We start from the raw sequence: 144,179 nt of genomic DNA on the forward strand, positions 1-144,179 counted from the left end.
AAGTGTGTGAATTTGATCAACATTTATGGTCTTAAATTCTGAAGCTAATTCAGTGTCACTCGTCTGTGCAACATCTAAAAGTTTTCTCCAGCTCTAAATGTGTTAAAGGGATAGATAACAGGCACTTAATAATAATAATATTAATAATAATATTAATAAATAATAATAATTATAATAAAGTAAAAATTCATTTGGATAGCCCAATGTTAATGCTGAACAATCAAGTCCCCTGTTTACTGCGTCTCTATTGATTACAGGTTTGCTGCCATCTCAGGCTTGTTACAGCTTCAGTATGTCAGTCAGCTCCACATCAGCTTAAACAAATCCATTAGGAGGTATTGATAGCATGCAGATGTTAAAATGTTAATGCTATGGATGCAACATATTTGCAAAAGTGTAAAGTCTGCCATGTTAACTCAAGCATGCTAAGAAGCTTAAAATTCATTAACTAGGCCTTATAAACTGGTCTGCACTGGTCACAATAAAGTACATTTAACTAGTACCCACATGCCCCCTCTCCTTGTTGCCGCTTACCTCAGGCCAGTGACGCCATCCAATGCAAATTGGAAACAATATCACGGCAGAGGTAACTGCTCGTTTACTGAGTGCAACTTTACAGATGTTGACCTGACAAAGAATATAGAATGTTCAAAGTAATGCACTGTGATATTAATTGACAACACAGAGCTGAGCCTGAAGTCCTTAGTTGCCTCAGTCGTCCTGAACCGGCCACCACATAGAGTATGCATTTACACATACATTAGAAATTGGTTAAATATTTTGCAGACTACTGAAACCCCTGAAATGAATTAGATTTGTACTGATACATTATCGTTACTTAAGTAAGTGACTCATTTGTTATTTATAAAGCACCTCTCAAGAGTTGAAAGCACTTCAAGAAAAGACTTACAATGGTAAAATAAAACATAAGGATAATCTTCGGCACATAGGGCCAGACATGATTTAGTTACATCATGACATGAGAAAACACATCTAGAGACGCTATTGAAGTTGTGATTGTGGATGCAGTCAAATCTGCCACTGACAAAGCTACATCCATAAGAATCAGAAACAGGTTTTGTTCAAGGGCCACTGCAATTTCATTTCCTCAACTTTAACCATTTTTTTCCAAGATGTATTGGGTTGGTTTGAGGGATTTCAAACCTGGTTACCTAGTTTAAGTCAAAACCCACCATGATAATTCCCAGATATATTACAAGCCTCTGCTTACAGCTGACCCCACAAGACTAGTCACATAACAATGTAAAACAACAATAATTACAAAAGAGGACAAAATAAACAAAACATGCCAAGGCAAATAACTATACCAACATCGAGAGACACACATAAAAAAAAAAAAAATAATTGTAAAAGTATGAGTTGGATGTGGATGTTTTTCTAAAAGCTTGCAAGTAGTCTGGCAGCTTTCACATTGGGAGGAAAGTTTTTTTTTTTTTGGAGTTTTGGAGGTATGGTACTAAATAAGATGTCTCCTCTTTTTTTAAGTTCAAACCCATTTATGGCTAGAAGAGCTAGGTTGTATGACATGAGTGGCCTTGCCTTTGTTGTTAACAAACGTGCAGGTAATGGAGTGGACCTCCAAAAGATCATAAGCAATGTTCCAGCATCGGATTACACAAATAAAGTGTGACCAACAATACATAGGTAGTGTTTCATAGTTCAGTTTGATGATTGAGAGTAATAAGACAGCTGCAGCCCTGTTGATGTTTCCAGCAACATGCAAAACAAGGTTCAATTTCATATCATGGAGAGAAAAACAGAAATCTTTACACATGGCCATAAAAAGCTTACAGATTAAACACTGCCAAAAAGGTATTTTAAGCTTTAATATAACCATTTCTTTTTTTCTTTTTTTTTTATGTGGCACAACAGAGAAATTCAATGGCTTTACAACACGATTCTTATCCAACATAATATGCCTTCTCTTGTCATCTCGCTTTTTGCTGTGCTCTTATCTAAAAACTGAGAGAATTAAATCAAAACATACAAATGGAACATGTTTTTTTATGTACGTACTTTAGTGAATGAATGGACTTTATGTCTTACTGTATGTCTACCTCAGGGAAGTGTATGGCTTTAAGTTGTCTTGCAAATGTGCCTGAATGATGAATGCTTTCATTTTGCTCTTGGTGCTGAAAAGCTCCACAAATCAGCAGTCACAACATGTACATTTTGCAAAGCTGTACAAAATAGCATTGATTGTTAAATCTTCAGACCACAATATTGCACTCACGCACCAGGAGGTACTGCCTTGTGAAAAACACAGCTTGAATTTCAAACACGGGAAGAAGCGCTCCAAATGCAAGATTTTGCTTAGACTGGAGTCAATCTCAAATGACACATTCAATTAACGAACAGCAATAAGCATCAAGCCAAAAAAAGGTTTACGCACATTTGCACACGCGCACACATACATTCACCCACATATATATGTATATATAAACAGCTGGCTTTTGTTATTTGACATGACTATCCATTACTGCCCTGCTGTGTGCCTTATGTGTCAGAACAATGACAGAGTGCCTCATAACTCACAAAGAGCAATGCAGATTCACTGTGGGTTTGAAATGTAATAAAGAGTCTATAAGTAATGTGTTGACTACTTACTCACTAGGGCTATTTAATCCTTACAATGTATAAACATTTTTTATATTAAACTGTCCATTATGTCTGAAATATTTTGCACATTAGCTGAAATAAAAGGATATCTGGTTTGCCCTTGTGTTATAACAGTATTCCTTTAAAAATGTTTTTCTCAGTAAAGAATGGCAGTTTCAGATATAACCTTTGATCCCTTAGAGTAAAATCAAGGCCTCTTTTTCACCATAAGTAGATTTCATTTTTTTCCTTCTCTCTCTTTAAAGTTCTTTTAGGGAATGACAGACATGCTGGGACAAATATGATACAGTCTTTATATTGGTTCCATTAATCTTCTTTATCTTTATCTGAAATGCTTTTCATCACTGCCTTTTTCCATTATCTCTTTAAGAATTATGCTTAAAAAGTTAATATTACATCAAAAGGCAGAAAAGGTCCAAAAATGAAAAAGAGAAAACTAAATTGAGATTAATATCCCCTCGTAGTTCATTTGTTGGGTGTTTCTGTTTCTGTTGCTTTTCTCGTGTTAATGTTTGTTCAACAGAGTTTAGCAGTCAGGTGATCTGATTGTTTTAGTATCTCTGTGCTGTACATGTCCAAGGCATGATTCACTCGAATCATCTCGCTGTTGTTGAGCTTGAGCCTATGCTTTAGCATACAAGAGAAGAGGTCCAGCTGGGGTTTGCCAGGTGCAGATGGAGGGGCAAGGCGGTTAATCCGATCCCTAATGTCCAGTAACAGGAGCATAACTGACGAAGATGAGTAGAACTGAGTTCCTTGTGTGTACGACTGGTTAACCTGCTGCACAGCACTACGGAGCAGGTCGGCATTGAAGCGCAGACTGTAGCCGAACACTTGGATGTCAGATATTTTTATGTAGATCTGCCGTTTGTTAGGGTCTCCGAGATCAACTGGACCCTGTCCTGTGTCATTGCGTAGACCAGTTGGAATCTTAGCGCGGCTACGCAGATAGATGTGCACCGTTTCAAAGAAGGTCTTCCACCGGTTGCCAAGCAGGAGAGTCCAGTTGAAGCACTGGGAATTCTGCAGTCGTACTTTTTCCCAGCGTGGGTAACCATGTTCCCCAAAGGGCATGCTCCAGCCTTCTGAATGGCTACCACTGAATGGGTTGACATAAACAAAAAACATGGGGTCAATGCTGCTATTTCGCATCTGGCAGATCTTCATTGATAGACCGATTATCATGTGAAGGTAGTCCATCCGGTTTTTGTTACTCTTGAGAGTCAGGGACATGCGCTTGCGCCATCGAGGGTCAAAGAAGGTTTCTAGTCGGATCTCATTACTGATGAATGTAGTGTGAATGTACAGTCGGGAATCCATTTTCTGTAACAGGTATTTGAGCTCCAGGTCCTGAAAGTCCAGATCAGTTTCAAAGCTGATGAACTGCTCGCTACGTTCTGAGTCTACATTCTGGGGCTCGCAGCGGCCACGGTACAACTTGTAGCCTTTGTTGCAGGAACCACATTGTGAGATGTTGGCCAGGCTGCACATGGCACAGCTGTTGTTGCCACCTATGACACATGGGATGGGTCGCTGGCATAAGGTGACACCTGTGTGGCACACGCATGTCCTTTGGCTCTCCAGGAACGTCCCCCAGAACCCGTTCTCATTGCAGTAGAGGAAGGACTGAACCCTGTTGAGCCACTGCATCACAGATCTAAAGAGAAAGGAGGAAAGGAAAAGAAAAATTAGGAGAAAATTATTAACAGTGGTCAGATGAAAAGTTCAAAGTTGTATCACCTCAGCACTATTTGTTAGCCCATTAGCTACAAATTATGAAATACATTACAATACAATACTTCTGACACCTTTTCCATAGGATATCATGGTGTTTTTTTGCATTTGTTTGATTTCTAAAGACCTTTCATTTTTCTCTCCTCTCCTCTCCTCTCCAATCAAATTGCAAAGACTTGAAACTTCATTTGACAATTATCGCTGTGGGCATCATGTTTGGTTTTAATTGTCTGTAATTATATTGGAAATGCATGGTAATGCACTTGAACACTATTAATAAAACCCATCATTAAGTTAACTGATGTGCATTACTGTATCTAGAGAAAGCTTCACTGTCTTAGCCAGTTTATTTAAACATACTGAAATGAAGGGATACCAATGGCTAGTGGGTGGACTTTGAAGAATAAAAAATATACGAGAGGCTTTATTAAATGGTTGGCAACAATGTAAACCATCTAGTCAAGATAGTCAGTGAATGGGATGATATCTTCCCTTCAAGTGGGAGGAGTGGCATTATTTCCCTCTGGTGGAAGGCATTACTTGCTATTCTCATCTTGTCTCTACTTTTCCCCTCAGACATCTTTCCCTGTCATCTTGACAGCACTGGAACTTCTTTTCTGACCGTAGGAGGTGAATTCTGAATCCTGATTTCTTCAGAGAGGAGGCTGGTCAAGGTTAACTTGACATGTTAATGAAGCTAAGGCTTAACTATGATGGATGACATTGCATTCTCAGCAGGCCAAATGGCCCCAAGCTATAACCAAAATGAGCTTAGGATCACCTATAGAGGACAATAGGAGCATTGTTTGATTCCCATAACTTTGACTCTAAATTGGGGATAGGATAAAGATTAAAGTGTGCTATCATTTTCATGATCCTCTATTCCTACACATGCATGTAAGGAAATGTAAACATGCAAACAATACACAAAACACCATTACAAAACCAAAATAAAACCAATAAAATCAAGTCATTCAGTGGTCATAAAATGGCTGGTAATCAATTCAGTACAATCTGTAAGTGGTTGTGCTCTGTATTATTACTGCTTTTAAAGAAAAATAAATTTCAATATTGTCTTCCAGCTGTTCATATACTCAAAAAATACATTCTGTGAGGCAACATGTATTAAATTGTGTTCTCTTTGAGAAGCTAGGCCAATCAATACTGAAAATGATCAACAGGAGAAAAAGCTTTAAAAGAGTTTGAAATGTATAATAACAAATCGTCAGCGTACAATCTGACTTTGTGTCTCTATCAGGAGGGACATGATGCTAAATCACAAGTTGCTCAATGGAAAGCATTAATGGGAGAAAGCAAAGGGAATAACCCTTACTGAGAAAAAAGCAAGGTAAATTGAAGAACGGATGTATTAAGCTAATGAAGAAAGCGGACAGAGGGCATTTGAGAGCACATATATCAATCTTATATATCAATGTCTTCATGAAGCTTTTCAGATTCAAAGAGATAACCCAAAGACACACGATGCAGGTGGCTTAAGTCAGTATCTTGTTATCAGCCTCCAATAAGTGTGTGTCTTAAGGATTTTTAATATAGAGCAGACCCTTACATGATAAGTAATATGACTAGAACACAAGCAATGTCATTAATTTAGTCTTGCAAGTCTCTTACACTTATACAGTTTATATAGTCCAGGTACTCTTTTTAATGTTCGGAACATCCTAAGAAGTCCTCAAAAAGGGGAAACAAACTCCCTAGAAATGATGAATCCTTGACGGTTTCTGAAGGATATAACTTCATATAGAGGGAATTAAAGGTTTGGTTTTTTTTCTCCAAGAGATTAAGTGTTATCTGAATGAAACCATTGCCCCAACTTAGTATGGTAGAATCTTGCCAAATGTATTCCTTTTGAAATTTATGTTTTGCATGAGTCACAAGGTTAGTTTTCTCTGTGGGTAAAAGTAGATTGCATTCAGGCTGGAGAGTATGTCTTCTCTTTGTATTAAAATTGCTAAAGGAGAAACTGAATAGTCCTCAACTAAATATAATACAATGTCCATGATTTTTTTTCTTTTTCTTTGTGCAGTTTAAGCAAGTGTTGTGTATGATAATATGTTTCTGAATACATACTTTGATAGTCCTTAGAGATTTGTGTGGTGAATATAAGTTTTAATCTGCTCAGAAAGTCACTCCCTTATTGTATATGTAGTTTTTTTGTTTGGCATGATATTTGATTGCAACATGACATGACAGCATGGGTCTGAAAGCTCTTGTGTCACGCCAAACTTGTGAGAGTTGGTGAGCCTAAAACATGAGCTATCCTCAGTTTTCTTTTATTCTTTGGCAATTCCTGGCATTTTTTCATGTATTTTCTTTGTATTCTCGCCATTAATCCATGCAGCGTTTCCAATAGTGCACCCTATCTGATCATGTCACTCACTGGTTTCCCTATTTGTTTGTGCCATTGTCGACTTGGTGTGCCAAGTGTGCCTTGTGTGGAGCAACTATTTATTGAGCTTGTATGCTTATGTGCAGTAGTGAGCTGCTTTTGCCTCTTTCCCTGGAGATGAGATGTCTTAATCTCCTGGTGCAGGCACTGTATTTGTGATTTTTTTTTTTTTTTTATCACTTTCCATTGCCTCACTGTAGTATTCCAGTTTGGCCTGGAGTGTCTTTAGAGAGATGAGTGTATCATGTTAGTTCCCTCCAGCTTGTGTTTGCCGTCCATTTCAATATGAATACAAAAGGAGCTACTAAGCAGTGATGTGCCAGTATACTTGTTTTACTATACTGTAGTGAATGCTTATGCAGTGTGCATTTTTATAGGTAATTTGATTTTGATTGAAGAGATGACATTTGAATATTATTTGTACATTATGTAATTGTCAAATATTAAGAGTACGTTAACATGGATACACTAGACATATAATATTCCCAGGTAATATTGTTAAAAAATAGAAATTCTCATTGAAATTGGCATACAAACCAGATTGGTTTCACAGGTGCCTCAAATATAAAACTATTTCCATTATTGGCTAGTCATTATTGCATTAGACACAGACCCAGTCATAATGATCCCTCCATTGAATTTATTTGCAATAACTGTTAAAATATCCAGCATGAAATACAGAAATAAAATATGGTCTATCATATTACTGCCTCCCTCAATAAGCTATTTGAGTGCATCATGCAGCTATTTTTGCCTTATTTGTTTTCATCTAAAGCAATAGCTTGGCTTGGATTTGCGATTTAAAATGAAATGAAAATACATTGGAATGGATGCTGTTTCCATGAATTTCGAGTACACTTTGTGTTTGTAATGGGCCATCAAACAGCCCTGGTATTTAGATGACATACGTCATTGCAACCTCCTTTGTTAAAGCAAGGAAAAGAAAATAGAGAAAGAAAACATCATGGCAAGATAATGCAATCTGCTTATAATCAAAGAAAACAGAAAAAGAAAATCCCACAGATGAGGCATGCAAAAAAGGTAAAAGTGGGAATTTTATTAACAACATTGTTTTTGCGTTACCTCCTATTAAGTTATATGTTCCCTAGCACTGATTTGTGTTATTTCACAATACAGTTATCATTCCCGACTGATCTATAGAGAAAGTTTGAGATGTATTAGAATATAGTATTATGTGTTGTGAAGTGTGATTGCAGCTGCGGTAGCCATGGATATGCTTTGGTTGTTATGACAGTATATTATCGGTGTAACACCAATGCAGGAGTTGTATGTGTGCAGTGATTTGTAATGGTTTTGCCAGCTGAGCTTTGAAGCTACTGAAATCCAGAACTCCTGTGGTGTATGACACATTTGTCAAATCTGATATAAGCACAGTGGGTGTGGTAACACCGTGTGGCTTAACAACGCTTTCTTGGCCACTGTTAATAGGAGCAGTAAAGAGTGGTCATATGACATAGCACCATAGAAACAACCACAAATGCAGCAGTAATTTGAACATGACTATATAATATCAACAGCTACAAATTCATCTACCACAGCTGCAACTCTATGCTGTCAGAGCTTGGTCTTTTAAAAAAGGAATAAAAGCAATCATTTCAAGTTTCACATCAAATCTCCTTTCTGTAGTATCTGCAAAGTGCTCCTAAACTGGCATTGTAATATACCTGGACCAAGACACTAACTGTTCGTATGGATCAGGGAGAATGAAAAAAAAAGTGAGGGAATGCAAATAACCTTTCATGGGCTTGAGAGAGAGAGAGAGAGAGAGAGAGAGAGAGAGAGAGAGAGAGAGAGAGAGAGAGAGAGAGAGAGAGAGAGAGAGAGAGAGAGACAGAGAGAGAGAGAGAGACAGAGAGACAGAGAGACAGAGAGAGAGAGAGAGACATTTGACAGGATATGCAATACAAAACTAAATGTAAAAAATTGGTAAGACTATGTTTAAGCAAAAAACTTAAAAAGCTAAAGTTATGTCAAAATAGCTAATACATTTAGGCCAAAGTAATTCATCCCATCAAGGGTACATTCATATTTGTAAATATGTTTGATTTGACATGAATAATTAAAGCACATGCATAGCCTGGATGCAAATGATTTGGCTGGGATTGAAGCTACTTCATATCTGTCACTATTAATCATTTATACCAAAGACAAACTGCTATGTTCATTCTACTTGAAGCAAGCAGCTATACTCATTACAGGAAATGCAATAGCAAATCCAATATAGTTCAGCTATAAAGTTTCCACTCAGTTATTGCAGAGTGTTCATAGCAGTAATTTACGATGCTTGTTATGAATGGATGCCTTGCAGTGAGGTAAAACTAGAAAAATTATAAGGTGGTGATATGCAATTGTAATTATGGCCAGGTAACAATGCAACAATGAGTCTTTCATTAGTTGATGTAAATATGTTTATTGACTGATCTTTTGCAATATGCAATGGTAAAGGAGCAACATGATAAAACTTGAAATCTTTTTTGGAAAGATTTAACGTGATACTATAAAGTTTACATCATAATAATTGCAATTAGTAATAAGTAACTCCCCCTTCATCTACTTTGCATCTATAATTTAATTAAACTAAAAGTGCACAAAATATGAATACTTAAAGGCTGCATGTAAGAATTATGAAATAAAGTGAAACCAAAGAGGAGCTGGTTTATTAACAATGCATCACTCTACTGTAGCGTCAACACATTATCGGAGAATGCATTCTATACTCATCAGTACCTCTATTTTTTTACTTAATATCCATTTACTCGTATTCACATTAATGCCTCAACTAATTGTGTGCATGATAAATAATCTTAATTTCACTGCTAGTAGGTTACCCAAGTAAAATACATTAAACAATGAAAAAAGATTGTCAAGATTGTCTCTATGACTGAAGTATGCTTCTTACAGAAGCTTGGTTGCCTCGAAAACAAAGCATTACAAAAGCATTTCATATTTTTCAAGTACATTGCAAAAGACTCTGTGAGTCACCCACAGCGCCGCAGATTTTAAATATGTAGTTAACATTGTCAAAAATAATTACTTTAAGGGACCATATGTAGTTTCATCCTCAAAATATTTTAAAATGTAGGCCTGTGAATATTCTCATTTACCCAGGTCATCGTTATCCCCAAAGAAATCTAAGTCAAAAGCAGCTGGACTTATTTGTCTAGGGAGACATTTCATCTCGCATCCAAGAGGCTTCCTCAGTTCATTTACACATCTGACCAGGCTGGGACTGGTCTGTTTTACAATGTATACACTAAAACAAAAAGTAATCCCTCTAACCCACTAGAAGTGTGAGGTGGTGTCTGTATCTGCATGATGAACATGGTTCTTACAGTGCCTGTCCAAGTTTACATGGAGTAGCAGGTGGTTGACAGCATCAGCCTCCCCATTGAAGGCCTGATGAATGAACTGGAGGGGATCTAAACGGTCTCTCACAAAGGATCTGGCCTGCTGTCATTTAGAACCCTGGTGTGCCCATTCTTGGCCACTGGGGCCAGGCAGGATGTTTTTCATATCATCATCAGCACCCTCTGCAGCTTCACTGACAGGTTGAGGATGTGCTGGAAGGCCTCCCTGAGGTGGTTGGCACACACCTTGAAAACACTTAGGCTGATGGTTTATGGGCCTTCAGCTTTACTTCAATTCCCTCATCCTCTGATCAGCTGTTACAGGTGGCCTAGAGGAGAGGTAAGAGTTGGAATCCCTGTTGGTGATGGGGACATTATTTTATTGAAACAGGGACCAAGGAAGAATCTTAATGTGGCTATTCTGAGTGTACACATGCATAGGGTGAATGTACAGATGTGTGATAAAAACAAAGCCTTTTAACATAGTATGTGTTATAATACAGTTAAACATTAACTAGAATTACTGCCTTGCAGGTGTACGTCTCCACCAACCAGTCCAGCTGCAGTTTACATCCATGCCTGTCCAGACATACATATTATATTTAGTGAAGACTAAAGAAAATTAATAAAATTCATGAATTGTATTTTTTGTCACCAATTCAGTATCTGACCAAATGTCTCAACTTCTGTTCCTGAGTTATGGCATTGAATAATGGCCGCAAAAGCGTTTTGTAGTTTATTATGATGTAACAGTGAAGCTAACCTTTGACCTTTTGGATATAAAATGTCATCACTTCATCATTTTATCCTATATGATGTCCACTTAGAGTGTTGTCATAACATAAGAATTCTTGGGTTATGGCCAAACACACATTTTGTAAGGTTGCAGTGACCTCAACTTTTGACCAAGAAAATCTAGTCAGTTCATCCTTAAGATCAACTAGACATTGATGCCACGGTTGAAGAAATTCCCCCTGAAGTTTTCTGAGATATCGTGTACACTAGAATCGGACGAATGGACGGACGGACAACCCGGAAACATAATGCATCAGGAGGTGTAATCAAACAATTGTTAGTTTTAATTAGACATTAACATAAGACAAAAAAGAAAGTTGACAAGACTTTAGGTGAAATAAAACAAGAAGATTTTCTGTACCGTTTGAATTAATATGAAAACATAACAGTATAGCATAACTCCTGTGTCAGCTATAGACAACTTGGGATCCACTCACGCATGTAAGCAGAGTACACACATACGAAAAACAAATAAGTCCTCAATCTGATGCAAAGCTGCCTCACACAAGCAAGCAAATAAACAAGCTGCTCTCATTTCCAGTGCCACCAGGCACCCTTGATGCATACTCCACGGAAGAGGAAGCGCATACTGCGGCTCTTTGATAACACTTCAGAACACACCTTTGTCAACTCTCATGCACTACTCTATGTAGGTGTGCTTTTTTTCTGCCAGCGACAGTTGACAGCTGCTCATTTTCAGACCACTTAAATGAATATTTTACAGATTTGATTCCATTTTACGGGGGCATCCCCCACACAGAATGGTTTTAGGGTTGTTCCATGAGGCACCCAGGAACTTTGCATATTTTGCACAGTGTTTTGCTACAGCTGATGGGGAAATTCCTGGCATTTCAGGCACCATGGCACATCCTCAGCTAGGCTCTTAAGCTGCCACTGCAGTAGGTGGTGACAGATGTGTGCAATGACCTATCAAGAAAACTCCCACAGCTACATTTTCTTTTCAAACTGCACTGTGAAATACAAGAGTGAGCAAGAGTGCTTTGGGCATGTGCAAGCCTCAGCACTAAGTTGGCTTGATGGGCAGAAAATACAGAGCCATAAGTTGAAATGTATAATGGATGACATCCTTACTGTGCATGCTTCACGAAGCAACAATCAAAATAAAACCTCTGCATCATCTCAGTGGAGACATTTCCCTGAAAGACGTCACTCCTCTGTGGGATACATTTTCACATCCGCATTTCTTGCACTTGGAAAAGCAAATATCCCAAAATATCAACGCCTAAAACCGCATCTTCGCTTAATGTTGCTGAATATAACAACATCTAATTTCCATCAGGATGTGGAGGTCATATTTCTACCCACCTCTCCCTAGGCATCTGATGGTTGGGGTTGTGGTGACAACGGATGCTGAGGCCAAAGAGCTTGCGGGCGGTGCGCTGGATCTTGAGACGCTGGATCTCCAGGGAACTCTGAAGGAGCCTGTAGCGGGCCTGAAGGTCCCAGTCGCTTCCCCACAGGAGATGCACACTGCTGATGGGCAGGAAGTGAGTGGAGGGCAGCCTTTTCAGGAAAGACTTGAACTCGTCTGGATGACAGTGAGGGATGGAGTGAGAGAACAGATTGCAAAACAGAGATAAGGAGTGGGGAGAGAATGTGGTGGTGTGACAGAAAAGTGAAAAAAGAGGAATTCATTTTTCTGATTTGAATGCGTGGAGAGATCTAAATTAGAAGGAAGGGTGATATAATGACATAGTTGCTTTTGAGAATGTAATCAATTAATTTCACTTAAATATTTATTCTCAAACTTTAAAGCAAGTAAGTTAGATAGATTATATGCAAGTAAGTTAACATAGCAATTCTAAAAGTTTCTGGCAATTGTTTAACTTGTTGAAATAAAATATTATGTACACAAACAATGTTATCTGTGAACCAACCAGTGGGTTCTCAGAGAAATCATAAGAGTGTAAACAACATTGGTGAGTGGGTTGCTTTACAAAACGCTTATTTGACGCTAATCCATCTAAGCAACCTGGGGAGAATTACAAACAAAGCATGTATGTTATTACTCTGCTGACTGAATATTAATTAACATCATATCCAATTGTATATCCGGAAGAAGAAAAGAAAAGATAGAATTAAAAAAAAAAATCTGATTTGATAACTCCTCTTTTAAGCTGGAACTGAATAAACTGTTACGATAAACTAAAAAGTGGCAGGTGTCGTCACTAGTTTCCAATACTTTTTGCATAAGGCTTTCAGAGTTTTCAGTTTATAGGGTAAGGACATAAAACTGATGTCATGAGCAAAATGTGATAATCTCATAATTGACCAATTCATTCAACATACATGCATTAAAAAAAAAATCTGTGGTACAATGTGAAAGGATCCTTTAGAAGTGACTTTTAACATTTTAAAGAAACATAGGTAAACGTGTCAGGCACAATTTTCAAATGTGGCATTGATCATAGAGCTCTCAGAATTCTGACCAGTCTTTCTACCGTGTGGTACGACGTTTGTTTTGGATTGCTTCTGTCTGAACATTTACAGAGGATTGAAACCCTCGTCGATATAAACAACTTTTTACTATGTGCTGCCACATACTTACTGAAGAGCACTGCCCCAACAAATTTGCTCTCTCCACTATTGATTATTGCTTTTATGTTCCTCTTGCTGCTTATGATAATTTTTGCTTGTCTCCTCCCGTGTGCCCAGCTCTCTGACCTACCAGCTTCAATCTTTATCAACAATGGACAGGATAATGTTACTAAGACTCCAGCAGCAAATACTCAAGGTCAGGAAAGCTTTTATTTTGTGTGCTAATTAAGAAAATGTTGAGTGAAATGACTCACAGTGGCTCAATTTTATCTCCAAAGATAAATTTAAGCACATCATAAATAATAGAGTGGACAATTTAGTGCCTGAAATGTCTCCTGAGCAATGTCAGCAGTCCAGTTTAACACTAACATAAAGATATCTGCCTCTACTCAGGGTTCACATTTCTTCTTTATACTATCATAGTTTAGATGCTGCAACACATTTAATGCACTTAATGTATGAACCCCAGGGCTAAAGAATATTTGCCATGGAGAAAAAGTTAAGATACTGAACACAGAACTTCTCCTCGCTCAAGACCTGCTCAATAAGCCAGTACCCTCCTACAGACCTCTTCAAGACAGCATTTTAGCAGTTTAACAGCATTAACCACAAAGTTGAAAGCTCTATTTCCGACTCAGCCGAGAAATGTCAGAACTTCTTCCACTCTCCTCCCAGGCATGTCAGAGCGCCCCTCTTTCTTTTCTTCAAAGAAGCCAGATTCTTTCTTCTCCGCTGTTTTGAAATTGCCATATCCCCCCACCCAGTTTTTAGCGATGTCACCTTCCTTGCACTTTTCGGTTGTCTCCAGCATCCAATATTCAAAATGTTCTGATTCCCTCAAAAAAATAGTCCACTATCATGTCAAGTCCTTTCACATAGGCTCCAAAGCCATCAAGGATATCTTCCTTGATACAGCTTCCAAAGAGTCCACATAGTCCATTGAATGACCCTTATCTCAAGTCACCCAGTAACTTATCTAGAGATTACAGCTCTCAAAATGAAAACCGACTCTACCTCTTATGCCATTACATCTCAGTTTGTTGGGCCCCAGACATATAATCAGAAACATTTCATGTTACCGATCCAATGTTATCATACTTAGTGTTTTTAGAATTTAATGTTTCCTTTAGGATTTTTTCAGCAGTGAGGGAAAGGGTTAAAAGAAGAAAAATAATTCCTTTCTTAGTCCCGCAACAGGGGAAATTCAATTTTTTATTTTAGTAAGGGTTAACAGAAAGTCAGCTGATCCCAGACCACCCTGACTCCCCGCCTGATCAGCAAACTTTCTGTTGCTGCGTCTCCACAGGTCAGACCCAGCAGCTGCTAGGGTTTGCGCTGGCAGAATATGAGTTGTTACTGCTGTTAACTGAATGTCCTGTCACTTTTCCAGTAGCTCATACTCAAAGTGGAGAGTGAGCAGTGGCGATATTTGTTTGAGTTCAACGGTGTGGAGCTTCGCAGAGTCAGGCAACTGTGACTTCATGACATCTCCGAAAATTCTGAAGCAGCGTTGGTGTGCCGCTGCAACATCCATATAACAAAATGAGTAAAAATGTATTTCGAAACTTGTATTACATCTATGTGTACATGCAGGCCATCTAGCTGATGTGATCATTTTTTGGACGATGCACAAGTGCGGCAATGTTGGCAGGGGATAATGCATTATCTATGGGAGCGGTGGATTGTGGTATCAGTCATCTTCAATAAAATCACATCTTTTCCTTCCATTTAAAAGGCAACTGACAGGGCCAAACGCATTTCTCCCAAGAGGAAACATAAGTCACTGTAGAGGAGGTACTGTACATTAGTGCTACGAGCAGATTAAAACCGTCTTGACAGAATGTATATAATTTGCTTACCATTGTACTTTGGCAATAGTGGATAGTTAGAGTCACTTTGATTTTATCACTTGATTTTACTAGATTGACTGTAATGTAACTATGTCACTGGATGTTGAACAGCATGGCTACCATTTAGTTTAAGCAAACACAAATGTCTCATCCAATCTTTCATAAAAAAGAATGCTCAGTTTACTGTTATTGGATTAGTTGTTCCTTGTTGTCGTGGCCGCTTACAGTAAATTATGCAGTCTCTCTATATAATCCTTTTTTGGTCAAATGCTTCACACAGGCCCTTTGACCCTGAGAAAACTATTGATTCCTCTATTTCTTACTATAGTGAGTGTGTGAATTGTATTTTTTTGGCCCAATTAAACATTTAGATAAATCAATTTTTTGGGGCCTTTTTGCACATACTGTATTTTCCACCACCTCTTCACAGATGTACTGCACTCAGTGACCTTCACAACTCACATAAACTTTCTTCTATGGTATATAAATATATTTATATACTGCTGGCAGGTTTTATTGGAACATTTTTATATCATATCAATAATAGATAAACATGGTGACTTGCAATGTAACAACTGGGAACTAGCTGTGCTCTTTTTCTTCACTGTGTCCAATATTTTACTGTCCGCCTCTGGGTCTGCATTTACATTAAATGACAACGGAGACATTTGTATGGAAGAAAATATTACTTGCAATGACATTCAAGAATTTGATAATCCCAAGTTAAATATCAGATAATAAATGAACAAAATTGGTTATTTGTAAGTACATTACAAATATGGCCCATACTAATGTTTTCTGATCTATTGCCCATATGTAAAATGCTTGTTTGCGTGATAAGGAAAGACAATGGATAAAGGAAATCATTTTACCACTGGTTGGAGACAGGAAAGGAACACAGTTCTTAGGTGTCAGAATGAAAAAAATGCATGGTCTGTCCATACATGAACCTTAACCTTTTGTAGCACTATGAAACTTTTACCCCTCTTGCGGTGAACATGACTTAATTATGTAGGTTTGGCATTGAGATGCCAAACCTACATAATTACACATTATGAAATGTGTTTTTAAATGGTCTTCGAGCAGAAATAATATTTTGAGATTACCTTAAATTGTCTGAGCACTGCATCTGTGCCCATTAATAACATGCATTTCAGAATTATGATAGCTAATACTGTCAGGATTTCTTCCCTTGGAAAATAGTAATAGTAATAGTCTAATATGCACTACAAATTATACTGTCATGGTAAATAACATTTGGAGGAATTTCCATCTTACCAGAGTTCTCAAAGTCTTTGTAAGATGATGCCCAGGACTCAGACATCCCTAACAGGGTGTTCTCCATGATCTGGATGTCGGTGATGGGACAGTTGCATTGGGGATACTCTTCTGCGCACTGACAGATGCACTGGTTGTTACTGCACACATACTCCCCCTCTCCATTGCACATGATGTAGCTCAGGGCTGACTGGACAAATTTCTCCTGCAGGTATTCTGGGAAAATCACCTGAAGACCTGAAACAGAGATAAATGGGAGGCTTTAGCGAAACTATTATCTATATATCATCTAATATGACATAAAGTGCAACTCAAGGAAAAAACAAACACATTCCAACCCTTGTTCAATTTTCTTCGTGTTGGAAATTGTTAAAGCATTTGGACAAAAGAGAAATCTGAAATATGCTTTTTAAATTATGAAAGTGCACAGTAATAAACTCTTTTTTTTGAAAGAAGAAGCTCAAAACTGGATTAGCAATTGATGCTCATTTTACATCAGAACTGTACTGAAGTCCTGACAGCTCATTTGCATGCATGCATTTCACTGTGGACAGTGTTTTGATACTTTCACACTATTTATGTAGTACCTCAGCCTGCTTTATAATAGAAAAAAAAAACATGGAAAAATCCATTTTTACAATATGTGACCTTTACATGTACTGTACATATATTCAGAGTAAGAACTGAAATGGAAAAATAAGAGTCAGTACTGCTGTCAACGTGTGATACCCATACTGTTGGGTGAGAAAAAAGTTACCAGAATGGTTAAGGCTGTGGTGAAATGGCTGACAGCCCTTCGAGGATTGCTTCATTATAAGCACACTCATTTTTCTGAAGAATGTGCTTCAAAGCTTGACTACTGTACAGTATGTTCAACTTGAGCTATCTGTTGTGTGGTGGGTCACTCATGATGTGACAATGTATTACAGTGATGGATGCCTACTCACTTGTGCTTTGCTGGTTTATTTAGCGCAGAATCAGCCTCCCTTCATAAGCATTTTCTATTATATGCTTTACTGTGCACAGTATTTGATTGTACTTTACATACCAAACAACCTTGCAGCATTCTGCTAAATATACATTAATGGCAATAGCCAAATTTGAAATTTAGAGGCCAATTTGGGGCTGAAGCAGGAAGCACCTCTTCATTTTTACCACTGACAAGGTATTTATAATTTTTAGAATCTGAGCCAATTCATATCTCACCCTGGGGATCTCATAGAGTTGAAGCTTCAATAGCTAACAGTAAAGCCTTTCTCTTCAGTCCAGGCCAGGGGGAAATAAATCCCTAGCTCTACAAGGCGCTGGATCGGAAAAGAACTAAATAGATTTTCCCCCTTCTTGTATGAAACAGCATCTTGGTGAGGCAATATTTCCTTAATAGGTTTTACTTGAGCACAAACAGTGCTTCAGCAGAAAATATGCAACCAGGAACCAGAACATAACATGTTATCAAATGATGAATGATTGTATTCTTCTTTTACCGCTCACATATTATTTTCACCTTTGGCTGAAAATAGGAATCCATTTGTGCAAAATCAACGTAATGTAGCTGAAATGAAAGGGAGGGTAAGCCTCTAATTTCATACTGTACACATTAATCATTTTCCAGACATTAGTTGAGTTGAATGGTATCTCTTATAATGCATATGCATGTGGCAACTAATGCTCCTTATTTTCACCCACAACATATGCAAAACTGAAAACTGTGGGTGATTTAGAAGTACATGAAGGTCTTAATACGTTCCAAGATTTGGCTCTGAAACATACTACGTCAACATGCTGATCTTAGGTAACACATGCAGCGATGACTGTTGACACAGCATCAATTTACCTCTGCGTTTATCCACCAATATTACACTTTCAATTCCTATTCTACTCAAAAACTGGGCAAAATCTCCCCTGGGGAAAACACCCCTACAAAATAAACTCAAAACAAGTAGATCCAAGTGATATTTTATTCCCCAAGCCATCGGCCTGTATAACATGCATCTTAATACACATGTTTCTTAGCTGGTCACTTCTACGCTTTTATTCAATTCAAATTTTACTGTTTTACTGTTGACTGTTTTATTGATTGAATTCCTTTTTCTGTCTCAGTATGATTAGATCTGGTTCATTATAATTATGCTGCTGTCTTATTGTGTTTGTTTTTTTACTGTGGATTGGTGTCTGGAGCGATGGGCCAAATTAATTTCCCTGTCGGGGATAATAAAGTTGAATCTGAATCTCTTTATCATAGACCGTATAACATATGAATGCAGTCTCTGTAATGTCATCCAGAGGTTTTTGGAAGAGCCAAAATGAAGGTCAAAGTGGTAGGCGCCCGGTTGCTGCAGCCGTCGCCAATTTGGCAGTGCCTGCCACCGCCTAACTCTCAGCTAATCAAAAAATTGGGAAAAGTGATGGAGCTTGGATGGAGCTGAGGCAGGCCAAAAGAAGCCTACTGTATATGCTAGCCACCTGTGACAGCACCCATATGTCACTCAAAGTGCCCTAACTTAATAATGCAGAACTTCAAGATGGTTGTGTTATATAAAAACTCACCTCTGCACAGTCAACCATAGAGACTAAAAATGTTGTTTTGTACCATGCTTTAAAAATGTCTGCAGTACAGTTGGGCAGTTTAACATGGGGGTCGATGGGGATTGACTCGCCTTTGGAGCCAGTGGCCATTTGAGGAACTGCAGTTTTTGTCACTTCCATGTTGCATTCATTTATCAGCCTGGGAGATTGCTGCTTCCTTTTTATACTAAACCTTTCCTGTGTACCTCTTTTTGGCTATCAGTAGGTTCCATTCTGCTCTACACCTCATCAGCGCTGAAGGGAACAGAAGGAGGGAGGGATGGAGGGAGCAAAAGGGATGGATGGATCATGTCTGACCACAATAGAGTTTGGTTGCACAGGGCTTTTTCTCCATCAGGCCTGTCTGCGGCCCCTGGATCCAATATTCATTTAGCTTGATGTATTCCTGGGCTTGAAACTTTAATGTGATTTGTGGGAGAATCCAGATGGCAAGTTCACGGATCAACGCTGCTTACTGACAGTGCTGGTGCCAGCGGCCGGGTGCACAATAACACCGAGTGCCTCAGCCCTCCCTCTTCCCTCGTCTGTCTAACCATACCTCATATCCCCAACCCTACCATCAATGCGCGTGCACACACACACACGTTTTTTCCTCTTGATATCATTGTGTTGGTACCGGGAGATTGCAGAGAGAATCGTTCGGTTTGCTGACATTCAGCTCAGCACTATCAGTCTTACGATCTATTGTTTTCCCTTCTCTTTTCCTCTCAGTGTTTCTGTCCCTTTTCTTCCCAAGCTTCTCTCTCTACCTCGTACTCCATCTCTGTACACCTCTCTTCTGTCTTACTTCATTACACTCACTCCTACTCCCGCCACACTCATGCACATGCCCCTTGACTCGTGCCCCCATCATCCTTTGGCTCTCATTCACTTCATCAATCACACTCCTCATTCCAGTTTCTTCACCTCTTCTGCTCTCCTCTACGTTCTCCCACCAAGCATGTACTCAAGTATTGGAAATTTGATGTCTTGTCCACCCACTCCAGTGTAGAGATGATGTCATGCAATAAAAGTAAATCAATCAACATTTGTTAGTGTAGTGGGGAATGAGTAAGGGAATCGGAGCCCTTGGGCCAAAAATGAAATGAGAAACTAATCAGAGTAAAAACATTTATCTTTGTGACTTTCCTGGCTTCACTGTGTTAGTGCATTAACGTGTGAACACAGTGAGAATTATTGGTCTATAAAGCGACAGTTTATATGGCTCTGATGCAGGTATTTGTTGAGGAAAACACTAGATATTAGAGCAGGGAGTTGCACTTCCCACCATTAAAGAGCTGCTGACGAAATGAATAGGTGCAAATTTGGAATTCCCATGCAGCCATTTGATAACTTCCAACTTCATGCTCTGTCAGTGCACATAATTCCTTGCAACCCCTATGCCTGGCTTGCTCTAAATAAATAGCACCTCAAAATGTCAGTTAATCTCACTGCATACATCAGAGGCTGATAAATTTCCTTCACATACTTTGGAAGATATAGGCCCTCAAACATTCCATGAATGCTAAAAAACAGAGACTGCAACTGTGACTTTGCCGTTTCATTATGTCTCTTTCTAGAGTGCTCTATTTTTACATGGTGATAGATGGGGAGTGTAGGCCACAACTGAGGCTTGTAACTGCCTTGGCAAGCAGTTGCCTGCTTATAGCAATGCCACGCTCCGCCTCATAAGTTACAGTTTCATTAAAGATTAATTGACCATTGTGTGGCTGCAATTTCGCAAAATAATCATTACTTAATCCACCAGTGCAATAAACTGCATTACTTGAATGGGGGCATTAAATTACCATTGGAGGTTATTGTTGCAGCCATGATACAAAACCAAAGACCTCTGAACTGGACGATTGCCTGTTTCTCTTCAGTTCTAGGCAGCCCAGTCCCCCCTGCTGATCCCTAGATACTAAAAACAGACAGGGTGTATAGCTTTAAGATTTGCTGCGTTGGCCCATTTCACACAAGAGCCCCTTTTTCACAGCTATGAGGTAAAGGTGCAGCTAAAGTAGCTATTTATCCACTTTTCATTTCTTTACATAAAGCGCTTAAGGTCTCTGACAGCGTGTGTGTTGGGCCTGACAGAGGATAACATGTTCCACTGCAGCTATTCTCAGCTCTCAGAATATGTTAGCATTTTTTAAAGATTTGAATGAGGTGTACTTAGCATTCAAAACGGATAATGTGGTGCTCTGTCTGTGCTGAGTAGATTATCGTAGATTATCATAAGTGTTCCCAGCACACTTGAAGGCAGCTGTTGACTTAAAAAAAATGTTGTACAATCTTAAGTGTTTGTGTGTGGGAATGGTTGTTTGGGAAATTTTAATCAATATTTCCATCTCAAAAATGTCCAAAGTGCACCAAAAATAAAGTACTTTAAAATAACAAAACTGTGGATAAACCCATTTCCTAGAACATATTAACATACAACAGCAAACATATGCAGGTGATACAGACAGCTATATCTGTGTGGAACAGAAAGACTTGTCACACACAATACCTCTCTATAGCGTTGGCTTTGAAGAAACCCACATATTCATAATGTTAACACAAAAGCCAGGCAAGAAAGCAGGTGCAGTAATCACTGTAAAAGCATAAATTACATATGAAAATGGTCTAGGCTTTCAGAGCGTGCTGCTCCTGCCTCCTGAAAAGAGGGAATTGCTAAAATTGCATGTTCAAGGAATTGCTGGATTGAGGAGGGCAGGCAGTCTGGAAGGGTATGAGCTCTCCATGGTGCTGAGTTATTGCCAGTTTTGTTGCACACTGGGCATAGACACACAAAACACACACAAGTTGAGTCAGAGTAAAAGTAAGTTAGTGATTACTTTTCTTCTCCTTTTCCTGTGTGAAAGATCACAGAGGTCAATTTTGTAACTTCCCATCTGCTTAGCTTGTTGAATTGCTATCCAGAGCACCGCTCATCCAAACAACCTCACACTTGTCACCGCACTTCCTTGGATCCTGAGGAGTACACCTACATGACGCCCAACATGCTGTTCTGCAGTGTAACAGTTAATAGGGTTCCCCTCTCAATAAACTATACAGTGTGTATGCGTCCACAGTAGCAATTCTGCCTATGAGTGGTCGCCCCGCTTCACATGATTGCTTGATGGGCTCGTCACTAGCAGTTATCAGTTTCTCCTCAATGAGCGATGACAAACTGAGAAAACAGACTACACCTTCCTACAGCCACGATGGATGCACCTGATTGGAAGGATGCTTCACTCGTTGGCAAACAGCTGGTTTGGAAACTTTCTCTGATTTTTCTCTTTCTCTGGTTATATTATGAAAATAGTTCACCAATATGATTTTCTGAAGACATTTTATTTGTGAACTAAGCCATGCAGTTTTTGAATCTGTCATCATCATCATCATCATCATCATCATCATCATCATAATAATAATAATAATAATAATGATAATACATTTTATTGATGGGCACCTTTCATGTCACCTTCCATGTACAAAAAAGGAAGAAAGAATATTTTAAATAAATGTTTTAGATCTACAATGGTTAGTTTTAAAGATTTTGGGGCATTTCCAGACGCCTCTAGTTGTAGTGGGCGTCCGTGATTTGCATAAAGTAGCCTGGGAACGATCCATTATGCAAATGAGCAGCGGGCAACTCAATGCCCCGTGACCTGGAATTCGCTGCCACACTACCAGAATGCATTGCAAGGCAGCTCACAAAGACAATGAATGGGAAGAGGGGAAATGACGGACCCTGTGGATATGTACCATAACACATTACTAATATATATATACTGTAGATCTCAAGAGCTCCCACTTGACATTGCACTTCCTTGAGACCTCAGCAATACACCCACCAAATGTGAAGTCAATAAGATGTATGGTTGTCAAGTAAATCGAAAGAAGGACAGGAAGACAGACAGACAGACAGATTCCTTTCATTTTAGTTAGATAACGCCTGGGGGGGGGGGGGGGGGGGGTTGTCTATGTAAGATGAATGTAGGGATTTTATGTTGAATTAGGGAAATACACACTAAGGATCAACTGTGTTTCAAAATATGTGATGTGGTTGGTGTTGGCTGCTTGTGTACTTCAGTCGCACTGTTCAAGCTGTTCCATCATGTGCTTCCATGTGTCCCCACACAGCGGTATCAGTAGGGCCTTGGCTGGTGAGATATCGTACTTTGTGTCACACTTTCATGTGCATGCACACACACAGAAAGACATACACGTACGAGCGGATGAACACACCCTGTGCAGGCTCTCGCAGAAATCGCATGTTTTACAAGAACCCTGGAGAGGGGGAGGAGAAACGTATGACAAGCTCTGACATTTCCATTTCAGCTGTAAAAGATACAGCTGCCCTCAAAGTGTCAAGATGTGCTGTATGCATGTCTCAGATCAAAAGCCCAGATTTATCACAGAAATTACATCAAACATCCTTAAATACAGAACAAATGTTAATCTATTTGTATTGGGAAGCACATATTTGCTGTATACTGATGAAAAAAACTTCAGATTCATAAATTAACTGTTGTATGGCACAGTAACCCAAAATTGAAAGTACACAAGCTAGATATTTTGTTGGTTTCTTATTTTATTTACATATTCAACCTTTTCGAAAGCATGGTTATTTTATTATATCATAATTTATCCTGATCTTGCACAGTTGTGAAGCTATTGCGGTGACAAGCTTTCTACAGTCGTGTCCTGACTCATATCTGTGTCTTTTACCTTTGACATGTCTGTAGTGTACAGTATGCATTTTTGTAGTGTCATTGTATGTTTCCGATCTACTTGAAAATTCAAAATAAAAAAAAATGTAAAAACTGTCCACAGACACACAGACATATAAACATCTGGAAAAGCACTCCTCAGAACTGCCTCTTTGGTAGTTTCTGTTATAGCAGGTTTCTCCAGGAACACATTTTGCAATGATGACACACACACACCGCACACACACACCGCACACACACACACACACACACACACACACACACACACACACACACACACACACACACACACACACACACACACACACACACACACACACACACACACACACACACACACACACACACACACACACACACACACACACGGGCACACACGGTGAAAACAATACCACTGCTTCACATTAATTCAGTGCATCTTCTAAAAGCTAAATATAAATAAAATTGTACCCAAAAGACATTTGATTTCACCTGTCAGCCCTCTGTTGTATGTCACTCTTCTACTCTGGACTGCAGTCGCAAAAAAATATCGGGTTTTCACAGACTGACACTGCAGGGTGCGCACGAGAGGCATAACATCTCCTTAAAAGTGAAGCCAAAACATTTTGCCCCCTGCTGGTATTCTGTTATTTGGAAGTGCTTGATTTGATATGCAGTAGAAGTTTCTATGAGTGGAGCTCGCATTTTAAATGTCAATATTGCGGTCGATCATGTTCATTTAATTGTGGGAAGCCAAAATCGCGAGCATGATTAAAATTCATTTAATTGTGCAGCCCATAACATAATGTGTTTGTCAAAACAGTTCAATACTGCAAGGGCTTTTCTAAATACAAAAGAAGAATAACGTAGAGACACCCCCGATCAATTGATGAAACACAGTCTGTCAGAGAGAGAAAAAAGACTGAGTGGAAAATCATGGCACTTGCTGAAATGGCAGCCCGCAGCTTGCGAGACTGAGTGGGGCGAAAAGGAGATTTATGGTCATGCTGGCCCAAATGGAAACTCACTCTTGATTGACCATTTCCAATTGAAAGCTGACCTCCAGGTCAACGCGGAGAGATTTCATCAGGTACTGGGTTTTCAAAATGTTAGAAAGAAGTGAGAAATGAGTGCTGCCATCCATCTTGATGGAAATGATCCCGTGTTATCAGTTCTCTGGGCAGAAGGACGTATGTTTTCATAAAAGAAACGGTTGCCTGGGTCCAAGAGGCGGGTCAATACCTTCCACCACTTCTGTGACATTAAATATAGTGCAAGTTAACCAATGATTTCTTAGTCAAAATAACTTGGAATAATCTTTTTAACTGTTGATAATATACAATACCTTTGGGGCTTTTGCCGTGGGTCCATGCTTTTATAAAGCAGAAGATAAACAATTAAAGACCTGGCTGTGTTTCATCTCTATGTATACAGAAATATAAGGAACAGAGAGCACAACTGAGTGAAAGGGAAGATGATGAAATGCATCTGTGCTCGTCCAAAATTTGCTATCCATGTTTTGCATTAAAGCATTTTCTTCAGTAAATGATTCTCTGGTAACCAAGAACAATTATATACTTTAGTCTCCAGATCAATGTTTCAACAAGTGAGTCATCAAAAACAACAACTTAATTGATTTGTATTTTTGTTTGTCTTCCCTATAGTGTTTGCTGTGTTTTCACTTCAAAAGAGGGACAGGCATCGAGCGACAGAGCAATGAGTATCTAATTCATCACTCTCTGCACGACTTGCCTACAGGGCCAGTTTAATTTATTTTCACTTCACCACTTTGAAAACTGTTGGCTCAGGCTATTCTAACATATTCATAAATCTTCCAAGATAGGCTCATGGCTCTTCCAAGATAGACTGTTGAGGAAACTGGGAAAAGAGAAAAGAGAGAGCAAAGCAAGCATGTGCTGGGGATTGAAAGAAGCAAATTAGTTTGCTTTTGTTTTGGTGCTAATTTATGACAGCCATATTGGAGGTGATTGGGTCCTTCCAAGCTAATGGCTTGTGCGGGTTCAGGGTCTTTTATCTTTCTTTGGCCAAGTTAATATATGAAACCAATTGGCTATTTTCAATCCCTCGTACATGTTTTCTTCATTTGTGTTGGCTATCAAATGCACAAATAATATTCCAATCTTCTGCCTAATATACTAAACGCCCCTCCTGTCTTGCTATTTAAAAAATACCACTAATTTAAATGAGATAATCAATGATAACTACTAACAGATGGAAGGAATAAGGGTATTAAGAGCAAATAAAATTAAGCTGCTTTGACTGAAACATACAGTATAATAAGAGTTTAAATAATCAATGAAAATCCTGACCATTTAACTTCCACATACTACTTCCCTCCTTCGCTTAATTTCCCCCCCTCAATGAGCTATTTTTACTTGTAGGTCCCAGTAGAGGCAAAAAGTGAGATTCCAGCCAAAACCAATATCATCGGGTTTCTAAGCTTTAGCCTGGAGAGAGGACAAACAAACAACGAATAAATTAATGTGGGAGAACAAAAGTGTTTTAAATCCCAATTGTAGCAGATTGAACTTAAGAGAGTAAACAAAAACGAGATAATTAAAAAATAAAAAAAAAGGGTGTTTCAGTAAATAAGAAAACCCATTACGGATTGAAGAGTGGGCTCACATTGAAGGTTTTTACCACATATGCATAATATGTCTTTGGCCCAGTTGATCATTTGTAAAACAAAATAGGTTGATTACATAATGTTAAGAGACATGGTAAATTGTCTGTATTGATATAGCGCCTCTCATTCACACACACACACACATACACTAATGGTGGTCGAGATGCCGTGCAAGGGGCTGGCCTGTCCGATGACTGGAGGAGCCAAGATCGAACCGCCAACCTTGTGATAAAGGATGACCCGCTCTACCTCCTGAGCCACTGCCACCCACAGACTGTATTAAATATGGGCATAGTCTCTGTAACGTAACCCATAGGTCACTGAAGAGCCAAACTATAGCTTAATGTAGGCGGCTCTGGCAGGAGCCATCTTGGCAGTGACTGATGTTACCTTTTCCCAGCTAATCCGAGCAGCTGGTAGCCACCTGTGTTGACACCCACCTGTCAGCATCCAGGCCCCTAATTATGCACAACTTTAAACCTTAATATAATTTAAATGGGTGAGTTATTTATGAATTCACCCCTGTACAGTTATCATGTACATGTTAACCGCTGTAACGTTAGTTATTTTGACATAGGGACTAATGGAGATTGACTTGATTTTAGTGCCAGCCTCAAAAGGCCATTTGAGGAACTGTAAGGCACAATTATATTGTGTGACAGGAAGACTGGGCCAGGATCGATGAATTGCTCTTGCATATCTTCAAAAAGTCTCTGCTAATAACATATCAATATTTTGATGCCAATAAAGACGTGCATGTAGTATGCACTCTGGCAAGAAACAGGCCAAAATGTAAAAGTGAAACCTTCACATGCATATTAAGTTAAAGGAATGCAAAGTTCCATGTTTGTTAGATCAAAGCTTTGCAAAGTCATGCATGAAATCTAATGTGAAAAACAGTTCCAGTGCCATCTATAATTCCGATGATTGTCAGGGAAAAAAGGCAAAAAATGGGGGAGGAAGCACAAGGTGTCGGTTAATTTGCCAAACATTTTACAAAGCGGAACTATGGGAGTGAAGAGGACTGAGTTTAAGCTTTAATAGGTAGCTCCCTTGATGTGAGATTCTACTACAGCATTCTAATCTAAATCTAAGTGAAAGCAGAGGAAATATCCAGGGATTGTCATATGCGCATTGTGTTATCTATGGCTAACAGCCCCAACAGCTCACAAAGGGTAGACCACAGGGGTGAGCAGAAGAGAGAGAAAACATTTCCTTATGGAAATTCTGTTATTATGGAGAGACAGTCTAATGTGTCTCCAGGAGCAATTTGACCATAAGCAAACTCAATACTTACTAATTCAAATTCAAACCAGAGTTCTGTCTCACACCAAAGTGAATCTCTCAAACAGCAGTAAAAGTGTTTGGTTACAGGTTTGTAATAATTTTCTTGTATACATTTTCTAACAAAGTTTTGCTGTTACACTTGTGCCTCAAGGTAGATAAAGTGCTGAGGCCTGGAGCGGAAACAAAAATAAAGTGGGAAAGAAAAAGGCATGATTAAAAGTTTAATTAGAAGAATGAAATGGAGTGGGTTTTCTATTACTACATCCTTGTTGTAACTCACATGGTGCTGCATACTAATTTGATCCCCTTATTTAATTCATAAGCAATTAAAATAGCTGGAATAGATTATTATTATTTTATAATTATAATTATAAGTATATACTACATTTCCAAAAGGTGGGTGTTCGTCATTTGAACCATTTGCCTGTTTAGCATAGAGTGAGTGATTTCAGTCCAGTGAAGACAATGGACCCCCACAAAAAAGGTCAGAAATGCCAAGTTGGATGAGTATATATACAGTATAAAGCAATGTGGTGATTATGTGTCCAAAACAACATTTTTAGAAACTCGTAAATTGAGATTAGAAAATATTACCATTTTGAAAAAGCCGGCAAAATGTATTGGACACACACACACACACACACACACAGACACACACACACACACACACACACACACACACACACACACACACACACACACACACACACACACACACACACACACACACACACACACACACACACACACACACACACACACACACACACACACACACGCAGGCACACACAAACACAGTTAAGAAACTCGATGTATAAAGGGTAATCAAAATTAACTTAAACATAGAGAACACAGAGAGGGCATTAATCCAATGGCAGCACACACAAATCCCAGTTTTAAAGGCAACTGTGTGTTGTTTTCACATTGTTAACTTTATTAGTTTTTATCAGTTAGTTTATTATTCTTTAGACTTTATTCCTATGGTCATGTTGATTACTATGTGAGCTCACTGTTTTTAAGCATCGGTCCTATATACTCAGAAGATGTATATGTTTGAAAAAAATGTATGTTTGCAGTAGTACAAAATATAAAATCAGAGTTAAAAGTGTGCAGCTCTCTCCTTCCTGTGATGTCTACCTGTGAACCAATACCACTAAGAACAGGTGTGTGTTTTCCTTTAGTTCTTTATTGATTTGATATTGAACGCATCACTCATTCTAAATAATACGGTGGTTGAGCACTGTGGAGCAACACGAGTTCAGTTGTTGTTTATTTGAACCTTTGAGACAAATCATACCCGAATGGACAGCGTAAACGGACAAATAAAACACCACAGAGAAGAATCTGCAGTAGCTACATATCCCAGGTGTTTTATATGTCTATCAAGGTATATAAACACATTGGGGTAAATTATTCTTTTTAGACAACAGTTTTTTTTTCAACTAAAATGTTGCATGATGTGCATTTTTGCAATTAGATAGTGCTGCCAGTGATCCGTGATCTTCTACACTGGCCAGACGTGACTCCTCCCCAGAGTTTAAATGCCAAAGACAGCATTTTAGCTAATTGTCTGGTAAAAGGTCAATATGCATTTGAAAATGAGACACATGGTGGGTGTTCATTAGATGTGCTGGGAGCTAGCGCTTATAAGAGCAGTCCTGGGCCCATCCAATGTCTTCCTCCTCAAGGGATAATGTGTGAAGTCCATTTCTGGCGTCTTGTCAAAGATGAAGACAATGCTGTCAAAGCTGTTATTTTTTGGGCATTGAATGTAAAGACCAGTCAAGGGATACGCTGCTTTTGGAACCACTTTGAGTTTCACAAGTTCTTCTTAATGGCTCAACCATTAACTTTCTAATTTTTACATAGCCAATTTTTCTGAGTGCACCCAGATAAAGGAGAAAACACTTTAACACACGCTTCAAAAATCATGCTTTATACCTTTTCGTCTGTGGAGCTTTTTTCTAATCCCACTAATCACAATTACCGCAGATATAACTCCAAATACTCTTGCAATCACAGAGAAGATGGCAGTATCCACCTAATAATGCACTTAAGTCACCTGAGGCACTGCAACAACCACGTAGTGCCGCCCAGTTCTCTGTCCCAACTTGTCAAATACACCAGTTTAGTCAGTAGCTCTCAGTTCTGAATAAAATGCACAAGGCACCCTTTAATGACTGTATAACACAGCAAGTGTACAAACTGCTGGACCGCAGCACAATGAGGTGACATTGTATAAAGAATGACAAAGTCTGCATAGGAAGGATGTCGGGGTGGATGGATAGATGGGTAAAACAAATACGGGACTTTTACTAAATCTAAGTCTAAGTAAAACAAATACAGGACTTTTACCCAGGAGATCACTGTTTGTGTTCCGTGTGAAACCAAAAGTTAACTTTGACTTATTTTAAATTCACGTCCATAACATACTAAACTATCATCCCGTAACTTCATAGTTCTCAACTTCTCATAGTTATTTTAACCCAAACCACTATCTTTCTCAAACCTAACAGTACCCTGCACGTTGAAAATGAAAGGGGTAGTCGGATCTATGTACGGCCCTGACCAAGAGGCCGTATGTGACAGGTTGGGAGTAAGAATATGCTGCAAGTTCAACACCACACACACAGTACACCCTCCAATATTTTATGACCGAGAGCTTTCAACTGCATGTTGTTTTGAAATTCAAAATGTTGTTAGATGCTGGCAGTACTGATAAACATATCAAAGTAAAGACAATCTCTGTGTCTCTCTCATCTGCTTGTGTTTGTTGACACACGGGAAAAATGGCCTTTGGATATAACCATAATATTAATATTAGTGCATATCTTTCAAAAAGAGAGAAATCTAGAGATCTAGAGAAATATATGATGGCTTCGTATTGTACTTCCTAGTAGAAGAAACAGCTGAGGCCAGCTGAATTGCCTAGGAACAACAGAGAAAATCAGCAATTACCCTACTAACATGGGATTCAATGCAGTCTAGAGCCTGTGACCCAAGTAAATGAAAACATTTAACCTATGCCAATTTTATACGTACAGGAGGATACATTCTTTATAAATGCCCATGGTTGCCTGTATCTGAGAGGAATATATGGTTCACAGAAGGATAAAACAAGACTAATTCTTACACTTACACAAGTGTTCATGACAGAAGGGAAACTGTAGGGTTTATTAAATGATTGGATCTCATTATAAATATATTTGAACAGCTTAAGCTCTCTGACTGCACGCCTCTCCATGGGCTGTCTGAAGTGCTATCACTTTGAAGTGCACTATGATGAGCACTGTGATTGTTGAAGAAGTTACACCATGAGTTGTCCAATTAAAGGCGGAAACGATAATTGCTCTTAAAAGAACGCATTTTCAGGAGAACTCTCAACACCTACCTTCACCCTTCACCCATACACAAAATGCATAAACCCACAAATATAATTTAGTCTAATACAAACCTCTAAGCTGGAACCCAATCGTAAAAGCTTTTCCCATTCTGTTGGGGTTATTATCAAGCCAAAAGAAAGAATCTCTTCTTAGCCTGTCATCCATCAATCGGGTGACAAAACAGTCTTCAAAGCACAAGGAAAATACGTTTGGTGCATGACAATAAAGCTTTTTCCCAAAACCTATAGAGTCCTTTGAGTAAGTGGCAGCGGAAGACTTGAAAGTATTTCTTTGACAAACCACTTAGTTCTCTGATTTTAGAGGACGAGTAATGATCCCTTCAGAGAGAGAGGAAATAGAGGGGGGCTCTGTTTCCTGAAGGGTGCATGTGTGTGTGTGTGTGTGTGTGTGTGGGGTGGGGGGTGGGGGGGTGGGGGGGTTGGATTGAGCCTTTGAGATTCTCAAACCTGTTTTAATAACCTGCGTAAACTTAAAGAAATCAAAGAAACAATCGCTCTATTTAAGCACTTGCCCTCAGTTACATGGTCTTTCATCATTATTTTTCCCTAGGGTGACTGTCACTGCAAGCATTTTCTTCTCTCATACTAATTATTAGTTGTGTCACTGTCAATGCTCAAGACAGAACTTTTTTCACTTAAAATAACATAACCACTAATGGGTAAAAGTTGTTTGTAGATTTATTGTGAGTGATTCATTTATGCGTTGAATACATTCTTGAGGTACATTCTGATCCGACTAAAAATAATTCAGCTTGACTCTAGTATAGCAATACAAGCTTTTCTAATAGTCTTCTAATACAACGTACATTGTACCTACATGAAGAGCGCTAGTTCCCACGCTCATGTCTGACGAGTTTGCGGTTCTTGCAGCTGTTTGGAATTTAGGCCTGTCTTTTTAGACGAGAGACTTAAGAAAATTGGAAAATATCTGTAAAACCAAAGAGAATCGTATCACAATCCACAGAGGGAATTGGAAGGCAAATCTATCCCAGCTCCAATTAAAAAGAGCATTGACATTCAATCCTTGAGAAGGCTCACACTATTTCCCTTGTCCAAATAAGAGCATTTTACGTATGAATATAGATCTCCTTTACTTTGCTTTACTAAAATGGAGTTTGACCCTGCTGCCCTGTGATGTCCAACATCACTGTGCAGCATGTGGAAAATATTGATATGCTGGGATTGTTTACCTTGCAGATGAAGCTTGCTCTCAGGGCTCTGCAGAAGGATTGAGCTAACCGAGTCCAGATTGTCATAGCTACTGCATCCCAGCGGTCCCGTCCGTGTCTCTGTCACCTGCAAAAGAATTAAGAACTGAAATAGTATTGATGCACATTTGAGAAGCAAACAAACGTATGTGTGCGTGTGCACAGACTAATATTTCTCTCAGTACTCTGTACCACACACATTCTAAAATTAAACATATGCTAAGGATCACAAGTCACCCCTGCCATTAACAATGTGAGGTGGTATGATAAACATCTTTTCATTACTGCTGTCAGTGGATCATGTTACAGTATTAATAAAGACTTAGACTTTCACATGTGCTAATTAAACTGACTGAAACATGTTTCATAAGCTTAGCATTTTATCAACCAGCCATAATGTGAGCACTAATTGACTCAATGCTTGAAACGAGGTGCAATTTTTTTTAAACACCTTTACATGACGCATCTTTAATGTAGCAGCTGGTGACGTGTCGAACTTTCAGCAAGGGAGTGATTTCTTTAAAAGAATTTCTTTGAAGGGGAACATCCACGGCTGTTTTCCTTGAACTATGGCTTTGTTCCGTTCCAAACAATAGCACTGAGACAATAAGGTCTCCCCACCCCCCTCCCCAGACCACTGTCAAAGATATAATGACCCTATTCATATGGAAAGACACTGCTTTGAAATATACAGCTTCAACGTTTAAGACCTTGAAGAGGTTGCTCTTGAAAAGAAAGGAAGTGAAAGAGTGAAATCCCTTCTCCTTTCAGTTGCCTTTGCTCATTAAGTTCTTCCAGTAGCTCCCAATAGTGCTTTTATACAAAGCCAAAAGAGAAAGCATTCAACAAAGATACTGATCTCACAAAAAAAAATCCAGTGTTTTGTTTTCTTCTTGCAGGTCTTTGTTGAGCACAAATGAAAAGAAAATGCCAATACCAAGTAGCAGACCTATAACTGGAACATTAAGGATACAATAATATATAACTATTAGAGTAATCTTATATTAAAATTATTTGAAAGGAGTTTTGTTTATTTGTAAGTTAAAAAAGAAGATGTGTATAGTATATTATATATCATATTAGAGAGAGGTTCGGGAATATTTTCTTTAGCATTTGTATCTGTCAGCACTTAGGCACTGTCGACAGAGTAGGGGTTTCTGTTGAAAAAGTGGCTCATGAGCTAAAGAATGTGTGGTCAGCACGTGTCTATCCCAGTAGGGGAAAGTCTTGTGAGTTCAACGCTCTCTAAATGATTTTCTTGGCCATTTGGGAGCTACAGAAGCAAGCTGTGAAGACAGTATTGACATATTAGCACGTTTTATGGACAGGGTACTCTTTAGGGCCTGGCTACCTTGTGATTGACAAGTTGCTACCACCGTGTTGTCTGGTTTAGGTGTTGTCCGTGTATTGACATTCATTTCGACCATTAGGACATTTGGGTCATTTGGTTAAAAATGTCTTACTTACTTAGCTCCACCCTCTTATTCAAATATGGTGACATCTGGCTCCAAAAAAACAAGACGCCAAAACGCCTTATACAGTCTATGTTCTAGCCATATGGTGAATGTAAATCCAATATTAACATTTGTAGCTGTTTTGTGTCTCCTCTAGCTCTGAAGGGGAATACCTGACATTGATGTGTGTAGGTAGGTAGCATACAGTGGTTTTATAATAGCTTTTTCACAGAAAAGAGTGAGTGCAAACCAAACAGTGAAGTTGCAGGCCGGAAAACCAAAACAATGAAGAGAACTGCAGACACAGCTGATTTTCTGTGTATGAGAGGCCCATTTGAGACACAAATAGTCATGTGATCCATTGTCAATATAAAACACTGATTATAAATAATTAATGAGATAATTGTAGAAGGAAAGGACAAATTAAAATCTGTACCATTGTAATAATAACAAATAATAATGATTAAGCTTTGTTAAGCTTTGTACAGGAAAAACTCATTGTATTAATATGATTAGAGCTTGGATATAGTTTGAGGGTATTCCAACCTGATCCAAAGGATTGGGAGTGGGGCCAAGACAGACACGGCTGATGAGTTTACAATATGTCGCTTATTGTAACTCATTGTCCTCTATTAACATCAGCTGACAAAATCACCTCTTCACTAAGACAAAATATTGATCAAATATTTGTACTTAAAAACCATCCATCATTATCTTCAACCGCTTGTCCCTAACGGGGTCGGGGGGGTGCTGGAGATGATCCCAGCTGACATTGGGAGTGAGGCGGGTACACCCTGGACAGGACGCCAGTCTATCGCAGGACACATAGAGACAAACAGAGATAGACAACCATTCACACCTACTGGCCATTTAGATTCATCATTAACCTAACACCTGCATGTCTTTGGACTGTGGGAGGAAGCCGGAGAACCCGATGAAAACCCAGGCAGACACTGGGAGAACACGCAAACTCCACACATAAGGGCACCAGCTGGGCTTCGTACCAGAAACCCTCTTGCTGTGAGGAGACAGTGCTAACCACCACACCATTGTGCCGCCCATTGTACTTAAAATGAATTACTGTAATGTGCTTAAGACTGCAGGGAGGTCTTGATAAAAGGGCTTTTACATTGATGGGTAAAGAAAAATGACCAATGTTAGTAAGATTTCCATCACCTATGGCCTCAGTAACTTGTGAATTGTTTGTGTGTGTGTGTGTGTGTGTGTGTGTGTGTGTGTGTGTGTGTGTGTGTGTGTGTGTGTGTGTGTGTGTGTGAGTGTTTGTCTGTAAATGACAGTGTGACACCATCTTTTCTGTCTTTAATGTCGAACAGCAACAGATGGTGAGCTGACAAGCAAGAAATTAGACAGATGTATATCTTACCCTTGGCATCAGGCTGTTGGGGGGGAAAAAATGCAAAATCATGGGGAGACAGACAGGAACAAACTCTGTCGGAGAACTATACAATTTAAAGATTTAATTATTGTCCTTTGGATAAGTTCAGATAATTTTCTCCATTCTAGGACAGGTAGTATTAACATGATCAAGATGATTGCTATATGTATCTATATTTAAATCTCTGGGTGGCAAATTGGCAGTATAAATCTAACAGCAGTGTGTTACTGTTGCATTAGAGTGGCATTCTTATGTCAAATAAAGTTACTAGCAATAAATTCAATATGCAGTAACAAAAAAACACTAGTTATAAAAATCTATATAATATAATATTAATATATAAATATAATACTATTGTAATGTTAAAAAAAACACTCTGTGTGGAGCTCAGTGTACTGTCTCTACGCAACCGGTACTCTTCCCCTGTACAAGATGTTTCCCTTCAACACACACTCACACTGAACGAATACAGAAATGCGTTGTAATATAGCCTGTAATGTTTGTTTCTATAAATACCTTTTGTTTACGTCTTTGAAGAATAATGCAATCCAAATAGCACAGAACAGGATATTGAGACTAATAAGTTATATTTTTCAGCAAAACTAGACTCATTCAGTCATGCTGTTTTGAAATCATGTTGTGTTTCCTGTAGAGATGGAAGTACAGTAACCTTAAATTACATTTAAAGAGGTTTACTTAATTTTTAAGATACTATCAGACCCATTTTCAAAGGATTTTACCACGGTCTGGTACAATAAATCCGCCGGGAGCTGCTGGATCTTCAAAAAAAACCTGGGTGATAAGGCTCAACATACAAATTCAGGAAAAATATCACACCATTACAAAAGTTTAGAAAATACACAATTTTTAACTGCGGCAAAGCAGTAGGCCTACCTCCTCGCATTAAACTAATGGATTGTATTAACTGCCTTTGCAGAATTTGTAACAAAGGATTCATTTTTTTAAAATATATTTCCATTTAACCTCAGTACACGGTAACGTCTCCCTGAAGGCAACAGTTCAATTCACTATGCAGTGGGTGAGCGGGGTCATTAGTAATTAATTGGCTTTCTCTGTTAAAAGTTCATCATACAGAATACTTAGTTGTTTTTGTGGCTTCCCAGCGTTCTTGGAGGCCATGTTTATTATTTTCTTCAGCTTATTCCCCCTCTCACAATTCAGGTTACTGCACCACATAATCATATTAATGGATTAAATACTTTCCACCAGAGTTTTTTGCATTTTTTGTTTCTAGAATATTTTTGCTCACCCCAAAATTGTTCAGCATGCGTAGGAAGTGAAGGCGTCGTGACAATTTATTTTTAAAGGTGAGACTGCTGTCAATGTATTTTAAGTATTAAAAATCATCAACCACCTCCAACATTTGCCCATTAATCATTATTGGCTGCATTGAACCTTGGCTGTTTTAAATAATGTTTATGTTTAGCTGAGGTTTACAATATCAGTAATGAAAAGTACATAAACAACCCACACCACTCTAAAGTACATTATTTCTTTTTGGTTAGCACCATCTTGACTCATCCCACTTGGGTGTTAAAAAAAATCACTTTTTTTGCTAATAAACATGTTTACTAAAGAGGCCTTTGTCAGTCTGGTTTTACTCTTATCACAATAAAACAAATGTTTTCCTGGTTTTAACTGGGAACTATTTATTGACAACTATTCTACTGCATTTGTCTACTCAGATGGTATATGAGACATTAATGATAGTCTCATGCCTGCAATTTTCATATAACTGGTGGTCCACAATTTCCAGCCATGTTCCCTTTATTTCCTTCCAGCCAAGCAATGGACTTTGAAATGAACTTCATGGCCTTGCATAAAATGCATGTGCAGATTGATTACAGAGCTAGACTTGCCTATCACACTCTACCATCTTGATGGCTGCTGACGGTGCCCTTTTTCCTCTCTTTTTGTTGTGGTTATCACAGAATGAATTACTTCCTTCCTGTGTTGCATGATCTATGGTGACTGAGCAAAGTGAATATCTGTCCTCTGTCGCCAACGGACATCTTCCAGGTGGCAAAGCAGGCACGAGCTAGATCAGGCACATTTACATTAGTAGTTACAAACAAATCACACACCCCGATGGATGTGCATAAACATGACCGCCGCATGCCACAGTCAGTTTAGCATAGAGTAATTTTTCTCCAAGAATTATTATTCCTTGTTGGGGGCAGACATACCCAGCTTTATGGATTAAAGACTGACCCTTGTAATCTGAATGACTTTAGGAGGAAAGCATACAGCACTTGTTTGGGTCTCTCTTTTCATTCTCTCCAGCACACACCATAAGAGTGCCGTGTACCAGATTATGAAAATGGAGTATAACGCAATAAAAATACAAGGAGCAATCAAAGGACTGAAGTGGGCCGAGGGGGACTTAGAGGATTTGGATTATTAAGCATAACACAACATAGGAATCCCAATGGGCCCAGACTGTATCACAGCCCACAGTCAGAAACCATGGTTCTGGAATATGCTTTCTAATTGTCATCTGTCATCAAGAAAACCATCTAAGCAAGTAAATAAAAGATGATGCACATGAGATCCTTCATTTATTCTGTTTCTATATTTTCAGTTGGCAACAGAATGTACATGTACTATTCCCCATGCCCCAAATGTTGGAAAACTTTCTCCTGTCTGGGCAAACTACTTTATTTTTCAAAATGCATAATTCATCCTGGTGACATACTGTATATGCGATGCAGCTGCAGTTCAGGTCTATTTACTCGTATCGTTGACCTTTGTGATGCCCCTGACTTTAGTTTAATACCAATTAAAAACCTAAATCAATTTATGGTTTATCAAAAGCAGATGGACTGCAACATTCAGAAGTCAACATGGTAGGCATTTTTATACCAAGTGCTGTAAATGTTCTTACAGAGACTAATTGCAAAATAGCCTTACATTATCTTGGAGAGCTGTGAATTATCAGAGATAATTGTAGGCCTCTCAGCCTCTACAGAAAATGTAAAATAAATGGACTTGGACTTCCTTGTGCCTGATTAGAGTAACTGAGAATGAGGTCATTGTCAATCAAATAAATGTCTGTTCTCAATTTCTCTCCAAGCAATAAAGCCGTAAATGTTTCATGGGAGTATTATGTGAGTTTTGCACATGTGTTTATCTGTATACCAAAGTATGAATAGAAATTTCAGTAGTAGTACTTGAATTAATGTAATAAAATCAAATGGCTTTCCATATCTATTAGCTTTAGTAGCTTTACATTAGGGTTGCAGCACTGTGATAATGGAGAGGGAGAACTCATGTGCATTAGATATCACTCTTGGATGTGTATCAACTGTCTAGGCTGTGCAATAAAACCACTTTCCACAAAGTTCATTAAAATTATCACAGCATATGGAGCTCTCATTATTTCTACAATTCCTGTAACTTGTCATGGGAGCAGTGTGTCCTCACTTCTATTTTTCAAACCGCACTGAGAGGAGTATATTTCTCAGACAGCAAACCCTGACATTATACTGTGTCCCCGAGTTGCATTTCAACTTGAAAGACAGAGGAGAATAAAAAGGTGGTTTGAAGCTATGTGAGATAAGGAAAAATAAGGATGAAGGCAATAAGATGGATGAGTGCGGGACAGGGAACAATACTGTAAGGTTGAACTCTCTTCATTACACATTGCTTCTGCTGAGCTTCCCTTATACGCCCATCACCTGCCATTCTTTTAATGACTTGCTATTTATGGATACATAGAAATGAAGAGAAGTGCTCCTCGGTAATTCTCAAAGCCTGATATAGTTGAAGATCTCTGAGGACATGTTTCTGCCTTGTTCATATCACATTACATGTGGCTACAGTGTTACTGTATGTCACATTAGAGGGGCATATCTGAGGAACACATATGATGCCACATTTCTATATCTATAGCATTCCTTGTATGAATTAAAATAGCATTCTTTGGAGAAATGTGTCTGTAAAAGCCATTTCTAATGTACCTCATTTGTTTTAAATGATACTGATAAAATGATTAACTATGGGGCATTTCTAATTATAACTGTAGAACTTTCAAGTGCGCAACTCAAGCAACACTGCATAGACAATCTGTCATGCTTGCTTGTGGCGAATGCAAATTAGATGTAAACTGCTCCAAACTTGTCGACAAAAATCTGGGTCATATTGTATACACATTACATTTCCCTTTCACACTTCACATAAGCCTCACATGACCGGACCAAGAAATGAGAAATAGGATAGCATAGCTGTGACTGCTAAACCTCCATCACCACCAACAGCACTGCAGCATCATCAAGAAATATACATATTGAGCGCTGGTGTAAATCACAGTAACTGTATGGGTAGGTGACCTTGCGAGGGATGCCGTGAGCACACTCCCCAGCAGGAACGCATACTCCCACACATCATGCATGAATGAATATACAGTACACACGCCACATGCACACTCATACGCAGCCGTGAAAGCATGCAAGCACGTATACACAGTCGATTTCTAATCATACTTCTTCCTGCGTAATCACACTTTCCCATAGGAAGGCAGTCACTCGTAAAACTGACATTTTCTTTCCATTAAAACACTCCATTGGGTATCTTATTTTCATTCCTAAATGACCCTCCCTCTCCACTGGAGTCCTACCTTGCAGCAATCAGGTTTAGCAACACAAAGACAAACAGCCACATGCAATTTATTTCTATCAGCGAGGTATGGTATTGTTCACAGTGGGAAGAGAACTCTGTTTTCGTACTGGTTATATTCTTCTTTTGTTTTTTCTATAGAACCGTTTTTGTGGAGAAAAATGTTTATAATTTTTGTCCTGCCAAAAAAAATACTAAATGAAGGCATTATGGATAATGGTACACTAGTCGGAAAAGGCACCACAGCTGTGCATCCCCGTGGTTAAGTATAGCTGTGACAGAAGTGACAATGATGATAAATACAGATTCTGGCACGAGAAGGAACTGAATTATGATTTATGAATTAGTAGAAATTGATAATACCCCTATGTTGCTTCTGTAATCCCCCCCCCCTTCCCCCATATTTAATACAAGAGTTGCAACACATTCATGGAGATAAACGATGTACAGCAGGAATCCCCCCCTACTGTACGATCTCATTACATCGTAACCCCAGGCCAGCTTGTTCAGTACTGTGGGTCTAATGTGTGCTTGTTTGTTTGTTTGTTTGTGTGTACACATATATGCTTGCATGCTGTCATAGTTTAGCTCATATTTCAGACCAGTGAATGAAAAGAGGAAAGGAGACTTTTATATCATAGATGTATGCCAAGCCCTTATTGTGTCATTTAACTTTTGGTAACATGTTAATTTGTTCTTTACTTTTGTTTTAACATATATAACAATATGTGGTCTTCATAACACAGCTGTAGTTTAGGTAGATTTTTGTATTGCAGAAGGTGGGGGAAGCAGCAGAAAGCACTTTTTTTTACCCAATGTATTTCTGGATAGGTGGGTCTCAGGTAAATAACAAGTCTAAGATTCTGCCGAAGGTGCCAGCAGCACAGTGGGGATATGTCTTGGTTTTGATTAACGTTCACATGTAGCTAAGACCTCTTAAGCAGTGCAAAGGCTCAGTGAGACAGAATGGGGTATCAAGGATGAAAGGTTTGATAAATTCTGCCAGCCACTGTGCACGTAGTCTATCAGCCCAAACATTTAGTGGCAAGCAATTGGATCTGCACAAATGGCACGCACACATAAAGAAAGCTATTCCCGGCTGTTGAAAGCATCTCATGTTTGACACTTCAGTTACTACTGCTTTTGATTACTAGTGAATTTTGTTTAGCAATAAAATCAGTGCTCCTTAGAGGCCAATTGTACATGTAACCTTATTTGTATTCTATAAATGTGTTTTCAGTATTTCAACCATTGCAGTTTGCACAGCATGTGCAACTTGTAGGAGTCCAATAACAATCAAAACATTGTTTGTATTTCTCTCAGATGAAAAGACGACTCAGTTCATAATGAGAAAGCTTGGCATTACTGCCTGCACAGATGCCTGATGTCATCAAAGATGGATTGGTATATGTCCTGCTGGCTGCCCTGATGTTCACGTACTGTTCTGCTGCCTCATTAGTAGTCTGATAATGAGTTAGTTAATCAAATAACACTTGCAAAAATAGTACGAAGCATAAATGTTGTTTTGATATACTGCACATCCACAATATATAATCATATCTTCAATGGGGGGGTAGGGGGGGTTATATTCTATATATTTTTTATTTATTGTTTCATGATGGTGCCACCGCCTTCTAGTGGTGCATTAATTAGATGGAATAAGGATGTCAGTTTTAGTTAATTTTGCTTTTGACAGCCCGAGGACAACTTTGAAAGTGAGTGCTAATCTATTCATTTTAAATTTTAAAAGGCAAAATGACAACACATGCTGGATCTTAGTTGATTCCAGGTCACCAGGCCTAAGCATTGGGGAATATAGATATTTTTAAAGATGTCTTTCCAAACTAAAATGTGTTAACCTAAGTGTGCGGTTGAGAGAGAGAAAGAGAGTGTCAGAAAGAGAGAGTGAGCATGTGAGCGATGGTGAGTATGAAATGAGCAGCTAGCTGAAACATAGCAATGCAGTGTGAGTACAGTTGTAAATAAGAGCTACAACTCCTCAAGATCCAAGCCAAGTTCAAAGCCAAGCCCAGAAGCTAGTGACAACTGTAGCTTATGAGTGACCAAACAGTGATTTACCAGGGAAAAGTGCTTTTGTACATCAGTTTGCAGGTAGATACAGTAGCTAATTAGCTGCTCAGCTGTAGCACATTAAGCAGCATGTAACCTGACCTGCAAATGACACTTAGGTCCAGTTAATTTACCACATCCTATAAGCAACCAAACTCGAAAAATGATGTTTCATTTTCCCAGGAGGATATCACATTAGGTTACTATTTTGTTTTGGTTCCAGGACAACTGCTTTCCATCACAGGAAATAGTTCTGTGATATCAGGCCATGAGCCAAACAAAACTTGGCGGCGAACCATTTGGGACATTTTGTTAAAGAGGAGGTGGCATCCACCAGCTTCTCCCCGACATCTGCACAATATGCAGAAATCTACAAATTAGAGCCTCTTTTCTCTTCAAAATCAAATGTTGTCGATGTATTGAAAAACTACTGTTCAAAGGGATTTTTTTCCCTTCTTCGATGGATGCTCCTTGTTGGGTTTAATCAACAAGGTTTTATGATTGCATTTGTTTTGTATTGATTTGCAGACGTAGTCCTTCAAACCATGAAGTCCTTAACCATTTTTGATATTCCATTTTTTTTTAAATCCAATATGTTCTAAGTTTCCATATGAAGCTGTGAAGGTGATTACATTTTTTTACTTCAACTGTTTGTGTGACATTGAAGCTATAATTGGAAACTTTCTGTAATTTTTTTTTTTGTAATTTGCTGAAACTGTCTCTATATCCTGACAGCACACTGAGACAGACTATCTGTGAAAAAGTAACACTGCTTTAAGAGCAGTTATTGACAGTTATTGTGTAAGAGTTGTTTTTCTTAGGGTGTGGTAGACGCCAGCTGATCATGTAGCAGATGCTATTATGAGCACACAGAGAGGGCTCTGAAAGCAGTCAGTAACAGAAGGTGGAGATAGAGCTTTTTTTTACTATTAATAATCTATTATCAAGGTTAAAATAGAGTTAATTTTAATGATATTAAGAATAAAAGAAATAATAAATCACAGGTTCTGATATGTATACCGTGATGTTTGCCTCAGGCTGATAATTATAATTGTTGGAAATATGTCTTTGATGGAAGAGAACATTCATATTTTAATGTATTTAGTGTTTTATTCATTGCATTGGTAAGTTTGCATTATGCCATTCCGCTTATTAATTTCTGGGCATACAGAGATAATGAATAAGAGTAGACTGTTCTCTTATAAACCCCTAGGGGATCAAGTGAAAGAAAAGTGGAATATTGCCATGCAAATATATATACAGTATATGACACAAATGCAGTGCAAGTACTGAATGTAATAATTATACATGTAAAAATGTAAAAATCTTATTGTTAAAAAAATCTATTAAAGTATTTGTCAATTTATGGTTTTGTATTTATCAATGCAACATGCTGGAAATTAAGCGGCAGAAGTAAGTAAGTGAAAACATTCAGAAAGCTGGTAAATGGGCTTATTATGAGACTAAAGTGGCACTTTCCACACAAAACGTTTTCAATGGAACAAGGTGGACCTGACTTTCAACCCTCTTGCAGACAGGAAATGTCTAAAACATTTCTGCTGTATTGACATGTGTTTTTCATCCTGATTGTAAGTTTGCACTCCAAAGCAGGTCTCATAGCCATACTGAATCAATATTGGAGGAGCAAAGCCCTTGTTCTCTGTGTTTATAGATCCATGCCTTCTGCTGGACTTTGCTTCCTGTGCACATTCTGATCACTGACTGTCTGCTGGGGACGTGACTGCCGAACTGCAATTTATGCTGCCTTGCATGCAGCAAAGTGCCGCAGGTGAGAGTCAAACCCTGGCTGTTGTAGCAAGGACTTTTAGCCTCTGTATACGGGGGGCTCGATTGCACTGTTTGAAGACATAATTACACATGTGCATCAATATAGCACCTGCAAGTTAGGGTTGTGAAATGTACGTAAAATTCACACAATGATGTGCATATTTTGAAATCATATTACACAAGCTTTTGCAAAATCTTCCTTTGTGCACATCAATGTTGTTACTTAGAGACATGCATGCTGCTCTCAAGTTACATTTCAAATTATAGTTAAGAGGACAGGAGACTGTTTTCTTTGGAGAGAAGGTGCATTGTACCCTAACCCCGAGCCTATTACAAAACAGTCTGCTGCTTTTAAATGACATGACTAGGGTTAATGTGATTGGCCATTACTGAAGGCAACACCAACTATTTACCATGATAATATATACTCCCCCAGGTATGCATTTATTCCTATTTCACCCTTTTCCCCTATTTTTCATATTATATATATTTTTTTAAAATGTTAGTCATATGAAAGTATGTTTAAGGAAATAAATCACCCAAATACTTCAGGAAGAGCAACTCAGTAGGGATCACACAGTCTGAAAGAAGATACATGCAATAACCAACATAATACAATGACAGTATAGACAACATGATGACAAAATTATACAAAGAATGTATGTAAAGATGTACGTTTCTTTTGTTTGGTACAGAATTACAGGTACACTGTACCAAACAAAAGAACACTATGAAAGTGTGCAGTCCTTCCCACTGTACACTATCTAATTTATTCCCTATGTGTACATAGTCATGTTTGTTTGACCTTAATAGAGCAAGCCTATTACACTGCTATTTGATCCTGTTAGAAGAGTAAGACATTCATTATGAGAGTCATTATTAATTCTCAGAGGATTCTAAACATGAAAGGTGAAAGCTATCTTGCATTCTCATTAACTAACATAACCCACAAACCCCATCACCAATCCATGCCTAGCCCTTTACCAAACTCAGACAAAGCTTCACCTCTTGACATATGCTTCAGGTCCATCGGTCTTGATAGCAGACGTGCAGTCTACTCAGCTTTGCAGTATCTGTGTGTGTGTATGTGTTGTATGCCTATACTCTCTCCTCTCAACACCTCCTGCCTTCCTTTCCTCAGAAACTGACTCAGCAGCCAATGTCAGGTCTGCTTAATTTTGTCATGCTTGACTACCTGCTACCTGGAGTCTCGTCTGCCAGAGCCCCTTAATCCACTTGTCACTCACAACAACAAAAAGCTAGGAAGGTGCTCGTTGGATTAAGACAGGGAGGTGGAGCATTGGTGGATGTATTGTAGAATTGGATTGGAGATTTTTGTACAGGTGCCGAGGCACAGGTGCATGGCAGCAGCTGTGGAAGTTTCAGATTTATGGAAAAAGTCAACATTATTCCAAGACTGTACCAAGAGGAAGGCTATAAATTCTGGAGAAGAAATAAAATCTTCATCCGGTCATGTATGCAACTTGTTGTATAATACTAAACAATAGCATTTTAATTACAATCGTGCAACTTGTTTCATGTTTCATCACTTTCTAATGTAGTTTATAATATTTGGTTCTTCAACATTGTTGTTTATTGCAATTAAAATACATTTTTATCAATGTTACTTTTGCCAGACCCACTGGCAAGAAGGACATCAGTCATGCAGCTGTTGCCCTGGATGAAGACATGAAAAGATGATTGGCAGAATGGGAAGTCCTAAAGATGTTTGGTTTAAATTAGTTTTCATGGATCTCTGTAGTCCATGTGCGTCCAACAGGCCTCCAGGATGCATACACTCCTGCTGATCAGTGCTGCGAAAAACAAGCAGTTTGGGTATAACACCTACAATAACTAAGCTATTTAGCTGTTGTTTTGCAACAGCCTGGTGCTGACTGTGCATAATTAAAATAAGCTAGCCACAGTGGATTAGAGTTCTGTAACTGCACATTGCTTTCATAATGTGCTTTTTGCAAATTAGTGAAACTTATCGATATAATTTACGTTGCCTTAGGCAACATATTGACTGCTGTTTGAAGTAAAAACTTCAAACAGCAGTCAACATGCAGTCACAGATCAGTGCTATAACCCACAAATCTTTATCTTGGATGAGACTTTACTGGCATTATTGCCATATTCACATTGAAATGTTTTTTTTATGCTGATGCTTAAAAATACAGACAGTCTTTTCCTGCACTAGCTTAATTTGATGAAACTCTAACCACAGTTTAGTATCTTTAATATCTTCTATCTCAATTTCCAAATGAAGCAAAATATCCCAGTCCAAAGTCAAACTTGGATATTAAAGTTTAGATGGTCATCATAGTTACAGGATGTGATGCACTGATGCAGGATTAAAGTCTATACAATCAAGTCACATTCCAATTTCTCAATGTCTCTATTTTCACATCTGCAACTTGCTTTCTGCAAAGAATTGTGTGATTGGAGACCTGGAGAAGAAAGCCAGAGAAATCTAAATAATTCTGCACATCAGGGCTTGAAATTATACCAGCTAACCCTCAAAGTCTATGTAAAATCTGACTGTGGCAGGTAAGACACTTCTAACTGCAGCTTTGTTGGCATTTGAGGTTTTCTGACTCTGTTTCCATGTCAACATGAAGCTTCTCTGGCAGTGAGGCTTCATCAATGTGCTTTAATGCATTCTCTCCCTCCAACTCATTTTGGAATACATTTTACAATTTCCTGCACAAATGTCTTATTGTCAATTTCTGAATGTAGTGATATTGAGTGTAAGGTATAGTGAAGTTCATTAGTTGGAATGTTTTCACCTCTTTCACCCATAGCACAGTAGTGCTTTCATCGTAGCAGAAGTGCACACCAATATAATGTATTCAGGATGGCAAATGTTAAAATAAAATAGTAGGAGAGATAGCTTTACCATATTTTTGTGTATGTTTGTTATGACATATTTGGCATAAGTGGACATACTAGGATAGAATAACACTACAAATAAACTGATACATTTCAGAGAGAGTAATCAATGCTTGGTTCCTCTCGGTTATCAAGGTTCACTGAAAGCATATTAGAAGCAAACAGTCCCTGCTGCTGAACTGCTGACTTGTTAATCAAGTTGACATCTACACAAAACAAAAGAAGAATCATTGATGTACATTTGGGTTTAGTTACGGCACATGTATTGCCTTGCAAACTAGGGGCACATGAACAAGGTCATATAAGACAAGCGGCAGTAACATTTATTTGTATACACATGAAATTGTAATGCTTATCCCTGTCAGTATGGTATAGGAGTGATTCAATTTTAGGCAATATGTGGTGCCTGAGTTGTTATTACCATAGTTTGTTTTAATACTTTGTATTTCTTGCAGTAAAGCTGCCTTAAGTGCTTTCACTTTAGCAAGCATTTAATAAAATTTATGGTAGATAAACTGTAGAGGTCATTACTTTTCTGACAGTATTAGAGTGGTTCATATAATCAGCTGACAACAATAGTTTGATTTGTGTGTTTATGTGCTGTTTGTTAATGTGATAACAAGGGCAACTCCAGTTGGCAGGAAGTACCTGTTCAATGTATTATTACCATTATGATTATTATATCGACATAGCGCATCACAACTGTCATTGCTTGCTAAACCAACGCAGTTGGCATTTTCAAGCCCAGCAACAATGTTGCGTCCATCTGTACTGATGTTGGTGTGTTGCCTTCTTGAGGCAGCATATTTTCCTGGTATTTATAGGATGCATTAGTCATGGACTGCAGTTATATCTGCAGCTCTGTAGTTTATCCATGGATTGGGCCGGTCAGGTCATAAAAAATAACATTCTGGTTAATAGCGGACGGGTGAAATTAGATATCATTAATGAAAAATATTTATCACATTCTCTGTGAACAGAGCAGGGCAAAGCTGATCCTCGACGCGCATTTCAGCACAAAGAACAGTAACTTCATCATTCCGCTCGTCGCTTTTCCACCCAGGGACGCATACCGTAGCAGCGTTCCTCCTCCTCCTCAGTTAAACAGGTTATTGGTGTATTCGCTCATATACAGTCAAATGGAGTTGAGCAAACCATATCCATTTAGGGTATTCTATGTGATCTTCTTGGGATGGCAAATACAATATTGTTCCACTTTCATTTAACAAGCTTCCCCTTAAACTGTTAGAAGCCCCCTGGTGAGGCCTGTCTCACACTTTGAAAACCTCTGGTTAGATTATTTACACGAGTTTATGCCAAGCTGAGCTCATTCTTCACCTGAGACAATGTGGGCTAATTACTGGAACATGGTCACAGGAGAATAGTATTCCAAAACTCTGCCCTATGTGGTTTTCTTGATGTTACTTATACTTTACAATTGCTTCCCCCAGACCCTTTTCCTCAGTGTCCCTGCCCCCTCTTGCGAATGGCCACGACGGGTAGTACAGGCAGTAGACTCACACAGCTTAGCTTTTATCCCAGTTGTCTGACAACCAGAACATAAAGAGGAGACAAAAAAACAAGAGAGCTTATTTGTTTCAATGCCTAAATCTATGTGTACTGTCCCTGTTTGTTAATGTTCATGGTTAACTTATTTTTACCATCCCCTTGTGGTAAAATGTAATGTGTTTCTGTGAAAAACAGTGTTTATATGACTGTGATTTGATGAATATGCATACAGGAAGTGTAGAATTTGAATCACAGAAACTGCCATTCAGTCACATCTATGTAAATTACTGTATTACATCCATCTGTTCACATACAGTGGCTTGTTGTAGCATCACCTGCATTGGTTTCTTTTCATTACACCTACTGCTATAATTAAGTACTTTTGTGAAATATGTTAATTTTTTGAGTGTGTGTATTAAAACTAGATTATCTGCATGATACTACCTTGCAACTTATGCTTATGTTGATTCATCTGGATACACTTTCCATGTATTTTTGTTTTGCAGTTTAATTTTTTTGCATTATACAGTCCTCCATCTGTCTCCGGAGGAAGTGAAAGCAAGGTGTTTATCTGAAAAATCACATGGTGGGATGGTGGATGGTAGACTATGTTTGTGTTTTCATTTCAGAGAACCTTTCTGTAGTAACTGTTTTCTCTCATTTTCAAAAGTAGAAGTAGCACAGTATTGTAGTAAAAAGTCTTAAAGGGGACATATGCTCATTTTCAGGTTGATACTTGTATTTTGGGATTCTAATCGAACATGTTTTACATGTTAAAAAAACACAACATTTTATCATTCTACCCTCTGTCTGTCTCTTCAAGGCCGCTTCGGAAAAGCCCTGACTGCTCCGATTGTGACATGGGAAGGGAAGTTAAATCTGACTTTTGGTGAATCCCAGGTTTTCTGATCTAGACAGCCCACACACTTACTGGGATGTCTTATTTCACAGTTTGTGGGTTGGTGGGCACTTCAGATACCAAAATGTATGTGCACAACCACTTAAGATGTCTGTTTTTGCATGATATATCCCCTTTAACCACGTTCTTGTATTTGGGTTTTTTTTGTCCTAAAGAAAACTGAAAAAGGGTTAGGTGCTGCGGTATATGACAAGAATTAATTTATCAGGTGGTGCATCCTTGTTTCATTAGTATTGACTAATTGACTACTTATATGACTAATATAACTATGTGTGTGTATGAGCATGTGCATGTTCAATGTGCACTGACCTTGATGGCATTGGTGGAGATCTGGATCTCATGCAGCTTCCTCATCGTGCCGTCACGGTCGATGAAGTAGGATGAGGCCAGCTGATGAAGGGCTTCCACGTTCTGAGTAGCGTTGGCAAGCTTCCTGTCCAGCTTGTTTTTGGCCAGATACATGGTCAGTGCCTCCTCTCCTTCAGGAAGCACAAATAAATTGAAATGTAATTAGGATTATGCTTACTGCCCGCCTTAAATGTTTTAAAGAAATAGACTACTTGATGTATTTAATGTGTTTATAGCGAGTGAACTATTTAAGGCCCCAATTGAAGAAATTATCTTGATTAAAGGTGCACTTAATAAATAACGTTAGTGTACCGTAGATATCTTCACTTGTTAGATTTGTCCGACTCATGCTTATTTCAGCAGCCAATGAAGCTCTTAACACGAGGGATAAGTCGGAGGTCTAAATACCAAGACAAGCAGTTTTAGTTCAGAAACCAGATGCTCCAGTTTTCCAGGAACAGTCTCTGTATTTGCTGCTTTATCCCCAGCTGGCACCATCCCCAGAAATGTCCCTGGATTTACCCCTATTGGGATGGCATTATTTCTCTGAGAGGTCTGGTGGTATAGAATTGTTACCTCAATACCAGAGGAATTTTATCCTTTAGAGAACAAAAATATATCACATCCGGTATCTTTTTTTTCCAGCTACCTCAGGCATGGAATACACAAACTGAAAAAAAACCCCCACACAAATAGAAAATAACATTACCGGTTGCAGAGATTAAATTAGTGAGGAGGAAATGAGTAAAATAAAAATGCGTACAGGAGGCTGGTGTGGAGCCACTTGAGGATGATTGTACTAGATTGTCTGTATTGTAGCATTGTGTGGCATGTTGTTGGATTACCGCAGTCCCAGATTGTCTTTCTTCATGTGGATGACAAGCCATTTGATGGTTAAATCAAATTACTGAGCCTGTCTGGTGATACTAACATTGCTGGGAGAGGTGTTAGAATTTATTTATTTAAATTTTTCCCTCGTTTCATACTTAATAATTCTATTCTTACCAACAATGCATTTAGAAACACATTAGAATACTTTACACAACCAAGTTGTTGTCTCTTAAATCAACAGCAATCTGCTTGGTTTCTTGTTGGCATAAGTATATGCCAGAGCTAAGCCAAACTCTCCTTAATGAGCTATTATTGTTGTTGTTGCTGTTGTTGCTTCTGCTGCTGCTGGCGGTGTCACATCTGAGATATTTTAAATGTCGGCTTGGGTGGACCTGAAATTCTCACTCATTTGCTGAGGTAAAGAGGCAAAGTTTCAATCTTTAGTGTGATGTGAATTTAAATTCATCTCCACTGTAATAATGTCACAACTACTGTGAATATAAAACTGATTATGCACACACACAAAAGCATGTCTCTAATATCTCTCCATAAATGCAGTACTATGCCCAGAAGTAAAAATTTTGAGAGGTGAGAAATTAAAGCCCAAAGCGCACTCTCACCCACTGTACAGTATGTGTGCACAGTATACTGTATGCCAAGTTAGACTGTCCTGGGGAGGGGGCTGTATTTAAACTGAGCCATTGACCTTTCAGTAAGTGCCTGTATACTGCAAAAGGGGAAGAATGTGAACGCCTGAAGCAGTAACAGGGCCAAATATTTACAGAGCACCAGAGAATCTTTCTGATTTGCATGGCGTGTGCTTGTTTGTTGACACTCTATAAAGGGCTGAGCTGCTCAGTCTCTACACATCATATTTTCCCCATCTCTCATTCCTACAAGCAGAAACAGATGCATAGAAAGCAAACAAGCAAACACCATTTCGCCTCTGCGAGCTCGCACAAACTTGCCTTCGAAGATTACTTTTCAAATGACAAACCATATGCCTGGAACTTGTTCAAGAGCATGTCATATATGTTCAGGTTTCCAGTGACGTGAATGCTTATTTAGCCCCCAGCGATGCATTGGAATTGGTCATTTAACTTGTGGTGACCGTGACTAGGGGTGGGTAACAGTCAAGGCCAATGTCTCATGCCTGATTAGAGTACAAGCACTGAGGGGACGAGGGCCCATTCTCGGATGCTACCATGCGCTCACTCCCTTGGGGGTTAACAAAGTTACTTACACACACTTGACTTACACTACTGCACAAGAATAACGGTCCCATATTAAGCTCTTGATCTGCCCTTTTTTTTATCTCTATTGCAACTTAGTGTGGCATAAAGGAGATCGTCTGTACATAAATAATCTGTGGTTATTGCTGCTGGTCAGGCAAAACCATTACCTCGGTGGCTTAAAAAAATTCACCCATGTGCACCTTTCTGTAAGTTATACGCTGTGTTACATTATTATGGGGCGCCTCCTGGCCCTCTGCCAGAATTAATCAGCTCATGCGGAGCTTATGTGTTTACGGTTGAGAGGCATTTAAAAACAACGCGCTGTTTCACCTCAAAAGAGTTTGTGCTCAAAAACATCTCTGACATATGTACATTATTTTGTTCCTTTTTTTGTGCACGTATGCAGATGCCAATGAGGGTTAGGAGTGCAAGTAGGGTTTTAAAGTAATGGAAAGGCTGGGAGTGCTCAATTTGGTGTTAATGGTACATGTGTGGGTCACTTTATGGACATTAAACTATACTGCTTTATATTGCACAGAGGAAAAACGCTAATGGATATTGTTGGGTTTACTTTCAAAATACTTTCATATAGATTCACAGAATGCAGACACAGATATAGTTAAATACATTAGAACATATGCTGCTATTTTTGTTTGATGCATTTGAACTGTGGTCTGTGTATATTATAGATGTGACAAAAAATGTGCCCTCGGCTGAACACAATCTGTGTGTTTCACAACAGACCATAGAGAGCAGTAAAACCCCACAATGGTATAAAGAAACTTAAGACTAACATTTTCTTACATTAATCAAGAAAACATGTCCTAAAAATGGTTACTGACTGCCGCAATCATTCATCCTTGAAAACAGGTGGAAAGACTTTCTAAAAAAACACATAATAACTGCATACACACAATATTTTTGAGTAAGGAGAGGAATTAATTCAACCAATTTTCTACTCAACTATAACTAGATTGCCCTTGCTTTAAGCAAGAGATATTCTAAAAGTGGGGCTGTTGCTTTAAGATAGCCACACTCTCAATGCCCAATTATGCCATGTGCTTTTTATGTTGGCAGCAGAACAACAGCAACTACAAAAGGCTTCAAGTGTGATGAGTCAAAAAGGTAGCGTTGACATCTTTCGCAGGGCGGTATACAACCCGTGGATACTGCCCGTGTTCTGCATATGAACTCTAGCCTCAGGCTTCAGTGACCACAAGTCACTGCAATAAACTACTTCTTCCTCTTCAGTGCTGAACGCATAAGACTTTTGCACTGAAAAGGTTTCAGTTCCAGTCATATAGATTGTGTATTCACTAGAGAGTAGGAGGGGAAATGAGGCCTCACAGCTCAAATACAGACCCTCCTATATGTGAAATCTTTATTCGGTCAGTCTGTACTTTTCAACAGGTCTGCCTGACCTTAAAGTGAGACGATGCCACATTTGAAAGAAGAAATATCACATTAAAACTTTTTAAAATGAAAAGTAAAGATTCTAAACAAAAAAATGCACCTTTCTTCAATCAAATTCACTCAGGGGTCATGTAACCTTTCTTGATCTGGTATTACAAGTAGCGGTTGATATTGGGTTGTTTTGTCTCCTATTGTTGCCCAAGTGGATTTTTTATTGTTCTGAAAAAGTTACATAGCCTCACTCTTAGAGTTGGAGGTTTTTTTTTGCCAAGTGGCAGCCTTGCAGTGGCGCTTCATTAATCTATGGTTGACATCACTAAGACTACATCTATGTTTTATAGCCAATGCTTTTTGCCCTCTTTAGCCCAATATGCAGGCAAAGGCCCTTTTAAAATTTGAAGTGAATTTCATTGGACATTTATCTTCCTAGTGTTTCCTGAACATTACCATCTCTGCTCTCTCTTAATTAAAATGCTCTAGACCCCTCTGTATAAGAGAAATCACAGTAAAACAGCAGTATGATCTCACTCAAAATGTAAAACTGAACATACAAGGGAGAGGTAATGACAGATGTGGTGAAATATGTCCCTGGCAGCTTTAGTTGAATGCAAATCTGTCCTTCACACTTTTTCTCCTAGCATTTATATACACAGCACAGCCAGCTCTGGCTTCTGGAGCGCTGATTCACAGTGGTGGTGTCTTTTTTTGTGTTGTATTCGCTCTGTTTGGGTTTCAAGTTTCCAACACAGTGTGCACACAGGATGAAGTCGGGTCATATGTTGCACTTCTGATGCCTACTTTAAAGCATCCACATGTGTTAGAGATTCGGCTTCCGGTGGTATGAGGTAGTTAAAATGTTCAGACGGCAGAAAAGCAGCAGGTAATTGATAATTATTTCCTCAAACATCACTTTCAGTCAGTATTATAAAGAGACGGTAACTGAAAATCATCCTCTCTTAACTGTTTTATAGAATGTAGCTTAACCTGAGATGGTGACAGTATTATATTTCCACACATTTACTATCTCCAAAAGCTAGAGCTTTGAATTAAAACAGTCCAATTTATAAACAAAAACAAAAGTTAAAACTGGTGTAATTTGCTATTAATTTCATATTATTTATAAATAAATCAGATATGATCATGTTAAGCATCAATATTTTAACCCTTTAATGGTATTTGGGTCAAACTGACCTGTTTCAAGTTTTTACAAGAAGAAAAATAGTACACGTATACATTTTTTCTACCTGAAAATAAATGGCCTTAGCTTATTTTATGTGATAAACATGTAAAAACAAAAAAAACATAGGGTCACTTTGACCCGCATACACCGAGACACAGAAACATGCAGACACACATACAGAGAGGAGAGAAGCTGTTTGCCCTCACTGTTCCCCACTCTTTACCTTCCCTCCCTCCCTTACCTGTCCACATTCACCACCACAAAAAACAAATCACACTTCCATTCAAATTGTTAATTGTGTTCTAGTAGAGACTGATTGAAATCATTCAACATTTGTATGTAGAATATATATGTATATATGTAGAAAATATATTTTAATGGTTTATGAAGTACATTTATGTCATTGTTTTTAAAGCCCCAAATATGTCTGGGACTGATTTGACCTGAGGCATACCAGAGGCTCACAAATGTGAAGACCATACAAGGGTTAAAGTGTAACAACTACAGCACAATTAGGGAGTTATTTTCTTGCTGCCGCCTGGGCCAGTACCTCTCAATAGCCATCACAAAAAGGGGCAAATAAAAATAAATAAATTATAAATTCAGCAAAGATTGTCTCCACAAAGGGTATTGTCTAAAACAATTTATGTTCTCTGAGCAGTGGGTGTTGGTGCCAAGTGCTTCAAGGCAACACAGGCACCATTGTTTTTGACATGAAAAGAAGCCAAGGGACTATAAAACACAAACAAAAAATAAATACATGGGAAAGAAGGTCACACTTTACTTGAAAAATCTAATAGTAATATGCTACTAAACTCTACTCGCTTTAGTAATACAAATGGGATATGGGAGGGTTCTCAATCACCGGAATGGACTAAATGAGAGTGACGTCACCAAAACACAACAGCACTGGTCAGCTGTCCAAGCAGTGTCTGTCAATGACAATAATGAAGGAAGTGGGAAGGTCTACTGTTGCACAAAGTCTTAAGAAAGGGTGGACGGCTAAACGGCTAAACATAATAAGTGTGTCAACACAGGAGACCCTGGTACTCATCCTCTATCCCTACCCCAAAAGTTTGTTTCTTTACCCAACCCTTAACCATGACCGTTTGTTCAATCCTACCCAAACCAAGTATTTTTTCGTGCCTTCATTTAACCTTACCTTCGAAAGTGCCCTGTGGATTTTTTGGGGTTTTGTTTTTATCATCCTGTGTATCATTATCTTCCTTATAAAACATTAGCAAAGCTATTATATTAATATTTAATGTTCACGCATTGTTTACATCAATATTTTTCTAACTTGCAGTCTCCTTCTTCGCCGCCTCTGCAAGCTCATTGATATTTCTTCTTTGCATGTTACCACCACCAGATGTCGGTCGAAGGAATATTGTGAAACCGGCACTAGGATTGTCCCCTGTGTGATCTTGGGTGAGTATTGTATGTGCGTCCTTATACAGGTGCACAACACAAAAAAACCAAGGATCCATCATAAACATCTCTCCATAGTGTTGATAGTGTTCAAACACTCAAAAGAGTATAACTATAGGGGCAACAGAGCAGAAAACACTTTTATAAGACTCTTCTGAAAGGGTCATATGGGTCATTTTGGAATGCCCTAACGATTCAAATGTTTTTTAATTTATGAACAAAGATAATTAAATGTGCTTGTGATGCTGTGTATTTCTCACTCCAGTATAAATCAGTTATCAACACTAAAATATCTAAAGATATAAGATATATTGCAGTATAATATAAAATAAAAAAATACAATAAATAAGAGAGAACGTAAGAATTAAAAATACGTCTTGATTGAAAACCTTGACTTGGTTTTAGACCTCATCACCTCAGTCAGTTTGAGAAGTGGCACTTGAAGAAGACAGCCAGCATAACGTGCATTTGCTACCGTGGACAGCTATAAGGCTTAAAGAAGAAGCAGAAAAAAGGGTAGGTGACATAGCAACGGTTCAATGGTCATGCATGGTAACCATTTCTATTCAGTTCAGAGGAGGAAACCTCTAATGGGGCTCTTCACACTTGACCACTTAACTCTGAGTTGCCTGTGAGAAGGGGAATTTTTTTCCTCTCAAGTGTATAATGACTCCTGAGACCTCAAAGTGTAGGTGGCTGAAGGAAGAATTAGCCTCTTCTTCTTACTTTATCTCTAGCCCGGTGTGCACATTTATTGCTTCATATAACTGTGTTCTTTAATGGGCAATTCCAAGATTGAAATAAGGGTGTACTGACCCATAACTTGAAACAAGATGCCCTCAAGGTTGAGGATAATATGGAGATAACTGGGAGGTAGAGAAGAGGAGGCAGAGGTAAAAAATGCCTGAAAACCAAGAAATGTGAGGATAAATATAAGGTGATGCAACACAATGCGATTAAGAAGGATGCTGTGGTTGAAAATGATACTGGGATTATTTTTGTGGCTCATTTGTCCAATTTTAGCCACCTGGTGCATCGGTGGCTGTGGCATTCTCCCTAGCTTCGCCACACGTAATTACATTTTACCCTCATATAATGTTTCAGACCAATATTGTATTTCCAATTTCCAAAATGAGTGTCTCAGCATGAATCATCTTACAGAGTGGTGGAAACAATATCGCAACTCTAACCCTTCACACCTGATATTCCTCTATACAGTTTAGCTAAATTATTAAACCCTGGGGTTTAACATTAACCAGACTGCAAAATTGTAAAATTAAAGAAGTCTCCTAAAGAATTTATTTTCTCTGCTTTGTCATCCATGGTTCTAGTCGAGGTATCAGTGACGCCATACTATGAATGCTCTGTAATTATTAAATGAAAGGGTGACAAGGACTGGCTCTGTTCTAACTCCTTTTTTAAAATAAAAAGGATCTCCACATAATTTATGTATTCAAAATTGACCATCATCTCTACACTTATCATTAACCTTGAAGGATCTTTCTTGCTAAATGTTCAAAGATTCTCATTTTGTTTTGTTCAATCCTGTCTATTGTATTCATCCCAGGGGATATCAATCAAATTGTTATTGGGTTGTTTTGATAAGAGATCTTATTTTTTTTCTATATTCATAAATCATGTTTTATATCGTGCAGTCATTATCAATCAAACTTGTGTCAGTTCATTCATTTTTCAAAATGTTTTTTTATCTGTTTTTACAAATGAACTGTTCAAGTATATTCCAATTAAACCAGGTTTGCAATGTGTGTGTGCGCAATCTCGGCAATCCATCGGCTATCAGTCTGATGAGACTTTTGTCCTGGGAGCAATGGCCAATATATCTGGGGTTCTAGTGTAGCTTGCAGATATCCATTGTTCGGATATGAGTCAAAACTTCCTCTTCTATTGACTTATCTCCATAAACAGATATCTGAACATTATTGATGTGAATGAATGCAGATCAACTAAAATAAAAGATTAAAAAAAAGCAATAACTGATGGGTGGCAAGATTGCATTTTTGGCCAATGTGTTCTACCTCTTTCTCTCTCCACACGGTTTACTTGCATGCAACCAAAGCCTGCTCATACGTGACTGGGCAATATTGCTTGGACTACAAATAGAAATCATAATACGTTCAATACCCGTCCTGTTGCCCACATATTCTGTTGCCTACAGATTCTGCATTCATATGCAAACACCTTGTGTGTAGCAAGTTCTCAGTATGTCTGTACTGTATAGCGCTGCACTAAAGAGAGGGAAAACATGACAAAAGTATTATGAATATTTCTCATATGGCATTTGATTTTTAAATTACAAAGTGGCAAACATAATTTATAATAATACATAACTGGAGTGAATGCTTGACAATGTTTCATGCATACAGTTATATAATACAGGGTTTGAGTTAAAGAGTGGGTAATCTTACAAATTATATCTTTGAAATGCAATTGGCAAAGTAATCAAAGTTAGCTGCCTGCATGTGCTCCTCAGAGCTTGAGATAAGATAAGATATTCAAGGGAGAAGCCATTTATATTTAGACTTTGACAGCAGGGCTGCTTAACTATTATTTTGGGAAGCACATCCAAAATACTGAAAGCATCCATTAGCGGCTTTTATTCCTCTTTCCACAGTGGGTTTTTGCAACTGGGAATTTTATTCGAGTTTGAAAAGATATTTCCCCACATTACTTTTAATAGTGGGGGTTTATAAATGCCAAAATAAAATCAACAACATATTCGAAATAACAATGTTTCCTTGATAAAAATAGCATGTCTGTACACGCTAGTTCCTGGAAGTGTTTCTACATAAAGCAGTTATTTAGCAGTTATTAGTAGTAGTAGTTAGTAGTAGTTATTTCTCTTCAATAAGTCAGTGCTTGTGGATAATTCTGAGCAAAACATATGATAATCATCCTCCACTGTTTACCTGAAATGTCTGTAAGTACAACTACTTATGAAGAAGATTATCTTCAGGTTATTTTGTACATGAAAATGCAATTACCATGTGTATGAATACTGTATAAGTTATTGGGGTGTTGCAAATTATATTGGAGCTGTGTTGTTAGATAATTGTGAATTCAGGTAGCTGATTCAGAAGATGAATTTCTGAAGTCTCCTTGAATCTGCATTTGGTTCTTCCACCCATTATGGAAGAAGCACTTTGTGAAGATGTAAAAAGTAAAAGTGCTAATTGCATTATGTTCTTATTTGCATGTAAAGTTGCTTGGGGCAGTAAAAAGGATGTGCATAATTTATTGTTTCAATGCATACAGATAATTTATTATACAAGAAAACTATTCATTTAGTTCACTATGTTTTGTCAGTCGACAGCCACACATTGCTTCCACAATATTGAAGATCGTGAAAAATAATTTTTAGGCCCTTACATTATGTAATATATATATCGTTAAGCCTCTATCCGGATTGACAGGTTACTGAGAAGTCCTGCCCTAAAGCATGCCCTGCTCTATCATCATTCATTTACAAAATTAACATCTTGCTGTAATAAAGAAAAAACTAGAGCTAGTGATTGAGACCATAAACTCATTAGGTAAATGTTTACTGAGGTAATAAATCAAGTGAGTAGTAGGGTCATTTTCCCATTGACTTCTGTACAATCTGACTTCTTTTTTGAGCCAATGGAGTCGTTTGGAGCCCGGAAGCTACGTCTTTCATTTTTTTAATCAAATTAAAAATAAAAAATCAGGGTTGCTTGACCAAATTCTTAATGTTTAGACTGACTTTCTCATTAAGGAAATGGATTATAAACTGCTTCTCATTCATCAATGCTGTTTTTTGGCCATGCTTTATGGATGTAGTGCTCTGGTGCATCGGTGTCTTGGTTAATAAAATGGTTAAATTGAGCTTTGACTGTGGGTCAAGTTAACCTGCCCTAATATTGCTTTGGAAAAAATTGTGGTCTGTGAAAATAAAGTCTGCTTTGTCCTTCATGTAGCTGCAGTTTTGCTGTGGGATTTTTTTTTTTGCAATACCTTGTCGAAAAACTTTGCCCTAAACTGCTTCACTGAGCTGTTTTAATTGGTGCAAATTGGCAGACACCATGGTGTTGCAGTTTCACAGTCAGTCAATCAACCAATCAATCAATCAATCAATCAATCAATCAATCAATTGAAGCATCAATCAAACTTTTTGTCAGGGTTCTGCCTTGTTTTTCATGTCATGAAAAAAAACATGTGTTTTTAATTAAATATTGTTAATTAATAAAATGAATACTGATTATTTACTGTATATCAAGAAAAAGCAGTTTAGTACCTAATATGATATATTACTGCATAGACATATATTTTGTTTATCTTACATGTCTCAGACATATTGTTAACGCCTATATTTGGAAAAAAAACACACCTTATATATGTTGCAACCTCGATGTTTTTTTGTAGACCAGTTGAAATATTTAAACCCAGTTGCTTAAAATTACTAACTCAAGTTTTATTTGAAGCCCAATGAATTTTGTCACTTAAAGTAATCTTGCCCATAAAGTACTTCAATTCACATGAAACAATCATGCAAACCACAAGTCGTATGTAGGAATAATTTAAAACCATGTGTAAAAATGGTTAATCGAGCATGCTGAGCATCGAGAAGTGAGCAAATGAAACGTCCCTTACCTCCCAGAGTGGCTGAGATGAGAATGTGGGTTCCATATTTCTTAATGATGGTGTCAATGAACTGTTGCGTAGTGGGTCTGCGGCCCAGCAAGCGCACGCTGCGCTGGAACTCAGGCATGAGTGGCACCGGGTTCCGGATCAGGTCCCTCCTCTCGATCGCTGTGTTCCTCACCTTCCAACGTGCAAATTCCCTGACAATCACAGGAAAAACAAATGCTCACACCGAATACTATTGGTATACTTTGTTTATAGTATAAACACCCACACTGTCAACAATAACAGTAATACTGCATTAATTACAATGCATTTGTGGGAAAACAAATCTAGTTTTGATGAATGTGGGCTAATTTGTCAAATAACTCAGAAAAAAATACTGAACTTTTTAATAATTTATGCAGCATTTCTGAGCTTTCAGAACTGAAAAGGAATATTGCATTTTTAATAAATCTTGAGATGCAAAAGCTTTGTGTTCATTCATTCATTTAACCTTTATTTACATTCGGGAATACATTGCAGGCTGGACCCTCACTTTCAATGATGCCAAGATTTCATTAGGCAACAGAAAGACAAAATGTGAACCATAACACTTGAGTTCATTTATCCACTCTGATGTAAATATTGAATAGCACTTTGACCAGTGTCCTAGGATGTTTATCTGTTTTAATTTCTGTTTAACTTGAACTTTAAAAAGAAAAACTAACAGTACAACTTGCTGAATCATTCTGCAGCTCCCTTGTTGTTTTTGACTATCTAGCTAAATATTTGTGTGGATGTTCATGATGTTTGCTTCTGCTCCTGCTGAGACACACAGTACATCAAGAAAGAAATTCCACAGACAGACATTGCTGTAACTCTGATGGTTATAGAAAAAACAAATATTCTTGCCCTGAGGATAACAACACCAGGTTTACTTCAGCTGCATGAATTTCAGAGGAAGGCACTGTCTTGGGTCAGTGACTAATGCCTCCCATGGGCGGATTATGAGACAATGGGGCCCTGGGCACAGACATGTAAAATGCCCCCCATCCTGTCGGCATAAGACAACCTAAACTCAGTCTCACTCTGCCTCACTTTTGCGTCCCTTTGTAGTCCCATTTTAGGCATAAATGTGGTCATTGTGCGTCTCTTTGTAACCATTTTGCATCTATTTCTAGACATTTTGTTTTTGTTTTGAATCTCTTTGTCATAATGTACGTTTCTAAGTGGTCAAGTTGGTTCTGTCCTTGTTTTATTCCTATTTTCAGTTATTTGCACCTCCTAGTAGCCATTTTGTGTTCATTTTGCATCTCAGATCGTTGCATCTATGTTTTGTCATTTTACATTTTTATGTGGTCATTTTGTTTCTCTGTTTGGTGATTTTTAGATCTGTTTTTAATCTTTGGCAAATCCTTGTGGTCATTTAGCATTTAGCATCTTTGTTATAATTTTGAGAAGTTTGTAGTCATTTGTAGTTAGTCTGTGTATGTTTCTGTTCATTTAGCATCTCTGTGTGAGAGTTTTGTTTGTTTTTTTCAGCAAGAATTTGTGAGCCAGGAACCCTGACCCTGTGGGCCCCTGGGCCTGTGCCCAGTAGGCCTGTTCAGTAATCCATCCACGATGCCTTGCATATCCAGGTACTGAAACTCAGTGATTAGGCATTCATGAGTAGGTTTCTTTGTGCGGTAAAATTGTCAGTACAGAGAGTTGCATAAAAATTGTGTTATTGTTATAAAACAAGCATTTCATTTGTGTAATTCAGCATATTTGTTTTTTCGGGCAAAGACACAGCAGGAGAGGACTTCTGATGTATGACTCACTCAAGGAGTCATCATTTAATGCAAATTGAATTGGAAAACTGATTTCCATCCCCATCTGTTCTTTCTGTCAATCACAGAAAAGTTCCCATTTCCATATGTATTATGCACATATTCAGACACCACTATCAAATGCATACTGATCTTTCTCAGGGATTGCAAGTGTGATACATATGCTCACACTTTGACCTGAAAGGTGTGATGACATAAGTACAGTATAGGCAGGTATACACTCTCTACACTGCTGAGATGAGCACAAACTAATTATTTTTGGTCTATAGACAGAAGGAAATTAAATTTACTGATTACTGACTGATAGTTTTAAAAGCATTTCCTCATAATTAGATTTCTACTGAATTTAGATATGTTCAGTGATGCAGACATTACTGTATGAAGGATGAGGCAATCACATTAAGTGTGTAACTAAAGATCAAGCACAAACAAAAGGCTTTATCGTCTCAATAATTTCACCCTAAAAGCCTGCTCTAATTGAAATCTATGTAAAAAACAACCAACAAATTAGTTAAACAAAACATACACACCACAATATAAACCAACCATGTTTCGATTTTAGATATTCTTTTGGCTTTTACAAAATTGCATTTTAATCGTATTAAAAAATGTATTTAAATCTGAAAGAAATAAACTTTACTTTACTTCAAAACTTTGAAAAATGAAACTAAGGAAAGAATCAGTAAAAATATCTGCATACCATGTAGAAAGAATACACACAAATATTAAAAGCAATTATAAGCCCTCATGTTTGATGAGATTAACTTTTTGAATCAGTTGGTTGAATGAGTTCTGTTATTTCTCAACAAGTTTTTTTTATACACAATCATACATTGTGTCAGGTGTGTCAGGTGAAGAAACGCCTTCCCACTGTCTTGATTGCAATCAAAACAAACTCATAAGAGGTTCAAGTAAAAAATTAAATGTTGAAGTTAGTTCAGCCACATATAGAAACAAGCTTTTGTGTGCTATACTGCATCTAAGTGAAACTGCACTTCAAAACACCAAAACATTATAAAGGCTAACCACATTAAGTTGAGACCCAACAGCTCTAATATCACCGCAATGTGGATAAAAGATACACCACAGCGCTTTAAAACAGCGTCTTCCTGTAAGTCTTTTACTTGGCAGCCTTCAGGGGCTCCTAATGAATGATTTAGCCATGAATAGAGGCCCCCCTCAAACTGATCGTCAGTTACTTAGTTTGAATTCCCTGACACAGAGTCAGCGATGTGTCAGTCTGCCTGGGAAGGCTTGACGGTAGCACTTTTTAATGCTCTATTCAGCACTCTCTATTAGCATTTAAAGTTGAATTCCTTTCTGGCAGTTGACTGTTGCGTAATCACATAACTTAATAATAGAGCCAACATTTCAAAGGTAATATCTTCAAAGACAACTCTCTCAAAGAAGAGGTCATGTTACACATTTAGTACTATCAAAGAGGGGACTATATAGTGTCAGAATGAGTATATGAATGCTTATTTAATAAGCTTTCACAACTGACAGGAGAATGAGCACTTCCTCTCAACTCTGTCGGATCACATGCTTTGTGGCAGTCTTCTTTTTGAGAACTTTGCAATTCTTCCACCTCAGAAAGACACAAGTTCTAATCCCATGGAACAGGGCTCACCACTCACACTGGTACATGCTGATTCAGCTTCCACTCCTGTTCCATGACTTAGCTTTGCGAGAGGTACACGTTTGCTGTTATTTCTAAAATCTGGAGCAAACACTCAAGTCAGAAGGACTTTGAGAGGCTTTTAGATTTGCAGCAAATACGCCGAAATTTCACCCCTTTCATTCTTTGCCCAGCTCTCTCGTTGCATCGCTTTCTGCTGCCATCTCCCTCTCTCAAATATCCATTCATTTTCAGTGAATCCTTCTCATGGCTTGTGTCACTGCCAATTATTATATAAAACTTTATATGGCAGCCATATGTACTTGAGCACTTCTGCCCCAGATCAGGCATTCTAGCAGATGGAACTTGCGACATGATTCAGTGCTTTACCTCACAGCTCCAAGACTGGTTTAATGACCTATCAAAGGAAGTTAAGAGGAGATAAATTGCATTGCAGCTGCATAGGAGGAAAAGGGGAGCCTAGGTGATTATTGTTTTATGGTGTTCAAGTAACTCTTATGGGAGGGCGGGGTACATTACATTTGCCTATTTGGAAGTGTCTGGGACCAATAGAAAGACAGAGTACATGATATGGATGTGGAGGACTATAAATAAATAAATATGTAATTCCTTTATAAATACTTACTGTGAATGGCACTGTCAATCTTTTATATTTGCTGAAGAATTTAATTGTGGACGAGTCCCACAAGGCATACACGCCTTATGCATCACCGATCCCACATACATACTCATGTAATCTATCAAGGAGCATTTTTGGCATTTTGAAGTTTTGAGCTTGCCTGATGATAGGGAGCTTTTTTTTCTCCTTTGAACAAGTTATTGTATCCCCCAATACCCTCAATGAGACCACCATTTTATCTGATTACTTTCCAACATTTATCGCAGCACAGTTTGGTCTAATAAACATGGACAGGGGTTGCTAGGAAATACATTATTGTAATCAAACATCCAACCTCCTCATCTGAAATAGATTAGAATGGGAATGTTTTTCAAAAGAGTTAATATGCTGTAATGAATGTTCTGATGGCTAGAACATGCCTGCTTCCATTTAAGACTGTAATCAAGGAAAGAAACTAGAGGAAAGTTTTTTAATGAAATGTTAGATTTTTCACATTGAGCTATCACTGTACATACATCTTACTTGTTACAAGGGGAATGCGAGATTGATATTATAATGAGAAAAGAGAGAATACATCTAGACAAGCAGGAATGTCTGTAAAAGTCAACCCATGAACAATAAAGCCGGTATACATGAATTTGAAATATTGGTTTGATCAACTAATTACAACTGCGTCCTTGTCAGAGCCAAATCACAGGGAACACTTATAAACATACTTGAACGTCATCTTTTGAGGAACAACTGGATGCAAGATATAAAATGCAATGCATTAGTGGCATTAGAAAACAAATTATAGAACACATCAACATGTTTCTTTCACTGTCCCAGTTTTATTATTTTGCACTTACTCATGTTTGCAAGGGGGTCAACAATTCATTCACTGCATCAGTCCATCAACTGTAAATTATTCCAACTGCATCCCTCTGCTAAAATAAATAAACAGAGTAAACTCTGATGATTGTAAACAACTTCAAATGCTTTGACCAAACTATTTGGCATCTCTAATAGTTGATCATGCTGGTGACCAGGAGATTAAAATTTTGCTACTAAACAATAAAGTTGTAATCCATGAGATTTTCACTATTTGGTTGGAATTTCTTTCTGAAATAGCTATTCAGTGTATTTAAATTCAGTAATTAACTATCTGTATAGTAGTTTCCATGGTTAATGGAAAAGTCAACCATTCCCACACTGGATTTAGATTGTCTGTCCAGCATTACTGTTCATTCTCCTAATGGAGAAAACACACAAGGCAGTGGCAAAGTAGTAGTAGTGTAGGTAGATTTTTCAAGCGGGACCAATTTCTTCGTAAACGTAGGTTAACATGTGACAGGTTTCTCTGGGGCAGGTTGTTGCATATCGCAGCTGCTGGGTGTGTTTTTGGCATAGCGCAGTAACACCGCTGTATCATGTAACTGCTAATGCAAACCAAACATTTCAACCTGACAGCGCTTCACATTAAAAGTGACACACACTGCATGAGTTATAAGGGGTCATGAATATCACGGTGCTCTCCATAACCATAATGGCTGGAAAGTGTTGCTTTGGCATGTCATCACGCCTTCCAGGCAGCTTGTTGTCTGCTTTAATTAGAGTTAGGCTATATTGACATCCAGTGAATATTCCCTAAAGCTCTGACAGAGGCAGGAAAGGACCATCATACAGTGTGTCACCACAGGCACTTTGGTGATCCTGGCACTAGAGCCCAGATTTAAAAAGAAAAACCTGAAGAGAGCATGACAGACATTCGAAGGGGAAGTGTTGCGGCACTGAGGACAGATAGGCACAGTTTTGCTGAAAGAAAATCTTGAATTAATTGAGTGGGGGAACTGGCTTGACAGGACCCAGAGACAATGTGTTATTGGACGCCTCATAAATGACTTCAGAAAACAATAAAAGCAGGAGTGTCAGTAAATAACATAACTTGTCATACTCGGCTTCTTGTTCACTTCAGTCAGTCCTCCTCTCATACTGAATCAAAGTCATTACAGTTAAATGCAATAAATATTCAGAAGGAAATGTTGTTCAGTTGACCTTTGTCAGCCTGTGATAAGAATTATGAATATCTGACAAAAATCCTGTGCCATTTGCTCTCCACTTCAGGTACACAAACAACCATTTATGATGAAACAAACCAAAGAAAAATGTTACACCTCGCTATAAACATGTTAGTGTTATCAGAACACACTGACTTTATTTGAAGCAGACAATATGCTGTCATAAAGGGCAACAGTGTGGCACACAGCATTTTACGAGGAAGATTTAAAGGATGCACCTGCTGTAGAAAAAAATATTGCGAGTAAAAGATCCGCCCAAAATAAATCTTACTTTTTTTTTATATTTAGATTTGGAATGAAGTCATGTGTGCTCATCTCTTTGTTTGACTGCAGATGCTTAGCAGTGCAGTCTTTAATAATACATCTAGACTATGTTAATAAAGCAATCTTTGGTGAACATTTGAATCATTAAATGTATAGAAATTACATATATTCTATTCCGGTGAATGTTGCTATGCAGTAATTTATTTAAATTGTGTATCCCTTGTGTTTCAAAATGTAAAGGCGAAATGATGGAACTTATCTTATTGCATGGATGGACTTTTAGGCTTATAGCTACTGAAATTGTATAAGAGGAAATAATCATGCAATTCATTTGACTATCAGACTACTGATTCAAGTGCACGAAGTTAAAGAGACAGGTGCAAATACGGAGCATTTCAGACAGAGGGTGAATATAGCTATATTCAGACAGACAGCATGAAAAAATAACATGTTTTTTAAGCATTGAAGTATGTAAATATATTCTAGTAGAAACCCAAAAAAGTATTAACCTGATAATTACTATAATATGTCCCCTTTGACAATGAAATATTCAGGCTGCTTTGATGTCGTAATCAAAACATTGATAATGGATTCATACAGAGTTCATTCATTCATCTTCAACCGCTTATCCCGGGGTCGGGGTCGCGGGGGGTGCTGGAGCCGATCCCAGCTGACATCGGGCGTGAGGCGGGGTACACCCTGGACAGGACGCCAGTCTATCGCAGGGCACATAGAGACGAACAGAGACACACAACCATTCACACCTACGGGCAATTTAGAGTCTTCAATCAAGCTAACACATGCATGTCTTTGGATTGTGGGAGGAAACCGGAGTACCCGGAGTACCCGGAGAAAACCCACGCACACACGGGGAGAACATGCAAACTCCACACAGAAAGGCCCAGACCGGGATGCGAACCTGGAACCTTCTTGCTGTGAGGCGTCAGTGCTAACCACTACACCACCGTGCAGCCTCATTCATACAGAGTTGCCAAATCTAAATAACTTATTTGGGCGACAGAGTCACACCCATCTGTTTACTGACATTTTCAAAAAGTGAGGAAGGATTTAAGCATCTGTTTGGCATTGTTCCAACAATGTAAATCCTAGATTGTTTAACATTTTATTAAAGGACCTCTAATCCAGAAAATACCACATATTCATTGTGAAATTAAAAGGTGCAAGATCAATTATAGACACATGAAAGATGATTGAGATAAAGTAATAATATAGAATACAATATATAAAAACTTTGTAGTGCAAAAACTACCCTAGAAGAACCTTCCTTCCTTTTTAGCGTAGAAATTGTCATTTATAGATAAAGATACAATATTCATCATGCTAGAAGTCTCACTATTTCAGGATACAATATTTATTCTGCAGAAGTCTGATCAAATGTTTAATTTAGAGTTACATTTTTTTAGGGTTTACATTATTATTATTTAAACCCTGTTATTGCAATGCGTCTGTTATAGTGTCCACTGAAAGCCTCTGCAGCCATGGAGCTTACCATGCTAGGTAGATATTTCAACTTCCTTCACATTCACACTGCAGTCTTACTGGTGCTTGTCATCTTTCACACAGCAGATTTTTCATATCTAGTGAGTGAGTCAGTACAATATTCTTGCCCATATTCCCATGATACATATTACAATAAAATGACTAAATGAGAAAAACACTCCTAGTTACACTCTGGATGCTGGTTAATGAAATCTGAAGTGCAATCCTGGACAGGATGCTCTCTATTACATGTTAATTTTTGTAAGTGATACATAAAAACAGTTTTGTTTTTTGGAGTGGAGCAGAAAAGACAGAGGCTTTATCTAGAAAAAAAAGACATATATTCACATTTTTCAAATTGAACTGAAGAAACTGCGTTCTTCCCCCAATAATTCAGTTTTTTCATGTTGCCTGTGAAATGCAAAACTTCATGGAATAAGCTGTGTGTTTGTTTCCACTGATGTGAGAAGACAGCATTGATTTTAAGGCTTTGTTGACGAATGAACCTTTCATTTTAGTAATTTGTTCCACTATTTGTTTGTTAGGGATGGCTTGACTAATACTTCAATTGCTGGTTGAAAAGGATACAATACAATAACATCATTTTGAACTATCTACTTTAGTCAAATTTATTGTCGGAAAACAAAATTCTCTGGAGGTTAACAGTCAATTTCCAAAAAACAATCAAAGGTTTACACATGAAGTGATGTCTCCCAAATCCATGCCCTTAAAGTCTAAATCCGCTCCAGCTCAGCTAATGTTCGTACACTTGGCAGCTTCATGCTAACATGACCGCAATTTTACATGCAGAATTTTTTTTGTTTTTCCAAGGACTGTGACAGATGCTTACAGTTCTGCAAGGTCACATTTTCTGTATATATCTGTATGTTTACAATGGTTCAGATGCATCTCATCCCCTCCTGCATTTTATTTACTTTCTCACTACCCTTTTTTACATTTGTCATCACTGGCTTTTTTATGATGAAAGTGTAAAAGAGAGGAAAGGGAGTCAGAAATCTGCCTGCTGGGAATGTGAGGATATTTTTTTGTGTGTGTGGACAGATTGAAAAATTAGATGCTTCAAGTCTAAACTAATGATTGGTGCAACTATTTAGAAATGATAATGGTTGGGTAATAAAGTATGAGCCAAATGACTGGGGGTGGGGGATTGAGGGATCATCCTCACCATGATGATCATATTTATCTATGGCCATAATACTTATTAAAATGAATTAGAAAATTATCACACATGGAGATTTTGCAGTATAGCATCCTACATTCTTTACAAAAGACCATTAAACAATCCTGAGACATCAAAGATTGAATCTTTGCCTCACTGTTCTTTGTGGAGCCATGCTCAGCTGACTGATAGTGGTGCGCCATGAGTGCCTCAACAGAGCTGTAAAGACTGGGAGATACTTTGATCCAATAATGGTAATTCCCCCATGAATGACTTTGTGAAGCGATTTTGTCTTCCCACACAGTATTGACTTATTCCCTTTCATTTGGTACATGGTGTTCCCACACAGAAATGGTGCAGCAGGATCTCAACTACTTGGATAGTATATAATTTCAGGGATGTAAGTAAATGTTATTACATTTAGATCACCATGTGGCTCATGAATGTCTACACGTGTCACATTTTGTAGGCTGCCTCCTTTGTAGAAGTTGTCAAGGCTGCTGATAAGGAGCTTCCATTATTTACATGTTGCAATAGCTTTTTCATTAGTCCAGTTCGTATGAATTACCAGTGATAGATATGCCCGCGAGTGGAAACACCTGGTAAACAAAACTTCATTAAGGCTGTCCTAACAAGGACAGACCGCACAATTAACAAATGGCATACTATTGATCCAGGCATACTACTGTAAGGGCTGCAAAGAATTCACTGCTTGTATCTTTAACAATCGGGCAAGAAATTAGTATTTATCAACTGCATTTCATGTCTTTGGAGAAACAAAAGCTTCTTTGAACCATTTGTCAACTAATTAATCTTAAAAGGCAGATTTTGCAGGAGGTAGTCCCTCAAATGGGAAACAGCCTCTAGTGGATTCACTGATTGTTTAATTAAATGTAACATTAAATGTATGTCTTATCTTGCTGTGTGTACTATGTTAATGACATTAATGTTTACTTACAAAATATATATGATGACTTATACACAATTTGCTAAAAAGATGTGAATGGTACACAAGGTATACCACCTTTCGGTAGAGTCAGAAAACATGAATTTAAGCAGCATTTTCCTGGCCTGATCATAGGGAAGAACAACAATTTTGTTTCACTTTATTAATTCATCCTGACATTGTTTTCATGTTAGTCAAATTCTTAATGTGAGGGGGTGGTGTATGCTATTTTGTTTTGCTCTGACCAATCAGTAGCAAGGGATGTATGCACCCTGCTGACATCCTTTTTTTGCAGACACGGATAATGCAGTAGAGGTTGCGAAGAGCAGTTCAAATATCAATATAACGATTCAGAGTTGTAGAACCAAGCTAACATTTTCTAACACAGCATATGTTTAAGGTCACAGGGCTTTAATCTGTGAGGGTATTGTTCTGAGCGAATGTGAACAACATGGCTGGAAAGATTGACTTTTTAACAATCAAAATGCCTAACAGGGTGAATCTCCATAATCTGGCTGAACTAGGGGGCCATAGAAGCCTTGTTCCTGTGCTGCCATATAATACTGTAGTATAATGCAGCAGTTTGATGGAATGAAAGCAAAAGAAAAAGTCCAGGCCTTTCATGGTAATAAGGAGGAAAGGACCAGTAATAAATCAAACAGACAGAGATACAATTGAAATCTTGTATGAATTTCAACCACCAAGAACCATTCAAAATATTATAGAAGTAATCTTAATCCTATGCTCCAGTGCACAGTGACGGACTACACAGAAAGAGGTGGCAGTTTGGTTTTTTTTGGATGCCTGAGCTGTTTGCATTTGCTTGTTTTATTTATTCTCACTTCAATACCGGCATGAGCCCGATTTCTAAACAGAGCAGTGTAAATACTGCAGAAAATCTGAGTGGCTTTTTTAAAAATTCTGTTATAGTGCTTCTAAAAAAAAGTAGATACCATCAGCAGAGAGGCCATGTATGAATATCCAAGTGACTGATCCAAGCTAATGGGTTTGGATAAAATTAGGTGCGTGTTAACAGTAAATCGCTTTAGACTCATTGTCAATGTTCCCACATGTCTGTCACCGCTGATAATACTGTACAGTGTCTAACAGAGATAGCTGCATATCTTTCATCAAGTATGGAAGCGCTCAGTGAGGCAACTGACATTCTTGACAAGTGTCCTTATATGCACTTTAAAAAATATAATCTAGTACAGAATGACATCTCATAATGAGATCTTTTATACGAGGTGTCTTATAAGTGACAGTCTTAAGGTTATATGGCATTGAACGTCAAAGCTATTTGATGTACTGGACTGTTGGCTATAATAATGTTGCTAATCCTGCCAAAATGATCAATTCTTCTGACAGGCATACTAGTGGAAACCAAACTTTCAAGGAATATAGCAAAAAACGTTTTTTTTTTTCTCTTAATCTTTGTTAAATTAGCAAATTGCAAACATCTTTCCAAGCCCTGACATCATGCAACATGATGCCTGCAGAGTCCATCTGTGTCAAATGCTGGCATTAGGCCGGTGCTGTTTTCGGTCCAGAGGAATGAAAGGAAAGATGGACAAAGAAAGGATCAGTTGCGTAAAAAAGATTATGTCAAGGTAACTGTGCTGTACAAGATCAACAGACAGAAATGGAAAGGGTGCCATCAATCTTACAGTGTGGGGGCTGAGTTTGGGTAGATTTTTGATTTATTCTGCCAACTTTTGTATGAGCTGGCAAGTCAATTTAAGATTGCCCTTTAAAAAGTTCTATTGGTTTATTCAGTGAAGCTAGATGTGAGGTCTAAATAGAAATAGAGAAATGTGAAGAAAATAGAGAAGCTTGGCAAAATTCCGAAATTAATCTCTTAATGAATTTTCTTTTGATTAGCTGCACTGCTGTTTGTCTAAAGCTTTTCTGAAAGTCTTTTGGCTGGGTCATTATTTAATTGAATTCTGTGTCTGCAGAAAATTGACTGACCCCAGAAGAAATGCTCAATTGGCTCAAGTGAAGGCAAAGGGGTATTAATGTCGGAAATATATATTAAAACAGTAAGTGTTTACCAAATGAACTTCTGTACTACATCCTTAAATATCCAAGAGATTTATCCACCCAAATATGATTCTATTTCCTCCATATTCACATGTAAGTATCTTTGTTATTAACCATTAATTGGAGCATATCAGCAAATGGAATGTGATTGCCTAAATAGATATTATTGCTGGCATAATAGCTTTGCACTCTGTAATTGGGATGTGGCAATGAAACAAAAATGGATTTAATCAAAAACAATCTCTTAATTCACTTTGATCTCAAGAATTTGATGGGACATGGTGCCGGAAGCGAATGCACGGGTGAGTGACATGAGCATGTGTTTGAATCTAATTAACTGTGTAATCTGAGAAGTTCTGCTGATGAACTAGTCTGACGTGGGCAAGGACTGAATGGAAATGAGCTCACACAACAAATAATGGGATGAGAGACACTGACTAGCATTCGTGTGAAACCCAAAATCATGGAATCTCAACATCAAAGATCACCTCGGAAACATTGTTTACGTTACATTCACAAAATCCAGCTCAGTTCAGGAGATAATATCATCTCCTTTTTTCATATAGTTTCATTACAATCTTCCTTTACACAGCTGATGAAACACATCATCACCTTCTGCGTCCTGTAATAAAATCACCAACAATGCTCTTCCAATCTACATATAACACAAAACTTACCAAGGTCAAGGCATTCATGCAGTAAAAAGAAACAACTGCTGTTGTCAGTACCCTACATGCAGTTTATTGTTTCCCATCCATTTGCAGCTGAACTCAATTTGCCCCATAATAACAGTCAGTCAGACCCCAAATAAAACAGAATTATGTTGATTATTCCTATGTGCTGAATTTGCTGTTGGTGTAATGGATAAAAATTGCCAGCTCTTTCAATTCAATAATCCCTTTATCTTTTTTAAAAAAAGCTACTCACAAATATTTTTTCTCTCTTTAACCTTTGGATGCAAGTAAAATTCAAGAAAGCCAATATAAGTGTTATTCAGGGGAACGTTCTTTGCAAATTGTAATGAAGAACACTAAAAAAAAATGTCACTTTTCTGTTTGAGATATGCCATTTGCTTAACATCACACATTCAATATTGGGCAATGTGAGTTTTTTTCCTCAGTTATCTTGGGACCTCACCTTTAATCACGACTCATCATCAAATGTTCACAGAAAGCCATAAAAGACCTGTGTAGTTCTGGTAATTCTTTTTCTATTTTTATTTCATTGTGATCACAAAGTAATTATTCAAGACACCGTCTAATGTGACAACGGTCAAAAGCTCCAAATCAAGTGATTAAGTGAACTTTGAGTTGAGATTGTTTTGTCAGCTGCTGTATCCAAGGTTAAGAATGAATTGTCACGCTCCACAAATAATACTAGCTTAAGCTGACAAAGTTTATTTTGTGATCAGGAGATCACAGGAATGGTTTTGATAGCATGTATTTCCAAAATAACAAAATTAAAAAACATTTTTTTCTTGTGAATTAATTCAATTTGTAGTCAAGAAAACCAGTTTGTCATAGTGATAATGTGGAATTAAGAGACATTTAGATTATTTTAAAAGAGACAATGCAAATTAATAAGCACACATGATAATTGATAAATACACATGGTATGAAAATGCCAGAATTAGCCAAGAGGAAGGTCTGACCTTCATGAATGCTTTTGACTCTTAATTGGTAAGTCCATGTTAAAAGTTATTCTGGACACAAGCATGAACAGGTCGAGTGGTAATCTAAAATATTACTGCTGCTTCACTGCTTCAAGTCCAAAAAAGAGAAACGTGTCATTACTTGTTGAACCCATTCATCAGGCTTCTGCAGTGTGAACCCCAAGAGATCAGAGCAAACTTCTTGAGAATATCAGGCTGGCTTTCACTGTGCCTTCTTTCTGAAACTCCCTTTATCCATACTGTAGACTTTTTACTAAAAGAAACATGATGCAATCAATCTATTTTGCAACCTAAATCTCCATAGAATTGGCTTAATCTCTATGGAGAGCATTAAAAAACTATGCGTTTGAATCAAACACATGCTACAGCCCTCCTACACAATGTTGTCTTTAAACTGACGGTAAAGGGCCAACATGTTGAGGAATATATCACATCAAAGCCCTATTGAAATTAATTTTGGAAAAGTAACCTTTCTGGATTCCTACAGTACAGGGGATCATGCCAAACACTATATTTCTAACACAGAGAGGATAACATGCCCAACATTGTCAGTGCTTTTTCTTGAAGTAAAGTGACTCAGATATACTGCGGGAGGCCGAGAATAAACCTTTTTGTGTTTGTATAGGTCACACAATCCACGAAAGCTGTGCACTGACTGCAGGACAGAGAAGTAAGAGTGTAAAGACAACTCTGCTGAGGTATTAAGCAGACTTGCTGTGCACTGACTCTGGGACTGAACATATTCCGAGCTAATATAGTTTTAGACATTCAAAGAATATTATGCAATTTGTAAATATCTTCAACCCAAGTTCTCCCTCACTAAACTGCTCCTCTGCACCGTGTACTGGTGGCCACTTGAATCTGATTTAAGTCACTGGCTTTTGACTACCATGCTGCAAATGGCTCAGGCCCATGCTTTATTCACTATGCTAAAATGTACCACTCAAAACAGTTTTTCTCATCTGATGTATTTAATGTACTCACACGATTCTTGCAATTTCTGGGTGGTAGCATCATGGTTGAATGCACTCTTTGTATGTAGGTTTGGATAAAAGCGTCAGTTAAATGAATGTAATGCTGACTTAACTAAGATTTATGTACGTGTTTATTAAGGGGAATTAGCTCTCCCTGTAGAATCCTTAGAGCTCCCTCCAACAGCAGAGCCTTTTCTGCCAAATCTAACTGTATAACCATTTGCTATAATGGTCTCAGACTGAAACAAATTTCTTCATAATGACCAATATATTATTATAATTATAATTAATTTCCACTTACATGCCGTTATTGCCCACATATTTTGGATATAGAATACTGCTATCTCTACCTGAATTTCTGTCTTAATGCCTCTGCACAGTGTAACCAGTTTGCTTGATAAAACCTTTCCCTAGGACTGCTTTTACACTTTATGCTTACCTGACATCTCCCTGACACTGTAATGTAAAGTGTCTGGGGACCTCAGCTCCGCCGAACCTTAACCTGAAACATGGTCCGATCATCTAAAATGAAAGTACCTGTGTGCATGTAAAATCTATAGAACATAAAATATGCACTAAAGAACAGGGTGAGTCCTTGGGCTCTATGTACTTTAGTGGATTAAAAGTCAGCAAAGGCAAAGTGTAGTCACTGAATGGGAAATATGTCTTAATTAATTTCATGGGCAGCAGAGAGCTTTATGTGATAGATTTTTATTATAATTATATAACCTATCTGATATTTTCTTTTTAAAATGCAGGCCATACTTCAGTTGAATATTATGTATGATTTAGCAGCATGGATCGCCACATCACAAAAATGGTAATATGAGCCATTGCTGCTCCATCTGCATCTTCTCGTCAGAGCTTGTTGCACTTGGTGATGTTGTATTGCCAGTCTCAAGGGAGAGTGGCACATGCATCCCACGCAGTGAATTAGTCAGTGCTTAACCCTGACAGTTTCTCCTAGCCTCCTGTTTCTCCTCTAATTACCATCCTTCTTTGCCAGTAATTAAGTCGCCCCACAGCGGGGGCTTTTTATCACTAGGTAGGAGAAGGGAAGTGGCATGGAGTCCCTCCCCTGATCAGCCCCTGTTGATTCTCCCAAAACTTCCAGAGCTGAGAAACGCAGATCAGCACTGCTCCAGTGATTGTAATTGCAGTGTTGCCCCATGATAACATTGTGTTTGTGTATATGAGTCTGTTTCCATGTGTGTAAAAAAGAAAAGTGTAAATTTAATTTCTAGTCTATGTGATGTAAATTTATAATTGTTTTTGATTTAATCCTCTTAACATCATGTATGAGACAATTTCGGTGTCCCGCGACAAACAATACTCCCATTTTTATTTTATTTTTTAAATGAAAAAAAAAAATAATCGAGTTGGTGCAGTGACAGTGTGTTGGAAGTGGTTACTGCTTCAGTCAGCAAATGAGTACTCACGTCTGCTGCCAGAGTGTAAGGTGAAAGCCAACATTCTCTTTGGTGACAGCATCTTCATGAGTCATCTAAGCTAAATTTAAACAATCACCTCCTAACAGTGTTTGTCTGAGAAACTCCACAAAATATATAGCTATATTTCACAGCAAATAACGGTGTGTGGTGTTCATGTATGGGCAGAAAGACCTAACATCTTGGAGGTCTACTGCTGAAAAGCAATCTGTACATGGCTTACAGTGTGTGAAACTAAACGGTTTCTCACTTTTTGGTAGAAATTACTTACATATTCACTTAAATCACTATAATTTTTATTTTCCGTAAATATATAGATTTGTTTTTTGTATTTTGAAGGCAATGTTTTTTTTTCCTTTATTTAGATAAACTAGGTGGATATTTTATCTTGTGTAAGATAATGTCAACATCTTTCAGCAATAGTGAGTTTATATTGTAGATTGGTAGAAGAAAAAATAGTACAAAGCCAGTTTGTTGCTTTTGCAAGTGGCATTACTAGTTGCATCATTTTCCTGACCTCTATTATAAGTCCATATTTTTCCTGACGTTCATCCTTAAGAGACTGTCTCTGTCACACGCTCACTGCTGAAAAAATAATGAATAAAGAAGTAAGTAATAAATAAATAAAATGATGCTGTGTCACCAACGGAGCATTGGTAGATAAGTGCATGGATGAAAACTGGAATGGTATGAAATTTTATAGTAGTGCCAAGCATCATAGTCCTGGATTTTAATAAAAACATTTAGACAAAAAAACACATGATTTTCTAAGCAGCTATGATGAGATGCAGAGAAGGCTTTAATAAAACATGAACTGTATGTTCTTTTGTTTTTGAGAGAGAGCTGCACTCGAGTATTGTAGTTCATGTGAGCCACTCCAAAGCCTCTGAGATGCCTCATCTTCACCTTGACTATGACCTCCCTGCCAACTTACCTGTCTGCTCCTCCATTTCTTGTTTTGATACTGAACTCACCAGACCCCCTTTTACGTCTCTAGCACTTATATACAATTTTGTTATCACACAGTTTTAGCACCTTCCTGTCTCACTGCCTAATGGCATCTCAGACCCCACAATGTCTCTGTCCTCTTTCTACAGTCTGTTTTATCCCTCCGACTTCCTGACTGCCTCCCTCCCCCTCTTCCTTTGGCTGCAGCCTGCTGAATTAAACATTGTTGCAGCCTCTCTCAGCAAATCTGCCTACGACATCAAATCCGCCTTCCTTCGCTTTATTCAATTACAGATGGCTCATCCAAACTAATTCAAGATCTGAGTCGGACAAATGTTACACCTTGTTTCTGTTTAAAACAAACGGGGGCACAGATTAGCACTGACAGACACATCCATACTGAACACACGAGGAAACTCAATGTGTTTTTATCATTGCTTGTTTTTCATCAAAAAATGTTAACAAATTGCATCAAGCCGACAGAGGATGCAATACTAATGACAAAGTAACAGAAAAATTGGGATAAAAATTTGGGGATAAAAGGCAAAGACGGTCTCAAGATGCAGGACTATCTGTTTGATGAAGACTTTAAATTAGACTGAAGAAAAGTTGTTTGTACATGCAAATTGGAGCTGCAGATTATTAATTCAAGGTTTAGTGCTGATCAAGTGGTTGTCTGTGGACTGATTATAGTTGGGAATAATTAATATCATGAAGGAAATGTTCAGTTAGAGATATGCATAATATGCCTGCAATGAATAACCATGCCGTGCCTATCAAAACTGGTATTAAAGCTGAGTGTTAAAGACTGAATGCCTATTTTTAACCTCAAACGACACATCTATGTACATGAATGGAATATGTCCTTATAGTTGAGACCAGCTGGAATTAAAGAAATTGTAAATTGTAAATCAGCCACCTTTGTTGTTCCAAGTAGTGCTTATTTTTGCTTATTTTTGTCCAGGCAAATGTTAGCCTCATTTGTTGACGAACAAACAGGGTATAACATGTTATTTAGTGATCTTATTGCTAGTAGCTGCTTCCCCTCGTTTCCAATGATCATGCTTTACTATTTTTTTATATTTCATGCATGGGAGGTGTCTTAAAATGTGTTCATTACATTTCTACCCAGCACCAAAGCTTGGAATCAATTATCAACAACAAACACTGACCACAAACTATGATGATGTGAAAAAAATATAATAAAAAAAAAATATATCTTTACTTCACGTTGATTTCTTGATTTTCACTTTAAAATTACCATCAATTAGCTTTCATTGTAAAAGTCAGAATATTGATTAATTATAAATAAAAATAATTAGGTCACTACACATTTATGCTTTATGATACTTAAATAGATACTTATTTCAACCTATATCAACACAGGTATGTGTCATGGCAATGGGTTTACTATCTCTATGAATTGACTGAAATAATACCACTTCACACTTTTTTGGCCATGTCGTGTAGTCATTTTTTCAGCTTACTATTGTAGGTGCCAAGAGGCTGTTTGACTTGATTGTATAGCTAGCTAGACAGAAACTGTGTAATGTTTATTTTTGTGTCGGATACTAAAAAAACAGCTTTTAGTGCTGTTTCATTGTCATGACCCAAAAATGGAATAAAGCAGACAGAGATACAGGCCAGCAGAGATAAACTAGATTACAGAAGCTCAGATATAATTCCCAGTTTTTGTGTAGCAGAAAGGATGATCTGTGTCAGGCAGGTGATTAAAGAGAAATATGAACCTGAATATCATGGTTAGTTTTTATGCTCTGAGCAGAGATATAACCATTTTGAAAATGCTGTATGTATGCAAGCAATTTTCAAAGGTTTTAATGAGTCACTAATTTAGTATAGTGATAATATATAAGATATTATACTAGTTGAAGCATGAAGTCAATCCAAACCAAGATTATTATAGTTGTGAATTTTCAGTTACCTATAATTTAATTTTGTTTTTACTTTATAACTTCATTTTTGTTTTATATTAGTTATATATAGTAGCTATATTAGTTAAATCAGCAAAATATCTGTTAAATTAAGAATATTTTTCACTGCTTATTTTCAGGTTTAGTTTACTATAATAACCTTAATCTAAACATGAAAAAAGTGTTTATCCTTCTTGAATAAAGTCCAAAAATGGGTCTGCTTTTGTTATTACCGTGGACAACATGCTAGTTTTCTTTTCATCTCCAAGTATTTTTTCCCCCAGGTTATTACAGGGCTTTGTTGAAAACCTTGATAGATTTTGATGTCTTCATGAGCCTTGGTCCAGTGACTATCAACCCTCTCTACTCATTCACTTCAGCCTGTTTGCTCAAAGTGTGATTAATCAGAACTATTCATTTTCATAAATATTTCTTATTCTAAATAGCAAGCCCCCATCTCGCTTCTTTGATTACAGTGCAATGCTGATTTGAGGCCTTTAAAATGCATTAATGGCTACAAGATTTGCATTTATATTGGTTTTTCACTCAGGCACACAAGAACCTGAGATAGAGCTCTGCGAACAAAGACCAAAGAGAGAACACGTATTATCTGAAACACATTCGACCCCATAATAGAGTACAAGCAACAGAATGAGAGATGCTAGCGTGAGCAAAACAGGCCATCGAGTTTTACCACTAACTGAAGCACACATTGATACACATTATTCAGCTGCAGCTCTGATATAGGAGCAGTGTACAGCCAGCAGTGAAAGTGGCTTTCTTGTGACTGATGAATACCATATAGGAAATGTACACTTATGCATACAATAACAGGGAAGGAAAAAAGGAAGGAATTCAGATTGAAGATTGCAATTCAAAGTGACACAGTGGTGACGATAAGTTATAAAGTGCAGTCCAATCATTTCTTTAAGAGACATAATAGAGGGAGAGGATAATTGGTGCCTTGTGGTGTATCTTTCCCCTTCAAGCGGCTGTGACCTTTTCAGAGTCCTAGACAAGAGGCTTCCTAAAACTGTGTTTATCCTTCAAATTAGGCGCAATGCCCATGTTATTAAAGATGGGGCAGATTTGTTTGTTGCTGATCAGGTTGGCATTGTCCATGTAGCGTGCCTCCAGGGTAATCTCTTGATAAGAGAACCCGAAAGGAATGGATGCTTTGTCTCTCTGCAAATCTGATTCAACCACTTTCCACCACTAAATCGTCGAGGCAGAGAAAGTCCCCTGGGAAATTTACAAAGCGATTCAGTTCTCATTGCTGGTTAGAGTAGAGCACGGTTGGGCAATCATGTGCCGAGGAGGACCGAGGGCATGTATGATTTCATTCCAACCAAACACTACACCAGCTGATGTCACTGATTTCCTCTCCCCCCTCTCGTTGAATATGTACTAATCATTGAAATTAACTGGTGGTCCAGGTTGGAATGAAGACCCTGGACCTCTGAGGGAACATTTCACACCCTTGCCTCAAATACTGGTATGATTATTTACTAAATGTGTTGCCCACACTGACCAGCATCTTTCATTTAGTCCACTAATACAGACAGTAGGTTGTATCAGTGGCGGCTGCTAGTCTTTCAAGGAAGGGAAGCTAATTTTTACGGCCTACATCATAAATGTGTTTGTTTATTTATATGTAAATTCTACCCTTTGTTCCTTTTCAAAAAAATGATCTGTGACCTTGACGTACCAACTAGGCGTCTTTTCTAAGCTGAGCTTCCCTTGCAGTGTTGGAGCAAATGCCACTGGGTTGTATATATAATATACATACCTGTATTATGTTAGGCTACTCTGCCTGACTCATTGATCCTTTATCTGCCTGAGGTTTGTCCAATTTAAAATATATGGCCCTGACCATGGCTCTGAATTATCAGTAGCCTAGCTGTGTATTGATAAATCCATGGCACTGTCCTTGGTGCTGAATTAGCAGACTGATTTGTAATTGCAATTTTATCACTGAGTCCCACCCTTCTGTCAGTCAGGCGGGTCAAAAGTTCACAAATGGCCTAATGGATACAGTAGTACAGTACACTGCACTGTATTGCACAGTGCATATATTCAGGTTGCATTAATGCATGTTACTAACACAGCATCTTTCCCTGAGTCCTTGTTTTAGACTCACAGGTTTCCTTGGATCTTGGTTGCACCTGCTGAGGTGGTACTGCTTGACGACTCCTGCTACTACTATTATTGTTTCTATTTCTATTATTATTATTACTGCCGATATTGGTGTCATTCTGGTATATCCACTGTTATCATTATTATAAGTCATATTTCTGTTATTATCAAAGTTGTTAAGTTGTGGTTGTTGTGCATGTCTAGGTCCCTCTTTTTCTTTCTTTCTCTCTTTCTCTCAAAGGTGAGGGGAATCACTCAGAGAATAGCTATAAAAGTAAAATGAAACTATCAAACTTCATCTGTCTGACAGTTCTGCAGATGTCTGACAGATGTGAATGTGGATTGTTGTCATCTATTTTTTAATGAGAAATACCTCAAGTTCTTCACACTCTTAATGTGAGATTTAATTGTCTTGTCATGAGGAAAGGGACATCTAGCACTGATGGCTGAATGTGATGCCACTAATGGTTTGTTAAGAGGGAGAAACAACAGTAGCCACCTGGGCCCGGCAATGTTCCCAGCAGTCCCTAACATGCAAACACACACTGTTTTAATAAATCACTGCTGCATCACAGGCAGCACTCGACGGCTGTGGAAAACGGCTTCAGAAGTTTTGCCTCTGAGATTCATATCTCTGTGTCAAGTTACACATTATGCAAATGCATTGTTTACTGTTCATGTGACAATATCAAGGCACGAAAGCCAGTGGGGACCAGGGGCTTAGGCAAGTTACCAAGAGAGAGGGAGCAGAGAGACAGAGAATAAACTCTGTGAATGTAGCAAATTACTCTCTTGCTCTTTCTCAGTATACTTCTGAGTTGGAAAAGGGATTAAGAATGCAAGGAAATTCACAACATTCTGTTAAAGAAGGTTTCCATCCATCTAGTTCCTCTACCTCTTCCTCTGTATGCGACAAATGAGATGTGCAATGCAAAGCTAAACTTAAGGTTGAAAATATGTTGCAATTATTAATTGTCAAACTGTATCATTTGGTTTAAAAAAAAAGGTAGAAGAAAATGAGCAGTGAAAGAAATCATTGATTCAAAGACAAAGGTATTTCTATTGATCCTAATACAGTATAGGGCTAGGGTTAAAACATATAAAAAGATATTGATACCTAATAGTATATTCATTTATGTATTTTGATGTGTGAAGTTCACAAGTCGGGAAATGGATGAATCCGAGTAGTCATTAAATATGATTAATTCTTTGTAGCTTAATGTTACTTAACACATTGTTGGCCCTGAACCCTTTTTATTCATAAAAAAGTGCCAAAAGGATTTTGTTAAATGTAATTTCATAATGTAGAACTCATTGTAAAACTCATAATAGACGCTAGTGTTAAACATTAAAATCAGTTTACCTGTAAAACCAGTTGTTTAGTTTCTTTCTTAAGGCTGAAAGGCTTGGAGACTACAATTGTATAACAATAACCTGTGTGATAAACTGAAACATGCTATCTGAATGTGAGTACATGTGAGAAACACATTTAAATTGGATTATGCAAATTGCAAGATCCAGTATTTTTAGATGTTGTTCCATCACTAAGAGTGGAGCCTAGCAGAGTACCTTATTAATATGAGAAAAATAAGTTGACAGTGTTGAGATGGATTGCAAGTCAGTATAAAAGATGTACACTTGATAGGTTAAAATGCAGCTTTTTGCAAGTAAAATAGAAAAAAAGAAAAAGCAGGGTTGCTAAAAAGCCTGCCTGGTATCAGTACACAGGATGAAAGTGAACTCACCTATAAATTTTATATCTGGTCGTAAATCCTTGGCGGAATCTTTCCACAAAGGACAGATAACTCCGAGAGTGGTGGAAAGGTCCACGGTCAGAGATGAGCCAGTCATATTGCTTGGTGACATGTTGTTCAGTGGCCAACGGGTCCTGGCGGGAAGACTGAACTGTTATATGGTCCCATATAAACAGGAAGCAGATGACCTCAATAAACCTCCAGTTCATGCTTTTTTTTAAGCCGCTCTCTGTTCATTCTCGCTCCATTATGTGGAGACCTGATGGAAGAGAAAACAAGAGGGAAGAAGGGAGGGAGAGACAGAAATAGAGAGCTGTTACATGACAAAGTCTATTTCAGCAGTACAGAAGATGTCGTAGAGTTAGGTTAATTGTGTTGTACTGAACAAATAAGATAGTGCCCTTGTCATTGTCACTTTACTGTGACATGATGTGTATTTATTTTCTGCCCTTTCTCAGATTGTTCACCCTTCATGACTCCTTGGGAGTTTTTTTCAGAATGCCACACAGATTGTGCCTCTCCATACAAGGACTGTGACCCTTTTGCAGATGAGCATGAAGAACACCCTCAGCTATGTGGCTATCTCTCTCTCTCTCTCTCTCTCTCTCTCTCTCTCTCTCTCTCTCTCTCTCTCTCTCTCTCTCTCTCTCTCTCTCTCTCTCTCTCTCTCTCTCTCTCTCTCTCTCTCTCTCTCTCTCTCTTTTAAACATCTAATTGGTGTCATGATAAGTTCTGACAAGGTTAGAAGACTGCTCCACGATATGTTATGACACTCAGCCACTAATGTGAAAGAAAACCATCTCCCTTTACCCAGTGGTGTCAATTACTGCTGGAGGAAACTTTCAACTATTGACTTGCGACTTCATGAATTGTTAAAACTAATGTGACACAAAATATTGCCTTTTTCATCAAATACAAAATGAGAACGTGATTTGGTTCCATTACAATCTGCTAGGGATGGTTAATACAATTGTATTATTGCCCTTAGCTTTACAAAATGGGGCTATAATACCTAATGTGCCCCTGTGCTCTTTAAATATTTTAGAGACAATGCATTACTTTTTAAAACTGGACCAATAGATCAGCAAAGTAGAAGGAACAGTTTGTCTAAAAACTGATTTAAACAAGGCCAGATTCATGGTGTTTCTTTATCAGACAATATAGCCTATACCCAGTGTTGCATGGATCGAGCTATTTACAGTAAATGTAATGCTAAAAATACAGTACAATAAAGTTCAATACAGTACAAATTGATATTCTGATCTATTATACAGTACATCACAGCAGAATATCCCATTTATTTAGTTGCAATAATCTTAAATTAAAAGAGACAGCTTCATTACATTTAACACATCCTGTTTTATGGAGAAAAAAATTCTTGAAAACATTTTAAACAGAAGATCAAAATGATAAATTTCCTCATTTTGCATTGACTATGAACATTATTATCCACTTGGAAGTGAAATTATGTCTCTTAGTTACTGATAAGGAAATGATTTTCATCAGTAATTGCATTTAAGAACTTTGGCCTCTGGCCGTGGAGCACCCAACAGTGGGCTATCAAGTGCTACTGTATGCAAAAAACCCTCCTCCTTTCATGGTGTATTAGACAATAACAAATCATAAAAGGGCAGAGAAAATTTAATGGGCCTAATCTTTTCCTGTTAAATACTGTAGATGATGAACCGCTTGAACTCGCAAAAGTTAAAGATATCAGTGGCATACTTAAAATGAGATTTTTGTGTGTGTCATATCTTGGATGAAATTTGTGCGTCAGATTCTTCTGACAGCTGAAATTAATTCACTATTTTATTATTTAAACATTGTTTCACCTACTTGCTACAGGACAAGGAACAATCCTGCAGAATTAGAATATCTCTGCTTGCATGACAAATTCTATTTTTTTACTGCCATATTTGAAGTATAAACAGTTTTTTTAAGAACTTGATTGTAATGAATCTCAACTATCAACGTAGGATACTGTATTTCAGCTATAATTGCACATTTGACAGAAGGAAAACAAGCCAATAACCAAAAATGACAATGTACTGAACAGGCCCGTTTTAGGCTAATTACTTCAAACTAATTTGTCAAAATGAAGCAATTCATAGTCTGATAGAGAAGGACAATATTGAACAGGGGATTGATAATCATATGCCTTTGTATAAATATGGGGTGTGACTGTGGCTTTCATAGGAAAACAAAACATGCATGAGAAAATATACCAGTGAATACATACGTACTTCATGTACTGACAAGAGTATTCACTTTTCACAATTGTTGAACGGGGAATTATTTGTCCTAATTTACTGTTTATGAATAGAAAATAAATCTATGAGAGTGCAATTTATTTAATGTGGTATATTTTCATCAAACATTATCACATTTTCTTATTTAAATAAAGTATATATAATAACGACCCTTGAGCATACAGTTTATACAATTGCATTTAAAAAGCTATGATAAGTTCTATATCTTCAGACATTATGTTGATTTTAAGGTTGAACCACCAACCAAACTTTAAAAATTTCTAATTTAGTTGTGCTAGTACACCTTATTTTGCTAGTTAATGTTAGGCTCCACCAACACCACAAGTATTTTAATCCAAACCATGATATTCTCCTAATCAAGTAGTTTTGTTGCCAAAACCTCACCAAGTAACATTAGTTTTGTTGATTTCGCAATGGGACTCCCGAAGCATTAAAAAGGGATGCCAAGAGTTCCTGACCAACCTAACATTTACTATGTGAGTAGATGGAAATTCAATTCAGTTCAATTTCAATTCAATTTTTTTTATATTACCAAATCATAAATGGAAATTGCCTTCTAAACCTACTGGTGCGTGTAGCCCCTTCCAATCCATATCTATGAGGATATGAGGCTTTCAAGAGAGTGATAACATTTGAAAGGGGTGTGTTTTGGAGGAAATGTATAATATATATTTTGTTGTTGTCTGGTGTTTGAATAGAACCTGTCAATTGGGCCAGAAAAGCAGATTGATGGATGACTGAATCCTTTCATATTCAGCTGGGGCTTTGTGCTATAGTGTACGGTCTACTTACTACAGACATTGATCTTGGACATCTCTGATTTATTACATTCAATGCTGAACCCCTAATTCTGACTCTTTCACTTTCACAATTGCATACTGAACAGTTATGGAAATGGAGAATCAGTTCCAGTTGAGAACCAGTAACATATTGGATTCAGAAGTGGATTCCTATGCTTCTGAGCTTATCAATTCCTTTAACAATGCTGGCATGTTTTTTCGAGAGTTGCAGATTGCTTAACAACAATTTCAAACTCATGTATCTACACTGCTGGAAACTCTTGTAACAAGGAGTCATGGTGTAGAGCAGGGCTGCCCAATCCTGCTCCTGGAGGGCCACTGTCCTGCATGTTTAAGGTTTCTCCCTGCTCTAACACACTTAAGCCTAAAGATTTTCAAATCTGTGACAAGCTTCAGCTGCTTGATAACGAGCACACCATTAGATTCAAGTGTGTTGGAGCAGAGAGAAACCTAAAACATGCAGGACATTGGCCCTCTAGGAGCAGGGCTGGGCAGCCCTGGTGTAGAGGAAGAAAAGGTCCAAAGCGTGCCGTTATGAAAACATAAGCGCCATGTCGGCAGGAAAAATCTGAAAGCCTAAATTAAAAAAGAAAGCTGGACAAGTATTGTTACATTCCATCTACAGTGTTCGAACGCAGATAATAAAACAGTTGTGTTGATTCTGAAAACCTGTGGAGGCCTACCTTTTTTACTCGCAAAACAGAAATGAAAAAAAAGATCAGGAATCAATAAGGGAATCGATAAAGAATCGTACCGATGAGCAGAATCGTTGTTATTGGTATCACTAAAATCTTATCAATTCCCATCCCTAACACTGAACCTTAACAATTAGGTTAGTTTGTGTGTGCTGATGATTTTTCCACTACCATGAAAATCCATTGTGCATTTGACCCAGAGGCTTAGTCATTTTCCATACCTGAGGCACCATTGCTGTCTGAATCCCCCAAACCTCCTGCAGTGAGTACATCCACCTTCATAGGGCCACATGATGAGAAAATTATCAGTGCTTCTTCCTAAGGGCTGGTTTCTATCCGTATCCAAAGGTGTTTTTTTTCTTCTGCTGCCATGAAATGGTATTTATCTCATGCCAGATTGTCTGCTTGTTTTCTTTGTGGGTTTGCATTTGCACATTATCACACCTTAAACCAAATTTTATTGCTAGATAACAGAGAGTCTGGTTCAACAGACAGCACCAAGTGAGACAGAGGATTAGGGGACAAATATGAGTCATCGTGGCTATTAAGCTCTCACTATGACATGGATGTGAAATATTTTCTCAGTATTAAAGGATTCCATTTGTCTTGATAATGATGATGAAAATGTGTAATAAAGACACAAAGATAATAGTGAAAAATGTGAGGTAAGTTTTTTTGTTAGAATAAGAAAAATATCAGAATTAATGTACTGCATGCCCACATCACAATCTGAAGGCCCACGTAACCAGACCAATACACACTGGTAAAAAAAACAAACAAACCTGTCCACACCGGTTGAGATGATTGACTTTTGGTATTTTGGGGGTCGGAGCCATGTGGTGCAGCTGCACAGCTGGAAATGGGCAGGGATTAGAAATCATAACACTTCCCTTTTAAATATACAGACTTCATGCCAAGTGCTCTTTCAGTTTAAATGTGGAAGCCAGAGAGAACAGTCCAGAGCATTTATTACACAAAAAAATATTCTCTCAGGAATAAACTTGTATGAAGTGCTGACTCACCAAGAGCAAATATGCAGCAGTGTAAATAAGTCACTGAGGGCGGATGATGTTAAATTAACTTGGGAGGAGATAACACATTTGGTTAATAATTGCTGCCTAGGTCCTGTGAGAACTGTTCTCGGATGTAGGAGAAACATTTCAATGCCATCACAAGGAGAGCCAAATAATTTGGTGGAGAACCACAGGGACAGTTTAACAACTGGATGGGGGCCATCCACTATAGCCAATCCCACTCTGGCACTAAGTGCTAAATGCATCTGCAAACACAGCCCAAATGTTTTAGGTGGAAATCTGGGGACTTGTGAGGGATATTAACAAAATCAGTAATTGCATCTTTCATGTGAGAAACTGCAAACCCCCAAACATTTCAAAGGTTAGGTTAAAGTGATAAAGCATCCTGGATTTTTTGAGACTGTATTACATTTTATTGATATTAGATGAATAAACATTAAAAAGGTGTCTTCTGTTCATTTTGCAAACCTCCAAAAGATGATAATACTTTACATGTCAAAAAGTCAAACTTCATAAAGAACTATTTTTTCAACAATACATCCAATTCCTATGTTACACATGAAGAGCCAGTAGCCAGTGTCCCATCTACATTGAGGTCAGAGTAGGTTAGAGAAAGACAAGGAGCGCAGCATTGAAAGAACGATGGCGCTCAGCTCTCCCCTGATCTCCACCGAAGTGGATTTAATGTGTTCAAAAAGGAAATGGCTTCCTTCAGAGGGATGCTTAAAGTGTTTGTCTGCTACAGTACAGCATACTGTGTTCTCCTTTGAGCGAAAAACAGAAACCAAAGAGGAGAAATTTATATTTTATATTTTCTTGTTTCATGATGCTGCATCCTAGTTTTGCATGAATTCAAAAGAGTACAGTAGGGAATCCATCTACGTAGGTAGGAGCTTGTTTCCATGCAGCCAATCCAATTTTGCATTGCATGATGGCAGGGTTCTATAATGTACAGAGCAGATGGACAGCAGTCTGCTTCACAACACAAAAGGCACAAACTCTGAACCACAACCACATTAGCTTTCCTCCTAACATCTTCTCCGTGTCTGATTCACAAACATGAACAGGCATCTTGTCTTGCACCTTAACTTTTTGAACAAGCAACCAAACAAACATTCACCCCGGTAAAGTGCACTGCTGCTTAGTCAGTTTGAAGCCAAGATAGCTAATTTGCTGCTCAGCTGCAGTACATTAAACAGCATGTGAATATAACAGCAAACATCACTTTGGTCCGATTAGATGTTGATGTTATTCTTACTCTTCAATAACAACTACATATTAGTCCTACATTGACATACATACGGCTGCCAATAAAATGTGGGTTAGAGAGAAAGTTTGTTTACTTTGTTTCTCCTTTGCTATGTTGTAACTGGCTCTCTGGCAGTCTGTCAGCTGCTGTCAATCAAACACAGACATCGGCTCAAAAGGAGGATATCTGATAGTTACCCGAAGATAACGAAAAACTATTAACAAAAACATGCTGACCCTTTCTTTCAGCCATACCCCACCATCTGATTTCATGCAAATTTCATATTATTTTATTTTATAAAAAATGCACTTTTCATCATAAAACACTATGCCCCTTACCAAAACTAAATGCACATATGAAATGATAAAGCCACCTTCATCTTAAGGACCAACATTTGCAGGGTTGGTCCAATCAATCCATTTAAATGTGCTAGTACTAACAAATTGTACATTTTCTACTTTTCAAGAGTGCTTGGTTGATTACTCAACAAAAAATAATGCACCAAATAAGTGCACTGCACTCCACTCAACTCCACTCCATCAAGCTCATGGCAAAATATAATTTTCCAAACCCTCTCCATCCTGAGGTATTTGTATCCTGTTGCTGCATGAGATCATAACTCATGCAGATCCCAAATCTCACATGCATTCAACACATTTGTTTGTTGGTATGTCAGAAATATTCTTTATCTTCTGTTATTTGCAGATTACTGTTATTTGCAGAGTGGATTAGTAAAACAGAGAGAGGAAGAGACAGAGTGGATCACGTTTACCCTTGAATAAGCAGGGTAAAAAGGGGAGGATGTCTGCTTCAGGAAATCACAAGACAGGACAAGGGAGGCTTGTTTTCTCCATCCTCTTTTTAAACAGCCTTATTCATGCTGCAACTCCTCCTCCATTCTGGTTCATTCAAGGGGATTCAATCTCCATTCTGGTCCCGTCACTAGCTTTGCCGATCAATTCCTCTCTCCCCTGTGTGGGGCCCTAAGTGTCCCTCTTTATTCTATAAAGTTCATAAGAATGGGGAGGCTTGTTCTCCCTATTTGTATTCTAAATCCCAGGGAGGCAAGAGATCGGGGAAGAATGAAGCCTTTTGCAGGAAGACAGGTAGCCTAAAGGGAATTAGAGCAGATATAATGTATTTCTGCACCATCCATGTATCCATTACTTGTGAATGACACCTGGTCACCAATATGTAATATTTATTTTCTACAACATTTGTAGATGGAACAGTATGAATCCAAGAAGATGGAGTTCTCACTGAACTGTTATCAGCATGACTGCCTCGGAGCAAATTAATTCCCAGTGATACAGGTATAATGCGTGTAGTGAAGCAAAGCATTTGACGAAAGGATATGGATGGCTGGCAGCCCAAAAAGGATTTTTTATACTCCTCTGGGTTATTTTAACTTAGTCATATTAATATGACCTCAATGGGACTAAAGGGTTGTGTGAGAATAGTGCAACAGAATGACAGAATGATGAGTGAGCCAGCCGAGTTGTATCTATATATGCCAAACTAGTGTCATTTCAATTCTGAGAAATATTATTGCACAGCTCAAAGCCGTGTCTGGGAAGGCATAGTTATGGTCTGTCACTTGCAATTGCTGGGAAGTTACAGAGGACTGGGAAGGCCAGCCATGGCTAACTTCATTTGTATGGGATTCTTTTTCCCCCTGAATCTCTCGCCTTGCTTCTGTCGTTTCTTTTTAAAAAAGGACTGCAGTGGCACCCTGACCTTCAGGAAACATGGCTGAGCAAGCAACACTCTGTTTGATAATTAAATTCTCTGGTTGGTCAGCAACCAATCAGCCCAGCTCAGGGATCAATGGCTGATTTTAAAGAGCAAACTAATTCACTAATAGTCAGAGTTATTCCAATTTACCTGGCTGCTGAATTATTGTGTTCAAATCTATTCAGGGAGGATCAATGCATGCCGGAGAGAGGAACGGCAGAGCGGAGCCGGTTGCAGATCCGTCATGTGAAGCAGCGCAAGGAGTGTGCTGCAAGTTTTATTTGATAGCTGCCCAGTTGAACAACAGCGGCACAGGGGTGGTTTATGACATGGTTTGAAATAAGGACTGCCTATGTCATAAAACAAACTAATTAATAAGGTATCATAGTTAGTTCGAGAGCACACACCATGGATGGAAAAGGTTTTGGGGAGTGTGTTTTGGGTAAATTAAGCACATTGGCTAACCGAAAGGCAATTCAATTTAGCATGAAATAAAAAATGAAATGAATTTGCTTCATGAGGGATTCTGTTGCAAGGGAAATAAAAACATTGTGACACTTGGATTATTTTCTATTTCCAGGCTGATTTTCCCGTCGCATAGAGCTCACCTTTTCATCAACATTATGAATGGAGCAGCTGAACTGATTATGAGTAGCATATGTCTCTTAAACACATTGAGCAAGGCTATGTTCATCTCTGGTTTGCACTGATAGGAAAAACAGAAGGATTCTACTTCTTTAGGCCAGCATCTGAGTCTCTCAGCAAAGAGAATGAAATGCTAGGTAGAACAGTCAAGCCATTTGTTACCATAACCACCACTGCTGTTGTATGCTACTGTGGCTGCGTTACAGATGAAGATTGATCATTTGTCAACTCGCAAATTGGCTTTCAAGTGCTTTCTCTAATTACTCTGTGGTTTTATTGATGAGAAACCACTGACTGCTTTCTTTCGATTTACCTCGCTGGGCACAGTCTTTGTTTTGAATGTTGTCTCTCACCTTCCTCTCCTAAAAAAATTAAGAGTGGCAAATAAAATGGGGCAAAATGCTCCAACCTTAACAGATTTTGCATGCTACCTCTTGTTCTAACATTCCATTGAAACAATGTGAGATTAAAGAGAAAAAAATGCCAGGTCGAATTCCATTCCCTTAGCTGGTCATACTCAAAATGCACCCAAAGGAGGCCCTGACATGAATAAGAGCTTGAATGGGAGTCGCTGGGAGGATGTAAATGACACTGTTCGCACTGCAGTTCTTCCTTGCTCCCGCATGTAAATGTCAAGTAATGTTATCCCCTGTATGGTTTCCACTGAATGGTCTCAAAAGGAAAAAGAAAGGAATGTCTCAGAGGGAGTCTAAACGTGTTATCTCTAAGAGGGTGCATGAAACATAAGTATAATATAAATACACCCAAGGTGCTTCTTTTCTTTAAAGTGTCTGCATCCGTGCACATATTTGTTTTCCTTTGTCACATTTGCAACTGTACAATCTGTGGATTCAGTTAAAAAAAAACTAAAATCATAACCATAATAGACATTTAATGAAGCTGCGGTGAAGCTCACCTCAGGTCCCATTAATATACATATATATATATATATTTTTTTTTTTTCCCCTGTAATTACCAGCAGAATTAAACAGCAGATCCTCCTTCCTCTTCTCTCCCTTCTGTGACTGATCTGTCATAATTGCTTGTGTCTGTAACATTTTTATTCACATCTCACTATCAATGCCACAGGGCAGGGCATGATGAAGTGCTGTTGCGAGGCAACTGTGTGACTGCAATTGTATTGCAGAGCTGCATTATATTTTACAGACATACGTGAGGGAAGTATCACCTTATCAGGGTGAGGACATGATTTGCTCATCCCATTTCAGTATCTGAGGTACAGGACTCCGGTAGGGAAAATAAATGTTTCTCGTTTTCTCATCCTGGACTTTATCGCCGTCGGCACAAGATGGAGCTTGAACAGAACAATGTGTTTCACTCAAACTCGTCCCTCCCCACTTGCACTCCTAACGACCGTCATACTTGAGCAATTTCTACTGGCAGATGTTTATATATTACAGCAAAAAGTATGTGACAAAAAAAGGAAAGATAAAGGAAAATGTTTTGCCAGCATTTCAGAGTGTTAATCCTGCTTCACCTAACCTTTTCATGACAACCTTCTACTTTTGCACTTTTTTTTAAGTCTGGGTGGTGCTCTGACAGAAAAACATAACATCTGCTGCCCTCTCGAGAGACTAGACCACTGGCATTATGTGAAGAGAGATTTTGTCCAGCTGCAGTGGGTTATTTTTGTTCATCTTTGCTATCCCCGTTTGCTCCGCACACTCTGATGCAAAACCTCCCCTGGATTTACTGACCTCATTTTCTTCTCGATTTGATGTTTACTTTCCATTTCACCCTTTGACGAATTGCTAATCACAAGACTTTGGCAAGAGTTTCCTGTCTGACCAACCGCCTTGCTCGGAATGGGGCGTTAAGGCGATGGTCACTGCTCCTATTGTTCCTAATTCAAAGCCATAAATTTCTAAAATGGTAGGATAGCAGAGGAGCAAGCACGGACTCAGTGGGTTCCATAAATCAGCAAAATCTGCAGAGACACAGAGCAGATGGTGAAAATAAAAAAGGGCTCCCATCTCAATTCCTTGCAGATTAAGCATTGCAAAGCCAAACTGCTTTGTATTACGTATGCCTCGTGTCAGTGCTGTGCATGAATATCAATATTCTAAGGGTGTTTTTGTTCAGTGCCAGGCTCAATCTCCCTCACAGTTAGAATGAACTTACTGTTTCAACCACAATTTAGTGTCATCTATTACTCTACAGTGTGCCATTTGCAATGTATTGTTACCATGTACATTATAGCTTCTGACACATAGAATGCCTATATGTCTTTTTTTATACTTTAAACTGCACTACATCTGTAATATGAAGGAGTCATGTATAAGAAGAAGTCTTTAAGGCATGAGCTGTTTTATTTGCTTGTGGTCTCCAGATAAATTGGATGCATCTGCCGTTTAGCCCTGGAAGCATTTTAAGTTATTATTCTGCACTGCCAAGGACAATGACAATTAAGCCACAAAGTGGTTGAAAATGGTTCATTTGTATGTATCACTGTCTAACGGAAGATAAAAAAAAAACATGATTAGCCAATACATATGGAATATACATTTTGTAAAAAAAGAAAATGGAGGTCAGAGCTTTTTTCATTATGTTTTTAGTGTAATGTTGTCATGTCATGACTTTCAGTGATTATTACTGAGTGCTTCAAATAAGAAGTACTTCACTGTATCTCGTAAAAGAGACATAGTGAAAAATGTACTATGCTCATTCATATACACAAACACGCTCACATAGACATGTAGGATATAGATCCACATGTGCAAAGGCATCCTGAGCAGACATTTTCAGGTCTGATATGACTAAAAGGATTGAGTTTTTGCTGAGAAAAGCTTTTTTCTTTTCTGAACCATATTTCGTCTCCTCTTCTCGGGAGGTTATCGTTTGCAAAAACGTGCCCTTGATATGGGTTATTGCAGCCAACTTGTACCCATTCCCCATGTTAAGATTGAAAATAGAGTGCTCTTGACCTCATGCCTTTGAAATTGCTGTATTCCTCCCCTAAGCTGTCCTCTTTTCATCCCAGCTCAGAGGTTTTTTGCCACAAGTCTAGCATTTTCATTTCCCATGCTCCAGCGTTCCTTTGGCTTCCTTCCTTTCCAAGACGGAAGTAAACTGAGTCATAAGCCTTGTAAAATGTATGTCCTTATAGAGAGATTTAAGTGAGCTGAGGTTATAAGCACTAAGTAAAACCTCAATGATAGCCAATAACAACATGCCCACAGCTACTTAATAATTCACAGACCAATTTTTCCAAATGTGCGCTGTGAGCCACTGAAGAACAGGGGTGATTTCCTAGGTCTTTTTCAAACATTAATGTTGCCATAACGAGAGAAAACTCCTCTTTACAATTTAAATTTGAATTGAGTTAATTTAGTTATAGCCACTATATGAAGAATTTGAAAATGCCTGACTTTGGTACCCCCCACTGTTTGTGTCAAAAAAGATGGGCTTGCACAAAATGTAGAGTAATGATTCAGTCCATATTACAGTTTAATGAACGCTTTCACTAAATATTTATAATAATAAAGGAAACTATATTATTAGATCCTACATTAGATAGATTAGGTGATGGATCGATTAATGTGGATGCACAAAAAAAGTGGACGATTACATACATGGGCTCAATGTTAGAGTTTTCTGATGCTCCCACTGAGAAGAGTTCTAATGGCATAGCAGGGCAACAAGATGCCTTTTGAGGGTTTTTTAACTGGGTCAAAACAAAACATCAGTAAACAGGGCAATGACATCATGAGAATAACAGAAATAATCTTCTGCCGATACGCAGAATTGTATCTCCATGGAGTCGGCATATCTCCCGTCTCATTTTCTAATTTTTCAGCCTTTTTGTATGCCTATTTCATCGGTTTGCAACATAATTGTCACTATGAAGACTATATTTCCACCATATGCAGATGAGTCAACCTTTATTTTCTATTCAAATGATGGTTGTTGTTGTTGCAACAGTAATCTGCTCTAATTACTGTGTATTAGGTGTTATATTTTTTTAAGGTGGCAAGCTAGTGTGTGGATTCCAGGGTGAATTTCTGGTGTACTGCCTAATTTTCTGTCCATATTAAGCATCAATTTGTGTCTGGTTGTTTTCTCTTGAGTAAACTCAGGGTGGTCATCATTGATCAAAGAAAGCCCGATGGCTTGGCTTTTTAGGAGAGCAAATGTTGAGACAACTTGTTAACAGTAATGTTATGCTGTTTAGAGAAATCATGCTTAAGTGATGCTCCCACTGGGAGTACCATCTTTGTCTGTTCTGGAAATAAGCTTTGGTAATCCATTTCCTCTTTTGTGACAAGCCTTCGAATTGGTTCAATTTTTGTTTTCAAATGTGTATGAGTTTGTGTGTGCTGTGCATCTGGTACAACTTTTTTTTTGGGGGGGGGGGGGGGGGGGGGGGGGCTGAAGGCACTGGGAGGCAGTGAGCCTTTAGCAGCAGCTGAACTGGTTAATAAAGAGTGCACTGATGAGTAATTATCTTCAATGTGGGAAGAGAGAAGGAGTGACTTTTAGGTTTACTTGGTTGGATGATGAACTAAGAGGAGGTTGCCTTGTGAATTTTAAACTGATATAATAATGGAGGGAGGTGGGAATGAAAGGAATGCAGCCAAGAGGTGTCGCTTCAAAGGATTAATGAATGAAAGAGTAGCCTAGAGGTGATACAATTTAAAAAATTAAGTAGTGTTCCTTATTGAACTTTCACTTAGGTCAATTACTATGACAAAAGACATGTCTGATGAACCATTCGAACAAAAGATCATTGGAACAGAGCATCAAGGTACAAGCACAGCGTAACAGTATGTTGGCAGCATATGATTTGATGTCACTTTTCGTGTCTCTTTTGAATGGGATCTCTTTTCAGCACTTCTGTTCTGTCAGTGTACACATACTGTTATACAGCCAAAGGCTACCACCATTGCAATTTTTTTTTGCTCACCACTGTGACTTAAATCTGCCGCGTTGCCTCTTCTCTGCCCTACATTGGTGTCATGTTGGTATGCCGAGTCTGCAAAAACACCAGAGAGGATACTGCTTGGGCTAGCTTCACCTAGGCTGGCCTCTCCATCATTAAAACTAACAACACCAGCTCCATCAGCAAGGTAGCGCAGAGGTCTTTGAGGATGATAGATGTGTGTTTGCATGTGTGTTTGTGTACATGTGTGTGCATTATGTAAATATGTACTGGTCCTTGTCCCCAAAGATTCAATCAATGTTTTTCTGTTTGCAATGCTGCATGCTGCAGGCTGTGTATGTATTTATGTAGTTGAGTGAGCAGCAATACAGGATCAATAAGACATACATTGGTAATGTGTCATATTTTACAGAAGACTAAACTTATAACCACCTAAGCCAACCATGATTAAGTAACACTAGGACATTTTTTGTTAAGTTAATACACATTTTTTACTATGGGAATTCCATTGGAATAAGTATCCTTTATTCCTTTAGTTGTACCATTTGTTTTTTAACACTCAGCTACGAACCCTAGTTATGAAACAATTTCCTGTTTATGGGCATTGTCAAGTGATTTCAAAATTACCAATTCAGAATCTGGGGAAACATGAGCATTTTAAGGCAAAAATGCAGCAAACATATTTTTACCACACAGTAAATGTCTGGCAAGCATCATATCAAACAATGATGTAGCTTTAACATTGCAGTATGCAGAATACCCACATCATTGTAGAATTACATTCATAATTCATTTGTTTGGAATTAAATACAGCCAAACACGTTCACAGTAAATCACAGTGTACAGTGGTTTATTAAATCATGTATGAGATCCCTCTGTATTTACAGTGCACACAGTGCATCTTCTCACAGTAAGCACACTGTCAGCAGTTTGATTCAAACACAAATCTGACTGAAACACAAATCATTCCCGTCTGGCTAAGGCATGCTTGTCAGATTTTGCAGATTTTTCATGCTAAAACGGCATTTCAGCATAACAAATTGGCCCACAGTGGACTGATTTGTGATTCTTTATTCATGGTTCAAACACTTAGAATGTGTCTGTGTCTGTCTGCTCTGTGTGAAGAACAACATTTAAGAGAGATCATAATAATCCTGCCACTGGGTGATTTCATGTTACTCTAAAATTAGAAGAGGACTGTTAATGGAGTGAGGTGCCAGGTTGGCACAGTGCTGGCAGCACTCCACTTGGTTGAGAAAACAAATTATTCATGTTGAGAGACTCAATCAATGTGTATTTCCAATGCATCTGCCTTGACTGAAGGCAACAAGTGTGTCACCCACTGAAGTGTTTCAGAATTAATCAAATTGGGAATATCTTTATGTATTATTTCCTGCATATTGATTTATAGGGTTTATCCAGTTGTACCCAATTAAGATAGAATTAACATGGACAGAATATGGTGCATCTATTTGACTTCTTGTGTCTGGATTGTGCAAGCCCAGGAAAAGACTGCAGTAAAACAAATCAATGAGACTAAGAAATTATACTTTTTTACTGAGGTGTTCAGTCGACTCTTGCCGCCAGATATAATCTTGAACTCAATCAACAAAAAATGAATTAAAACACAACATTTGGCCTCACTTGCATCTCTGTCAGCTAACGTATGTTGTCTCATACACAATCATCCCAAAGCATAATATAATTACCCCAAGATTTTCTTGATTGCATTTGACTCAGTGCAAAACAAGCCCAGAGGGAGAAGCATAAAGACCTGCTCTGCTTTACAACTGAATTTCACATTATTACAGTTGTTTAAGTTCATCAGAGAACCAAATTAGTTCATGTGTCCTTTGGCATGTCTTCCTTTTTTTTATAGAAAAAAACCCTGCTGAAGTTTTCCTAGATGTTCCCCTTAACCCCAAAGCCTTACAAAACCCCTTGAGTTTTGAAAAACAGTTCCAAATTGCCCTTGTTACTTCAACCACTATCTCTTGTTGACCACTTTCTACCTCTCCGCTCGCTCATGAATCCCCACGCATGCCATTTCTGTCAACCTGGCTCCCCTAAAAGAGGATCAGGAGAGAGGCCCCCTCCAATGTCTCACCACCACTAACAGCCACTTCCTTGTGTTACATGATCACCGGGTGTCAAGATTAAAGAATGGCTACTGCTTCCCAGGGTAGACATAGATAGGAGACAGAGGAAATAGCACTCCATAATTACTGATAAATTGAGCGCACTGCCTTCTCTCCTTCCTTCCACTTCCTCCCTATCCACCTGGCCCTGATGTCAATGTGAGGGGCTGAGCAAGTTAAGCTGGGAAAAAAAGTTGACCACGCCAGCTTTTTTTTTTTTTTTTCTCGCACTGCTGATATTGCAGTTAAGTTCGGGCAATTCAGGGCCAATTGACTGACTTGGAGCTTTTATTCACCCTCCAATCGTCTCCTCTTTGAAGTGGGACGCACAGTACAAGACTCACTATAGGGAGTAGCTGCGGGAGCACAATGGCACCAGCTTTTACTCACAAAACTATACCATACTACACAGGTAAGCTGCTATTACAGTTCAAGTCTTGCCTGCAGTCTCTGACAGGGTTATAACCTACAGAGGATGATGGATGCGCAACAGGGTAAGCATTCCTCGCCACTGAACACTACACATGTGCAGTGTAAGGCACAGCGGCACCAGTTTTAAGGAATGGCCAGCTGGTTGGGTCTCCTGCCTCCATCAGGCAATCAAAATAGGTTGCCAGGTTGCAATCCACTGCCATTGGTTATTAGTAATCTCACCAGGCTTTATGGAAACCAAAGTCGAGACAAATGTAGTCCAGCAGTGCATGAAAGCCTCAGCTGCAGTGAGACTGTTTTGTTCCATCCTGTCATATTGGAGAATTTAAATGTTTTGTTGAGTCGGCAGGCAACCAGGTGGTAATGAGGAAAAGTCTACCTGTGAAATAAAGGGATGAATATAGTATGTAACACATGTGCCATGGTTATGTACTGTGTTAGCTTGATAATGAGAATGAATTTGTTGAAGAAATCGGAGACGTGGGCGGTGGCGGCACCTGTGGCGTTAAGCAGTAATTACAGGTGTGTTATTGGATCTCTCTTTCACTTGTTTTTTAAGTTTCATCGTCAGGCTTCTTTTCTATGTTTGTTCAGACATAGTTACACTGGAGAACAGAAAAGAAAGGAACTGATTGCCACGAATGTGTCACTTTAGACACCAGGTTTCTAATATTACAAATGTAAGGGCTTACATCATTGGGCCATGAGCTCATTCCGTTTTACCTCATCTAGCAATAGAAAGTGACTTAAATTACATTTATTTAAATTAGTTTGATTTAGTTTAATTAATCTTGGAGATAATTACATGAATTATCCCTAATTGTTTTGCAACATAAAATGTAATTCATTAACTGTAAATAGATGTTGTCAATTTAACTGTAATATGAAGACGCCTATATGACATAGAAGAGAGCATCTGGTAGCCATCTCTAACCTAATTCAATTTCTAAGCATGATAAGCTGGGTGATTAATAACTCAGATATTATTTAAAACTGCAAAAATCATTTTACATTCTGGCATTAAATCTCCGTCCTAGAAATGTGTCCTTCCCTTCCTACTTTTAAATAAGCACCACTTGACCTCTTTCCAGAAACCATGCTGACAGTTGACCTAACCCTCTTTCCCGCAAACTATGAGCACTTTTGCAGATTGACCTTTTTACCATCTAGGATTTTTTGAAGATAAACTTTTAATAACAGCTGGTATTCTTCATGGGGAAAGTAACATATTTGCTGTTGAGGACTCTAAAATGAGACTGGAAATTTGTTCTCGTTTTCCAATGTTTACCTATTTTACAGTATAGTCATTAGCATTGTAGACAGTAGCTTCTCAGTAGATTTTTCCATTTGCATTGGTCTACGATTCAAAGTTCCTTATGCTTCAGTGTCTTTCAGTCAACATCTGCTTTCTTGTTTCATCTTCAGTGGACATTATATGTGGGATGTTTTGGTGGACAAAACAGGCAACAACACCTTTATTACCTATTAATTTGAATAATAATTCAATATTTTGTTTTCCTCTTTTCAAAGCATATACAGTTTTTAAACTTCAAGGCATGTTTGAACAGGCAGGGGCCCTCAAACGGGTCCACTTTTTACACATTCCAAAATTTCATATAATTTTGATGCCATCATCACATGCTATGTATACACTCAGCAAGTTTTAGTTAATTATAATTAACTATCACATAACTATAATTATAAACACAGAATTTCCTACATTTACCAAGACATAAAGTCCATCTAGAGGCCAAGCGATAACATCAACATGCGCAATCCTGGAGGTGATATAATATTTTATTTATTCTGTGGCAAATCCAATTTATATTCAACAATGTACAGAACAATATTACAACTTGTGTGAATTTGCCCTTAAAACACAAGTCATTGTGATTTTTTTCCATCATCATTCATTTATTGAATACATTTAAAATAATGATTGCATGAATGAAGTAGAAATCAAGCTGACCAAACACATGGACACCAGTTGAAGATGTGATACAAGTGTATTAGAGTTACCATAGCAACAGCCCTGAAGGGAACACCAAATGATCACAAATATGCATGGATCTCTCGTCAGTGTCACTGAGGTTAAGTGTGACAAGACGTGGTGCTTAGGGCAATAAAACTCACATAGTAGGGATGCAAATATTCTAATGGTGCACCCACTGAGACATGTAGGATTGACATTAGCGAACATGAAGGATGTATGTTTAGATTCAAATTAATCTACATGTCTGCTACTGTGGCAGATGTTCAGCCTCAGCCACTTGAAAGATGCTCAAAGTACAAGAGGCACGCGCGCACAAACACGCGCGGCCGCACGCATGGACACACGCATGCACGGACACACGCACACATGCGTACGTGCGCACACACACACACACACACACACAAGGTCAGGTACATAGAAAAAATCTATAGGTTGGTACTTCTGTGAAAGTGCTGTGTCAGGCCATTTGTGTGCTACTTCTGGAGTCGGAGGCACAATGCCTTTTACAGCACTAGGTTGTTGCAGACAAAGAATGCAGCACTAATCAACTGTGTCTCCTACAAATTGTGTCTATGTTGCTTTAGCACCAACACTGTCAGACCAAATTAGACAAGGTGAGTAAGTGCAAAAAATATGGTCCATGCAAGTAAGCGAATGCAAATGACAACACCTGGCCAAACTGGCACAAACTTCCGTCCCCAGTGAACATACTGAACATGCACTATTACGCACGAGTGGATGTAATATACACTGGCCCTCAAGGGGGCGATGTAGAACTAATTAGATAATTTCCATGACCACAGTAGTAAAAAATCATGGCAGCAGTGGAGGAACATGTAATTATGTGCTTTCTGTACAGAAGGAAGAAGAAAAAATATATATAAAATTGGGATTTGTGTCAGAATGAAGAGGTGACAAAGTGTCATGAATGAGCCAACACACAGAGATAAGAAGGGTGGGGTTCTCTTGTAGTTTCATGCTGTAGCGAGCCTTAGAGCAACGCTCAGACTGCAGCTAGCACTTGCGTTACAATTTGCAGGTGACACATTCCAGAATGCAACAACACAAGTTCAATCTTGCAAAGCTCAGAGCGCCTGCATTCACGTATTAGAGTGGATTATATCTCTACCCTTAGTCTGAAACTTCATTTTCAATTTTTTTTAATCAATTACCTCTGGACGCTATTGGATAGACCAATAACAGATCAGAGCAACAAAAGATGTATTCCTGAGCGACGGACAAATGTTAACAGACTAAAGCATGCAGAGATTTGCTGTGATGGTGTAACATCAATATGTCTGTGAACACATCTTGCTGTTTTTGCCATCACAATTTAAAAACAGCACTTAAGCAGAAAGTTCCGAAACAACAATGCAGCCATATTGGTGTTTTCGAAAAGGCCTCAACGGCGTTCCTTTTTTTATGAAGCTAGGTTTATGCTCACCATTGTGACCCATGAGGGTATGCGGTCCAAATATGACATCATCATGTGTTTTGCATAAAGTGTGGAGGAAGAGGGCATAGGTTCATGTGTGAAGTGACTTTATACAGTATTCACAATAGTCACAAAACATATTTGTGGTAAAGGAAAGCACATTTACATAAGTGAATATCAGGGTGCCTACTCATTTTACAATTAGAATTACAAGTGGGGTCAGAAAAGTGCCTCTAATGGACAGGACAAAATCAGTATACACATGTTGAATAAATATTAATTGATCTGCAAAAAGATAACAAAGCTAAAATTCTTGAGTAAATGCATCTGTTCATAGCAGCTTAGCCAGATAAGACAGCTGTTAGAATAGCTCAGCAATATTCAAATCTGATCAGTCATTTGCAGCACTGTAGGCTGCTGCTGCCCTGAGCTGCCATATAGGGCACTGTTGCTGAGAGCCACTGGCATGAGCCAACAGTGTATTGACTCACCAGCATCACATCAGTCATGGGTCAGTCTATGAATCTACTCTCACCCAATGAATAAATTAAAAATAAATGGGACTGTATTGTATGTACTGCAAATAAAAGCTTCTCATCTCCCGCCAGGCTTCATATAATAAATCCCATGCTATTTGAAATGTTTTAGCAAATGTTTCTCTGTTCTTAAGGAATAATTGGAGGTACCTAAAATGTTCCAGCAGGGAGTATTTCTTGCTTGCTTGTCAGCACTCGGAAGATTGGAAAAGATTAAAACCTTCTCTGTGAGGGGCCTAATTAGAATTATTCAGAAAGATTATCATCCCACAATTCTTCACATTTTAAATCAAGACTTTTTACACTGTCAGGCACTTAGCTAACTCACTGAAATAAGTAATATTTTAAATTTGTTCATAAACTTTAACAGTAAGTGTGGATGTAAAGTTGCATATCTGATTTACTAAAATCGTTGATAAATAATAAATGCAAATACATAATTATAACATGTGTTTTTTTTATAGAGTTTGTCTTTGTATTTTTCAAGATGCATTAAGATTATGAAAACAATCTTAAAAGCTGAAAAAAAATCATATTTTTGGTTTGTGTGTTTCAGTCATGAAGATAGTCTTCTTTACAGAGTTTAAACTTTTATGTTCATTAGTCATGGAACAAAGAATAAGTGCTGGGGCAGGTTTGTGGCTGTAGTGAACATGACTGTCAAATTGACCAATTTTCTGGTAATTTATTGCCAATCAGATCTGATCCCTAATCCCTCTAATAGCTTGCTCTCTGCCACAAGACACTGTCAGTTATCCAGAGAACTCCAAACCAACTGCTCTATAAGAGGGGCTCAATTTTCTTAAGATGTGATATATCCATCACAGTCTTGTCTGAAAATTGTGACCAATTATGAGCGAAAAAGACTCACAGTACAGTTAAAGCACTGCAATTGTCTTGTTGCTGGTCTGTAGCTTGTTTTCCACTTTATGCTCCAACGGCTGCACTCAGTAGGTGAGCTGCTATATGTCCATCCATACAATAATGGACCAATTGCAAACAATCGGAAGTAAGACTGAGTAGAACGGACAACTTTGTACTTTGTAATTATGCTTTTCATTTTGTGATAATAACTTAAAAGTTGAATATGTAAAATCTTTATTAAAAGCTATATTTAAAATAATAATAATACATCCATAGGGCATTTTGAGGGCTACAAAGTGTACGTATTGCTTTTCCATAAAATAAATATATATATGTATATATATATATATATTTAGTCTGAATTGATATTTTAAAAGATTTTCTGGGGGTTTGACAATGACTTTCTGTCATGTTCTGTTTACATTGTACCAGCCAATAGCGGCCGGCATTGCGGGTTGCCAGGGGTGTCTGTTGTTAGGCTACAGAAACAAGGAATCATTTGGTTTGAGAGCTAGCTGGCTAATCGATTAAACAATATTTTAAAAAAGACTTCCAGCTGAAGACTGGCTAACGTTAAATACTGATGTAAAATGAATTGATAAGTCAAAATTAGTCGTTATCCTGTATGATTCCTCACTTGACATGGCACAGGCTGATCGCCTCACACACTCGGCAACGAACCTGGCAAACCGACTACTGGAATAATTTTTTGTTGTTGCGACTACGATCTTGAGACACTAGATGACACTGTTCTGCTCATTCTCCATATGTAACCTTTAAGTACGTTATTTCACTTTTCAGTTGTTTGTTTGGACTAAATCACTCAAACAATATCAATCACTTTTCACAATGTCCTGTCACTATTAACCTTTGCTAAAGCAATTGCTCTCTTTCACATATTATTTTAAGACAGAGGGAGAGAGAGATGCACTGCTGATGCCCCTACGGAAACTTTTTGAAGAGAATACTGAATTAATTTCCCGAAAATCTTCCATGGATCTGAGCATTTGTTTTCAATGTGTGTAAATCACTTTTGGCGCAGGGGCAACTGCACTGTAGGCCTCTAGGAGCTTTGAATACCATATAAACACTGTGCTATGACTGGCTGCTTGGATGTGTGCCACACAAATGAAAATACGTTTATGGGCAGACTTTTTTAAAGAATGAGGCTAGAATGAAATCATTGGCACAGGGTGTCCAGAGAGGATTGGGGATGTATTACTGTGTTGGAAGGGTTTGTTTTCAGCAATTGGCTCAAACTATGGTAAGAGAGGTAAAGTTAAAGATAAAAGAAACTGGGACACAGTTTTCTTTAATCTCTGTGCAACATGATGGGCACATGACCAATGACATTTATATGCAATCAATTTACAATGTTCATTGGCCAACTCAAGACATAGTGAGACACATATACAGTTGAAAAGTGTAGAGGTCTGGGTTTTAGATGGGAGTACAATATCACTGGGTTTATACGTATGTTAACATTTGTCAAATCCAATCATACAATAGCTACAATATCTACTACTCTAAACCAAGACATTTTACTGGCCAAACCTTAAACCTATATTAATGGATTTTAACATATTATCACCTTATAAAGTAATGTTAGTTGGCTTATGTGCACATTGAGCAGCCGAATCTAGCTCTACAGCTGCTAAGTGGTTTATTAAGTTTACCAAGTGCTGGGCAGGTAGCATGCATCCTATTGTGGGATTATCTTTTTTTCTGAAAACAGCCTACTTACATTCCCATACAATTAGAGTACACACTGAGAGCAATCTTGGAACCCATCAGCTATCTGTCGTAAAACAATTTAGCCTCTGGCGATAAAAAGCTAATATATTGGGTTTTCCAGTATACACAGTGGATATCCGGGTCATAAAGTGGGCCTGTCGCTGGTACAAGGACGTGTTGGAACAAATGAAATGTGCTTCCCTCGAAACGTAATGGAGAAGGCAGTTTGCTTGTATGGGAACATGAACATTTTTTCAGGAGACAGGTTGGAGCAGCAAAACTGAATAGACCACTTCTTTCAAATCATACATAGTAATTTGATCCATTATTGGAAGATAAATATTGATTGTAGCAGCTTAAAAAAATTGCTTCCTCGCGTCCTTTTTGCCAAGTGGTCATTGTAGAATATAACACTAAAAAATATTTACAGTAAACAGTATACAAACATATGTTAGCTCTGAAAGTTTCCCAAGTAAGTTCAATTTACAGTTCATAACGTATCAACATGCTATACTGACATGAACCATAATACACAATACGTATATTTCTACCAAATTGAATTTTTATCATGACCACCTTGTGCCATGCCACAGATGCAGGAAAAAATAGAAAATCTCCACAACAGATTTGTCATTTGCCAAATCATGGTCTCAGCTGCATTTCATCTCCATAGAAATTGAGGCCCTGAGATATTTTATGACTGAGAAGACTGTATTTCATATAAGATACCTCATACACAACTTCTAGACTGGAAAATATCAAATTACATGACTAGAGGTAACATGGGAGGCAACAGTGAAGCAAATAAAGTTAAAAGATTCTATGTGTAATAGCCAGTCAGTGCAGACGTTCATTGCTCAGTGATGTGAAAGCCCACAGCGTATCAAAACATCTCTCTCCCTCTTCTACTCACAGTAACACAGGGCAGAAAATTCTAATGGATGCATGACCACAGCTATAACCAAGCCAGCAAAGACCAAGGTGGTGTCAAGGATGATAAATTACTGTAGCTATTACTGTGTTGTCAGAGTTATCATATTTTTATGGAGTAACAACTTAGCACCCTGGTAGTGTTACAGACACTGGGGTCAGGTTTGTAAAACCTCAATTTTGCATCACTTGTCTGTAAGGTGTCTCCTACCTGGCAACCACTTAATGTTTGGCCAATATGAATAGTTTGCAGTGGACTATGCATGTTAAAATGCAATGTCTGATCTTGCAAATTTAAAAAAGTCAGAGTTTTTTTAACTTGGTTTCACTCAAAAACATTTAGCATCTATTACTGATAAATATTAGTCAAATTACGTACTAATAACTTCAATATGATTAGCTGATTTTCTTTTCCATGACCAGTGCTAAATTCAGAACACAAGAAAATGTTGCAAAACTCTGTAACCTCAATTCCTGCAAAAGGCAAGCCACAATAGGCTTTGCTTTCAGGAACTGCAAGTGCTTATGTTCACTCAGAAACATTCAGACTATGGTCGCCTTCTGCAAAGGAAGAGGAAGATGTAGATACAGAGACCGGACAGGGGCTGCATTCACATGATGAATTGTGGGGATTGAATAGCTAAATAGTTCATAACAACAAAATTGTTACTGTGATGCTGTTTTGAGCCTGTTTCGGTGTTGTATGGAGTTTATGTGCAGCACATGAGGGTGAGAGAGTGTCAGTACGAACAAATGTTCAGATTAAGGGAACTTTTAAAGGCCATTGTATAAGAAAACTGAAACAAAATTTCCTTCTGGAATTGTTAATCAAGGCTTAACATGGTTTAAATTTCATGGTGTGCAAGAATGCAATTAACCACTTGTGATCAGCTACCAACTCTTTTATTATGAGCCTAAGGGCTGAGAATTTTTTTGAACATTATACTATACAAGAATGGTTAGGTCCCAAGTGGTTTAACAGGACTGATAGCAGCAGCACATAGGTCAGACAGCCCCTAGTGGCGGTCAAATGATTCAGCTGCCTCTCCAAAATATTGTAACTACACCAGCATTTCTGTGAGATTTTGTCACATGTCATTATGACCCCGTTGTTTGTTTGGGATAAAAACAGATTTTCTTTTTCAAACCGCTTGGGAGGCAGCCTTCTGGCTACTACAGCTGCAGCCAGCCCCCACATAAAAACAAGGCCGTGCCAATACAAGAATACAAAGACAGTGACAGAGAGATAGAGAGACGAACAGAGAGAAAGAGAGAGAGAGAGAGAGAGAGAGAGACAGAGAGAGAGAGAGAGAGAGAGAGACAGAGAGAAAGAGAGACAGAGAGAAAGAGAGAGAGAGAGAGAGAGAGAGAGAGAGAGAGAGAGAGAGAGAGAGAGAGAGAGAGAGAGTAGAATAGAAGATAGGGTTCTGCAAATAAAAGACTATACTGTTCTCTATCTACCACAAATGATATTCTTATCTATGGACAATATACTATGCGTCAGCCGCCATCTTAGGACAGGGTTGGGACACATTCTGACCATATACTGTACATTGAGACTGCAAGTAAAAGCCAGACTTTTGTGCTGCTTTAACATTTCACTGATCAGTGTTTTCCAAAATGCTACTGTTAAGAATGTGTTAAATTTGATATAACACAAGAGGTAAATCCTAATCCTTCTTCAAATCTAACATTAAATACATAATCCATAAGATTTTCATCTAGTTAATGTCTATTAAGTTCCTATCTATCAAAGAGTGAGTTAAAACAATGGTGAGCGATCATATGACCCACTAATTAAAGCGCTTCTACATACATGACAAGTATTCCACTTTGCGTGTCGGTAGCACATTCCATCGCTATATGCAAATAAGCCGCCATGTTATTGATGCTGTTGACAGCGTATGGTCTGCAAGAGGAGCTCATCACTGCTGGTTATGCTGTATTCACTTGTAATCGGAAATCTGGAACTTCCATGTAATAGGACCATGTGTATGTGTGTGTGTGTGTGTGTGTGTGTGTGTGTGTGTGTGTGTGTGTGTGTGTGTGTGTGTGTGTGTGTGTGTGTGTGTGTGTGTGTGTGAATGTGTGTGTGTGTGTGTGTGTGTGTGTGTGTGTGTGTGTGTGTGTGTGTGTGTGTGTGTGTGTGGTTTTAAGAGGGTATCATAGTTTACAAAAAAAAGTCAACACGCATAGTGTTCCTGGTTCCTGGTTGATCCAATACGGAAGTGCCAAAACTGCTGTTCTCAGAGTGGCCACTAGGTTAGTTTACACTATAGAGCAATTTCGCATTGACCACAATGTTAAACAGGCCATTTTCACAGCATAATTAATTCATTTGTACCAGGCTAGTCTTTATTTTATTGGAGGTTAAAGTTCATGAATAATTAGGGGCACAGCCTCTTGAAAGACGCTGTCCCTCACTTCTCCTCAGAGGTATATGTCAACCAGATGGACATATGTCCCTCCCCCCAACGTCACATCAATGCCCTTTTTTGGTAAAAAGAAAATGAGGCGGAGTCAAAGTCTGACAAGATGGCGACTCCGCAGCAGGCGAGTACGATTTGGAGTTGAGAGAACAGACCTCAATGGGTATGCTATGTCCATTTTATATACAGTAAATGCTCTGCATATGACTAGATGGACAGCTCTGAAAGAACAGGCTCGCCTGTAATTACCTATTACTGCCAAAGAGGCCGCTAGAAACTATCTCAAATCGTACAGATTATGACTTTAAATTGACTTTGAGTTAACATTAGTTACTGGTTAAGTGACTGTCCTGATACTAAATTAAGATAACAACAGCTTATGTCGGGTATTATAAATTAGTAAAAAATTAGTATGATGATCATAATAAAGTTTGTAATTAATATATTTTAGGACAGTTAATAATGCAATTACGCTAGCCTCAGTTCTTTGAAAAGAAGAACATTTGAACTGAGAAGAAGTACAGATGTAATGATAACGATGACCTGGACAAATAAGAACATTCATAGGCTCAAGTACAGATGTAATTTTCTTTATAATAGTAATAATAATAATAATAATAATAATAATAATAATAATAATAATTGTGCCCTGTGATAGACTGGCAACCTGTCCAGTGTGTACCCCCCGCGCGGGCGCGACCCCGACAGGGACAAGCGGTTGAAGATGGATGGATGGATAATAATAATAATATGTTTATCACTGGGTTTCTTGATTGGAAGGAAGTTATTAGGGTTTTGTCATACTATTGAAAAATCCATCTTCTTCTATACAGCCTTCAGTCAGCAGTTGAGTGGACAATGGCTGCTAACCTGTCTTCACCAGGCTGACTGACAACAGAAATTTACGGAACAAAAACTATTTTCCTGTCAGCTCCATGGGAAGAAATCAACAGTGTTTATGAAGGCTATGGATTTTAGTTCCCTGCCCAATGCAGCAAATTGAAGTTGGATCAGCCTGTAGTAACACAGACAGACAAATCACAGACAGACTGGGAGCTGATCAATCAATGTAGATACAGTTAAAACATATATGCAGTGGGATATCTGTGTGATTTGAACAGCTGCCTATGCAGACTATGCTTCACTTATCCCAACTAAAATAGACTTGAAGTGTGAATACGAAAACTCAGGGGATGCCGGGGTCGGGGTTGGGGAGCACAGACGCGCACACATGCATCCGTTTAAATCATATTAATACTTAAAGTGTGACTGTTACTTTCTAAGTAAGGTGACAAATCTTGTTGGCAATCTGGTGCCAAGATGGCTGTTGTGTGGAGGTATGGCTCCAATGAACAGCAGAAGACAATACTGTCTTTATGCTATACATAGAGAAGTTCTGTGTGCAAACGGTTAATGGATGAATTCTATCAACGATTCCATCTTATTATGTTCATGGAGGTTCCTTTCCTCGCCTTTGAAGAATCACAGCCACATGGTTTACAGACAATTTTTCACTAAGTTGCACTGCCAAGGTCTGTAAAAGGACCTCTGATGCTGAAAGTTCTCCTTTCAGTCCTTGAAAGCATCAGCATTGGGTCATCTAAAGCCATGAGACAAAAATAGCTTTAAGCTACTGGCAATGCTGGCATTTTCATTTTGGCAATGTGATGTGGAATGCCTTTCCTCTGAAAATGATTACACGTTGCCAGCGTTGTGCCATTGAAAAGGCCAGCAGATTGAATCAGGCATACTAAATATGCAGCTTTTCTTCTGCAATTTCCACTGCCAGTGCAATTTTCTGCACTGCATATGTGGAGACAAAGGCAGAACAATAATGCAGGATTTATTGACATGCTGTCAATATAATGTCAAATTCAAACATTGAAGCTGAACTTAAAGTTCACATTGAGACTGTAGGATTATTCACAGTCGGGTGCAGCACAGACCATTTTTCAACTTGCTCTTTAGAGGCTAAGCTCCAGTGTTCCAGTTAGATGGAGGACTAGTATTGTTCATTGTGGCCAATTATTGTGCTCTAAACTTGCAATCATGATAGCATCAAGTGGATTTTTCCTGTATATATTTTTAAAGACTACATGAATGTAGCTAATTAGGACCGCTTTCCGGAAAAAGAAACAACGACAAACAAAACAGAAACTGCAGTGGCAGTCATGGAAGTGCAGATAAATGCTTCCGGACCAATTTCTAACAGAAGCTGCTTCTCTAATTTCATAGAGTTGGTATCAGTATCACACACAGCTATCTCGCCTTGAGCCACATAATGACACCTAGTGTAAAAGAGCATGAGCTCCCCTCGCAGTTAGTCAGCGGAACAGCAATCAAAGCAACTTGAGGGAAAACGGAACGGCAACTTTGCCTCACTGGTGACACACACACACACACACACACACACACACACACACACACACACACACACACACACACACACACACACATTCTTGCACGCCCGCTTAGAGCCACGTACAACACAGAGCAGCACGTACACATAAACACGGATCCAGCTGACTATCTGCTTTCACAGAATTCATTAAGGCAGTGGGCTAATTCATCCAGATCATGAATCTCCAAAACACACACACACAAAAAAACAAAAAACAAAAACAAAGAAAAAACAGGGAGCATGCCCGCAACTCATTCCATATCCAATATATCCAAGCTGGCATGACACTTACTTTTAGTTAATGGATCATGCTGTTTTCTGGGTGAATTGATCAACATGGATGTAAAAAGCCACGGCTGGACTGCAAACGGAATTAGCTTGAATAAAAATATTGATACCGACTGCACAGTGATCTGTAGGCCTGCTAATGCACCTTCACCCTGAGTGTTGCCCCTGTAATGCCATTCATTGAAGCCGCGGCAGCTCTGCGTGATATGCGAACCCCAAAATTCTGAGACCATTGTTTTTTCCCGGTGTTTTACGCTCCTCCGTATCCGCACTTTTGCAGCATCACCGCGGGAAGATGCTGCTTCACAGCGTGCAGACAGAACGCAGTCGAGTGCACGTAATAGAGAAAATAACTCATTGGCATAATGTTTGGAGATGATGGGTTTATAAGATTATGGGGGTCATTACATTATTTTTTAATTGCCTCAGAACGCCCCGTCGACATTCAGTCCGAGAGGAGAAAGGACTTAAACACCGATTATTTTAAAAGGTAGCTTCACACTGAGAAGATACAAATTGCATGCAACCCGAAAAAGGACACCACCGGCCACCTCAGTAACATGCTGACCACGCAACAACGCCATAATTGTGCCACAATATAGCCCTGCCTTCCCATCCACTACCTCGTGGTCAGTGATGGACAGAAAAAAAATTATATATATATATATATATATATATATATATATAAGATAGCCTACCCTCATTACGTTAGAGGTCCAAGCCGGGTTAACAGTACTTACCTAAAACTGACTCTCCCCTCTTAGCTGTATTTGTGGTCCAAGATGTGTTAGTTCTCTAGCCAACAACTTCTGCTGGAGCATATGTATCCAGTGCTCATGCTGGTGGCTCAGTCGGTGATGTTGGATTGCGGATGATTTGGCAATCCTTTTCATGCTCAAGGGAAAAAAATCCTTCGTTTCGGCGTGGTCACGGGCATTGGCGCGCAGAGGAATAAAGTAATGAAGTCCGTCAGGAAGGGGGAAGGAGGAAGGGGAGCTCTGGATGTGAGATTTGTGCCGACGTGTTTGAAACTGTTCTGCTCTCTTTTTTTCTCACCGTAGGAGCCGTTTGCGGGTGGAGAGGTGTGGGATGGATATCGAGGAAGGGAGGCTGGGATGCACAGATTGAGAAAGGGGAGGTACAAAGAATACAGTCTCATATTGTAGAGGACGGTCATGGCAGACAGTAAGGGGTGGGTCTGGACTGTATGAGGCGGAAGGCGAGGGAACTGGGGGTGGATGAGGATAAGAAGCCGTGTCGTGACTTTTATCTGCTGATTTACACCCAGGCTGTAGGTTGACCACAAAAGATAGCTTGACCGTGACTAATTGAGGGGGCAAAATTGGAGAAAAAACTAAGCATGGGGACAGATAGATAAGATATTTTGAGAAAACTGAAACTGCAACAAAGTGAGTAGGCGGCCAGTGGCACATAAGGTGCTATGCTATGCCACGTGTAGGCTGTGTACTTTGCATAACATACAACGTGACTGTATGACTGTGTTAATGTAAACTTGTGAAACTTTCTTCTTAAAATCCCCCATAGCCCAGACTCAGTGAAGTCTGTTTAATGCTGCATAAAAGTGGATGGAGCACTGGGTTGCTATCCATGGTGCTGAAAACAACTCAAAAGAGAAATTCTGGTGAATGCTGTCCGTGATTCTAAAACACAATTCAAGAGGCCTATTGATGGGGATGTTGTGTCAATTCCATAATTCACACAGTTCACTAGTGACCATGGCAGGGCCATAGTTTTTGTGTTATTTCTTGATATTTGGGCGTTTTAATGACTTGATTAGAAGACATTCTACAGTCTTTGAGGCTTATTTCAATATTCCATAGTCCATAGTTTTACATTTGACCGTTTTATGCCAAAGACATAATTGGAAAAGGGGATTATGTATTTCTTCACCATAATTACATTTTTGGCATTGCACTCTTAAATCGTGGTTACGACGCTGGTGACTGGGTCATCTTGTATCTGTTTTCTATGATGATTTACTTTCTCTCCCAATATTATTAAAGTCATCTATCTATATATCTCTTGAAATCAATATTGGTACTATGAGGCTTATTGAGACATGGTACAAGCATCATTTTGGGGAACCATCTTAAAACACGTTGCTGGGGGAAATTTTGCCTTAGACCTTAAGCCCAGCATACAGTTTTGCATTCTATGTCTACTGTGTTAGACATTAATTCACAAATATATCAATTTGCATCTCAGATGATCAGGATACATCAGCATTGCACACAGGCTGCTGTTGTGTCTTTGATCCTATACAAGACATACATATACGATTCATTATTAATACTTGGCATGTAGTTGCATATGCAAGTTATATGATTACCTGGCATAATTTACTCAATTAATAAATCATATCTTCATCATTTATCAGTGCTGAATAGTATGGTAGTAGAGGTAGGAATAGTACTTAGTAGGTAATTCATTACATACCATTACCTCAATTAAAGTTTAGAATATTTCCTTATAGATCAAAACTAAACAAGAGGCATTAGTAAAGTAAAGAGGAGTAAATTACTTTGTTTATTCTAACTCATAGCTTAGGCCCTCATACCATGTTCGACACTGATTATTAAGTTAGGTTTCCACACTTAAACTTTTATCAAAGAAGAATTGTGAGGTAATCAGGTAATTATATATCTGTCTAAACTTAGTGGCACCTGTTCCCTCCTTTGATACTAGATGCTCGAGATGCTACATGTCACAGCTGAATTATACATATAACCTCAATTAAACATATAAAGTTGTTGTTTTTTTGTATATCATTCTTCGAAACAGTTACTACCTGCTTCACAGAAAAAATAAGTCAAGATAACAACAAAACATATAAATGCCAAAATAAATACAAATAAAACATAGAACATACGACCATTAGTGTATATTTAAAATAAATACAGTAAAAGTGATTTTAAAGGGAATCAACTTGACAAACAACAAATAACAATCAAACAAGAAGTATGTTTTAAGTTGTGATATGAAAGAATGTACTGCATTTTCTGGAAAATGTCAAATTTAATATCATGCTGGTGGCATAGTAGCTAAAACCTTGCATCAAACCATTTTTAGTGAGGTAATCTAAGGTTGGTTCTTGTAAGGTTCCTAGGTAGTTTTTTCCTATGAAGTTTTAAAGTTGTTCTAATTAGGAGGCCTCACTTTGATTAAGTGACACAACACAGTATAACCTTGTGAATGATGGGTGGGTGGGAGTGGGACTCGGTCTGTTTAGTTTTGTTAAACCCACCAAAGCTGTAGAATTCAGGTTTTCCCTTACTCCAGAAATTCAAAGATTCAAGAAGAAATGCAATGCAGACACATATTGCAGCATTGAGATGATACAACATGACATAATGAAACATACATGTTGTATGATACAGTTTTATGAATTCCAATCTATCACATCGTTTAATATGACAATAAAAGTTTAAAAAAGGATCCTGAATGGAATCCCTTATACATTTCATATAATTTCCCATCTAATAATCCAACATTTGATGAGTATTACGTCACAGCAACCAATATGTTCATTTAGAATTTTCATTATGGTTAATAGCCCAAGCATGTAGAATAGATAACTTTTGAATTGATTTTGACTACACTACATCCATTGCGGTCACAGACCGCTTTGCAACTCCACTAGCTCCTCTATGTTCCACTTGCAGTCAAGTGTTTGAAGCATTGTCCAACGGGCAAAGAACCTGGCGGGACCAGCATTGCATAGAACTCAATGAGGCTAAATGGATAAATGGGACCATTACAGAGTCATTAGCCTGGAAGTGGTGGTGACACGTGACAAGTTGCCTTTGCAATAGCAGACATAAAATACTCCAGGGATCATTGAAGTCGTTACATTCTGTAATTCTATTGGTCATAGCTTTTAATTAGAAACTTCCCTACATATTATGAGACTTCTCTGACGATTCACACCTTTTCTGGTGGCTTAAATGATCCTTAAAACACAGTCATTGTAAGCCTAATACATAAGCTACTATGTAAGGATAGACAGGAATTTCAGCTCTTTTGAAAGTGTGTATTTGCATATGTACGTCAGTCAAGGCTTCATCAAACACATCAAAGCAAGTAAAGTACTTCATGTGGATTTTTAGGTATATGTTTTCCGTGTGTTACTGTGGATGGTGTAGAAGTACTGGGGATAAAAAAAATGAAGTGCATTATGAGCAAGTTGGTCACAGTATCTACTATCAACTATCAATGCCACTGTTGCGCTTGATACAGCTGTCTGATAAAATGTGCAGCACTGTGTGTGTGTGTGCTTTGTGTGGGTGTGGGGGCGAGAGAGTGAGCGATGACGAGCAGTGTGTTTGTAGGATGCATATTTTAAATGTCCTGATCTCCAGAGGGGAAGTGCTGGTGAGGTACTGTTGGCACACTAAAAGCAAAAAGAAGGATTAACAGAAGACACAAACAGACTCGAAAGAACTGGCAAGAAAGGAAGATCTCTAAATTATTTGAAAATGTGATCTGAAGTCCATTGTGTACCTCACAATCACATTTCAACCAAAATATCCTGCGTATCAAGACCACAAAACACCTTCTGAAGAGGTTACTACAGATTAAGAGCACACAATCTACCATGTTGTTGTCTGTGCTCGGCATTTGGCAAAGTACATGTTAGAGATAAAATGTGGTGCTCTTTTTTTTCTGATTCTACATCACTTTTCAGACAAACACATTCAGGAAAAGTGTTCCCCATGCACATGCAGGCGGGAGAGCAGTTTTACAGATGTCTTAAGGTTTTATTGATGAATTAGGATGACTGCTATTTTCTGCAACGGCATACATACTTGCTCTGTATATTACATGTCCGCTAGCAGTGGGGTCTAAAGATGCGAATACTCCAAAGACACAAGAGGCTTTCTCATTCTTCCCTAGTCAGCTGTAGCAGCATACTGAACAGTATTCCCATCAAATTTTAACATTGCCGGTCATAGAAATACTACTGCTTTTTTTTCTTCTTCATTTCAGTCATAAAAATATTACAGTAAATTAAATAAAGTAAATACATTTTTTTTTTACTTTAGTGATTTCATTTGGATTTTGACAACCAGGATTGTTTGTGGAATCCATAAAAGATGCAAATATACACAAGTTAGCAAGTATTTGAACACTTGGGGGAAAACTGAAACAAATATGCCAAATTTTTATATATGTGAAAAGAAAATTGAAGGCCTATTTAGAAGAAACAGAGTGATTATCCCACAGTGGTAGAATACTTTGGAAATATCTATGAAAGAATACTGAGATTTCTTATCTGGGCTTTAAGTTATTCTTGCTTAACACCTCTTTGCAAACTTTAAGTTACATGTACTAAATTATTTCTTGAAAACTTTACCTAGCTACAGTCAAGTAGGATTATTTCTGATAGTAATACCTTATTAGCCATAAAGTCTACTGTGCAAAGCATACTAAGAACCTAATTTATGTGCATCAGCTTCCTTAATGACTTCTTGTAAGGCGAATTAAGGAGCAATATGCCAACATGCATGCCATTCAGCATCTCATTATTGGTGAGCATGTGCTCCTTAATGTCAAATACTTCCAAAGTTTGAAACTCACAGCCTTCCGGGAATACCACTGTCAAGTAGAAAAATACATTTACACTGTGCAGATTCCACTCCATTATCCACAAAACTACAATAATTGTGCCATATTCAGCACCAGCCCAGGCACAATACCCTTACAGGAGATAAATTTATCTGGACTATAATGATGTCACATCTACCTCCTTGTTGGAAGCCATGGGCTGAATCTCCTTCCTAACTGCCCAGAACACTGTTAGTGCTTGCTAGAGTGACAACCTACTAATGGCTGATCTCTGAGGCTTAGGCCATAGAGATGTTTCTACCCGGTGTTAGTACACGCTGTTGCGGAAGCCTGTCACACTGTACCCAGGCCTCTCCCTGCCAGGGCTATGAAGGAGAAGACAGATGTCCAAATAGCCAGCAGGTCCATCCGTCATAAGGATTTTTTTCTTGTGTAGGGTGTGGGAGGGAGGTTCAAGTGGGAGACACACAGATGAATGGAGATGACACCATTCTAGCCTCTCTGCTACTCTAATGAAAAACAGACTCATTTTCAGGAACTTTCTGTGTAATAAGACTGCCATCCAGCCGGCCTGTTCCAAACATAGAAACAACAACTTTTAAAAGTATCACCTTACTATTGAGGCCACCATGTGACTCGTGTATTTCTACCCAAAAGACAGCTCTCGGTGTTACAAAAACAAATATGTAATTGTGAAAACACTTCAACATGCAATGGTGACATGTTTCCACGTATTTGTTGACCAATGCTTTTAAACACAGGGAAATTAAATACATGCGATTAGTGTAAAAAAGGAATAGACCAAGAAAATGGATGAACTCCTACAAACTAAAGTGCAAAGTATGTCATTTGTCCATGCACATATGAGCATTTTCTTATCTGAAGCCATATCAGCAGGACAACATCATTTTTCTGTGCTGATTCAAATCACTATTAAAAAAGCACTTGGTTTATGACATGGCATCACTTTAGTTTAGGTTTGGCTGGGTTTAAGCACAAAGACGACTTGGTTAGGTTTGGGAAAGATACTTGTTTGTGTAAAATGGGTACATTGTTATGGCTAAGGAAGCATTGTGATTTGAGTTTAATAAACAGATATTAAGCGTTGGGAACGAAGAAAAATAAAATAACTATTCTATCGGGTGGACCAGGATCAAGCAGCTGTCTCACATGTTAGAGTCTGACATTTTGTTGACCCATCTGTCAACCCGACCTCTTCTCTACACAGACTTTGTCAATCTCTAATAAGGTCACTGACTTCCTCTTTTGCCCCCATCATAATTACAGCGCCTGTGAGAGGACATTGTCCCTCAAACATAAACATATGTCATTTTGGGGCATTTGCTAAAACAAAGGACGCTGTTCTTCTGAAAAAATGAAGAGAGGGCATAGCAGTGATGCTTTTCTCACAGAGATGGAGAAATGCCACTCTAAATGACAAGTAATGTTAAAGATTCTTGTAAATTGGGTTTAACCCAATATGTGTATCAATATCAAAAGGGAATAGCTGGAGTCATAATGACTTTTTAGGAGAATCCTTTTAAGACACAACAATGCTGCGACTAAACTGCTTACAAAATCACAGATGTCAGCTGTTTTTGGCTGTTGTGTGCAATGCAGAGAAAGTTTTAATCTTAGTGACAAGGACCTTGAATGAGGTATATAATATGAGTGGTATTACAGGTAATCTCACCACATGTGGTAATGTTGCAGCCAGTGTGTGGCTGGCTGCTCAGCATGCACTAACCATAGTTCTAATTGCCCATCTGGCACAAAAGCGAAGGTCTGTGCACACAGAGGGTGCGAACCGAATCACAAAGTTTAGCAGAGCATTAACAAAAACAAAAAACAAGTTTGAGGCCTTCAGAACTGGGTGAGATTCAACAGTCTGCTCTGTGATTTTAAATGACTTTGCTGCATTTTTATCTGAGCAAAGTACTTGACCATGTACTTGAAGTGAGTGTTGCCACTTACAGGCTTCACTAGCACTTCACCATAAAAACATTGTTTGGCTGTATCATCACATCCCCTTTTCTTTGGTAACCTCGGATTAAAAGTTTGTTTGTGAGGTAAGTCACACTTTGAACACAGAAGGATAAATCAAGTCCAGGTGAGCACGTGGAGACATTGAAAATTGAATATTAAAACACCGCCCAGCAGTTTATTAGAGACCGCAGTCTAGAAACTGTAGAAAGTCACATTATCATGATGTATGTATATATATATATATATATATATATATATATATATACACACACACATACAAACACATTATTATTTTTCTTTTACACTGTTGTGGGAATTTTGGATATTTGTAATTGATAATCATAGTTTTGTCAGGTCAGACACAGTTCAGTGTCTCCTCTGTCTCACCTTTTTAATGGATAATGCAAATAGCTAACTCATGATGGTATAATGGCATATTTGTGCATCTGTACCCTGTGTTAGAGACCTTGTGATGAGAGAGGTTCAGAATGTTCAGAATTGTAATGTCTAAGGCATGTTTTGTTTGGTCTAAAGACGTCACCCAACCAAGGCTATTGGCGTCCTGTCCCTCTCCCTAAAAGACTGTTGCGAGATTTGGCAAATCGTCATTCCCTACTAGACTCTAACTTGTGAGGATGTAGGGATGAACGTATTTTTGTCTGCAGAAGAAAATGCTTTGGCAAAATAAACCACGGAGAAAAAGCTGATCCTGTTTGTTGATCTTTATTGAAGAATCTATTTCCACAACAACAGGAAATGTGCTTTATCGTGATATATATCGTTATCCAGGATATGAAATGACCTATATCATGATATGAGATTTTGGTCATATTGCCCAGCCCTAGCTTTTTTTGTAATTTCTCTAAAAACGTAGCGATACCTATTAAGTAGTTAAATATTTATGACTATAAATAATAAAATCACCCCTATGAAGCCATGGTTAATATAGTGTATAAATCTTTGAAAGATAATTTATCATTGCAAATATTGTTGTTTTTACCATTATTCCAAAGCCATTAAAAATAAACATGGCACTTATGTAAAGCCAGTTACAAAGGGAAAAAAGCAGTCACTGTAACACTGGTGCATTGCAAGAATACTGAGATATAACCAAGCTATTTTGGGCAGCACAAATGCATTATTATGAGCAGTGTAGTGCAGAGTATTTAAGAATAATTCAACTATGAATCACAGAGGACAGAGAACAGCTGCTGCATTGCTCTCTGTAGGTTGAAACTTACAAGCATGCAAGACCTCTGGTCCTAATCAGCTAAATTACAGCAAGTATTTTCAATTAACTAAGTGATGTATTATAGAACATGCACGCTATATAACGTGTTGTTGAAAATCAACAATTGTAAACCATTTATTCACGTACACAAAGTGAGATACTAACCCTTATCATGTGGAATCTCCAATAGAAATGTGGGCCAAATTAAGGAAGAATCTAACTCTTGTGACTGCTGACCACAGGGAGTTATTTTACTTTCTACTCTTATAGCTCTTAGCAAGTATTGCAATTTGTGTGCTTTGTTTGTTTCTCGCTCTAGACAGAAGAAGACAATAAACAGATGCAATAGGATTAGAAAGAAAAAAGAAAACAAAGGAGCATTGAGAGCAGTTGTTCAGTCTAAATAATTAAGAAGTGATTAGGACGTGACCAAAGACTTCTGTGGACAGGGCTGAAGCTCTCCATTTGTAAAATATGCGTTATTGTACCCAGCAGTGAAGAAATCTCATGGCTCCCACTTTTCCATTTTCCACTTGACAGCAACCGTCCTTAGTATTCTCTTCCTCCCTTCTAACTCTACATCTAAATGTCTTTCTTCATTCTTTTTCATATTATATTTTGCTCCTCTGCCTTTTTCATGTGTGTACCCACTCATCATTGTATAGAAGACTGTACATTTCTCATCTCTTGGCACTTTTTAAAACATTTCTGACACTTTTTTTTCACGTTCATTTAATCATGTCGACATTTCATTTTATGCCATGCTCTTTCATTTGATAAAACCCCATATATTTTTGTTTTCAGAGAGTCCTGTCTGCTCCATTGTGAAATAACTGTTTTTTGCTAATGAAGTGCTAATTTAAATTGTGATGATATTTTAATCACTCTAAGCAAAAGGAGAGCTTGTAGATGCCTGAGCCCGGCAGGAGTTTAGCACATTATTGAAGCGTTGGCTCCAGATATATTAAGCTTTTAGATGATCTGTAAGTAAATGCATTATTCTATGTCTCTGTGTACCTGTGTATATTCATGGATTTAGAAAACATCACGTACACAGCAAGTGCAGACAGTGAAGAAGAACTGCAACATTACTGAATGTGAGCCCACTGTAAATGAAATAGAAACAAGAAAAGCAATGTTGTTTGGAGGAATGGGTTCTGAGATCTCTGATGAAATACATTGCAGAGTGACAAAGGGTCAGTGAGACTGTGGATTCTGAGGTTCAAAGTTGTGTGCTTTTAACAAGATAAAGATAACACTGTCTGATTACAAAACCAGAGACTGCAAAACACATCCGCATGCACAAAGCGAGTCTTAGAGCAAGTTGGGAAGGTGAGGGAACTTTTTCCAATTGACCAAAGCATTGTCAGTGGCATTGTGCCTGAAAAACGATGGCGTTGGGCAAGTGATTCTCTGCGAGATTGATTACATGCACAAATCAAATAAATGGCAAAACAACATTTCATAGCATAGTTTTACCGGGTAAGATATATTAAACTGCCTGACACTTTTTTACATTTCTGATTTAATTTATGACTGGTGGTGGACGGGATATGATTGAAGAAGGTACTGGAAAGATAGTCTACGCCCAAAGACTGTATAAAATATACATGTATACATGGCCCTATTTAGATGATCTATAGCACATTGTCTAAAGCGGTGGTTCTAAACCAGAGGTCTGGGGACCAGCAGTGGTCCTTGAGGGAGTTATAGTGAGTTCAGTGTAAGTGAGAGCCAGAAGAGTGACTATTCTAATCATAGGTTTCACTTCCTAGACGGTTCTCTCCTCAACTGCAGTTGCCGACTATAGAATTCTGGCCTTAATCATATCTAAAAACCAAAATCAATTTAAATGGAAATCCATGAAGTGACATCTTATTAAATGGGGGTCCATGACCTAATGTGTATCAATTTATGGGTCCTTGACATGAAAAAGGTTGAGAACCACTTGTCCAAAGTGCATGGCAATTGCATTTAGGGCGGGTCCAACTCCACTTTGCTAGCTAGACGGCGCATAATCTGGATGCAAGGTAAGACACAATAGGCCAGATGCCTCTGTGCCAATGTAAAATAGAGCCCCTTGTCTCTGTGACATCACCCGTAGGTTCCTGAAGACCCAAAATTAAGGACAAATTCACCCCTTGTGTATTTGTCATGAATGAAAAAATAAGCTGTTGAGACCTAAAGTGTTTTTGTTGTTGTGCATTTTAACATGGGGGCTTTTGAATGGGACTGGAAGATGGAATTGACCCCTGACACTAATAAACCTGTAATAAACCTGCAGCTGTAAAGTTTTATAGGAGCAGCGAGTCATCGTACACACCTTTAAGTCTCTCCCTCATTAAAAAAAAAAAAAAAAAAAAAAATCTATCCATAATGTTATGACCTCTGGCTCATGATAACAGCCGCTTGTAAATGGAAGGTCATTGGTTCAATCCCACCAGAGAAAAACTAGGAGGGGAAACAGAAGTGTTTGCCCCCACGATAAATTTAGATGGAATTATATTTACCATGTCGGTATGTTCAGGGCTTTAATCTCCAACTGCACAGTGGCAAACATATCAGACTGTGGTTGTACTGGGAAGCTTCCAGTTGCACATGTGTGTACAGTAAAAGTGTGAGTTTGAACAGGGTCTTCCTGAAAAAGAGAGCTTTACTCTCAGGGCACCTTTCCCGGATAAATATAAAGTAAAAAAATCCTTTACCTGAACAAAAAACCTGTGAAATGAAAATAAATTGATTGTCAGTAGTCATTAGTTTAATTTTACTGGCTTTCTTGTTTCTATTCACAATGTTCAAGTGTGTGAATGTGCAAATATTTGAAGCAGATGTCTGAAGGAGAAAGAGTTCACACATACCAGATAGAAAACATTGTGTCATAAATATTGACATCTCATTGTGACAGCTGCAAACTCCTAAGTTCCTGTCTGTACCTCCTCAGCAAACACAGACAAAAACACAGAAACACACACACACACACACACACACACACACACACACACACACACACACACACACACACACACACACACACACACACACACACACACACACACACACACACACACACACACAAACACCCTTTTGTGTCAACAGAAGATTCTGAGCTGTGTTGAAAGCATGTACAGTAGTCGGAGCGACACTCTGTCTTCTGGGGGAAATACTGACTGCCACAAAGAGATGCTGGATTTGCTTTCTGGGACCGGTTTGAACTGCCTGTTACTCCTGGAGCTCACTGTGCTGAGCATCTGGAGCAAAATAAAGTGCAGAATATAAGCAGAATGGTATTTGATCATAAGAATATTGTACGGCCATATAAATAGCAAGGGATAAAAGTCCTATTTGCAGTATGTAATGGCAAAAACTAGTTTGCTACGTTGCTATGTTTGCTTTATGAAAATGTGTTAAGACAATACGTTTATATTTAATTCACGGACATGTGAGCTCTCAGTGACATTCTTGTTAGCTCCATTTTTACCTGATCTTCGTCTTATTTGATTGACCCACTCAATAACATCCAACTTACTCCTGCTGATCCATTGCAACACTTGTGTGGTATAGGTCTGTATCATATAGAGACTAAAGCAGCATCTTAGGTGAGTGATGTCTGGTTGACAGCTCAATCTCATAAACAACCGGGATGGGCTTGAAGTTATTGAGCATGGTGGGTAGGTCTGCGAGTGGCCAAATCACTTCATCACATTTGCCAATCTTCCTCCAGCTCTAATGTAATTAGTGTGGATCTCCTTTGCCTGATCTGGCCTTTTGTTGTTTGATAAATGCAATTAGATAAAATGGGTATCAGTAAGCTAAGGCCTAGGCAGTCTGAAAAATGTGACAAGAAAGTCATTGTCATTAACAAAGTGGCTGAAAAGGTGCTTACCTCACTTCACGTTGAAGTGAGATTAAAATTGCATGCACCCACACACAAACACAAACACACACCTAAGTATCTCCATATGGTTAACAGAAAATGTAAATATGTGATAAAACTAAATATCTGTACACAATCTCTCACAAAGTCGCTACAATGTGAATCTCTATAAACATATATCTACAATTGAATGCAGTATATGAAGGCAGCAGGAAAAAATATTGGTATCAGAAGGGTTCTGGTTTTAGTCTGTAGCCCCAGTAGTATTGACCAATCAAGTTTGAATGGGCTTTTTTTTGCATAAAGGTAAACGCTCTATCTCTAGAAGAGATTGAATGCACTGCCAAATCAGATCTGAGAGATAAGCTAGAGTGTTGTCTTGACCTAAAACACAAAATATTGACTCACACTGTAAACAATAACTGGCCCATGGAAGACCACCAGAACCACAGAAATATTGGCCATTGCCCCTGTAGACTAAATTGTGGTCAAACCAATAGCCAAGATTGTGTAAACATTGACGTATGGCTTTAAACTTCAACATTTCTGACCCACACAAATATTACTGGACATTTAATTGAATTCTTTAATCACTTAATAACATTCATGAAGCCAGAATTAACAGGTATTTGACCACTTGAAGGCTGCAGAATCCAGCAGTCACATCATTGACATTGACAACCTTGTGCATAAATTGATATAGCGAACATGTTAGCAAATAGTTGCTTGTTTATACATCCAACAAATTCAAGGTAACATTAGCATTTGTTTGGTGTTGTGTTTCTCTCCAACTGCTGAACGAAAGTCCAAAATTCCCAAAAATTCTACAAAAGGGGTGAGAGTGAAAACAATACAGTTGTAACGCATAAAGTCAAAACAATGAGCTAAGGATGCTAAAATACTCCATGGAGCTGAAGAGAATGGGTTGGGTGATAATTTTCTGTGGTTTCATCACTATGAGTGACCCCTTTCACATTACACATAGTCGTTTGACCCATTTGTTAACATTAAGAAGCACTGAAAAGCCTTCAGAATGTAAAGTTGTACATAATATTTTCATCTAGTTAATCGTCTTCTAGATTCCTATTTATCAAAGAGTGAGTTAAAACACTGATGATTGACCATATGACCCACTAATGAAAGCACTTCCACTTGCCTAGAGTATTCCATTCTGACGGTCTGTGGCGATATACCCTCACCAGATGTATATAGGCCGCCATGTTAGAGATGCTGCTGACAATAGTTGGTCTGGTCCTCACGGTTACGCTGTGTTCACTTGTAATCGGAAATCGGGAACTTCCAACTTGCCTGTTTGTAAAGGCAGAAGTGTAATAGGAACATGGATGTGTGTATGTATTGAAGAGGGTAACATCTAGGGGACCTACGAAAAGTAGAGAGGTGAATGTGTTTACAAAAGAGCAAAAAAAAAGTCAACCCAATGACCGTGATAAGATAAAGGGCTCTGAAGAACAGGCTCACCTGCAGTTACATCTTACCGCCAAAGCGGCCGCTAGAAACAAGATATCTCAAATCCTACGGAGTACAACTTTAAGATAGAGATAGATAAATTGAATCTCTTACAAAAATCTGTTTATGCCTCATCACTCCCCAAACAAATACAACAGCCCTCGTAAGCCCAATATCTTCTCTACATTTTTGGCTTGCCATGCCGTCTCAAAGACCTTCTGCGATCCTATGCAGGTCTTGTGTAAACCTTCTATTTTTTGAATGTGGTCCAGCTTAGTGTTCTTTATTTCTTATATAAATTATCCTTTTTCCTTAGTCTGTGCTTTTAAAGATTTATTAGCCTCTCCTAATGATTCACAGATTTACCATTTGGATCAGATAGGCGAGGTAAAAAGAACATTTATTGAAACATGCAAGGCTTACTGGATATTTGGGTGTCTACTTTGACGTGGAGTAAGGTCGTGCAATCTGCTCATGGTCAGATTAAATTAATCAAGATGATTGATAGATGTACTGAACTAACAAAAACACGTAGGACTTGAAATGAAGTATGAGTAAACAGAAAACACTCACAAGAGGGTTGGAGTTGGAACAGTCAACTTATAAGATCGGGGGCTATTGGCTGAAAGTAATCAAAAATATAAAACATATAAATGCTGTAGAAGAACATAATTTGACTCAAATGGCTGCATGTGGTGAGGACCAGTACAGTTGAAAAGTGTTCTGTCCAAGCATTTAATTTTGAGTGAGCTAAAAGTATAAAATGAATTAAATTAGCATGTAATACATTCATTCAGGTTTTTAAATTTTGCAACACTTGCATAATGATTTGGGACTGACTCAAGAGCAAGTCAAGTGGTATTAAAGTTATTGAATATGAATCTGGCCATATACAGTATTATGAGGTAGAACAGCACTGTGAAGTTTGTTCTTCACACTCATAAACACCATGTGAAACAATATGGATAGGATTGGCTATTGGGAAAATGAATGGAAAACCATATGGTGAGCTAATGTTTCATTTGTCTCTAAATTACTGCCAACAGGAGTCGGTTATTTCCCTCTGAATGACATTTTTCTTATGTGCATGTGCCAAATCCAGCCGTGATATGGTACATTTCAAAGCTGCTCCTGAGGATTAATTTGACTGGGTGGATAAACCTGACTGTGCAGTTACAAAGATAGCCAGCAGTGATGTTGGAGGGTAAACAGTGTGTGGGATGAACTCAAAATGATCGGCAAGTAAGATAGCATGATTATAGCCTATAAGAAATAATGCTATGCAGGATTAAGCTGGTAAAAAGGTTTATCGTTCAGTCCAACGCAAGCAGCGCTACATGATTAGCATTTGTGTGATCTCTTGTTTTTTCTCCATAGTCTGGATATTTACTTGTCTGTATTCATGCTGTGATTGGCAAAGTGGCAGAAAACATGATCACATGCAATTTGAGCAAACCTGCTGACAAGGACTTTTATCTGCAGCATCTGGACTCTTCAGGAACCTACGCAAGGATCCTTTTTGTGGACTTCAGCTCTGCGTTCAATACCATTATCCCGGCTGTAGGGGGATTACAGATTTGCTATGAAACTGGGGAAACCAACTCGAACTCTTGGATCATCAGCCTCAAGGCTAGGTCCCTTTACCTCTGCTCTTCTACCTGTACAACAACAGAAGCCCTCCAGTCACCAGTCCGTAATGCTCCTGAAGTTTGTGGATGACACTACCCTCGTTGGGGTCAGACAGACAGAAAAACTTAGAATTAAACACTATAAAGACAGTAGATATGGTTGTGGATTTTAAGAAGAATGCAGCCCCACCCAACCCCGTCACCCTGTGTGACCTCCTTCTCAACACTGTGAAGTCCTTCCATTTTCTGGAGACCATCAATGGTCACCTAGGGCCTTAAGTGGGAGCTGAACATCAGCTTCTTAATCAAAAAATCCAAGTGGAGGATGTTCTTCCTGTGGCAGCTGAGGGAGTTTAACGTGACAGACAATGATGCTGCACTTCTACACTGCCTTCATCTAGTCTATCCTCACCTCCTCCTCCATTGCCATATGATCCACTGCAGCCACTGCCAAGGACAAGGGCAGACTGCAGTATATTCACTCTTCTTTGTAGAAAAGTTGATTGGCTGCAATATGCCATCCCTCCAGTTCTTGCAGGAAAGATTGTGGCGGACCGGTCCCACCACAGACACAATTTGAGCCAATCCCCTCTTGCAGGAGGCTGCACTCTATAAGGCCCAAAACCTCAAACTACAAAGACAATTTCTTCCCATCCACAGCTGGCCTCATCAATAAAGTCTTGGACCCCTGTTTTGAAGTGTGACACAGGCATTGTCTTACATAAAAATTGTAAGACAATGAGACCATTGCAGTGAAGGTATTTCATGTTGCCGAAGGAGGTTCACATAAACATATCCATCCTGCCATCTGGCTGTACAAGAGGCCCAACTGCTGCTGCAGAAAACCTCCCCCAAATCATGACATGACATTGCTAAAGTTCAATTTATTTGGGTCTGATGGGAAACGATTTTGTTCGGCATCGGACTGGGGAAAGACTGACTTCTTTAGTCACTTTGTGTAAGTGTCTAAAGAAGTCAGTTAAATTTGGAGGAGGCAGTGTCAGAGTCCAGATGTAAACCTCGTAGAGATTCTCTGGAAAATCCTTGGCAACAAAGTAATGGCTAAAAAACTCTGTGGAAGAGATTGCAAGAAGAATGGACCAGAGCAGTGTGAGAAACTAGTGATGACCTGTGGGCACAGATGTGCTGAAGTCCTTCAAAGCAAGGGCCTCTACACTTCCTATTCATTTTTGGACCCTATAGCCGTAAGAAAACATTGTTTAAATCCTCTCTGCTAACACAGTGGTTAGTGTTCTCAAATTTTGCTCTGTTTTTTTCACAGGCTAAAAGTTTTTGTTGAAGTGCCTTGGTTATTTTGAAAAACATAGCCACAACTGATATTCTATCAAATTCTGAATGATGAAAAATAACAGTATATTAGAATTAATCGAGTATTTATGATTTGTTCTTCGACTACTATCGCCATACACTGCATATTTTTTTGATGCTAATTCTGTGAACCTTTGCACATTTCCTAGAATACATCTTTGCACATTATTGCCTGGATCTGAACAGTTGCACTGTACATATTTTTAAAACATGATTGTTATCTCTTTTCTATTCTATGTTTCTTGTCTTTGCACCACAATGCCAAGGGAATTCCTTGTATGTGAATACCTACATGGCAACAAACCGTATTCAGATTTTTAAAACTCTCAAATTGTAGGTCTGTAAGCTCTTAAGTCTAGCTTTCTATAAGCTAATGTAGCACAAATCTAATTGTGTTTGCTTGGAATCTAAGGTATGTGTATAATTCTTTGTCTGAACCCTAATAAAGCAAGCATGTCTGGTAAAACATTGGAACGTGCATTAAATTATTATGCAGAGAAATCAAAGTGTGTGAATATCTCTTAGTTTTGAGTTATTTAGTCTGTGCATTTTTCTTCAAAGCCAATTTAGATCCTTACTTGAAGTAAACACCTTTTTTTTCCTGTGACGTTTCTCGGGGCACTGCATGCAATTTATACCACTAACAAGCATAAATTACACTGGGGACTAAAAACCATTTGGCTCTCCATGAATTCCCGCTTTAGCAGTTTTGAAAAGAGAAAATTGCAGAAGCCTTTTTTTAGTCATTTTGCATTTTGAAAGGTAACACTCAAGGATGCCAACACTGTCGGCATCAAAAGATTGAGACTGGGAATGTTGAATAGTCACATATGAGACACATCATTTCAATTCTCCACGAATAATGTGCGTGACATGAGTGATGGATGATTCTCCATCTTCTGGAAGTCTTTCATGTGAGGATGCTTACCAGACCTAGCATTTAACCAATCCAGTGGCATGAGGATGAAAGAGGATGAGGCAGCTGGACAAAACGGTAACAACAACAGAGTTAGAAATCTGTGAACCCACAATAAAGGACAAGTTTGTAACCATCCAATATAGTCTCACTTATATATAGAAGAAAGATACTAAATGATTGTATTAATAATTATGGTATCTCTGACTCCATACATTTCTAATATATTTTCTGAAAAAAAAATCCTTACTGAACTAACAGTATGTCTAATTCATATGCCATTCCTCTCTAATCCAATGTTCAGATCACACCGGCATTTCATCTCTATTCCTCGTCTTCCCCACGGTATGTCTAAATCCCTCAAAGCCTTTGTGCTACCTGCCTGGTAGGGAGGCAAACATCCCTTACTTTTCATACTGTTTCATAAACTTTGCAAGTAGAGTCTTTTTCGTCCTACGTGTGCAGAATTGGGACTGTGAGATAAGGCTGGGGACATGAAATACTCCGTTCCAGCCATAGCAAACATTTCCTCCAAGTCTTTCCCAAATTCCCTATGAATCTCTGCATATGAGCAATTTATTTATATGTGTGCAAGACTCTTAACGATCGAGTTTCTCTGAGAACATGACAACAATTTTAGACCCTTAAAACTTTAGTCGAATGTTTGGACTTTGTTCATCATTATGTGAGTAAGTACTGAAATATCATGGTATACCATTTTTGCTATATAAAACTTGACAATATACATCATGCGGCTGAAAAATTGATTGTGATATTAACTGAATCTATGTGAGCTGTATAGTGCTGAGGCAGAGCGTCCAATGGTGCTTGTTTTAAGCATCATTCCAAAATAATGAGCCAGCTCCATGTAGATCCAAAGTGTATTTTCTTCTAGCTTTGACTTCTTGGTTCTTCCATCTGTGTTTTTTGGCCACGAACACTCAGTAGAGTTCTCGACTGATTGACTGAATTTGGCAAGGCTGTTAGAGCCTAACTTGATATTACCACTATGAGTCGCCAGAGTCATCCATCCACCCATCCATCCAGCTTCAACTGACTGTCACTAACGGGGTTGTGGGGGGGCTTAAGCCGATCCCAGCTGACATTGGGCGTGAGGCGGGGTACACCCTGGACAGGACACCAGTCTATCACAGGGCACATAGAGACAGACAGAAACAAACAACCATCACATTTACATCCACGGGCAATTTAGAGTCACCAATTAACACATGCATGTCTTTGGACTGTGGGAGCAAGCCAGGGAACCCGGAGAGAACCCATACAGACACGGGGAGAACATGCAAACTCCACACAGAAGAGCCCCAGCAAACCAGGAACACTCTTGCTGTGAGGCGACAGTGCTAACCACAACACCATGCTGCCCTTGCAAGAGTCAGATATTTTTCATTTCTATACCTAAGCACAATAATGTATGGCATTTTATTTTGATTTTACATCTGTGTCATTATTTTAGAAAACTAGTAAAGGTGAATAAATAGGATTTTTTCAATTGTCACTTCATTATCAGTCAGACTTTGTTTAAAGCATCACCAAACACATCTAACTTTGATCCTTCGATTGTGAAACAAACAAAGCAGAGAGCTGACTATATCTTCACACCCCAACAGCACACATACATAAATACATATTTAACATTCTTAAGTCTTAAATTAAAACCTTTAAGTATAGATTATTTTTTCATCATTTCATTCACTTTAGTCTACTCTAATATATCCTTCTAGTTAACCTTTCAGATTTGGTAGCCATTTTACATCCTTGTCATGGTTAAATCACTCTGTTATAAATTACAAGACGGTTTTGTTACTGTTACTTAGTGAAGACATCTTTCAAATATGATTAAATGAATGAAGGTTGGGTTCACAAATCTTACCAGTCAAGATTTGATGGTGTGGGACTTTGTGTGTTTGTCCCAAAAACATTAAGTTAATTTCCCACTACTACTCTGTCATCATCATCATCGCCCTCCCACACAGCGTGATGTCTCGCCAGGTGGCAGCAATCACTCTTCATTGACAGTTATTGATTTATTTTGGATCCGGTCTTCATCTCTCTGCATTAATAATACATGTCTGAGCAGTAGTAATGTGCTGTGGTAAATCATTTACTTTGGCAATATTATTTTTACACATTTAATGCTCATCTTTTACATATATCTGCAGTTAAACTTGGTAATCCCTAACCTATGAGCAGTGTAGTCTTTAGCTTAAGTTAGCCCTGAAAAAGATACTTTGCCCATTTTAATCCAAGTCTGTGTCATGGCAACAAGGTTGTTGTGTTCAGAAGAACTGTTTGGCCTGTCTCAGTAGCCGAAGTCCCAGCATAAAAGAGCATCGGAGATCTCCTGAAAAAATCTGTATTTTGGCATATCTCCTGAACACAATGCCCACATTGCCATGACACAGACCTGGATTAACATGGGTAAGTGGTCTTTTTAAGTTGCAATTTAGTACAAGTTGCCATTAGACACAGTACACTGTGTCTAATGGCAACCTTTCCTGCTGTCTCAAACACTCAACATGGTACCCCTCAAATCATCTGCAGCCTTCCTCACCTTTGACTTTAGTAGCAGTAAAAATCAATTGATATGATCCATTCTGCTCACATGCCTCGCTGCAGAACCAGTCTCCATCATCCAGAAGTGCTTGTTCCGGGTTCGTGCATGACAGATGAAAACCAGGAACCTCCATTGAAATTGCTGCAGCACTGCACCATAACCACCCCTCGATTTAAAATGAGAAAATTAAAGAGGTGATTTATGACACAACAAAAGTGTTGATGCAATACTAAAATTATATGTGGCATCTTCATTTGTATGATCTAATGAGTAATTGTAAAACCTACCTTGGTGCTCTTGTTTTTGCTGTGGTAGCTGAGATGTCCTCCGTGTTTGGCAGCATATATGCCTCTACATCCTACTTTTCAATGGCCGACAGCCCTGCAATTTGTCAGCTGTCCTCTACAGGAAGATCAGCTGTTTATTCAGCCGTTTGTGCAGTGTAGCATTATATACATGGTACTCAGCATACTGTAAGAACTTGAGAGGGACTAATAATGATAAATTAATCCCAGGTCTGCTGATCATAATGCAAAACTAGATAGAGCATACAGCAACACAGTTTTTCATAGTTAAGCATAGTGTAATTTCGGTGTACCTCAGTGAAGTGTTAAGTGCTAAAGTATTGATTGATTCTATCATCAATGGGAATGTTGAATGCATTTTAGGTAAAATATCCCTTGTGAGGATATGCAATGGCTCTTATCCCCAGTGATTCCTTTATCTTTCTCTAACAATGAGTGTCACCCTTTGTGTGTATGACTGTTTGAAGGTAATAATAATTCGTCTGTTTGCCTGCTGGCAGATAACTTCCTTCTGGAACTCAACTAGAGTCTCCACAAGCCGCTCCAAATGCAGAACAGGAGTTGCACCGTTGCATCTGGCATGAAAACAGTGGACCATGTGCTCCACACTCATGCCATCCCCACAGCAGAGGACAGGCTGCCGAACATTATGGATGACCAGCATGAATCCCTGGCAGACATAGATTATGTCCAGAACTGTAATGGTGGTACTGGGGTGTGACAAAACCACACTGAAGCTGCTCTATTCAGGGAGGAAAGGCCTGTGTGACTGAGGATTCTTAAGAAATTCTTAAGATTCTTAAGAAAACTTCCTTTAGCTCAGCCATCATTTCCTTTGCAAACTAGAATTACCGTATTGCAGTTGTTTGCCTCTGCAAACAGTCAAGTTGCAGTTTACATCCATGTAATATAAGTGAAGACTTTGAAGGAATTTAAAAAAAAATGATGAGTGTACCCACGACCCGACCCCGGATAAGCTGATGAAGATGAGATGAGATGAGATAATGAGCGTAGGAATTCTTGCGTCATGGACAAAAATACATTTTGACCTCCTAATTAATTCCTCTTTGAGTCCTAGTGGGCATTTGTACGACATTTGAAGAAAATTCCTTGAGGTGTTCCTGAGATATCACGTTCACAAGAATGGGACAGATGTGTGGTTACATTGACCATGACCTCCAAAATTGAATCAGTTCATTCTTAAGCCAAATTTGAAGAAACTCCCTCCAGGGGTCCCTATGATATGTGGTTCACAAGATTGGGGTAGACAGACGGACAGACAGATGGATGGATGGATGGATGGATGGATGGATGGATGGACAACCGAAAAACGTAATTCCTCCAGCCACAGTGGTCACTTGCGGGGAGGCATAAAAGTTACATTATAATTCAGTTTACCAGTTCTTTTGACTATGGAAATTAATAAATTGATAACCAACAACAAAGAAAAGGATGATAAGATAGAATGAAGATAATGGTAAATAAAATGTATCTCAAATTTACATGGAACTTCAATGAATGACTGAATCATTGACATTGGGCTTCTTCTGGATCCAGTATTTTCTTGTATTTCTACTGACAACCAGACAATAGCTGCAACTAAAAAAAATAAGTGCATCCATAATAGTTTTTCCAGTGCAGTCCAATCAGTCTTCTGTCCTGATTGCGCAGATTAGTCGAGTTTTGGAGTGTAAAATAAAACCTACTTCCATCTTTGCTCCAGATAACAGTCATATTTGTACAACCACAAAAAGTTCTTGTCAGGAAATGTAAAGAAGTGATGTTTTGAGTGTTTGTGAAAACAACCAGCGGTGTTGTTTTTGTGATGAGGACAGTCTCCCTAAGGAGGACGTACATTTAAAAGCCTTCCTTTGTATTTTTTTAAATGTGTACACATGTTTTAACTGAGCAATCACATTAAACTTAGTACCACTGAGTTTACTGGTTTGGCTAAACCAGTTCAAAAATCACAGCTAAGCTAACCTCAACTAACCTTGTTTTGTTGTGTTAAAAGACAATGAAGCTTATCACCTCAGCATATGAGTACATTTGAAAACACTAAATTACATTGTGTAACTCTGATATTGAGTGACTATTTTGATTGTGTCGCAATACTAGAATTACAAAGTTTACTCAATACCATTTTAGATACCACAGGGAGAAAGTTACAAAAAATGAAGGCCGAATTTTTAAAATAAAGGTTAGAAAAATAAACATTAATAACAACACTTTAAAAAAAGTCTAGTAGAAAGTAAAAAGTAAACAAAACCGTGGGTTGAATATATGACAAAGTCTTTCAATTTCTCTTGTTTGTTTTATTGTGTTGTATAACTCAGTGATTTCTGTAATTAAATGATTCCATGAAGGAGGTTAAACCTTGGATTCAGTTGGTAAATAAGTTGATGTTAGCCAGGTTTCTCCACAGAGTAAACATGGATCTGGTCCATGCTAATGTACTCAGCTACAGTCCTGCTATCTTCTGCTTTTCTGGTGACTTGGCTCCATATTATCGTTGCTGATTAAAAAGAATTGGTATAGCAGGCTGCCAGTGTTTCTGTCTCATTGCTGGTTGACTTTCAGACATGTTATTGTGTCATCCTATTAATGAAAGTCTCTTAACTTTAGACGAGTTGTCTGTTAGCTGCTTAGCTCCACCGCTAACGTTACTGTTTATTATTAGACATTAGGCACTAGATGCTATCTGCTGGCGGTTTGTTTACATCCAAACCTCACTTTTGCATTGTTCATTTTCTACTTAAACCAGTAGAGAAGGTCCTCCAGCAGCCTCGCTAGCTGTATTCATTCAGCTCTGTGATGTTAACGTGATTAACCAGCGATCATTTGCTCAGAGAGACGAGCTGTAGCTGTCTGTCTGCAGTGCAACTCGGTAACGTTACGCCTCCAGGAGGCGGAGGAAGGTGGAGGCTGCACTGCTGAAGTGAGTATCTAATCTAATTTTTTTTTTACACCCTATTAGTTAACTAAATGATTTGCAAGTAGTAGTAGTATGTGCATTTCCCTGCCCACAATATATTTGCAGTATTATTTTGTTTTAACTGCTCAATTAAAATACATCTTCTGTTTTTTGTTGAATTTGGAACCTACACAAACATACACCAGTGTCTGGGTAAAACGGATAAATAAAAGGGGAGAGAAAATGCAAATAGTCTGGGTGCTAGACAGTACAGAGTAAATCCGTCCTGCAGACTTTGCTTCAGGGGTGCTTTGTAACAAGAAACATATATATTTGTGACTACAACTGTGGAGGTTTTATGAGAATATAAATGCTTAGGGGTGTGGGGGTAATCTTTTTTTAAAAAAAAAATTTAATTACATGTGCTCATGACAGAGAGGATGTGTGTGAGCATGTTTGACTCACTGAATATGATGGGCATATGTTAGAATTTGGGTGCTGGGAGCGGGAAAGAATGCATGCATGTTGACAATTGTGAAAGCTTTGGGTATTCTGGTGAGGTATTCCCTTCAACACTCAGGAGAACTTGGATGGTATCAAGCCTGGTGCAGTAATGCATTTTCAAGAGAAGCATCTGTCATAAGCTTTATATCTCACTGCCAATGCGGCCCATTGAACAACATCTCTGCACCAAGGCTTGATCCATGGTCATTCCTCCGCCTTTCTGCTCCCAGTCCATTTCCCCCTCCTCTTCTCTCTTCACCTGCCCCTCCAATCGTGGACAATCTTGGTTGATGGTAACTCCACCAAGGCCAGTGTCGAGGCATTAGTCTTAGGGTCAGAGACAAGGGAGTTTTGGTTGGTCAGACATCCATTTCAAGTAATATAGTGTATCTTACAGCACAACAGCTTTAGGAAGACCTTGCAGTTCATGGAAGATAGAAGATTTTTAAAACTGAAAGGTAGGATAATGTAAGCCGTGGATCCACTGTGACATTTCATTATCCCTCCGAGAAATATCACACTAATGAAAACACTTTGTCCTGATAGAATAACATGGCTAGTGTATTTTAAATACATATACCTTATGCTTGGATTTAAGACCACATTCCTATCCTGCATAATTGTCAGGCATGACCTTTAGATAATACTGAATGACCTTTAGCAAACTGGCAAGCCTTACTCTCTGGGTAATCTAACCCATCAACATTAAAATAATTTACCAGGTGGGGGACTGATAAAGCTTACCTAACTTTGATGATACCACAAGGGCAGCAGCAATTTGCAGATACAAATCAAAAATGATTTTGCATTAGCAATCATCCCTGGGTATTTGCAATTACCCACTGGGATGCAGGGAAAAATATGATTATATGCCATATACTGCACTTCAGTGAGTTTTTAATTGAGGGAAAACTGGCATTTAATTAACAATTGACCAAAAGGAAATGAGTTTTATTGATTTGTTTGCTAAGGGACAACATTCATCTACGTGTGTGCAGCTCACTAGTTCAGCCCTTGGAAGGTATAGACAGAAGCCGCGTTGTTTACCAGCAAATATTGTAGCAAACACTTTGAATTCTATGGTGAACATTGAATCAGGACACGTGCCTTTAGCGCAGTGGTTTGATAATGGGTGAAAATACAAAAAAATATCCGTACTTCCTGACACCTATTAGGACAACCATGTCTTGCAAATTCAATCCTGCTCTTATTGACAATTGATTCAATTGTAACAAATTCAGAGATTACTGAAGGCTATTGCTTTTTGTAATATTTGGTCTTGTTAAATAGCATGTTCATACTGTAGATGACAAAACCTATTATTTAACATGATTATAATCTGACAGAGAAGCATGAACATTTGAACAACATTCCGTTTTCAGTTGCTGGATCGTGCTCTTGCTGCTCATCAGCAGTGGCAGACACAGAAAGCACACAGTCAGCAATAGCTCTGAGGACTCGAGGTCACGCAGGTCCCGGTAAGCTTGCTATATTTTGACAATTTAGACCCGTTCCACGCTAATCGCATCACATCAATGAAACGCTAATGCATTATGATTGGATTTCTTTTTTTTTTGTAAATGTATGCATTTTAACTAGGACTGAGAGGCAACCTAGCAACAGTGAGAGAGAGAAACCGAAATAGTTTAAAGGAATACAATTATGAAAATACCTTTTGTAATAAGACTCTCCTCCATCAGGAACATGAGGTTGTTTATTAATAAAATGATATAATGATATGCAGTGGTATAAGGAATGTTCACATTTCACACGGTTGCAATGGAAAAAGTAAAGTAAAATGTTGTTACTGTTGCCAATAAAGACCTATATACATTTACATACATTTTTACTGTGTCTTGTTTCTCAAGACTAAATACTTTGTACTTCCTGTTCTTAGTGCAATATATTAGCAATACTTATTACTGTTTTTATGAAATACATTTATGAATCCTTACAAATTAAAGAGCTTCACATAGCCTTCAGTGAACCAGCTGCAACAGTGCGAAACCACAGGGCAAAGTTGTGACACAGAAACACCAGATTGCAATTCCAACTGTGCTTTAACTTTTTAGGGTTAAAAGGGTGCGACAGTGAAGGAAACCACTATATTGCTTCCGTGCTGGGCGGACATTTTGGTCACATCGACAAATAGATTTTTCATTGCTGCATTTCAACAGACACACAACTACTTGTTAGAAAGCTGCTTGGTGGGTGGCAGGGACGGTTCATTCCAGATCTCCTCACTAGCAGAACTGTGTGGGTGGAGGAGCATGTATGAGAACAGTGCCAAGGTTGTGGCTCATAACACTGGGTAAACACATGGCAGTGACATACAAGGGCTCACGCACCTACACACAAACTGCCCCTCAACATGAACACACACACACACACACACACACACACACACACACACACACACACACACACACACACACACACACACACACACACACACACACACACACACACACACACACACACACACACACACACACACACACACACATACACACACACACACACACAAACACACACATATATGTGCTGGCAAGATGCCTGACTTCAGCAAATGGACAAGAGCATTTTCACCACCACCATCCAGCTCAAAGTCTGATCATTGCATTTGATATTAACTTATCATCCCCTGGACCCAAACCTCCTGTTTATCCTGTCTTTAATTTCTTTTACTCTCTCTATCTCTGTCCTGTCTAAAGTGGTTTGAGCTACACTGCATTAAGGGTCATGGACTAGAATAGAGTTGAAGTGATAATAAATCTCTTAGTACTTTTCCTCATTTCATGACATTAATATGTTGTCTGTTGTGAAGGATGCGTGAAAACACCCGAAGAAGAGTGAGAATATATACAGCAAATTAAAAGTAAGTAAAAATGACTGATGTCTCGTCTCGTCTCGTCTCTCTCTTGATGGGTCTTGAGCTTGTGCTGACTGCTGATTAGACTGACAGAGCCACTCTGACATCGAACTGGCTTCAAAGCACCCTGTGTGCGCAGGGTGTTTGTGTGTGTCTATGTGTCTGCTGCTGTGTGCGCTCGGGTGCCTGTCTTTTTATGTATGAGCCTGTGTGTTTGCATAAATGAGCGGTCCAGTCATTCATCATGGTTTCGTTTCTCAGCTTCATGAATAATGTCAGTGTGTATGCATCTATTTGATGTCTCCCAGTATAGGACTGCAGTGCAGCTTTGTAGATCTTTATTCATTGTAAATCAAAATTAATCAATTAAACTGAGTCAATTCACTGCACCAAATGCCATGCATATTTAGTTTAACTCTGCATCTCCCTAATGTGGAAAATACCAAGCATGTTTAAAAATTTCATATAACATGGTCTGGGCAGTATGAAACATGGCCAATACCTGGCATGAAAGAACAATTTTCCCAACTGAAATAAATTCCTGAAGACCTCACTACATTTCTCCCGTAAATGTGGTTAAATGACCAAGGAGACTTGTTTTGTTTCCAACTTTCAACCTAGACTTTTCTGCTCCGTTTACTGGGGGATTATAGCCATGCGTAGCGTAGAGCACCAACTTCTGACAAAAACTACTCCTAGTTTAATCGCGCCACATCAGTTGATGGAAACAAACCTAATAGAATTTATTTTTTTGCGACATTTCAAATGTTCGCTTTAGGCCCAAATCACATCTGGTACAATAAAAATATTTCTGTGATTCAGCCTAGATATGGGCCAAGCAAATAAATGCTGCAAATAAATTAATAATGTCCCTTGTTTACTGGCAAGACCTAAAGACCTGTCAGGACGATTAGAGAACAATGCTTATACCACAGTTGAAACAATTAATTGATTAGCTGATCGACAGAAGTGGAAACTATTTTGTGATATATCGGTTAAGTCATTTGTTGAGCAAAGTTGCCAAAAAATGTTCTATTTCCAGCTTTTCAGCTTCAGTGTGAGGATGCACGGCATTTCTTTGTTAACATTTATTTTATATTTAGTCGATAAAAATTCAGTTCACAGCCTATGATGCGATCTTTAAATTGCTGGTATTGTCCAATAAAATTACAATAGTACTCCATGTAAATGATCGGAGACATACTATACAAATACACCAATTTTTTTTTCTTGCATGATAAATAACTTAAGTGATAAATACTTTTTTAAAATTGAGGCTGATCAATTTTCTGTACAACATACTGTACATCTACAGCTTGCTTAAAACGTTCTTTTGCTTGTTTAATACTATTCTAACACACACTTTATTTTATTATTATACAAATATTTACCCTGATAAGCACACATGGGATTACTTTTTTTAGCAACAACTCATGGCAACAGAGGATAAATCTACACGGCACTCATTCAAGACAACAGCTTGTCAAATGTTAACAGTACTGAGGAAGAACTGTCTCCATTTTTTTTTCAAACGCAGGTGTCTGTCACCACGGAGGATGGATAAAGATTGAAAACATTTCAAAAGAGGCTGGGTTTTTATATGCCCTTAGCAAAGAACAAGTCTGAAAACAGCTCCAGCTCAAAGTGAACACCATTCCCTCAAAAGACTTAAAAAAAACAAGACAACCAACGTCGCAGAAATATCAGGATGAAGAAGCAACAGACGGATGACAGACGTCAGCCGTCTTCAAATCCCAGTTTTCTTTCATCCTTGCGTTCATAACCAAAGAAAAGGAACAAAAAGATGGCTGGAGTTCAAGGATGCCTGACAGATGGACAGTTGAGATGGAGAGCCCGCCCCTAGCAGTTGTAATTAAGTTGCGTAATTGCACAGATAATGATTCAGTCTGCCTTCAAGTCAAAACACTCCACGACACAGAGCAGACAAGACTGTCATTTGCCTGCCTTGCTGCAAATGTCATTATGCAAAAAAATGTTTTAGTGGTGCCTGTAACTGATGAATAAAGACTTTACAAAAGTGGTGGCAGGCGTCATTGTCGGGCTGGTAGGTGATACACTCCACACAGTTACCACAAGGCTTTTCACTTGCAAAAATATATTCACAATGCTCTAAAAGTTTATTCTCTGCCTTTAACTCGGGGTTTGTATTAGACTACATAGACCATTACAAAAACAGCCTCCTAAAACTTATGGAGAGCAGTCAAGGAGGGTAAAGGCTGTTTTATAGGGATGGCAAAACAGGCAAGCGCAGGCAGTGGAGGCTATCCACTAAAAGGCCAACCCCCCTAAACACATAAGGAATAAAGGTTTAGCATTTGTGGAGCTGTCAAACAGAAAAAACACAACAAGAAATATGGCTTCGTTCACAGCAGTTGAATTTGTTGACAGTGCATTATACATTGCAATGCATTGAGAAACTGCATGCAGAGATTTGGTGTACTACAGTTTTGGTACTCTCTAACGCCACTGCAGATGCCAAGGCAGGTGTAAGCTGTCAAGGCAAAAGATGCATGCACAATAAATCTGTGTCAGGATTTGTAGTTTATTAAGCAGACAGGATGTCACAGTTGAAAAATCTGAACTCGTGAAAAATATTTCATCTTATCGATGATGTGCAAGAAGAAATGCGTGCAGTGGAGATTAATGTGGTGAGGTCATTAGCGCACTGGTTGCATCAAACTCAGAGGCTGCAGAACGGCTGTGGATCCATCAAAGCCAATCTCTAAAGTAACCTGGCAGTGAACTCTTCAAATCTGAATATGATGTTGTTTTAGAGTAGCATTCTAGTGAAAAGGATGATGGACCTTAAGATGGAAAACTATCTGTAGCCAACAATCTCAGTGTATACCACTGTGCACTTCAGGCCAAAACAAGTGCACTCACAGCTTTCATCCTCCTCTTTGTTGGGTAGGTATCCAGTGAAACATGCAAGAACTCATTCTCAACTCTCAAAAGCATTTGGCTCAGAGCAAGGCATCACATGTTTCTCAAAAACTCAGGGCGCCTCTCATTCAGCTAGCCTTCAAAAAAGGCACTCAAACACAAGTTAAAAGATGAATGGATATTTTGATGAAGATTCAATGCCCAGCAACACAGCCTTCAGCTTTACTGATGCACAGAGCGGGAAGTCCAGAGTAAGCTTACATTCCTTTGTCTGTGTAGGAAAGTTGTATTGCCTGGTGCTTTGTTTATTTCTCTGTTTACTGAGAATCATTAATATTAATCAATTTTTTCTGATGGTCTTTGCATAAGCCGTTTGTTGTTAGTGAGATCATTTATCTTGAAAGAACACCTGTTGTATAGCCAAAAATCTTTTGATTTTTGAAACCAGTCGTCAGTCAAAATGCAAGTAACATTTCTACAGTTCAATCATGTTCATGTTCAAAGTTGTTCCCCGTACTTGCCAGATGTTTTCTGTTGTGAGTCATGTTTCACAATTTTTATTATATAATAAGTTAAGTTAAAAGTTAAACTTTTTTGTTGTAACTTCTTAAGTGTTGTAAGCTAGGGCTGACAAGGTCTGAGCAATATATCATCCAAACAATAATAAAGTGTGTATTGCATATAAAGTATTTTTCTACATAATTTATATCATAATATCAAAAAACAGATGTTAAGGTCATTTGGACGACGCTTTACATTCTGATTCTTGCACGTTAGAAATGTAACAATACACCAAACTCCCAATTCAATATACAATTCACGATACAATATTCCCACAATTTGAAAAAAAATAAAACAAAATTAGACTAAAAACATTATGAGTGAAAACTATCTTTATTTCTCAGAGAAAAAACGACAAAATATATTTTCTCTTTTCTTTTTAAGAATTATTATTTCTGAAGTAAGGTATAAAGTGTAAAACAGTGCATATTTCAATTTGTTTTGAAAACATCAACTGAAAATACATTTTGCTTCTCACATTGTTGTCGTTGCATCGCTCTCATTGCAATATTAATATCCGCAACCGCTGCCACCTTTACACTGCCACCCACTGACAAATGTGGGATGTCAACAAGCGAAGTAAAAAGTATTAATGTAATTCACACTTTTGTTATAAAAATAGTCTTCACCACATGGTTATTTCACACAGATAATGTATTTATTGAATTATGAAAATATGCTATGTTGTGATTATTATCCTTATATGAAATAACCTAGATCGGGATAGAGGATTTTGGCCTTTTCACCCAGCCCTACAGATAATTTCATCTAATAAACAAGTGAAATTACTAGGGCTTGGACTTTAACACATTAATTCCGATTAATTAATTACAGAAAACATAACATGATAAAAAAAAGAATGCAATTATAAGCAATTTATTTTTGCACATTGCACACACTTCATCCTCCAAACATGCTGCAGCTAACGTTAGCACAGGTAATGCTCCAAAGAGGGACTGTCATTAGTCAATGGATCATTTTTGTTTCTGTGTTTTTGAAAACATTGTGGAAAAAGCACTCTATGTTAACTGTTTATTTTTAATACCAAGGATATCATTTTAAATATTTTTGCAATGTTAGTTTTCCACTTTTCTTGATTATACCGTACTAAGCACTGTTTTATTTTTTATAAACCAAAACGAATGTGAAGACGTAAAAGTTTACAAAAACTTAGTGCTCAGTGATAAAACATAAACACATTTTGTTGTTTAAACTAATTTTTGTGTCTATTCATTGATTAAGTCATTTAATTTAAAAAAAAATGTTGCTTCTTGTGTCAAATATTGATATGCGACTAATCCCGATTAATTAATTAGATACATTTTTTTAATCGTATGCCACCACTAAGAAATTACCTTCAATTTAATTTAGATCAACAAGGAAAAACACAACTCACTCTTCAACATATACAGACATACAGTATACTGTAATGTATGAGCATCCTTGGACTTGTGCAGTGATTGAACTATAAATGTATGCAGTGAACTGTTGGTGTTCTTTCATTACTGTGTTCTAACAAGCACTGACTCTGACATCAGTGACAATGGCCATAGATCCTCTCCCTCGGTAAAGACAGAGGTAGAAGTAAGAGACTCCCCGCAGGACACATTTGTTGCCTAGGCTTCAGACTGAGCATGTATCATGGATAAAAAATGACTGGATTTCCTCAGTCACTCATCTTGACACTGCAAGACATTCTGTATGTGTTTGCAATTTACTGGAGGTAGACAGGCACCATGCATGAGCTTTTAGAGGGTCATTATCTCTCTCTGTGCTTGTGGGCTTTGCTTAATCAAGATCTGGATTCTTTTTTTTTATTTGAATTATTTAGGAGCATCGGTCTCGTCAACAACCTCAATCCAACTAAGACAAAATCTGTCTAATCAGTGTTACGATCAGTAAAAGTGATGCAGCCACTAAAGATTTCCTCGGATAT

General features: G+C 38.3%; 1 protein-coding gene across 1 annotated transcript; it reads right to left on the reverse strand.

Moving 5' to 3' along the window:
- Window positions 1-3,156: 3,156 nt before the first annotated feature.
- On the reverse strand, window positions 3,157-112,389 carry brinp1 (bone morphogenetic protein/retinoic acid inducible neural-specific 1; the record flags this gene model as incomplete). Its single annotated transcript, XM_083930066.1, has 8 exons — window positions 112,332-112,389; window positions 83,076-83,343; window positions 60,169-60,359; window positions 49,414-49,583; window positions 32,424-32,529; window positions 16,632-16,868; window positions 12,271-12,493; window positions 3,157-4,297 (listed from the first exon to the last, which is right to left on the reverse strand). Exons 2-8 carry the CDS (start codon window positions 83,291-83,293, stop codon window positions 3,157-3,159), a joined length of 2,286 nt encoding a protein of 761 aa, XP_083786192.1. The 5' UTR covers window positions 83,294-83,343; window positions 112,332-112,389.
- Between the last annotated feature and the right edge of the window lie 31,790 nt (window positions 112,390-144,179).

The sequence above is a fragment of the Echiichthys vipera genome (genome assembly GCF_963691815.1).
Source record: "Echiichthys vipera genome assembly, chromosome: 16".
Lineage (NCBI taxonomy): Eukaryota > Metazoa > Chordata > Actinopteri > Perciformes > Trachinidae > Echiichthys > Echiichthys vipera.